The 124,952-nt window shown below is 42.3% G+C and overlaps 2 protein-coding genes across 6 annotated transcripts; one reads left to right on the top strand and one right to left on the bottom strand.

The window, feature by feature from the left end:
* The first annotated feature begins 28,463 nt into the window (after window positions 1-28,463).
* Window positions 28,464-47,696, top strand: LOC121568216 (osteocrin-like). The gene is made up of 4 exons (XM_041878771.1): window positions 28,464-28,550; window positions 39,895-39,993; window positions 44,150-44,370; window positions 47,612-47,696. Exons 2-4 carry the CDS (start codon window positions 39,895-39,897, stop codon window positions 47,694-47,696), a joined length of 405 nt encoding a protein of 134 aa, XP_041734705.1. The 5' UTR covers window positions 28,464-28,550.
* A 6,593-nt stretch (window positions 47,697-54,289) lies between these two features.
* masp1 (MBL associated serine protease 1) lies at window positions 54,290-114,800 on the bottom strand. Of its 5 annotated transcripts, none has more exons than XM_041877168.2 (11): window positions 114,690-114,800; window positions 114,074-114,302; window positions 105,613-105,790; window positions 105,113-105,244; window positions 100,834-101,030; window positions 72,882-73,029; window positions 72,152-72,290; window positions 63,129-63,207; window positions 60,345-60,482; window positions 58,980-59,073; window positions 57,543-57,950 (listed from the first exon to the last, which is right to left on the bottom strand). In XM_041877168.2, exons 1-9 carry the CDS (start codon window positions 114,713-114,715, stop codon window positions 60,396-60,398), a joined length of 1,215 nt encoding a protein of 404 aa, XP_041733102.1. In that variant the 5' UTR covers window positions 114,716-114,800; the 3' UTR covers window positions 57,543-57,950; window positions 58,980-59,073; window positions 60,345-60,395. The 5 variants fall into 5 exon arrangements, with proteins under 5 accessions (XP_041733103.1, XP_041733102.1, XP_041733101.1 ...); XM_041877167.2 differs by having other exon boundaries at window positions 72,169-72,290; XM_041877169.1 differs by lacking the exons at window positions 57,543-57,950; window positions 58,980-59,073 and adding an exon at window positions 54,290-54,364.
* Between the last annotated feature and the right edge of the window lie 10,152 nt (window positions 114,801-124,952).

Below are 124,952 nucleotides of genomic sequence, written 5' to 3'. Positions count from 1 at the left end.
TCCTTGCTCGCACACACTTTTTCAGTTCTGCCCACAAATTGTCTATAGGATTGAGGTCAGGGCTTTGTGATGGCCACTCCAATACCTTGACTTTGTTGTCCTTAAGCCATTTTGCCACAAATTTGGAAGTATACATGGGGTCATTGTCCATTTGGAAGACCCATTTGCGACCAAGCTTTAACTTCCTGACTGATGTCTTGAAATGTTGATTCAATATATCCACATAATTTTCCTTACTCATGATGCCATCTATTTTGTGAAGTGCACCAGTCCCTCCTGCAGCAAAGCACCCCCACAGCATGATGCTGCCACCCCTGTGCTTCACGGTTGGGATGGTGTTCTTCGGCTTGCAAGCAACCCCCTTTTTCCTCCAAACATAACAATGGTCATTATGGCCAAACAGTTCTATTTTTGTTTCATCAGACCAGAGGACATTTCTCCAAAAAGTACAATCTTTGTTCCCATGTGCAGTTGCAAACCGTATTCTGGCTTTTTTATGGCGGTTTTGGAGCAGTGGCTTCTTCCTTGCGGAGTGGCCTTTCAGGTTATGTTGATATAGGGCTCGTTTTACTGTGGATATAGATACTTTTGTACCTGTTTCCTCCAGCATCTTCACATGGTCCTTTGCTGTTGTTCTGGGATTGATTTGCACATTTTGCACCAAAGTACGTTCATCTCTAGGAGACAGAACGCGTCTCCTTCCTGAGCGGTATGACGGCTGCGTGGTCCCATGGTGTTTATCGTTGCATACTATTGTTTGTACAGATGAACGTGGTACCTTCAGGTGTTTGGAAATTGCTCCCAAGGATTAACCAGACTTGTGGAGGTCTACAATTTTTTGGCTGATTTCTTTTGATTTTCCCATGATGTCAAGCAAAGAGGCACTGAGTTTGAAGGTAGGCCTTGAAATACATCCACAGGTACACCTCCAATTGACTCAAATGATGTCGATTAGCCTATCAGAACATTCTAAAGCCATGACATCATTTTCTGGAATTTTACAAGCTGTTTAAAGGCACAGTCAACTTAGTGTATGTAAAGTTCTGACCCACTGGAATTGTGACACAGTGAGTTATAAGTGAAAGAATCTGTCTGTAAACAATTGTTGGAAAAATTACTTGTGTCATGCACAAAGTAGATGTCCTAACCGACTTGCCAAAACGATAGTTTGTTAACAAGAAATTTGTGGAGTGGTTGAATAACGTGTTTTAATGACTCCAACCTAAGTGTATGTAAACTTCTGACTTCAACTGTATGTATTAAATCACAGGGATGGTGTGAGAGAGTGAGTAAGTGAGCGAGTGAGTGAGTGAGTGAGTGAGTGATTGAGTGAGTGAGTGAGTGAGTGAGTGAGTGAGTGAGTGAGTGATGAGTGAGTGAGTGAGTGAGTGCATGCATGTGATTTATGAACCATCCAGCTTGATAAACCAGGATCTTTTTTCAGAGCTATCTCTGTCATTTCCTAGTGTAATACAGTCTAGTAAAGTGGGAGGGCTGCAAGAAACCATGATACACAATCATATACAGTACCTCTATCATTGTTTTAGTGATGCCATTGCACTACAACCACTACTCCTGTTGCTGTTATCATTGATCCACTAGTACTTCAATAACACACTATCGCCGCTGCTCCATGGTTCGTTGCACGTCTTCACACGCGCACACACACAGACACACACGCACACGCACACACACACACACACTCCACACACATAATAATCTCCACTCCGCCACTTGTGTTGTCAGTCAGACAGATTATGGTAATCCTCGATAGTAGTCTCACATCTGGCAGTGTGAATGCAGTGGTTGCTTAGAAGCTCCTGGGGTTTGCTGGGAAAGAGGAAGAGGACTTGTTTTCTTTGTCTGACTGTGTCCCCGCTTGTTTACCCAGTAATAAGTGCAATCACACGCCTCAATAGGTTCCCGGAGGTACCGTCCCATGAGGGCCCAATCTGGCCCAGCCTCAGCCCGGCCCCAGCCCCACCGTGGCCCTGTTGTAACCCGACCTGACCAGCAGGCTGACTGAATCACACTAAGGTCTACATTTGGGGAAGCTTTATATTTTGGCCGGTTGTAGGCACAGAACCCAATTTCCTTCTGGTCTCCCCTTCCTGGGAGAGAGGGAGAGCGAGAGAAGCTGAGAGAGAAAGAGAGAGATACAGGGACAGAGAGAAAGATAGGGATGGAAAGAAATAGATAGTGAAATGTAGGGAGAGGGATTTGATTTCTCCTCTCTCCCTCCCTGTCACGATCGTCAGGGAGAGACCAAGGCGCAGCGTTGAATGCGTACATATTTATTAATAGAATGATCACACGATCAAAACAACGGACGATAACGTGATGTCTACGGTTTAACACAAACCAAACAAGAACAAGAAACCACAAACACAAAGTGAAAGACAGACAGTTAAATATGGCTCCCAATCAGAGACAACCAGCTGACACTCGTTGCCTCTGATTGGGAGTCACTCAGGCCAACATAGAAATACAAACATTGAATTACACACCCTGGCTCAACATAAGTGTCCCCAGAGCCAGGGCGTGACAGTACCCCCCCCTAAAGGCGCGGACTCCGACCGCGCCAACTAAATACCACAGGGGAGGGACCGGGTGGGCACTCCGCCTTGGCGGCGGATCCGGCTCCGGGCCTGATCCCCACTCCCTCTCCAACCCCCAAAGTACCCCCTGGTCCGGTCTGGCCCCGCTGGCCGGAGCTGGACTGCACACTGATGGAGCGGATTGCTCTAGCTCCGGCGTAACGCATCTGACCGGTGCCGGACCAGGCACCAGTGGAACAGGCACGGGCCGTGCCGGACCGACGACGCACACCACTGGCTTGGTGTGGGGAACAGGCACGGGCCGTGCTGGACTGACGACGCACACCACTGGCTTGGTGTGGGGAGCAGGAGCGGGCCGGACAGGGCTGACGATACGCACCACAGACTTGGTGCGGGGAGCAGGAATGGGCCGGACTGGGCTGGCGACGCGCACCACAGACTTGGTGCGGAGAGCAGGAACGGGCCGGACTGGGCTGGCGACGCGCACCACAGACTTGGTGCGGAGAGCAGGAACGGGCCGGACAGGGCTGACGAAACGCACCACAGACTTGGTGCGGGGAGCAGGAACGGGCCGGACTGGGCTGGCGACGCGCACCACAGACTTGGTGCGGAGAGCAGGAAAGGGCCGGACAGGGCTGACGAAACGCACCACAGACTTGATGCGGGGAGCAGGAATGGGCCGGACTGGGCTGGCGACGCGCACCGTAGACTTGGTGCGAGTGGCAGGAACAGGCCGGACCGTACTGGGAACACACACCACTGGCCCTACGTGGGGATCAGGAACAGGCCGGACCGGACTGGCAACACACGCCAGTACCTCTCGCCGTGCCTCTACATCTTCCACCCCCTCTTCGACCAGTGGCCCCCGTAACCTGGCGGCCTCCTCTGCCAATCCGCTGGGCCGCTCTGCCGCGGTCTCCTGCTGGCCCGTCGTCCACGGCGTTAGCCCCCCCCTAAAAAATTTCTGGGCTTCACTCCTACCCGTGGCCAAGGTCTCCATGTCCCTCGCCAGCCGTTTGCCCTTCTGCCACAATGTCAAGCCTCTCTCCTCCTCATCCGGCTTGACCCAGTCGAGGAGGCGAAGGAGATCTGTTAGAGATCTCCCTGGCGATGGCTCCTGGACACGCTGCTTGGTCACATCTTGGTGGTTTCTTCTGTCACGATCGTCAGGGAGAGACCAAGGCGCAGCGTTGAATGCGTACATATTTATTAATAGAATGATCACACGATCAAAACAACGGACGATAACGTGATGTCTACGGTTTAACACAAACCAAACAAGAACAAGAAACCACAAACACAAAGTGAAAGACAGACAGTTAAATATGGCTCCCAATCAGAGACAACCAGCTGACACTCGTTGCCTCTGATTGGGAGTCACTCAGGCCAACATAGAAATACAAACATAGAATTACACACCCTGGCTCAACATAAGTGTCCCCAGAGCCAGGGCGTGACACTCCCTCCACTCTCTCTCCCATACTCCCTCTCCATCCCCCACCCCCAAAACCATGTGCCAAAAGCGGGCGGAGCGATTACTGGTTAAAAAATAAGGAAAAAACGTGCATAATGTTAATCTCACTCCCACAGTGGAGAAAGTGATGCTGCGGCCCCAGGAAGTGGCAGATGCTACTGCCCCTGAACAAAAATATAAACGTAACATGCAACAATTTCTAAGATTTGACTAAGTTACAGTTCATAGAAGGAAATCAGAAATAAATAAATTAGGCCCTAATCTATGGATTTCACATGACTGGGCAGGGGCGCAGGCATGGGTGGGCCTGGGAGGGCATAGGCCCACCCACTTGGGAGACAGAAATATGACATCTTGATCTTTGAAAAAAAGAAGAAGACATCTTTACTTCCTGATTTCAGACATGTGATGATGCATTTCAGACACTTCAAACCATACTTCCTTCTGATTTTTTTTAACCTATTTTATTTGCCATTTATTTGTGTGTTATTCGGTGCATTTATATGGGCTAATAGGTCGTTATCAATAAACCGTCACAATAAGGTGCAGAGCGTTCGATTTGCCTGCTGGGGGGCAAGGAGACCCGCAGCTTGGAAAACATTGCCTGGTCTGATGAATCCTGGTTCCTGCTTTTCACGCTGATGGGAGGACTGTGGAGCACATGCATCCATTATGAATTGCTGCAAAGAAACCACTACTAAACCACTGCTACACCAATAAGAAGAAGAGACTTGCTTGGGCCAAGAAACACGAGCAATGGACATTAGACCGTGGAAATCTGTCCTTTGGTCTGATGAGTCCAAATTGGAGACTTTTGGTTCCAACCGCTGTGTCTTTGTGAGACTCAGAGTAGGTGAACGGATGATCTCCGCATGTGTGGTTCCCACCGTGAAGCATGGAGGAGGAGGTGTTATGGTGTGGGGGTGCTTTGCTGGTGACACTGTTTGTGATTTATTTAGAATTCAAGGCACACTTAACCAGCATGGCTACCACAGCATTCTGCAGCGATACACCATCCCATCTGGTTTGCACTTAGTGGGACTTACATTTGTTTTCCAACATGACAATGACCCAACACAGGCTGTGTAAGGGCTATTTTACCAAGAAGGAGAGTGATGGAGTGCTGCATCAAATGACCTTGCCTCCACAATCACCCGACATCAACCCAATTGAGATGGTTTGGGATGAGTTGGACCGCAGAGTGAAGGAAAAGCAGCCAACAAGTGCTCAGCATATGTGGGAACTCCTTCAAGACTGTTGGAAAAGCATTCCAGGTGAAGCTGGTTGAGAGAATGCGAAGAGTGTGCAAAGCTGTCATCAAGGCAAAGGGTGGCTACATTGAAGAATCTCAAATATAAAATATATTTTGATTTGTTTAACACTTTTTTGGTTACTAAATGATTCCAGATGTGTTATTTCATAGTTTTGATGTCTTCACTACTATTCTACAATGTAGAAAATAGTAAAAATAAAGAAACCCTTGAATGAGTAGGTGTGTCCAAACTTTTGACTGGTACTGTAGTTCTTAGTTGATTCGATTTGATTACATTAATTAAAACAATTTGATAAGTTGTAGTTATCTTAACCTGACATTTTTTGTCAACACAACTATTATGTTCCTTTAGTTGATTTGACTTCTTGGTTCTGATTTGGAAGTTGAGTGAACACATTGTTCTTTGCTAACTCAATTTGATATTATACGTTTTTACATTTTGAGTGAGTTGAACTCAATCAAAAAAAAAGTTAACTCAACACATTTTGCAAATGTATTTGACTTGACTATAGATTAAATGACAAAATGTGCATGAATCTCAATATCTTGCAAGGTCAACTCTCTGTGTCGTAAAGATAAATATTTGAGCAAAACAGATACATCTCTTGACTTGGGGTTATTGTTGGGGTGAGCATGCACACAATATAGACATACAAGGATTGTTGCTTTGCAAGAGAAAAGCAAAATGTTGAATATAAACTTCCAGTGAGGAGCCAAGATAACAGAAATATTTAATTTCTAAATTGTTAAATAGATTTTTTATTTCAACTTTTTTACATTTAAGTCATTTAGCAGACGCTCTTATCCAGAGCGACTTATAGTTAGCGAGTGCATACATTTTCATACTGGCCCCCCGTGAGAAACGAACCCACATTCCTGGCGTTGCAAGCGCCATGCTCTACCAACTGAGCTACAGTGGACTGGGATTGTGGTGTCTTTCTAATTTAGTTTTAAACTTGAATGCATTATTTTAATTATGTTACTTATCTTCGCTGCTGTCAGACGCAACTCCAAATTTGGTGAATTATTTTTTCTCTTACAATAATCGATACTTTACGTCTGTATTAACATTTCACGACATATTGACCAATAAAATGCATTAAAAATACATGTCGTAAAAAAACTCTTACGTCCGTTGACTCTCAAAGCTGTCAGTCAAATCTCATAGCTGCTACACGCGTCTTCATTTTTTTGACGAGATTTATGCTTCTTGTTATGCTCCCCATAATGTATGATCTCTGCTTGTTGGCTAACGAGCTAGCCATCTTGTCATTGTCATAAAGACTGAATATATTAATCAGACGTGTGTGGCAATAACTAACTAGCTACCACATTAGTTAGATAGTTAGGTTGCCGCTAGCAAAGCTGGCTAACTAGTTAGCTAAGCTAGTTCCAGTGTTTTATTTATTTTATTTATTTCACCTTTATTTAACCAGGTAAACCAGTTGAGAACAAGTTCTCATTTACAACTGCGACCTGGCCAAGATAAAGCAAAGCAGTGCGATAAAAAACAACAACACAGAGTTACATATGGGGTAAACAAAACATAAAGTCAAAAATACAACAGAAAATATATATTTACAGTGTGTGCAAATGTAGCAAGTTATGGAGGTAAGGCAATAAATAGGCCATAGTGCAAAATAATTACAATTTAGTATTAACACTGGAATGATAGATGTGCAAGAGATGATGTGCAAATAGAGATACTGGGGTACAAATGAGCAAAATAAATAACAATATGAGGATGAGGTAGTTTGGTGGGCTAATTTCAGATGGGCTATGTACAGGTGCAGTGATCGGTAAGGTGCTCTGACAACTGATGCTTAAAGTTAGTGAGGGAGATAAGACTCTCCAGCTTCAGAGATTTTTGCAGTTCATTCCAGTCATTGGCAGCAGAGAACTGGAAGGAATGGCGACCAAAGGAGGTGTTGTCTTTGGGGATGACCAGTGAGATATACCTGCTGGAGCGCATACTACGGGTGGGTGTTGCTATGGTGACCAATGAGCTAAGATAAGGCGGGGATTTACCTAGCAGTGATTTATAGATTACCTGGAGCCAGTGGGTTTGGCGACGAATATGTAGTGAGGACCAGCCAACAAGAGCGTACAGGTCACAGTGGTGGGTAGTATATGGGGCTTTGGTGACAAAACGGATGGCACTGTGATAGACTACATCCAATTTGCTGAGTAGAGTGTTGGAGGCTATTTTGTAAATTACATCACCGAAGTCAAGGATCGGTAGGATAATCAGTTTTACGAGGGCATGTTTGGCAGCATGAGTGAAGGAGGCTTTGTTGCGAAATAGGAGGCCGATTCTAGATTTAACTTTGGATTGGAGATTTTTTATGTGATTCTGGAAGGAGACTTTACAGTCTAACCAGACACCTAGGTATTTGTAGTTGTCTACATACTCTAGGTCAGACCCGTCGAGAGTAGTGATTCTAGTCGGGTGGGCGGGTGCCAGCAGCGTTCGATTGAAGAGCATGCATTTAGTTTTACTAGTGTTTAAGAGCAGTTGGAGGCTACTGAAGGAGTGTTGTATGGCATTGAAGCTCGTTTGGAGGTTTGTTAACACAGTGTCAAATGAAGGGCCAGATGTATACAAAATGGTGTTGTCTGCGTAGAGGTGGATCTGAGAGTCACCAGCAGCAAGAGCGACATCATTGATATACACAGAGAAAAGAGTCGGCCCGAGAATTGAACCCTGTGGCACCCCCATAGAGACTGCCATAGGTCCAGACAACAGGCCCTCTGATTTGACACATTGAACTCTATCTGAGAAGTAGTTGGTGAACCAGGCGAGGCAGTCATTTGAGAAACCAAGGCTATTTAGTCTGCCAATAAGAATGCGGTGGTTGACAGTCGAAAGCCTTGGCCAGGTCGATGAAGACGGCTGCACAATACTGTTGATTATCAATTGCGTTTATTAAATTGTTTAGGACATTGAGCGTGGCTGAGGTGCACCCATGACCAGCTCGGAAACCGGATTGCATATTGGAGAAGGTACGGTGGGATTCGAAAAAGTCGGTGATCTGTTTGTTAACTTGGCACTCAAAAACTTTCGTAAGGCAGGGCAGGATGGATATAGGTCTGTAACAGTTTGGATCTAGAGTGTCACCCCCTTTGAAGAGGGGGATGACCGCGGCAGCTTTCCAATCTCTGGGGATCTCAGACGTTACGAAAGAGAGGTTGAACAGGCTAGTAATAGGGGTTGCGACAATTTCGGCTGCTAATTCTAGAAAGAAAGGGTCCAGATTGTCTAGCCCAGATGATTTGTAGGGGTCCAGATTTTGCAGCTCTTTCAGAACATAAGCTGTTATAATTTGTGTGAAGGAGAAGAGGGGGGGGCATGGGCAAGTTGCAGCGGAGGGTGCAGAGCTGGTGGCCGGGGTAGTGGTAGCCAGGTGGAAAGCATGGCCAGGCGTAGCAAAATGCTTGTTGAAATTCTCGATTATTGTAGATTTATCGGTGGTGATAGTGTTTCCTAGCCTCAGTGCAGTGGGCAGCTGGGAGGAGGTGCTCTTATTTACAGTGTCCCAAAACTTTTTGGAGTTAGTGCTACAGGATGCACATTTCTGTTTGAAAAAGCTAGCCTTTGCTTTCCTAACTGCTTGTGTATATTGGTTCCTAACTTCCCTGAAAGGTTGCATATTGCGGGGACTGTTCGATGCTAATGCAGTACGCCACAGGATGTTTTTGTGCTGGTCAAGGGCAGTCAAGTCTGAGGAGAACCAGGGGCTATATCTGTTCTTAGTTTTGAATTTTTTGAATATGGCATGCTTATTTAAGATTGAGAGGAAAGCACTTTTAAAGAATAACCAGGCATCCTCTACTGACAGAGATGAGATCGATATCCATCCAGGATACCTGGGCCAGGTCAATTAGGAAGGTCTGCTCGCTAAAGTGTTTTAGGGGGTGTTTGACAGTGATGAGGGGTGGTCGTTTGACCGTGGACCCGCTACGGATGCAGGCAATAAGGCAGTGATCGCTGAAATCCTGGTTGAAGACAGCGGAGGTGTATTTAGAGGGTAAATTAGTCAGGATGATATCTATGAGGGTGCCCATGTTTACGGATTCAGGGTTGTACCTGGTAGGTTCCTTGATTTTTTGTGTGTGATTGAGGGCATCTAATTTGGATTGTAGGACGGCCGGAGTGTTTAGCATATCCCAGTTTAGGTCACCAAGCAGTATGAACTCTGAGGATAGATGGGGGGCAATCAATTCACATATGGTGTCCAGGGCACAGCTGGGGGCTGAGGGGGGTCTGTAGCAAGCGGCAACAGTGAGAGACTTATTTCTGGAAAGGTGGATTTTTAGAAGTAGGAGCTCAAACTGTTTGGGCACAGACCTGGATAGTATGATAGAGCTCTATAGGCTATCTCTACAGTAGATTGCAACTCCACCCCCTTTGGCAGTCCTATCTAGATGGAAAATGTTGTTGTTGGGGATGGACATTTCAGCATTTTTGGTGGCCTTCCTAAGCCAGGATTCAGACACTGCTAGAACATCAGGGTTGGTGGAGTGTGCTAATGCAGTGAATAACTCAAACTTAGGAAGGAGGCTTCTGATGTTAACATGCAAAAAGCCAAGGCTTTTACGGTTACAGAAGTCAAGAAATGATAGCGCCTAGGGAGTAGGAGTGGTACTGGGGGCTGCAGGGCCTGGGTTAACCTCTACATCACCAGAGGAACAGAGGAGGACTAGAATAAGGACATGGCTAAAGGCTTTAAGAACTGGTCTTCTAGTGCATTGGGTACAGAGAATAAAAGGTGCAGATTTCCGGGCGTTGTAGAATAGATTCAGGGCATTATGTACAGACAAGGATATGGAAGGATATGAGTACAGTGGAGGTAAACCTAAGCGTTGGGTAACAATGAAAAAGAGAGCATCACTGGAGGCACCGATTGAGCCGGTCTCCGCGTGTATGGGGAGTGGAACAAAGGAGCTATTTGAGGCAGTTTGAGAGGGACTTGGGGCTCTACAGTGAAATTGTATAATAAGAACTAACTGGAACAGCAATAGGCAAGGCATATTGACATGGGAGAGAGGCATAAAGCAATCACAGGTGTTATTCGAGAGAGCTAAGACAACAACTGGTAATGGTGATGAAAGTTTGGGCTGAGGCTAAACAGATAAAACAGGACAGGGTACCGTGTAAAGGAACAGTCCAGCAGGCATCAGCTGTGCAGCTGAGTGATCATAAGGTCTAGTGAACAGCAATGTGAGTCCGAGAGCAGTTCGAATTGGTGCTACAGCACAGGCGATCAGGAAGCACGGCTGTTGAATTGCGTGTGCTAGCGGGCCGGGGCTAGCAGATGGATCTTCGTGGTCGTCGCAACGGGAAGCCTGTTGAAACCACAGACGATTACGTCGGCAGACCAGTCGTGATGGATCGGCGGGGCTCCTTGTCGACACTAGGAGGTCCCGTCCGGTTGACAGAGAGGTAGATAGCCGGAAGATGGGCCTGACTCGAGGCTAGCTCAAGACTGATTAGCCAACCACAACATCCATTCGGTTGCAGCTAGCTAGTTGCGATGATCTGGTGTTAAGGTCCAGTGATTCAGTTATTCCGGCAGAAAATCCGATGTTCTGGATGAAAACCGCTAACGGTGGCTAATAGTAAGTAGCTAGTTAGCTGGCTAGCTAGTTTCAACTGGAGATTCTAGATAAAAGGTGAGTAAATAATAGAATCCATTCCACATTGAATGAGGCGGGTTGCAGGAAAGTATATTCAGTAGAAGGATGAAAAGTGTAATCGGGGAAATTTATACAACAAAAGACAGGCTATTTACACGGACACACAACCGCACTGCTACACCATCTTGGAAAAGTGTTAGCCATGTAACGTTAGTTAGTTAGGTTGGTAACGCATTAGACACCTCAGATTGATGAACACCAGTTTCAATAGTTAACGTTAGGTCTACATTGTGATTACCACTTGATGTTTATCATTAAATAAGTTAGCTAGATAGCTAGGCTAGTTCATCTTTTGTTTTATTTATATTGGTTCTCATATTTGAAATGTTTAAGACAACCGGCATCAAAGAGCAGACAACAGAGCCTGGGGCTACAGGACGGTCAACATAGCAGAGAGCTACAGGACGGTCAACAAAAGAGCAGAGAGCTACAGGACGGTCAACAACAGAGCAGAGAGCTACAGGTGGGTCAACAACAGAGCGGAGAGCTACAGGTGGGTCAACAACAGAGCGGAGAGCTACAGGTGGGTCAACAACAGAGCGGAGAGCTACAGGTGGGTCAACAACAGAGGAGGGAGCTACAGAGCAGGGGTCAGCACAGCAAAGAGCTACAGCAATTGATAAGGGTAAGAGTGTCAATATTGTTTTAGACAGCTTTCAAACATGATCAACCATTTTTATGTATAGGTCTATAAGCAAACTGTCATACAGTGCATCATCTCAGTAAGCTGTTTGTGCCATTTTACTAGAAGTCAACAGTTTATTTTTATTTACAGCTTGTTGCTGCACAACTGAGGGTGAGGAGAATGGGCCTGCCAAGAAGAGAAAATACCCTTCACAGTAGAAAGGAGAGGTTCAGAAAAGGATGGAGGGTAAAGCCTACCTTGGCAGGAAAAGGGATGAAGGGGAGGTGACGAGAGAGCCACGCAATATGGGACCAGGATGAGTGTCAGAGGGATGCCGAAAGTCCTCCAAGCGCTTCTGTAATGCAATCAGTGATGAGGACAGAAAAGATTTTCCTGTACTTCTGGCAAAGGTGTATGTTTGTGGTCTTGTTGACTGCACTGCAGTGCAGGTCTGAGAATGTGGACTCTAGAAGGACATCTACACTAGCATACCTTAAAGTTGGTTGTTAGAAGAAGAGGCTATGTACAAACATGTTCCTCTCAACTCTTGGCTTGGGTGAATGGTCAATGCAACACTGGGTGCAAGCGAAGGAGCCTGAAGTCAGACTAACAACCGTGAGACAACACCAGTGAGAGAACACCGTGAGATGATGAACAGTCCTGTGTGACTTACCGAAAGTACCATCACATTACTGTAGGCCCTTGAGCTCAAAACTACACCAGGAGCCTTTGTTCCAATCCATGGCTGACCCACACAAGGAATACTGTCGTCTCTGTGAGGAGAGCATCATTCTGCCTTTATCGAGACTGGTGTTAAACGATTAATTAAAAGAACAGAACCTGGGATTGTACCATCCGAAAAAAGACCAGTGTGACACCTGCTGTTCCTTCAAGGCAGGTAACCTCCGAATGGCAGGAACACTGCCTAAAAAATAGGAGTATATTCTGTGGAGTGATGGTTGGAATTGGCACCAGCTCCAATTTAGGAGAGAATAATCTTATTATGAAAGACAAGTACTTTGTTATTGATACATAAAATGATGATAAATGGAACAGTTTGTTTTCTATAATTGTCGTGTATTTGTTAATCTTATTTTACCTTAATGTAATTTACTGTTGCTAAATCATATTAGTTTTGGTTCAATTGATGTAATGTTGCATCATGAATGTCCTCTGTAAAAGAACAAACATTTCCAATGTTATGAAACTGCCAGTATATTAACCTTTTTTTTATAGAGTATTTTAGATGTTCTACATAAGGAGAGGGACATATTGATTTGTTAAATAACAGAAGAAGAGAACTAGATATTCTATAAAATAATGCAAAGTAACCATTTTAAGTCTCCGTAAAATTGTAATTAAACTGCAGTACTTTTAATGTTATTTAAAGGGTAACTCCACTCAAACTATCTTTTGGTATTTTTTTCATTAGTCCACTGTTGAAACAGTGGGGAAAAAAAGTATTTAGTCAGCCACCAATTGTGCAAGTTCTCCTACTTAAAAAGATGAGAGAGGCCTGTAATTTTCATCATAGGTACACGTCAACTATGACAGACAAATTTGGATTTTTAATGAATTTATTTGCTAATTATGGTGGAAAATAAGTATTTGGTCACCTACAAACAAGCAAGATTTCTGGCTCTCACAGACCTGTAACTTCTTCTTTAAGAGGCTCCTCTGTCCTCCACTCGTTACCTGTATTAATGGCACCTGTTTGAACTTGTTATCAGTATAAAAGACACCTGTCCACAACCTCAAACAGTCACACTCCAAACTCCACTATGGCCAAGACCAAAGAGCTGTCAAAGGACACCAGAAACAACATTGTAGACCTGCACCAGGCTGGGAAGACTGAATCTGCAATAGGTAAGCAGCTTGGTTTGAAGAAATCAACTGTGGGAGCAATAATTAGGAAATGGAAGACATACAAGACCACTGATAATCTCCCTCGATCTGGGGCTCCACGCAAGATCTCACCCTGTGGGGTCAAAATGATCACAAGAACGGTGAGCAAAAATCCCAGAACCACACGGGGGGACCTAGTGAATGACCTGTAGAGAGCTGGGACCAAAGTAACAAAGCCTACAATTCAGTAACACACTACGCCGCCAGGGACTCAAATCCTGCAGTGCCAGACGTGTCCCCCTGCTTAAGCCAGTACATGTCCAGGCCCGTCTGAAGTTTGCTAGATTGCATTTGGATGATCCAGAAGAGGATTGGGAGAATGTCATATGGTCAGATGAAACCAAAATATAACTTTTTGGTAAAAACTCAACTCGTTGTGTTTGGAGGACAAAGAATGCTGAGTTGCATCCAAAGAACACCATACCTACTGTGAAGCATGGGGGTGGAAACATCATGCTTTGGGGCTGTTTTTCTGACTGATCCGTGTAAAGGAAAGAATGAATGGGGCCATGTATCGTGAGATTTTGAGTGAAAACCTCCTTCCATCAGCAAGGGCATTGAAGATGAAACGTGGCTGGGTCTTTCAGCATGACAATGATCCCAAACACACCGCCCGGGCAAAGAAGGAGTGGCTTCGTAAGAAGCATTTCAAGGTCCTGGAGTGGCCTAGCCAGTCTCCAGATCTCAACCCCCATAGAAAATCTTTGGAGGGGAGTTGAAAGTCCGTGTTGCCCAGCGACAGCCCCAAAACATCACTGCTCTGGAGGAGATCTGCATGGAGGAATGGGCCAAAATACCAGCAACAGTGTGTGAAAACCTTGTGAAGACTTACAGAAAACGTTTGACCTGTGTCATTGCCAACAAAGGGTATATAACAAAGTATTGAGAAACTTTTGTTATTGACCAAATACTTATTTTCCACCATAATTTGCAAATAAATTCATAAAAAAATCCTACAATTTGATTTTCTGGATATTTTTTTCTCATTTTGTCTGTCATAGTTGACATGTACCTATGATGATAATTACAGGCCTCTCATCTTTTTAAGTGGGAGAACTTGCACAATTGGTGGCTGACTAAATACTTTTTTCCCCCACTGTACAATCCCCAGATGTTTTTCATGTCAGCAGTCAAGTTATCAAGATATTGCACTTTCAAGAAGCAGTGTCACCGGCCACATCATTATGATGCAAAATGCATTAAATGATCCAAAACGCTTCATCATGATGTGGCCGGTGACACTTTTTGCTTCTTGAAAGTCCAATATCTTGACTGCTGACATGCAAAACATTTTGGGACTGTATCAACAGTGGACTAATGAACAAAATACCAAAATATAGTTTGAGTGGAGTTCCCCTTTTAATGTTTAAACATTTAGCTAAACATTTAAGTTTGATTTAAATTACTATATTTACAATGTTTTTATAATATTGGCTTGTTAATTTACATCTGAAACCCCCCTACTTTCATTGAAAATGTCTGTATTTTGATAAGGCAATCTTTTATGAAATTACTGTAATAAAATAAATATACAGATTTACCCCAATGTGGCTATTTGGGGTGTATTTAAAAAAAATTGTCAAGTTGATTTACAGCTTAAAACACCTACTTTAATCAGATATTTTTTATTTATTGGGTATATCTATAGAAGTACTGTAAATGTACAGTAATTTACCCTTACAATATTTCAGTTCATTTACATCATAAGAGCTACTTCAATCAGTAATTACTGTATTTTGATTGTGTTTCCATACAATTACTGTTAAACTGTAAATATACAGTAATTTATTTTATTTACAGTGAACTTAATGTCTCGACTCATTAAAGTACATATTCATATTTAAAATTAGAATGATTTCCTTAAAAAAAAATAGAAAATCCATAATTTATTGACAAACCATTTAACAGATTTTGTACAATTTCATTACTGTAATTTTACAATATTTTTTTTTTTTCATTCTGAAAAATAATTACTGAAGAATTTTAGTGAATTTTCTGTAAAATTACATTAATTTTTTGTGTACCCTCACGTATCTGAAATTACTTGATCATGAAAGCATGCAGTTACTTGCTGTATAACTCAGTTATAGAGCAAGCAGGGTTTACACTGCATTGGCAAGATAAAACAAGGGGTGGCGGTCTGTGTATATTTGTGCACAAAATCAAATATTAAGGAAGTCTCAAGATTTTGCCCGCCTGAGGTAGAATATGATAAGCTGTAGACCACACTATTTACCTAGAGAGTCTATATTTTTCGTAGCTGTCTATTTACCACCACAAACCGATGCTGGCACTAAGACCACACTCAATGAGCTGTATAAGGCCATAAGCAAACAGGAAAAAGCTCATCCAGAGGCGACGCTCCTAGTGGCCGGGGACTTTAATGCAGGGAAACATACATCCTTTTTACCTAATTTCTACCAGCATGTTAAATGTGCAATCAGAGGAAAAAAAACGATAGACCACCTTTACTCCACACACAGAGATGCGTACAAAGCTCTCCCTCACCCTCCATGTGGCAAATCTGACCATAATTCTATCCACCTGATTCCTGCTTTACAAGCAAAAACTAATGCTGGAAGCACCAGTGACTCGGTCAATAAAGAAGTGGTCAGATTACGCAGATGCTGAGCTACAGGACTGTTTTGCTAGCACAGACTGGAATATGTTCCGGGATTTTTTATATATTTTTTTGTTTTTTTATTTCACCTTTATTTAACCAGGTAAGCCAGTTGAGAACAAGTTCTCATTTACAACTGCGACCTAGCCAAGATAAAGCATAGTAGTGTGATAAAAACAACAACACAGAGTTACATATGGGGTAAAAAACATGAAGTCAAAAAATACAACAGAAAATATATATACAGTGTGTGCAAATGTAGCAAGTTATGGAGGTAAGGCAATAAATAGGCTATAGTGCAAAATAATTACAATTAGTATTAACACTGGAATGCTAGATGTGCAAGAGATTATGTGCAAATAGAGATACTGGGGTGCTAAAGAGCAAAATAAATAACAATATAGGGATGAGGTATTTGGGTGGGCTAATTTCAGATGGGCTGTGTACAGGTGCAGTGATCGGTAAGGTGCTCTGACAACTGATGCTTAAAGTTAGTGAGGGAGATAAGAGTCTCCAGCTTCAGAGATTTTTGCAATTCGTTCCAGTCATTGGCAGCAGAGAACTGGAAGGAATGGCGGCCAAAGGAGGTGTTTGCTTTGGGAATGACCAGTGAGATATACCTGCTGGAGCGCAGACTACGGGTGGGTGCTGCTATGGTGACCAATGAGCTAAGATAAGGCAGGGATTTGCCTAGCAGTGATTTATAGATGGCCTGGAGCCAGTGGGTTTGACTGACGAACATGTAGTGAGGACCAGCCAACAAGAGCGTACAGGTCACAGTGGTGGGTAGTGTATGGGGCTTTGGAGACAAAACGGATGGCACTGTGATAGACTACATCCAATTTGCTGAGTAGAGTGTTGGAGGCTATTTTGTAAATGACATCGCCGAAGTCAAGGATCGGTAGGATAGTCAGTTTTACGAGGGCATGTTTGGCAGCATGAGTGAAGGAGGCTTTGTTGCGAAATAGGAAGCCGATTCTAGATTTAACTTTGGATTGGAGATTCTTAATGTGAGTGGAAGGAGAGTTTACAGTCTAACCAGACACCTAGGTATTTGTAGTTGTCCACATACTCTAGGTCAGACACGTCGAGAGTGGTGATTCTAGTCGGGTGGGCGGGTGCCAGCAGCGTTCGATTGAAGAGCATGCATTTAGTTTTACTAGTGTTTAAGAGCAGTTGGAGGCTAGTGAAGGAGTGTTGTATGGTATTGAAGCTCGTTTGGAGGTTTGTTAACACAGTGTCCAATGAAGGGCCAGATGTATACAAAATGGTGTCGTCTGCGTAGAGGTGGATCTGAGAGTCACCAGCAGCAAGAGCGACATCATTGATATACACGGAGAAAAGAGTCGGCCCAAGAATTGAACCCTGTGGCACCCCCATAGAGACTGCCATAGGTCCAGACAACAGGCCCTCCGATTTGATTCTTCCGATCGCATTGAGGAGTACACCACATCAGTCACTGGCTTCATCAATAAGTGCATCGATAATGTCGTCCCCACAGTGACCGTATGTACATACCCCAACCAGAAGCCATGGATTACAGGCAACATCCGCACTGAGCTAAAGGGTAGAGCTGCCGCTTTCAAGAAGCGGGACTCTAACCTGGACGCTTATAAGAAATCCCGCTATGCCCTCCGACAAACCATCAAACAGGCAAAGCGTCAATACAGGACTAAGATTGAATCGTACTACCGGCAGGGCTTGCAAACTATTACAGACTACAAAGGGAAGCACAGCCGCAAGCTGCCCAGTGACACGAGCCTACCAGACGAGCTAAATTACTTCTATGCTCGCTTCGAGGCAAGCAACACTGAAGCATATGTAGTCTGGCGAAAGTATACCCAGCACAGGACACAAACTAATTTGGGGTTGTTTATTCTCTTGAAGCTTAAATTTAAAATAGGATAATGTAGAAGGCAAATCACCACAAGATGAAGTCACCATAAAGTAAAGTTCAGTCTAAATCACAGTCAAGTGAAATAAATCTGTTAGTAAAGTGCATAAAAACAATCTGAGTACAATAAGTGCAAAGTGAAATGCATAACCGGTAGTGGCTCTGCTTTAAACACACTGTCCATGTGATACCCTAACCCCACATGGAACAGTAGATCCTCATCTCACCCAAACCCCAGCTTCAAATAATGTTATCACAAACTCCACAACGTGGTTCTGAGAGCACTGGTATTCAGCTAGCAAGAAGCTAACATCCTCATGTCAATCTAAAGTAACACTCTCCAGTGTAATTGCTTGCTCTAACTCTTAAACACTGTGCATGCGCAATCCCATAACCATTTGCACACCTTATTTATGAATCTCTTAAAGGGACAGTGCCATCTAGTGGATATAAATGAATATGGCGACGTGCTTTTACCACCTGGCTACACATGCATGAGAGCATCAGCTGTTCCGGACGACCGTGTGATCATGCTCTCCGTAGTCGATTTGAGTAAGACCTTTAAACAGGGCAACATTCACAGACGGATTACCAGGACGTGTACTCCGAGCATGTGCTGACCAACTGGCAAGGGTCTTCACTGACATTTTCAACCTGTCCCTGACTAAGTCTGTAATACCAACATGTTTCAAGCAGACCACCATAGTCCCTGTGCCCAAGAAGACTAAGGTAACCTGCCTAAATGACTACAGACCCGTAGCACTCACGTTTGTAGCCATGAAGTGGTTTGAAAGGCTGGTAATGGCTCACATCAACACCATTATCCCAGAAACCCTAGACCCCACTCCAATTTGCATACCGCCCCAACAGATCCACATATGATGCATTCTCTATTGCACTCCACATTGCCCTTTCCCACCTGGACAAAAGGAACCCCTACATGAGAATACTATTCATTGACTACAGCTCAGCGTTCAACACCATAGTGCCCTCAAAGCTCATCACTAAGCTAAGGACCCTGGGACTAAACACCTCCCTCTGCAACTGGATCCTGGACTTCCTGACGGGTTGCCCCCAGGTGGTAAGGGTAGGTAACTACACATCTGCCACGCTGATCCTCAACACGTGGGCCCCTCAGGGATGCGTGCTTAGTCCCCTCCTATATTCCCTGTTTACCCATGACTGCATGGCCAGGCACGACTCCAACACCATCATTATTTTTGCCGACGACACAACAGTGGTAGGCCTGATCACCGACAACGATGAGACAGCCTATAGGGAGGAAGTCAGAGACCTGGCCATGTGGTGCCAGGATAACAACCTCTCCCTCAACGTGATCAAGACAAAAGAGATGATTGTGGACTATCAGGGCTGTAGTGGAGCAGGTTGAGAGCTTTAAGTTCCTTGGTGTCTACATCACCAACAAGCTATCATGGTCCAAACACCAAGATAGTCGTGAAGAGGGCACGACAAAGCCTATTCCCCCTCAGGAGAGTGAAAAGATTTGGCATGGGTCCTCAGATCCTCAAAAAGTTATACAGCTCCACCATCGAGAGCATCCTGACTGGTTGCATCACTGCCTGGTATGGCAACTGCTTGGCCTCCGACCGCAAGGCACTACAGAGGGTAGTGCACGGCCAAGTACATCACTGGGGCCAAGCTTCCTGCCATCCAGGACCTCTATACCAGGCAGTGTCAGAGGAAGGCCCTAAAAATTGTCAAAGACTCCAGCCACCCTAGTCATAGACTGTTCTCTCTGCTACCGCACGGCAAGCGGTAACGGAGTGCCAAGTCAAGGTCCAAAAGGCTTCTTAACAACTTCTACCCCCAAACCATAAGACTCCTGAACAGCTAATCAAATGGCTACCCGGACTATTTGCATTGTAAGTAAGCATTTCACTGTAAGGTCTACTACACCTGTTGTATTCGGCGCATGTGAAAAATACAATTTTATTTTATTTGATCATCAGAAATGTGTAGTTCTGACTATCCTCTTCAAGAGGTGATGATATTAAAAGCAAACAGTTATAACATTTATTTAACAATTCCTTAAATGGCACGCAATTGTCAATGGTTTTAGAGAAGCTGGGGGTCTTCTTGCCCCCCAGCAGCCAAATCGACCGCTCTGCACCGTATTGTGACATTTTATTTATAATGGCCTAAAGCAGCAAGGCCAAATTCAATGTTTTATAAATTAAAAAAAAACGTATTTGTCTGATATGGGCAGGGATCCTAAAATACAAAATCTAATAGCTAGATGGTCCATGTTGTTACTATCTTAAAACAATTCCATATGTTAGGTTAGTAGAGATGATACAAAAATACCTTGAAGCCTAGAGGGTTACAACAGAGACCAATTGGTTGTAATCTGGTTAAGTGACGTCTTCTCAACCAGAAAATGATGTCATGTGCCAAATTTCCACTGTACTGTCTACCCCTGGAACATGACAGACTCCTGTTTGTTTGTACTCCTGATATTATTATATCCAGATTTTTATCCTGATATTCTACTGATATATCCACTACATTACCAAAAGTATATGGACACCTGCTTTTCGAACATCCCATTCCAAAATCATGGGCATTAATATGGAGTTGGTCCCCCCTTTGCTGCTATAACAGCCTCCACTCTTCTGGGAAGGCTTTCCACTAGATGTTGGAACATTGCTGCGGGGATTTGCTTCCATTCAGCCACAAGAGCATTAGTAAAGTCGGCGTTCCAATTCATCCCAAAGGTGTTCGATGGGGTAGAGGTCAGGGCACTGTGCAGGCCAATGAAGTTCTTCCACACCGATCTCGACAAACCATTTCTGTATGGACCTTGTTTTGTGCACGGGAACGTTGTCATGCTGAAAAAGGAAAGGGCCTTCCCCAAACTGTTGCCACAAAGTTGGAAGCACAGAATCGTCTAGAATGTCATTGTATGCTGTAGCGTTAACATTTCCCTTATCTGGAACTAAGGGGCCTAGCCCGAACCATGCAAAACAGCCCCAGACCATTATTCCTCCTCCACCAAACTTTACAGTTGGCACTATGCATTTGGGCAGGTAGCGTTCTCTTGGCATCCACTAAACCCAGATTTGTCCGTCAGACTGTCAGATGGTGAAGTGTGATTCATCACTCCAGAGAACGCGTTTCGACTGCTCCAGAGTCCAATTGCGACGAACTTTACACCACTCCAGCCGACGCTTGGCATTGCGCATGTTGATCTTAGGCTTGTGTGCGGCTGCTCGGCCTTGGAAACCCATTTCATGAAGCTCCCGACTAACAGTTATTGGACTGACGTTGCTTCCAGAGGCAGTTTGGAACTCAGTAGTGAGTGTTGCAACCGAGGACAGATAATTTTACACGCTTCAGCACTCGGCGGTCCCATTCTGTGAGCTTATGTGGCCTACCACTTCGCGGTTGTTGCTCCTAGACGTTTCCACTTAACAATAACAGCACTTACAGTTGACCAGGGCAGCTCAAGCAGGGCAGAACTTTTATGAACTGACTTGTTGGAAAGTTGGCATCCTATGACGGTGCCACGTTAAAAGTCACTGAGCTCTTCAGTAAGGCAATTCCACTGCCAGTGTTTGTCTATGGAGATTGCATGGTTTGCTCGATTTTATACACCTGTCAGCAACGGGTGTGGCTGAAAGATCCAAATCCACTCATTTGAAGGGGTGAACACATATGTTTGTATATATAGTGTATCTTCTGCATGGACACTACAGTATGTAAACCTGAACTTCCATTAAAACACAGTCTGATGTCTTGTAAACAGGCTGTCTGTTTTGTAAGGATTCTATTTGACCACGCCAGCCTACCTTGCTCTGTCTCTGAGCAAGCTGGGCATCCCAGCACTGATCTGGAGTCAACAGAGGAGAGTGTGTCAGTTTTGAGACATGCTCATGCACACATGCAGCCACGCTTGCGCATGCACACACATACACATACATACACACACTGTTTACAGCACCGGGGCTGTAACAAGGAGCCAGAGAAAAACACACATGGTTTTGCTCTCAGACCCTAAAACAACAGATTGAGAAAGACATCCCGCTCTATCTGCCGTAGAAGAGACAAAATAGCAGTCTTTCTCCAGGCTTCTCATTCTATCAGGTTTCCCCCTCTGTGTCCGCTTGCACAGCTGCGGGCCACGGCTTCCCTCTCAGTCTCAGAGGCCAACTCACACAAGGTAAACACACACCCGGACAGCCGGCAAAGCTGGATAGGAAAATGATCGTTGGACAGGGTTGATTTTGCCTGTGTTGTTTTCCTCACAATGCCTTTTGGGTTGAATCATAAATATCACTGTAGTTGAATATCTTCAACCAAATTAGGTTGTTTAACACATTGTATGTTAATATTTGAAATGGCGCTAGCCAGGCCGCGGACAGAGTCAGTTTAGAGTAAGCCATGTGTTTATATCTGCGATAGTGTGTTCAGCTGAGATACGGAGCATAACTCATCAAGCATAATATTCTGCCACCAGGAAACTAAATATAGATGGTGTTTTGATTGCGTGAAAATTTCAAAGGAGATTATGATCAGCACCACTAAAATAGCAGTGCCAAGAGCCAAGGGGCAGAGCTCTGGCCTTTCTGCCCACCTGCCTGCCTCACATGGCTCTTACAGCAGGTATTCACAATTATCCTCAGGGCCGTGTGTGTCACTTTTTCCAGCGCATGGATTCTATGTGTGTGTGGGATTGTGTGTGTGTTTGTCTCACTCTCTTTGGGAGTGTTGTGGGGAGTCATAGGTCAATGGTCCGGGTTGGCTCCTTCACTTGGCTTCTCAGCGCCCTGAGTCACTGAGTGGCTGTCACCCCATGACCCTGTGACCTCATCTCCTTAGCTCCCTCAGCCCTCCTTCTATACCAACCGCAGGTTTCGGTGCATGACATCATGAGCTGAGAAGGTCTTCGCTAATGATGGGGGAACGGGGGGCGGTAAAGTGGACGGGAAAGGAGAGGGGGTGAAGTGGGGTGTGATCCGGAGCGCGGATAATTTTTTCCAACATTATTTGAGTATTAGCCGTGTCATTATTAACGCAGGTGTGTTTTCTCAATGACCAAATTCTTCTTCTTATTTGCTGAATAGAGCCTGTCAGAAACCAGCTGGGAGATGGGAAAGGGCATTGCCGCCGGCAACAGAAGACATCCGCGGATACACACAACCCGTCCCTGTCTGGCTGGCCACAACACCCCGTATAGCCCAAAGACTTGATCCCTATCACGCATAGCGTAGCATAGAATTCCCCCTTCATGCTTTATTTTTACACAATCCAAACGCACGCAGAGGATCAGGATATGGCCGCTTACATTATTTAATTAGCACGGGTGACGTGCTGAGAGGTCAAACTCCATTCAGAGCAGAAACTCTATCCACTCATTGATTCTATTAAAAGCTGTGGGCTATGTGTGTGTGTGTGTGTGTCAGAGCAGGGCTTGCCTGGTGTGGTGAAGACCCCCCCTCCTCCCACACACTCCCCACCCCTGTCCGCCCCACCAGTGGGCTCTAACACTGTCAGCTGAATACAACCCTGGGGTTCAATGGCACACTTAAAAGTAATGGAACACTGCAACAACAATACATACGTATAGGGCACAAGTGTGTACATGCAAACACATAAAAAGAGAAAAACAATTGTATTTGTCACATGCTTTGTAGACAACAGGTGCAGATTAACAGTGAAATGCTTACTTACGGGTCCATTTCCAACAATGCAAAGTTAAATATAAGATAAAAAGTTAAATTAAACATTGAAATAGTGACACAAGGAATAAATGCACAGTGAATAACGAATAAAACTATAGAGTAAAATAACCAGCAGTTTGCAAATGTGGATGATGTGTGTGTGAGGTGCAGAAGGGGAGTTACTGATGTTAGTGAGTGCGTGCGTGCTTTCCTGTGTGCATGTGTCTGACCGTGCGAGTGTGTGTGTGAGGTGAATGAAGCTATGCCTGCTGTGAAAGCCATTAGGTGCATTTGAAGTGGGAGCGATCATTGAGCGTGAGTCTGCCAGCCGCGGATGTTTGGGCTGAGCTAGGAGATGCAGTCCGGGGCTTCCGACAGCGTTCAGTCTCTAATGGACAGACCTCCACTCACCACTGGGGTCATTCTTCGTTTTCATACACGCCAAACACACACACACACACACACACACACACACACACATACACAACACACAGCCCAGGGCTTTTAATAGAGTCAATGAGTGGACAGAGTTTCTGCGCTGAATGGAGTTTCAGAGCAGCACTGGGGTCATGACTGGGATGACTGGGGTCACACATGCCACACACACAGACCTACACACACGGGCGCAAACAGACACACACAAACACACACACAGACCTACAGGGCGCGTACACACACACAAAGATTTACATGGGGGCGTGTACACCCTTCCATTTTAAATGTAAATGTTTGTCATTTAGCAGACACTCTTATCCAGAGCGACATACAGTTAGTGCATTCATCTTAAGATAGCTAGGTGGGACGACCATATATCACAGGCCTCGGGGGGTGTCAAGTGCTGGTTCAGACACACACACACAGTTAGACATACACTTATGCCTGCAAACAGAAACACACACACAACCCCCCCCACCCCCCCCGCCCCCACACACACACACACACACACACACAAACGCACTGTATACCTCTTTGCTTGTTAAATACTACAGTGTTGTGGCTTGTAGCTATGCACACAAATCCTCTCGTCTGAACCCTCAGGACTCTGAAACGGAACACATCAGATCCCCATCTCTGTAAGCGCAGAAACAGGCTTCCTCTCAGCTTATTAACTCTTGTACTAGAAAAGGGAAAATACTAGTGAGAACACATTCCACCCCATCTGATACACTGGCTTCCCCCAGCCATCCTCTTTTGCTATTTATATAGTATACACATACAGCACCAGTCAAACGTTTGGACACACCTACTCATTCAAGGGTTTTTCTTTATTTTTACTATTTTCTACATTGTAGAATAATAGTGAAGACATCAAAACTATGAAATAACGCATGTGGAATCACGTAGTAACTAAAAAAGTTTTAAACAAATCCAAATATATTTTAATGTTAGATTCTTCAAAGTAGCCTTGATGACAACTTTGCACACTCTTGGCATTTTCTCAACCAGCTTCATGAGGAGTGCTTTTCCAACAGTCTTGAAGGAGTTCTCGCATATGCTGAGTACTTGTTGGCTGCTTTTCCTTCACTCTGCGGTCCAACTCATCCCAAACCATCTCAACTGGGTTGAGGTCGGGTGATTGTGGAGGCCAGGTCATCTGATGCAGCACTCCATCACTCTCCTTTTTGGTCAAATAGCCCTTACACAGCCTGGAAGTGTGTTTTGGATCATTGTCCTGTTGAAAAACAAATGATAAACCCACTAAGCGCAAACCAGATGGGATGGAGTATCACTGCAGAATGCTGTGGTAGCCATGCTGGTTAAGTGTGCCTTGAATTCTAAATAAATCACAGACAGTGTCACCAGCAAAGCACCATCACACCTCGTCCTCCATGCTTCACGGTGGGAACCACACATGCAGAGATCATCCGTTCAACTACTCTGCATCTCAAGAATCTCAAATTTGGACTCATCAGACCAAAGGACAGATTTCCACCAGTCTAATGTCCATTGCTCATGTTTCTTGGCCCAAGCAAATCTCTTCTTATTATTGGTGTCCTTTAGTAGTGGTTTCTTTGCAGCAATTCGACCATGAAGGCCTGATTCACGCTGTCTCCTCTGAACAGTTGATGTTGAGATGTGTCTGTTACTTGAACGCTGTGAAGCATTTATTTGGGCTGCAATTTCTGAGGCTGGTAACTCTAATGAAGTTATCCTCTGCAGCAGAGGTAACTCTGGGTCTTCCTTTCCTGTGGCGGTCCTCATGAGAGCCAGTTTCATCATAGCGCTTGATGGTTTTTGCGACTGCACTTGAAGAAACGTTCAAAGTTCTTGAAATGTTCCATATTGACGGACTTCATGTCTTAAAGTAATGATGGACTGTCGTTTCTCTTTGCTTATTTGAGCTGTTCTTGTCATGATATGGACTTTTACCAAATAGGGCTATCTTCTGTATATCACCCCTACCTTGTCACAACACTACTGATTGGTTCAAACGCATTAAGAAGGAAATAAATTCCACAAATTAACAAGGCACACCTGTTAATTGAAATGCATTCCAGGTGACTACTTCATGAAGCTGGTTGAGAGAATGCCAAGAGTGTGCAAAGCTGTCATCAAGGCAAAGGGTGGCTACTTTGAAGAATCTCACATATAAAATATATTTTGATTTGTTTAATATTTTTTGGGTTACTACATGATTCCATGTGTGTTATTTCATAGCTTTGATGTCTTCACTATTATTCTACAATGTAGAAAATAGTAAAAATAAAGAAAAACCCTGGAATGAGTAGGTGTGTCCCAACTTTTGACTGGAACTGTATATAGGAGTCTTAGTGCAGTTTTTCATTCATGTCATTTCATATTTATTTTTTGGCCACTCAGTAACAATTGCCACTGTTTTCCAGGGAGTCCTGGGTTCCATAGAATCAATAGAAACAGATAAAAAACACATCCTAAAGAGAAGCACACACATCATATGCAATAGCATATATACAAAACCACGCTCACATTACAGCAATCTAGATATGTGTAAAGCTCTTTTGAAGGTGGACATGCTAGCTAGCTGCTGTGTGCATAAGTCCAGCTTGTTCCAGAGCAATGGTCCAAAGAACTGCAGACTGTTGTTCGCTGATGGTTGTGCCAGTAGGTGCGGGTCCCATTGGTCATAGGCTTTGGCTGCTGCTCTGGTGCGCCCACGGAGGATGGACTGAGACTCCCACCTGAACAGGTCTGACATGTATTCAGGCAGTTTGTGCTGTGTCGCCTTGATCCTGTGACAGACAGTGGTTCGATTCCAGCTTTTTGCAGAAGAACTTCTGTCTTTATGTGTTCCCTCTGTGAATGCCCTGTCATGATACAAGGAGCCCTGTTGATTATACGCTGTAACTGGTTAAGACCTGTCTTATTGCACTGATGTAGGGTGCGAAGCCATACTGTGGCACAATACTCCAGGTGAGTTGTTATCATGGTGTGGTAGATTGTCAGGAGGATGTCCTTGGAGATGAAGTCCCTCGCCATTTTTAGAGCACCAAGCTCAGACAGCAGTTTCACTGTGACCAGGCTGGCATGTTCAGTCCAGTGTAGGTGTGGGTCCAACTTCATCCCCAGTTACTTTATGGCCTTTACTTGTTCATAAGTGTTTTATCTGTCTGTTATTGTGACACTTTTGCCTATGTGTCTCAGCTGTTGTGGGTTGAGCCAAACAGCATTGCCTTTTTACTACGCTTTGCTCCCTCTGAGGATCTTGATATAACTTGTTGGTAAGAAAAAGGGGGTGGTGGTCTGTTTGTATATAAATATAGTGTGTGAGAAGTCAGCTGGATTTGCTGCAGATTGCCCTCAGTCTTAGGAGATATATCCAGAGTGTGTCTCTCACTAGCTCTGTTTTATATAGTTCAAACCTGAGAAAACATTGATGCAGAGTTCAAACAGAAGGGATTTCAAAAAGGTAGAACTGATTTTGGACCAGTTTTGGTAGAACAGGTAGAACTCTTATGGACCAGTTTTGCAATGGTTGGGTTTTGGTTTGGTCAAGCCTGGATTTGAGTTGAGATCAACCGACATGAGATGTGAGTTTGAACTGAAGACAAGTTAAGTTGGAGGTCCAAGTTGGACATAAGGGGACACAGGATCCACAGGTTTAGCTCAGATAGACAGAGACAGACAGACGGACAGACTGACAGAGACCTAGATGGAGACCTAGACGGTTCATCGGGCTTGATATATGACTGCGTACAGTCAGTGTATAGGTCAGGAGGATCTGACTTCAGTTTAGACAAGGAGTAGCTATCATTAGTTTATTTCGGACAAGGGAGATACGAGCCTGGGCTGCAGACTGATCCCTGTGAAGTTTATGGATCTGAGCGAGATAGAGGAAAGATAAACTGTCCCTGATCTCTCTCTCTTTCCAGCAGCTACCTCCATCTCCCGCTCACCTCTGTGGCTTTACAGACCGTCATTCCGACAGCACGCACCTCATCAGGCAACGGGACTTGACCTTTCCCTCTGATTTCTGGGACATTAACTCTGTTGCCCAGCGGAGGGAGGGGGGCGGGGGGGTCAACAGCCCTCACCTCCCCCTGGCCGCCCAGCTACTCCCCAGAGTTCCCATTACCAGGTAATAGCCCCAGCCCTGGGGTGATGAGAATGAAAATGTGAGAGGGTTTAGGACAAGGAGCAGTGGAAAACGAGGAGAAATGATGTCAGAGGAATCGCGGCCACCGATTGGAGTGGAGATTCCAGAGGAGCCTATAAAATGGGGAAAGTCAACACAAGGAACAAGTGAACGGAGAGAAAAGTTGGAACGTGAGAAATTCCAGGAACTTTTCAACATCCTCTCTCTCCTCCTGTGTGTTGTGTGTGTTCCAGACTGTCTATAACAAAAGGTGAGTACAATATAACTTACGGGGCACTCTGTGCACAAGTGGGTGCTCAGACATGCATGGATATATGTATGCATGAATGCATGGATGTAGCGCAGGTGTGTACACTCTTAGAAAAAAAGATGCTATCTATATCCAAAAAGGGTTCTTTGGCTGTCCCTATAGGAGAACCCTTTGAAAAAAAACTTTGGGTTGCAGGTAGAACCGTTTTGGGTTCCATGTAGAACCCTTTCCACAGAGGGTCCTACGTGGAACCCAAAATAGTTCTACCTGGAACCAAAAAGGGTTCTCCTAAGGGACAGCTGCAGAATCCTTTTTTCTAAGAGTGTATGTTCATCACACCTATGTGTATGTGTGCAGGTGTTCTTGAGAGATGTTAATGTGTGCAGTATAGAATACAGCAGAAGAAAGATGAGTGATGATGAGTGACAGTTTTATTGAGTGGTGGTTGTAAACCTTGCATAAGTTCACAATTAGTGAGAAAATTAGTTTGATCTGTATTTTTGTGAATGGAAGAATTTGAGTGTTTTGTGTGTGCGTAAAGAATGTTTGTGACGTATGGAGAGTGTGAGTGTGTCTTTGTGAGAATGTTGGAGTACGTACATTGGGAAGAGTGCATGTGATGGGTGGAGGTGTTTATTTTTGGGAATGGAAAATGCTAAAATTAGCTGATGTTGCTGGACAATACCCTTTGCCAGTCAAGTCTAAAACATACACTGTGAGAACACGACATGGTTTCAAACAGTACCACTTGATTTTACAGTCTGAGAAAGGTGTTCCAAAAGGTATTCTATGGACCAATAGAGAAATTCAGTTATTTTGACCAGCTTTTCGGTTGATTTACTGCTTGGTCATTTGGACCGGGATGCAAGCAGTGGTGTGAAGTACTTAAGTAAAAAATACTTTAAAGTACTACTTAAGTAGTTATTTGGGGTATCTGTACTTTACTTTACTATTTATATTTTTGAAAACTTTTACTTTTACTTCACTAGATTCCTAAAGAAAATATTGTACTTTTTACTCCAAAGATTTTCCCTGACAACCAAAAGTACTCGTTACATTTTGAATGCTTAGCAGGATAGGGAAATGGTCAAATTCACTTATCAAGAGAACACATGGTCAACCCTACTGTCTCTGGCGGACTCACTAAACACAAATGCATATTTTGTAAATAATGTCTGAGTGTTGGAGTGTGCCCCTGGGTATCCATACATTTGAAAAACAAGAAAATTGTGTTCCTCTGTGGAGATGGGAAGAAGTTTGGAACCACCAAGACTCTAACTAGAGCTGGCCACCCGGCCAAACTGAGCAATCGGGGGAGAAGGGCCTTGATCGGGGAGGTGACCAAGAACCCAATGGTCACTCTGACAGAGCACCAGAGTTCCTCTGTGGAGATGGGAGAACCTTCCAGATGGACAACCATCTCTTTAGCAATCCACTAATTAGGCCTTTATGGTAGAGTGGCCAGACGGAAGCCACTCCTCAGTAAAAGGCACATGACAGCCCGCTTGGAGTTTGCCAAAAGGCACCTAAAGACTCTCAGACCATGAGAGCATGGTAGAGCATGGCACTTGCAATGCCAGGGTTGTGGGTTTGATTCCCATGGGGGGCCAGTATGGGAACAAAAAAATGTATGCACTCACTAACTGTAAGTCGCTCTGGATAAGAGCGTCTGCTAAATGACAAAAATGTAAAATGTAAATGATGAAACCAAGATTGAATGCCAAGCTTCATGTCTGGAGGAAACCTAGCGCCATCCCTACGGTGAAGCATGGTGGTTGCAGCTAGCTCTGTTTTATATATTGTTCAGATGGGATAAGGCTGTAGGGATGTTTTTCAGGAGCAGGGACTGGGAGACTAGTCAGGATCGAGGCAAAGATGAACGGAGCACAGAGAGATCCTTGATGAAAACCTGCTCCAGAGCACTCAGGACCACAGACTGGGGCGAAGGTTCACCTTCCAACAGGACAACGATCCTAAGCACACAGCCAAGACAACGCAGGAGTGGCTTCGGGACAAGTCTCTGAATGTCCTTGAGTGGCCCAGCCAGAGCCCGGACTTGAACCTGATCTAACATCTCTGGAGAGACCTGAAGATAACTGTGCAGCAACGCTCCCCATCTATCCTGACAGAGCTTGAGAGGATCTGCAGAGAAGAATTGGAGAAACTCCCCAAATACAGGTGTGCTAAGCTTGTAGCGTCATACCCAAGAAGACTCGATGATGTAATCGTATATTTTTAAAAATATTTAAAAACCTGTTTTGGCTTTGTCATTATGGGGTATTGTGTGTAGATTGATGAGGGGGAAAAACGATTTAATCAATGTTATAATAGGCTGTAACGTAACAAAATTTGGAAAAAGTCAAGGGGTCTGAATACTTTCCGAAGGCAAGTAGCCTCGTTACAGGTACTTTTTAGCTTAAGTTTATTTAGTAAATACTTTCTTAACTCTATTTTTCTTAAAACTGCATTGTTGGTTAAGGCTTTGCAAGTAAGCATTTCACGGTAAGGTCTGCACCTGTTTTATTCAGTGCAATACATTTTGATTTAATTTGATTAATATAAGGAATTGTAAATTATTTATACTTTTACTTTTGATACTTAAGTACATTTTAGCAATTACATTTACTTTCAAAACTTAAGTATATTTAAAATCAAATACTTTTAGACTTGAGTAACTTTCTATTAAGGTTTCTATACTTTTACTCAAGTATGACAATGGGGTACTTTTTCCACCACTGGATGCTCTAGAGGTGGACTGATAACATGATACACTAGGTATCGATAGATATAGATTAGATAAATATTATTTTATATCCAGGTATGGAACTATGTTTTGCTTTAAAAAGTACATTAAATGATGGGAGTGTATATCATCAAATCACATCAAATCAAATGTTATTGGTCACATACACATGTTTAGCAGATGTTATTGCGGGTGTAGCGAAATGCTTGTGTTTCTAGCTCCGACAGTGCAGTTATATCTAACAAGTAATATCTAACAATTTCACAACATATACCCAATACACACAAATCTAAGTAAAGCAATGGAATTAAGAATATATAAATAAATATATGGACGAGCAATGACAGAGCGGCATAGACTAAGATACAGTAGAATATTATAGAATACAGTATACACATATGAGATGAGTAATGCAAGATATGTAAACATTATTAAAGTAACTAGTGTTCAATTTATTAAAGTGGCCAGCAATTTCTAATCTATGTATATAGAGAGCAGCCTCTAATGTGCTAGTGAAGGCTATTTAACAGTCTGATGTCCTTGAGATAGAAGCTGTTTTTCAGTCTCTCATCCCATTTCAGTTTGTCGGTGATGTGTATGCCGATGAACTTGAAGCTTTCCACCTTCTCCACTGTGGTCCCGTCGATGTGGATAGGGTGGTACTCCCTCTGAATGTTCCTGAAGTCCACGATCATCTCCTTTGTTTTGTTGATGTTGAGTGAGAGGTTATTTTCCTGGCACCACACTCCCACAGCCCTCACCTCCTCCCTGTAGGCTGACTCGTCATTGTTGGTAATCAAGCCTACTACTGTTATGTCGTCTGCAAACTTGATGATTGAGTTGGAGGCGTGCTTGGCCACGCAGTCATGGGTGAACAGGGAGTACAGAAGGGGGCTGAGCACACACCCTTGTGGGGCCCCAGTGTTGAGGATCAGCGAAGTGGAGGTGTTGTTTCCTACCTTCACCACCTGCGGGGGGCCCGTTATGAAGTCCAGGACCCAGTTGCACAGGGCGGCGTTCAGACCCAGGGCCTCGACCTTAATGATGAGCTTGGAGGGTACTATGGTGTTGAATGCTGAGCTATAGTCAATGAACAGCATTCTTACATACAGTGAGGGAAAAAAGTATTTGATCCCCTGCTGATTTTGTACGTTTGCCTACTGACAAAGAAATGATCAGTCTATAATTTTAATGGTAGGTTTATTTGAACAGTGAGAGACAGAACAACAACAAGTATTTGACCCCCTCTCAATCAGAAAGATTTCTGGCTCCCAGGTGTCTTTTATACAGGTAATGAGCTGAGATTAGGAGCACACTCTTAAAGGGAGTGCTCCTAATCTCAGTTTGTTACCTGTATAAAAGACACCTGTCCACAGAAGCAATCAATCAATCAGATTCCAAACTCTCCACCATGGCCAAGACCAAAGAGCTCTCCAAGGATGTCAGGGACAAGATTGTAGACCTACACAAGGCTGGAATGGTCTACAAGACCATCGCCAAGCAGTTTAGTGAGAAGGTGATGCGATTATTCGCAAATGGAAGAAACACAAAAGAACTGTCAATCTCCCTCGGCCTGGGGCTCCATACAAGATCTCACCTCGTGGAGTTGCAATGATCATGAGAACGGTGAGGAATCAGCCCAGAACTACACGGGAGGATCTTGTCAATGATCTCAAGGCAGCTGGGACCATAGTCACCAAGAAAACAATTGGTAACACACTACGCCGTGAAGGACTGAAATCCTGCAGCGCCTGCAAGGTCCCCCTGCTCAAGAAAGCACATATACAGGCCCGTCTGAAGTTTGCCAATGAACATCTGAATGATTCAGAGGAGAACTGGGTGAAAGTGTTGTGGTCAGATGAGACCAAAATCGAGCTCTTGGCATCAACTCAACTGGCCGTGTTTGGAGGAGGAGAAATGCTGCCTATGACCCCAAGAACACCATCCCCACCGTGTAGGTGGAAACATTTTGGGGGTTTTTCTGCTAAGGGGACAGGACAACTTCACCGCATCAAAGGGACGATGGACGGGGCCATATACCGTCAAATCTTGGGTGAGAACCTCCTTCCCTCAGCCAGGGCATTGAAAAGGGGTCGTGGATGGGTATTCCAGCATGACAATGACCCAAAACACACGGCCAAGGCAACAAAGGAGTGGCTCAAGAAGAAGCACATTAAGGTCCTGGAGTGGCCTAGCCAGTCTCCAGACCTTAATCCCATAGAAAATCTGTGGAGGGAGCTGAAGGTTCGAGTTACGAACACATTGCACTAAGTTTTATAGACTTGACACTTTGCCAAAGTTTTAAAAAATTGCATTGTTTAAAAGGAGTGCAAGGTCGAATTGAGTTTGTGCACACGCGCACATTACAGAAGAGGCGTTCCCTAACGGAAATATGCAAATACATGCTACAACGCGCAAATACGATCTAGCTAACTCGTGCTTTGCTTTGTCCACTTCCTTGCTTGTTCTGCCCACTATGCTTCATTTGCTCCCACTGTAAATGACCCAGATATACTATCTTGGGTTAGTTATAAATATACATATCTTTGGTACCTTGTACCGAGTCAATGTGCAGGGGTACGAGGTAGTTGAGGTATTATGTGGAGTAGCAACAGCGTGTGTGGAAAGTGTGAAAGTGTGTGTGTGTGTGCGTGCGTGTGGCGTCAATTTGCATGTGTGTGTGAGCCAGTGGCGGTTGGTGCCGTTTAAGATGAGGGAGGATGATAAAAAAATGTATGAGCATGGCCTTATTTCTCTTACGTTGTAAACCTTCATTCATAGCTCAATGTAACATCGATAGGCTTAGGCTACTACATGATACTCTAATTTTCCCTATACCATCATGAGGTTACTACAACCTAGCCTATGAATGAAGGTTTACAACGTAGGTGCACAGGACGAGAGAAAGATTTGAGTAATTAAGGTGACAGACAGTGACACATTCAATACCGCCTTGCACACTCTTGCCTGCATCTAGCTGATCTAGGGTGTAATCATTAGTCCAACAGTTGCAAACAGTTTCTATTAGACAAATTTAGGTATGTTTATCCCTGTTTTCTTACCGTTTGCTTCCGTTTAAGAAATGCTTTTCAACAGAATCGGTGGAATGAATACACCCCTGATCACACGCAAACACTGTTCACCTTCATAGCAGCCACATACAAACAGCATGATCACTTTGCTCGTTGTATAATTCCTTCTCGCATCTACGCGCTCTCCTCCTCACAACTTTTCCCTTCGCTTGTGGACTTCAGTGCACAACACACCAGCTTTTTGTGACCAGGCGCAACAACGTTTCCAAGCCAAACCTTCACATCAAAACCGCTAACCTCTACAAACAGCCTACATCGTTGTCACCATATTAGCTGACGTCATAGTCAACATTAGTATAACCGCTACAATCATGCAGCAAGCAGTTACACCGGCGGGACCCGGTGGCAATAAATTAATATAACCAATTGACTTGACTTGGACGGGTTACAGTGATGGATAGCCATAGCCAGCTAGCTAACATAGTACCCCTCTGTTTGAGCCGGGTGTTTGAGTAGGCTAAACTAAATTTAGTTAGCTGCATTCGCTAGCTAAGAAAGTGAACGTGAAAAAAAATACAAGGAAATATAGCTAGCTCTCTCTCTCTCTTGCTTTTCCTTAATTTTTTTTATAAATTAAAACTGTTCAACTACTGTCTTTCCCTCTCTTTGAGTCAACTACTCACCACATTTTATGGACTGCAGTGCTAGCTAGCTGTAGCTTATGCGTTCAGTACTAGATTAATTCTCGGATTCTTTGATTGGGTGAACAACATGTCAGTTCATGCTGCAAGAGCTCTGATAGGTTGTAGGACATCCTCCAGAACTTGTCATAATTACTGTAAATCTATGGAAGGGGGTGAGCCTCCTCGATTTTGTATTGAAGTCAATGTACCCAGAGGAGGACGGAAACTAGCTGTCCTCCGGCTACACCATGGTGCTACCCTACAGAGTGCTGTTGAGGCTACTGTAGACCTTCATTGCAAAACAGTGTGTTTTAATAAATGTTTTGGTGAGGGGGAGGATAACTTTCTTAATGTTTCACTATTTAAATTGTTCTGAAATTCACTGAGGAGGATGGTCCTCCCATTCCTCCTCTGAGGAGCCTCCACTGGTGTGAGCGGTGTGTGTACGTGTGTGTTGGAGTGCCAGTGTAAGTATGTGTGAATGTGTGCATAGAGTCAGTGCAAATAGTCCAGGTAGCCATTTCATTAATTGTTCAGCAGTCTTATGGCTTTGGGGGTAGAAGCTGTTCAGGAGCCTTTTGGTCCCAGAATTGGTGCTCTGGTACGTAGCAAAGTGAACAGTCTATGGCTTGAGGGGCTGATGTCTATGAAAATAATTTTCCTCTGACACGGCCTGGTATAAAGGGCCTGGATGTCAGGGAACTCGGGCCCAGTGATGTACTGGGCAGTTTGCACAATCCTCTGTAGTGCCTTGCAATCGAGGGCGGTTCAGTTGCCATACCAAGCTGTGATGCAGCCAGTCAAGATGCTCTCAATGGTGCAGCTGTAGAACTTTTTGAGGATCTGAGGGGCCATGCCAAATCTTTTCATCCTCCTGAGGGGTAAGAGGCGTTGTCATGCCTTCTTCACGAATGTGCTGGTGTGAGTGGACCATGTTAAGTCCTTAGCTCTCGACCCGCCCCACTACAGCCCTGTCGATGTGTATAGTGGTGTGCTTGCCCCTCCATTTCCTGTAGTCCTCGATCAGCTACTTGCTGACATTGAGGGAGAGGTTGTTGTCCTGGCACCACACTGTCAAGTCTCTGACCTCCTCCCTATAGACTGTCTCATTGTCGTCAGTGATCAGGCCTACCACGAGCTTGGTAAAGAGCTTAGAGGTGACTATGGTGTTGAATGCTGAGCTGTCACAGGGGATTAATGACAGAATGTTAACATTCTGTGAAATCAAAAGTTGTTTTGATTCGACTAAACCTACATACTGTGTGATAATTGTACTACATACCATTTAGAATGTACTGTTCATTAAAAATGTATATAACATACTAGGCTCATCCATAATGCAAAGGCATGATCTACTGAGCAAGTGTTGTTCCCCACCGTTCAGCCTGGTCTCAGAGCAAAACATATTATATGTAACTAAAATCCGTGCCACTCCATTTAGTATGATGCTTTACTTTAAGTTAGGTTACATTAAATTGGTGTACGTAAATCTGGGACACTGAAATTAGTATGATATGTTATATTTGGTATGACAGTAGGTTACTTAAAACCTCTAAAAGTCTAAGTCGGGGGTGGGGGGATTGTTTTAAGATGGTCATACCATGGAAGATTTAGCTATTTGATTTGGAATTTTAGGACCCCTTAGGTATAGCCCGTAGGACCCCTTTAGGTATAGCTCATAGAAACACATTGGATAACACATTCATAAATGGCAAAAAAGACAGTCCAAAAATAAATCATAAAGAACAAGGCTTTGAATTGTCTGTCCTATAGATATAAGAAAGCTACCTCCATACTTCCATTCACTTGTATGTGTTACCTTCAGACGAGTCCCATTACACTTGTGGGGGTCGTAGAGCAAAACAGAGAACACCATCATGTTCATGAGAGTCTCCCCTTTCCACAGCAGCATATTAGTTTGTAGGCCAAACTGTCAGGGTGGATAGGTAGCCATATAACGCAAACGTCTAGGTTGCGTGTTCAAATCTCATCATTAACAGTTTTAGCTAATTAGCAACTTTGCAACTTCTTACTACTTTTTAGCTACTACTTAGCATGTTAGCTAACCCTTCCCCTAACCCTAACCATTTAACCCTAACCTTAACCCTAACCTTAACCCTTAAGTTAACCCCTAACCTAATGTAGCATATCATACTAAAGCAGTCAAACGTAATATTTGTATTTGTATTTATTATGGATCCTCATTAGGGATGTCAAGGCAGCAGCTACTCTTCCTGGGGTCCAGCAAAATTAAGGCAGTTATATACAATTTTAAAAACATTACAATACATTTCACAACACACTAAGTGTGTGCCTTCGGGCCATTACTCTACTACTACATATATACAACACGAAATCCATGTGTAATTGTGTGTATAGTGCGTATGTTATCATGTGTGTGTATTCGTGTGTCTGTGCCTGTGTGTGTATCTCTTCACAGTCCCTGCTGTTCCATAAGGTGTATTTTTTATCCGTTTTTAAATCTGATTTTACTGCTAGCATGAGTTACTTGATGTGGAATAGAGTTCCATATAGTCATGGCTCTATGTAGTATTGGAATTGGGGACTGTGAAGAGACCTCTGGTGGCATGTCTTGTGGGGTATGCATGGGTGACTGAGCTTTGTGTTAGTAGTTTAAACAGACAGCTCGGTGCATTCAACATGTCAATACTTCTCACAAACAAATAGTGATGAAGTCAATCTCTCCTCTACTTTGAGCAAGGATAGATTGATATTAATGTTAGCTCTCTGTGTACATTTAAGGGCCACCCGTGCTGCCCTGTTCTGGGCCAATTGTAATTCTCCTAAGTCCTTCTTTATGGCACCTGACCACACGATTGGACAGTAGTCCAGGTGCTACAAAACTAGGGCCTGTAGGACCTGCCTTGTTGATAGCATTGTTAAGAAGGCAGAGCATCTAATTATTACAGGTCCCCTATCTTAGCTACTGTTGCATCAATATGTTTTGATCATGAACGTTTACAATCCAAGGTTACTCCAAGTAGTTTAGTCTCCTCAACATGCTCAATTTCCACATTATTCATGACAAGATTTACATAGCTGAGGTTTAGTGAATGATTTGCCCCAAATACAATGCTTTTAGTTTTTGAAATATTTAGGACTAACCTATTTCTTGCCACCCATTCTGAAACTGACTGCAGCTCTTTGTTAAGTGTTGCAGTGATTTCACTTGCTGTGGTAGCTGACATGTATAGTGTTGAGTCATCAGTGGTGTAAAGTACTTAAGTAGAAATACTTTGAAGTACTACTTAAGTAGTATTTTGGGGTATCTGTACTTTACTATTTATATTTTTGACAACTTTAGATTTTACTTCACTACATTCCTAAAGAAAGTTATATACTTTTTACTCCATACATTTTCCCTGACACCCAAAAGTACTCGTTACATTTTGAATGCTTAGCATGACAGCAATGGTCCAATTCACGCACTTATCAAGAGAACATCCCTGGTCATCTCTACTGCCTCTGATCTGGCGAACTCACTAAACACAAATGCTTTGTTTCTAAATGATGTCTGTGTTGGAGTGTGCCACTGGCTATCCATAAATTAAAAAAAACACAAACAATTGTGCCTTCTGGTTTGCTAAATATAAGGAATTTGAAATGATTTATATTTTTTTATTTTTGAAATTATTATTTAAAACTCAAGTTGTATTTTACTGGGTGACTTTCACTTTTAATTGAGTCATTTCCTATTAAGGTATCTTTACTTTTACTCAAGTATGACAATTGGATACTTTTTCCACCACTGTGAGTCATCAGCATACATAGACACACAGGCTTTACTCAGAGCCAGTGGCCGGTCATTAATAAAGATTTAAAAAAGTAAGGGGCCTAGACAGCCGCCCTAGGGAATGCCTGACTCTACCTGGATTATGTTGGAGAGGCTTCCATTAAAGAAGACCCTCTGTGTGCTGTTAGACAGGTAACTCTTTATCCACAATACAGCAAGGAGTGTAAAGCCATAACACATACGTTTTTCCATCAGCAGACTATGATCGATAATGTCAAAAGCTGCACTGAAGTCTAACATAACAGCTCCCGCAATCTTTTTATTATCAGTTCTTATAAGCTTCCAATCATCAGTAATTTGTGTAAGTGCCGTACATGTTGAATGCCCTTCCCTATAAGCGTGCTGAAAATCTGTTAATTTGTTTACTGTGAAATAGCATTGTATCTGGTCAAACACCATTTTCCCCAAAAATGTACTAAGGGTTTGTAACATGCTATTTGAGCCAGTGAAGGGGGCTTTACTATTTTTAGGTAGCGAAATGACTTTTGCTTCCCTCCAAGCATGGGGGCACACACATTCTGGTAGGCTTAAATTGAAAATATGGCAAATAGGAGTGGCAATATCGTCCGCTATTATCCTCAGTAATTTTCCATCCAAGTTGTCAGACCCCGGTGGCTTGTCATTGTTGATAGACAACAATAATTTTTTCACCTCTTCCACACACTTTACGGAATTCAAAATTACAATGCTTGTCTTTCATAATTTGGTCAGATATACTTGGATGTGTAGTGTCAGCAATTGTTGCTGGCATGTCATGCCTAAGTTTGCTAATCTTGCCAATGAAAAAATCATTAAAGTAGTTGGCAATATCAGTTGGTTTTGTGATGAATGAGCCATCTGATTCAGTGAATGATGGAGCTGAATTTGCCTTTTTTCCCAAAATTTAATTTAAGGTGCTCCAAAGCGTTTTACTATAATTCTTTATGTCATTTATCTTTGTTTTATGTGACAACTATTATTGTTATTTATGATTATGTTACAACTTTATATATTTTATTTAATGTTCTGTACACTGTAAAGTGCAGATGTGTTCAGTATGTCTGATGCTGATCTGTGTGTGTGTGTGTTTCAGATGCTGGGTTGCGGTTATGTGCTTCTTTCTTGTCTCCTGACGGTGACTCAGTTCCACTGCAGCGTAGACAGTCTTCGCCTCACCCAGGAGAGCCCAGAGGTGAGATCAGGATACAGTGTGTGTGTGTGTGTGTGTGTGTGTGTGTGTGTTATATGGGTTCACCTGGTCACATATGAGTTCCATGTATCAGTAACTATAACCAGGGTCAGGAGTTTTTTCCAACCAAGTGACCTGACCAGGAACAACCCCTGACCCTGAACATAATAATATAATAGTACTATAAAACACTCCTAGCGCCTTTTTGGTCTAGTTTTGGGTTCAAATTGTTTTAAGCTGTGCTAACCTAAGTCCACTGGCATGCAAGCTTAAGCAAACACTCAAGGTATTTGAAAGACAGCAAATCCTATTGGAACCCAGGTGTGGTCTGCTCCTTGTTCCCACCCCAGGATCGTAAACTGGGTGAGGGGAGGAGCACAGAGAGGAGAGTGACTGAGTGAGTGATTGAGTGAGGTCACTCACGCATGCAGAGTGAGGGAGGTCCAGGCAGCAGAGTTGGGGAAGGTATCTGCCCGGCCACGGCCGGTGGTGGCGGTGTTTATTCTGGCTCTCCTCGGGACGGTCGGAAACATTTTGTCTCCTTGATCTGATTATGTGGAACGAAATGGCGAGATGACGGCCTGTCATCCCCTCTGTGGCGCTGCCTGGGATGAGCTATAAATACCACCCGGCACTGTTCCCAGGGGAGGCAGAAACAACAGCCACATCAGAGACGGAAGACACAGGCACATTCTGTCTGTCTGTCTATATGTCTGTCTGCCTGCTTAGCTATCTGTCTGTCAGCATGTTTGCAGATACCATAGACTTACAGTCATTGCGCTAATGCTAGTTAGCAACTTCCTTCAAACTGCACGCAGAGACATAAAAATGGTATCCACAAGTTCATCTGACTCTGGGGAAGTAGATAAAGGGCCCCATTGCCAAAATCCTGAAGTATCCCTTTAAGTACAAAATGTTTCTGCTACCATCTCTTATGACCGAAGATAGCTTCTGGATATCAGAACAGCGATTACTCACCTCAAACTGGACAAAGATGTTTTATTTAATGAGTCTGATGCAAAGGATATACTGTTGCTTCCGGACCAGGCCCAAATCCCTGTCATTCGCATGAAGAAAAGACGGAGATACAGGGGGCGCAGATCCGGGTGCCTTGTGAGAATTAGTCGGCGAGTGGGTAACCCGCCTCTACCATCCATTCTATTGGCCAACGTGCAATCACTGGAGAATAAACTGGATGAGCTCCGTTCGAGACTATCCTACCAACAGGACATTAAAAACTGTACACGGATAATATACAGTTGGCTGGGTCTTCCGTGCATCGGCAAGACAGCGAACTCCGGTAAGAAGAGGGGTGGTGGTGTGTGTCTATTTGCCAAAAACAACTGGTGCGATGTCTAATATTAAGGAAGTCTCGAGGTATTGCTTGCCTGAAGTAGAGTACCTCATGATAAGCTGTAGACCACACTACCTACCAAGAGAGTTTTGATCTATATTTTTTGTAGCTGTCTATTTACCACCACAAACCGATGCTGGCACTAAGACCACACTCAACGAGCTGTATAATGCCAGAAGCAAACAGGAAAATGCTCATCAAGAAGAGGTGCTCCTAGTGGCCGGGGACTTTAATGCAGGCAAACTTAAATCTGTTTTAACTAATTTCTACCAGCATGCCACATGTGCAACCAGAGGAAAAAAACACTAGACCACCTTTACTCCACACACAGAGACACGTACAAAGCTCTCCGCGCCCTCCATTTGACAAATCTGACCATAATTATATCCTCCTGATTCATTTTTAAAAGCAAAAACTGAAGCAGGAAGTACCAGTGACTCGCTCAATACGGAAGTGGTCAGATGACGCGGATGCTACGCTACAGGACTGTTTTGCTAGCACAGACTGGAATATGTTCCGGGATTCATCCAATGGCATTGAGGAGTATACCACCTCAGTCACCAGCTTCATCAATAAGTGCATCGACGACGTCGTGCCCACAGTGACCATACGTACATACCTCAACCAGAAGCCATAGATTACAGGCAACATCCGCACCGAGCTAAAGGCTAGAGCTTCCGCTTTCAAGGAGTGGGACACTAATCCGGAAGCTTATAAGAAATCGCGCTATGCCCTCAGACGTACCATCAAACAGGCAAAGCGTCAATACAGGACCAAGATTGAATCCTACTATACCGTCTCTGACGATCGTCGGATGTGGCAGGGCTTGCAAACGATTACGGACTACAAAGGGAAACCCTGCCGTAAGCTTCCCAGTGACGCGAGCCTACCAGACGGGCTAAATGCCTTTTATGCTCGCTTCGAGGAAAGCAACACTGAGGCATGCATGAGAGCATCAGTTGTTCCGGACGACTGTGTGATCACGCTCTCCGTAGCCGATGTGAGTAAGACCTTTAAACAGGTCAACATCCACAAGGCCGCGGGGCCAAACGGATTACCAGGACGTGTACTCAGAGTATGCGCGGCCCAACTGGCAAGTGTTTTCACTGAAATGTTCAACCTCCACCATAGTCCCTGTGCGCAAGAATGCGAAGCTAACCTGCCTAAATGACTACCGCCCCGTACCACTCACGTCGGTAGCCATGAAGTGCTTTGAAAGGCTGGTCATGGCTCACATCAACACCATCACCCCGGAAACCCTAGACCCACTCCAATTCGCACACTGTCCCAACAGATCCACAGATTATGCAATCTCTATTGCACTCCACACTGCCCTTTCCCACCTGGACAAAAGGAACACCTATGTGAGAATGCTATTCATTGACTACAGCTCAGCGTTCAACACCATAGTGCCCACAATGCTCATCACTAAGCTAAGGACCCTGGGACTAAAAACCTCCCTCTACAACTGGATCCTGGACTTCCTGACGGGCCGCCTCCAGGTGGTAAGGGTAGGCAACAACACATCTGCCACGCTGATCCTCAACACGGGGGCCCCTCAGGGGTGCGTGCTTAGTCCCCTCCAGTACTCCCTGTTCACCCATGACTGCGTGGCCAAGCACGACTCCAACACCATCATTAAGTTTGCTGACGACACAACGGTGGTAGGCCTGATCACCGACAACGATGAGACATCCTATAGGGAGGAGTTCAGAGACCTGGCAGTGTGGTGCCAGGACAACAAGACAAAGGAGCTGATCGTGGACTACAGGAAAAGGAGGGCAGAACACGCCCCCATTCACATCGACAGGGGTGTAAGTGGAGCGGGTCGAGAGCTTCAAGTTCCTTGGTGTCCACATCACCAACAAACTTCAGTCTCCTGAGGGGGAATATGTGTTGTCGTGCCCTCCTCACGACTGTCTTGGTGTGTTTGGACCATGATAAAGATCTGGCATGGGTCCCCAGATCCTCAAAATGTTCTACAGCTGCACCATCGAGATCATCCTGACCGGTTGCATCACCGCCTGGGATGGCAACTGCTCGGCATCCGACCATAAGGTGCTACCGAGGGTAGTGTGTAAGGCCCAATACATCACTGGGGCCAAGCTTCCTGCCATCCAGGACCTCTATACTAGCCGGTGTCAGAGGAAGGCCCAAAAAATTGTCAGAGACTCCAGTCACCCAAGTCATAGCCTGATCTCTCTGCTATCGCATGGCAAGCGGTTTCCGGAGTGCCAGGTCTAGGTCCAAAAGGCTCCTTAACAGCTTCCACCCCCAAGCCATAAGACTGCTAAACAATTAATAAAATGGCCACCCGGACTATTTGCAAAGCCCCCCCCCCCCTTATATGTACAAATTACCTAAATTACCTCGACTAACCTGTACCCCTGCACATTTACTCGATACTGGTACCCTCAGTATATAGCCTCGTTATTGTTATTTTATTGTGTTACTTTTTTAAACTTTAGTTTATTTAGTAAATATTTTCTTAACTCTATTTTCATAAAACTGCATTGTTGGTTAAGAGCTTGTAAGCATTTAACGGTAAGGTCTACACCTGTTGTATTCGGCGCATGTGACAAATACAATATTATTTTATTTTATTTTATTTGAGTATACCACAACGCAAATGTTTTGTGTGGCAGCTAATGCTATTGAGAGCATTATCTTGGCTAACCATCCACTTTGACCTTGTGGTAGAAGTTCCTTTATACCTCACTATGTTCTCCCATAGTTTACTTCCAACCCAGTGTTAGAAGTTCCTATTGACTTTCTGTGTTTTTCCCATTGTTGTTGTTGTTGTAGTACCTGGACCGGGTGGTTCTAGAGGAGTCAGGCCTGCAGGCCAGGTCCAGTGAGCAAAAGGCAGCAGGGGATTTGACAGCCAAGTTGCTACTCCTTGACCACCTGGACCGCCGGGAGAACGACGTCATTGAGACCAAGACGAAGAGGAGCTTCCCAGGGTCCAATACTCCACTAGACCGCCTCTCCATCAGCACCATGGACCCTAAGGGCTCCAAGCAGAGGTAGGTACCAACCACATAGAGCGAGATACTTTACTTTCAATGCAATTTATAGAGACATCATCAGTAAAGCACATCCGTACTCCCCCTAACGCACACACATGTACAGACATTAACACAAATACTTATTGGGGAAGTTTCCCAGGACACAGAATATTAATGGAGCATTCACATGCTTGTGGGAAGTTGGAAACTGGGAAGATTGAAGTCATGATTGTGTTCAAAAAGTCACAGCGCGGCAACTCGGGTAACAACATTTTCTCTGAGTTTCCCACCTGTAATTATGACTTGGTGGGTCGTTCAAGTGAAACTTTACATTCAGAACTACAAAACTCTGATAACTCTGATAGCATGTGAAAGCTTCATTAGACTAATCCTGGAAAGCATTTTCAATGGAGATTCTCCATTGAGCTTGCCTTTTAGTCAAGGGCTAGGCTTAATCTGTGTCTAGGAAACTGCCCCTTGACTGCTACAGTGTCTTGCAAAAGTATTCATCCCCCTTGGCGTTTTTCCTATTTTGTTGCATTACAACCTGTAATTTAAAATTGGTGAAGTTAAATGAAAAAAATTACTTGTTTCAAAAAAGTCTAAAAAATAAATAACAGAAAAGTGGTGCGTGCATATGTATTCACCCCCTTTGCTATGAAGCCCCTAAATAAGATCTGGTGCAACCAATTACCTCCAGAAGTCACATAATTAGTTAAATAAAGTCATATCATCTGTCACATGATCTCAGTATATACACACACCTGTTCTGATAGGCCCCAGAGTCTGCAACACCACTAAGCAAGGGGCATCACCAAGCAAGCCGCACCATGAAAACAAAGGAACTATCCAAACAGGTCAGGGACAAAGTTGTGGAGAAGTACAGATCAGGGTTGGGTTATAAAAAAATATCCGAAACTTTGAACATCCCACAGAGCATCATTAAATCCATTATAAAAAATTTGAAATAATATGGCACCGCAACAAACCTGCCAAGAGAGGGCTGCCCACCAAAACTCACGGACCAGGCAAGGAGGGCATTAATCAGAGAGGCAACAAAGAGACCAAAGATAACCCTGAAGGAGCTGCAAAGATCCACAGTGGAGATTGGAGTATCTGTCCATAGCACCACTTTAAGCCATACACTCCACAGAGCTGGGCTTTAAGGAAGAGTGGGCAGAAAAAGCCATTGCTTAAAGAAAAAAAATAAGCAAACACGTTTGGTGTTTGCCAAAAGGCATGTGGGAGAATCCCCAAACATATGGAAGAAGGTACTCTGGTCAGATTAGACTAAAATTGAGCTTTTTGGCCATCAAGGAAAACGCTATGTCTGGCGCAAACCCAACACCTCTCATCACCCCGAGAACACCATCCCCACAGTGAAGCATGGTGGTGGCAGCATCATGCTTTGGGGATGTTTTTCATCAGCAGGGACTGGGAAACTGGTCAGAATTGAAGGAATGATGGATGGCGCTAAATACAGGGAAATTCTTGAGGGAAACCTGTTTCAGTCTTCCAGAGATTTGAGACTGTGAGGAGGTTCACCTTCCAGCAGGACAATGACCCTAAGGATACTGCTAAAGCAACACTCGAGTGGTTTAAGGGGAAACATTGAAATGTCTTGGAATGGCCTAGTCAAAGCCCAGACCTCAATCCAATTGAGAATCTGTGGTATGACTTAAAGATTGCTGTACACCAGCGGAACCCATCCAACTTGAAGGAGCTGGAGCAGTTTTGCCTTGAAGAATGGGCAAAAATCCCAGTGGCTAGATGTGCCAAGCTTATAGAGACATACCCCAAGATACTTGCATCTGTAATTGCTGCAAAAGGTAGCTCTACAAAGTATTGACTTTGGGGGAAGTTAATAGTTATGCACGCTCATGTTTTCTGTTTTTTTGTCTTATTTCTTGTTTGTTTCACAATAAAACATATCTTGCATCTTCGAAGTGGTAGGCATGTTGTGTAAATGAAATGATATAAACCCCCCAAAAATCCATTTTAATTCCAGGTTGTAAGGCAACAAAATAGGAAAAATGTCAAGGGGGGTGAAAACTTTCGCAAGCCACTGTATGAATGATAATGCCGTCCTATTGTGGAGTTTTTGTAAAATACTGAGTGTGCAACAGACAGGTTGACATTCATATTGTTTTTATCTATCTGAATCAACTTTAAGCGAATTACATCATCAGGTCAGCCCGTCCACAGTGGCCCAAAGTCTCTTTAGCAAGATGCAGAAATAAAACATTAAAGAACAGTTAATTGTCTTGGCTCTCTCTGCTGTATGACACAACTGTTAGAAGGCCTGTTTTTCCTAAATGAGGAAATACATACTGTATACACGTCTTCTCTCTCTTACTTATTACTTAACATTACATCTATCATATTTTATCATTCTATCGTATCCCAAACACTGGCCTTTTTGATTGGCTGAGTGTCAAAACCCTGTCCGCTTTAATTGGCTGTAGCTTACACACAGGCAGCTTTGATTGGTTGAAGATCAAAGGACATCGTGGGATAAAGTCTTTGCTGTTTCTTCTGAGCGAATGAACGGTGTGAGATATAGTGCCAAGTCACGATGAATTATCAGAGCTACACCGCGAAATCAATCATGCATTTAAAATAAGGTTTGATTTGATTTGTATGGACTTGGTGCCTTAGTCCTAGCTGTACTGATGAGAAATGTTGAGACCTGTGAAGGTTTACCTAATGGACATTTACAAATAAAACATTTGTTGAAAATGCAGATATTGTATTAGTGAGTTCCAGTTTATTTGACATTTCACTATGACATGAACATGAAGGTGTTATAAGACCTACCATCAGGTGCTCATGTCAGATAACTACCATCATAACAGAGGTAGCGGTTTGCATTATGACTGTACTGATATAACACCCCTGGGCATGGTAGACTAAATGGCATAGTGAAACAACACTGTCATATGCATTTCATAGTGACGTATTAAATTAAAATTAGAAAAATTATTCAAATTAGATTGAGGATATATTGAAATCATGTTCTAAATGGAAAATTAATATGGGAAATATCCACTAAGATTAGACTGTTACAGTTAGAGCCAGTTTCCCAGACACAGATTAAGCTTAGTCCAGGACTAAAAAGCATTCTCAATGGAGATTCTCCATTGAAAGAGCTATTTAATCAAGGACTAGGTTTAGATAATCTGTATCTGGGAAACACCAGGCCCATAGGATAAGTGAAATTTAAATGGTGACAGTTTATTTCCTCCATCAACCCCAACAGGAAAGTTGTTGAACTGCCACGGAGGCGAGTGAGTGTTCCTATCGACCGGATCGGAGTGGGCCGTCTACCTAGCAGCCGAGGGTAGACCCCCCCCACCCACCCATCCCCCCATCCCCTTACCTGGACAGGTAAAGGACAATCCCACAAAGGTGTACAGTCGTGGTCAAATGTTTTGAGAATGACACAAGTATTGGTCTTCACAAAGTTTGCTGCTTCAGTGTTTTTAGATATTTTTGTCAGATGTTACTATGGTATACTGAAGTATAATTACAAGCATTCCATAAGTGTCAAAGGCTTTTATTGACAATTACATTAAGTTTATGCAAAGAGTCAATATTTGCAGTGTTGACCCTTCTTTTTCAAGACCTCTGCAATCCGCCCTGGCATGCTGTCAATTAACTTCTGGGCCACATCCTGACTGATGGCAGACCATTCCTGCATAATTAATGCTTGGAGTTTGTCAGAATTTGTGGGTTTTTGTTTGTCCACCCGCCATTTGAGGATTGACCACAAATTCTCAATGGGATTAAGGTCTGGGGAGTTTCCTGGCCATGGACCCAAAATTTCGATGTTTTGTTCCCCGAGCCACTTAGTTATCACTTTTGCCTTATGGCAAGGGGCTCCATCATGCTGGAAAAGGCATTGTTCATCACCAAACTGTTCTTGGATGGTTGGGAGATGTCACGGTTCCCTCAGACAGAACCCAGAAGCAGACCAGGACAAGGAGAGTTGAACGAAGGTGAGGGTTTTATTATAGATTCAAACAAGGTGCAGAATAATCCAGGGACAGAGCGGGCGGCGTGGATGAGTTGTTGAGGGTGCAGTTGTTGGTCCAGTGATGGCTCGGCAGCCGCCGACCATCAGGCAGAGGTAGGGTGAAGGTTCCGGACGAGTGATGTTCATGGCTAACGATCCGGCAGGAACTGGATGTTCGGCCAGAGCCTAAGAAGGGTGATGATCAGGACCAGGTGTGCAGATTGCTGATGGGATGCAGGTGCGGAAAACAAGAGCGCTCCCCGGAGCGTTCCCGAACCCTCGGGAAACTGGAGATTACGAACAGGAACACTAGTCACCAGACAGGACCCGACTCAGACAGCCGGGATCGTTACAGGAGAAGTTGCTCTTGGAGGTTGTGTTGGTACCATTCTTTATTCATGGCTGTGTTCTTAGGCAAAATGGTGAGTGAGGCCACTCCCTTGGCTGAGAAGCAACCCCACACATGAATGGTCTCAGGATGCTTTACTGTTGGCATGACACAGGACTGATGGTAGCGCTCACCTTTTCTTCTTCGGACAAGCTTTTTTCCGGATGCCCCAAACAATCGGAAAGGGGATTCATCAGAGAAAATGACTTTACCCCAGTCCTCAGCTGTCCAATCCCTGTACCATTTGCAGAATATCAGTCTGTCCCTGATGTTTTTCCTGGAGAGAAGTGGCTGCCTCGCTGCCCTTCTTGACACCAGGCCATCCTCCAAAAGTATTCACCTCACTGTGCATGCAGATGCATTCACACCTGCCTGCTGCCATTCCTGAGCAAGCTCTGCACTGGTGGTGCCCCGATCCTGCAGCTGAATCAACTTTAGGAGACGGTCCTGGCGCTTGCTGGACTTTCTTGGGCGCCCTGAAGTCTTCTTCACAACAATTGAACCTCTCTCCTTGAAGTTCTTGATCCGATAAATGGTTGATTTAGGTGCAATCTTACTAGCAGCAATATCCTTGCCTGTGAAGCCCTTTTTGTACAAAGAAATGATGACGGCACGTGTTTCCTTGCAGGCAACCATGGTTAACAGAGGAAGAACAATGATTTCAAGCACCACCCTCCTTTTAAAGCTTCCAGTCTGTTATTCTATTCAATCAGCATGACAGAGTGATCTCCAGCCTTGTCCTCGTCAACACTCTCATCTGTGTTAACGAGAGAATCACAACATTATGTCAGCTGATCCTTTTGTGGCAGTGCTAAAACGCAGTAGAAATGTTTTTTGGGGGATTAAGTTCATTTTCATGGCAAAGAGGGACTTTGCAATTAATTGCAATTAATCTGATCACTCTTCATGACATTCTGGAATATATGCAAATTGCCATCATAAAAACTGATGCAGCAGACTTGTGTCATTCTCAAAACATTTGACCATGACAATGGGTCATGTTCATTAGGGCATGCAACACTTTTAAAATGTATTGCAACAGAAGAAAGAGGGTTTCTTAATGGACAAGTATTGGTGTCCCACCCTGTTTCAATCTGTTTCCTTCCGTTTAGTGCCTAATGAACACGACCCAGTTTTACCGCACACCATTATATCCTGTACACTACAGTGTAATGTGAATAATTTATAACATGTGACCTGACCAGGAACAACTCTGGGCCCTAATAATGGGCTATAAGGAGGAGCAGGTCACAAGGTCAGGAAAAACATGTTAATTCTTGTAAATAGTGTAGCTACAAATAACTCCACAGTGGATCAGACCAGAAATAACTTATTCCTACAACAATGTTTAGAAGACATGAAATTGAAGACCACTCATGGTAATCTGTGTCTATTTTCAAAATTTTCCGCAGGGGATCCCACCACAGAAGATGCATGGAAAGCACAACAACACCCCACGAACACTCCTCTTGCCCTACCAACCCCCACCTCACCCCCATCACCCTACATACATACACTATGGCACAAATCACTTCCTCATTATACTTCTGATGTGATGTAAGCTACCCCCCTTTCCTCCCCACTTCCTTTCCTCATCCTCAGTGGTGATACTGGTGGGGATACCATGTGGGAACATTCTAAAAAACACATCACTACCATAGCAACACACCTATTTACCCATAATGCCAATGGGCGCTCTTGCCTTTTTTGCTCATTTGTAGTACACGCACACATGATCAGTCTATTCACTTTGACTGAAGGCTGACTGGGTGGCAATGGCCTTGACATTAAAAACTGATAAGACAACAACTGACTCAAGTGTTTTACTCTCATGGTATAGGTCTGCATTGGTGTTGTGATTGCTAATTGCTGACAGAACAGTTTATACACATACAGTGGGGAAAAAAAGTTTTTAGTCAGCCACCAATTGTGCAAGTTCTCCCACTTAAAAAGATGAGAGGCCTGTAATTTTCATCATAGGTACACGTCAACTATGACAGACAAAATGAAAAAAAAAAATCCAGAAAATCACATTGTAGGATTTTTAATGAATTTATTTGCAAATTATGGTGGAAAATAAGTATTTGGTCAATAACAAAAGTTTCTCAATACTTTGTTATATACCCTTTGTTGGCAATGACACAGGTCAAACGTTTTCTGTAAGTCTTCACAAGGTTTTCACACACTGTTGCTGGTATTTTGGCCCATTCCTCCATGCAGATCTCCTCTAGAGCAGTGATGTTTTGGGGCTGTCGCTGGGCAACACGGACTTTCAACTCCCTTCAAAGATTTTCTATGGGGTTGAGATCTGGAGACTGGCTAGGCCACTCCAGGACCTTGAAATGCTTCTTACAAAGCCACTCCTTCGTTGCCCGGGCGGTGTGTTTGGGATCATTGTCATGCTGAAAGACCCAGCCACGTTTCATCTTCAATGCCCTTGCTGATGGAAGGAGGTTTTCACTCAAAATCTCACGATACATGGCCCCATTCATTCTTTCCTTTACACGGATCAGTCGTCCTGGTCCCTTTGCAGAAAAACACCCCCAAAGCATGATGTTTCCACCCCCATGCTTCACAGTAGGTATGGTGTTCTTTGGATGCAACTCAGAATTCTTTGTCCTCCAAACACGACGAGTTGAGTTTTTACCAAAAAGTTCTATTTTGGTTTCATCTGACCATATGACATTCTCCCAATCCTCTTCTGGATCATCCAAATGCACTCTAGCAAATTTCAGACGGGCCTGGACATGTACTGGCTTAAGCAGGGGGACACATCTGGCACTGCAGGATTTGAGTCCCTGGCGGCGTAGTGTGTTACTGAATTGTAGGCTTTGTTACTTTGGTCCCAGCTCTCTGCAGGTCATTCACTAGGTCCCCCCGTGTGGTTCTGGGATTTTTGCTCACCGTTCTTGTGATCATTTTGACCCCACGGAGTGAGATCTTGCGTGGAGCCCCAGATCGAGGGAGATTATCAGTGGTCTTGTATGTCTTCCATTTCCTAATAATTGCTCCCACAGTTGATTTATTCAAACCAAGCTGCTTACCTATTGCAGATTCAGTCTTCCCAGCCTGGTGCAGGTCTAACATTTTGTTTCTGGTGTCCTTTGACAGCTCTTTGGTCTTGGCCATAGTGGAGTTTGGAGTGTGACTGTTTGAGGTTGTGGACAGGTGTCTTTTATACTGATAACAAGTTCAAACAGGTGCCATTAATACAGGTAACGAGTGGAGGACAGAGGAGCCTCTTAAAGAAGAAATTACAGGTCTGTGAGAGCCAGAAATCTTGCTTGTTTGTAGGTGACCAAATACTTATTTTCCACCATAATTTGCAAATAAATTCATTAAAAATCCTACAATGTGATTTTCTGGATTTTTTTCCTCAATTTGTCTGTCATAGTTGACGTGTACCTATGATGAAAATTACAGGCCTCTCTCATCTTTTTAAGTGGGAGAACTTGCACAATTGGTGGCTGACTAAATAATTTTTTCCCCACTGTACTTACAGAAGACTAAGAGTTTAGTTGAATTGATTAGATTTTTATCCACAATTGATCAGATTTTTATTCAATGTTGAAAGCACATGGACATTGTTTAATTGTCAATTCCACTGCACAAAAATGTAAACTGACACCAATACCGGTAGCTATGGTCTGAGAGGGATCAAGAAGAATAGAAACTCAGTAACACAACAGCATTGCAATGCCTTATCCAAAAATGTGTTTATTTCATTATCAATTATATAATCCATGATAATGTCAAGGAAATACAAAATAATACTGGCCAATGCCAAGTGCAAATTATAAAACATAATTAGATGACGTGTACAGTATGTCCCTACTCTTATACGTTAGGGGTAACTTGTCAGATATACTGTAAATGGCTACAGCATTATATGAGTTTAGGAGTGCAGTTTGTATCTGAGGGCACATTAATGATACATTGGAATTCATCATATAAGAATGCACAAGGAGTTCAAGTAGAGTTTGACATGGAAATTGCTTGTCATCGGGATGTAATTGATACGATCATATCAAATATAAGGCCTGGTGAGTGTGATAAGATGAGGTTGGAGTGCATTGTTGGAGTACGATGATACATGATCAGCTTTTCTGATGTCACGTGGGGACTGAGTTGGAGATAATCTTTCGAATTCACAATAGAAAATAAAAAATATAACGTTGGGTGGGGTCAAATAATTGAAAAGTTTTAAATAAATGGCACTTTTCAAATCTTAAATTGGAATGTCAACTCATCTCATAAATAAAGCTGCATTTAAATGGACTTGACCCCCAACCCTGGAGAGAGGAGTTATGGGGAAAGGGGACGAGGGTGCACAGGGGACTGAGGACATGAGACATGGATAGGGGACAGGTTGAACAGAGGAGACCCCCCCCCCCCCCCCATTCCCTCTCCCCACCACATCACCACCACAGCCCCGTCCCCAGTTGGCTCTGCAACCAATCGGCGTAGTTGGCCACCCGGGTGTAGACCCCGTAAACCCTCTGGCTCCCACACTCCTCCGGCCCCCCCCATGACACCAGGCCTTGGGCCACCCAGCGCCCGCTTCCAGGGTCCTCCATCACGAACGCCCCCCCGCTGTCCCCCAGGCACGTGTCGCGCCCGCCCTCGTAGAAGCCGGCACAGAACATGTTGTCAGTGATGTTGTAGTTGATGGAGCGTGAGGCATAGCTGGCCTTGCACTCCTCCTGCGCCACCACGGGCAGCTTGACATACTGCAGCACGTCCGACACCATGCCCAGGTCAGAGGAGAGCGCGGCGGTGTCGGTGGCCACAGAGGCGTTGGGGTTGGAGATGCCCCAGCCGGCCACCAGGCCCAGGGTGTTGAGCTGGGGGCTCTGGGGCCTGTCTTTTCCCTGGGGAGGGGGCAGGCAGACGGGCCGCACCAGCTCCCCCACGGGCACCGCCTGACTCAGCTTGACCAGGGCGATGTCGTTGTTGTAGTTGCGAGGGTCGAAGTGAGGGTGGAGGATGACTTGTTCCACCAAGCGGTTGGTGGCGTGTTGCTTGGCACGGACGTCGTGCAGGCCCAGGTAGACGCGGATGTGTTCGGGCGCCACAGGCACCACGGTGTCGCCGCGGCGTTGGGAGCGCAGGACGTGAGCGGCGGTGAGGACCCAAGACTCGGAGAGCAGGGCCCCGCTCCCGAACCAGCGGTCCTCCGGGACACGAGACATGTCTTCCACGGTGAAGAGGACCTGCCAGGGGAAGAGACCTGGCACAGCGCTACGCCCCCCGACGATGCGCTTCATCAGTGCTGGGAAGGACTGGGACGGCTCCCCACATGCTGAAACACACAGACACAGCCACACAGAGTGTGAGTTGGACTCATGCTCTCGTGATGAGGTAGCCCTGTCTGCAACTTAAAACCAGTGGCACCCTCGGTCCAAGAGATAATTTTTAAATAGTTAATATTGTGGTTTCCTGAACAGGAGACTGGGATTCGGATCCCTACAGATCGGATCCATACACTCTTACTGTACAAATTCAACAGTTAGGCCTGCAGTAGTGAAGCTTACCTGGTAAACAGGTAGGAGTTTTAGTCCCACGTTCTGAGTTGGTCCACTCTCCCTTCTCCCCACAGGTGTACATAGCTGCACAGACAGTCAATAAATGACATATTTGCATATAAAATGTCAGCATGTGCTCAAATCAGCATAACAAATGAAAGAAACCAGAATGTTTCCTGACTACTTGACTTGATTGGGAAAAACTCTGGGCCCGGTTTCCCAGTAGTGATGGAATTGAGGCTTACGAGTGTTTTAATGATGAATTGTAAAAATAACAGCCATAGATGTCACACCCATTTCCCAAAACACCACGCAGTGCACGAGTTACAAAGTCAAACTTGACTCTGCCATTACAGGAGCTGTCCTGTGCTGAAAATTATTCCAGAAGTAGACTAAAGAGCTCACTGTAAATCTTAAATCCATGTTTTACACAATACAAATTTTCCTTCAAGAGAATAAATGTTCTGTAGGCTATTTATTTAAGTGTTTGCATTATATGTTTGCCATGTGTTATGCATTCTAAGGGTTTTCTCATGCTTTTTGTATGCAATGTTTGATTATGTAAATTCTGCATTTCTTCAGTTTGTGTCGACTTTGAGCAAGAATGAATAAAGTCTCAGTCGCCATTAAACAAATATGATGATAATGGTTTTCGTAATTGCTCAACAAATCATTGTAGCCTAATGGCAGGCAAGAATTGAGTTTCAAGTAGGCCTACAGAAATTCTACAATTTCTTTGTATTTGTAATTATTAAGGATCCCCATTAGCTGCTACCAAGGCAGCAACTACTCTTCCTGGGGTCCAGCAACATTAAGGCAGTTATATAAAGTTACAAATATTACATGACATTACATTTCATAACACTTTACCCAATCCATTTAGTATGTTCCCTCAGGCCACTACTCCACTATCACATATCTACAATGCAACATCCATGTGTAGGTGTGTGTAGAGCGCGTGTCTTATCATGTGTATGTGAGTATGTGTGTGTCTCTTCACAGTCCCCGCTGTTCCATAAGGTGTATTTTTATCTGTTTTATGGACAAACTTCTCCCCATCTTAACTACTACTTTATCAACATGTTTTGACCATGACAGTTTACAATCCAGGGTTACTCCAAGCAGTTTAGTTACCTCAACTTGCTCAATTTCCACATTATGTACTACAAGATTTAGTTGAGGTTTATGGTTTAGTGAATGATTTGCCCCAAATACAATGCTTTTAGTTTTTGAAATATTTAGGACTAACTTATTACTTGCCACCCATTCTGAAACTAACTGCAGCTCTTTATTAAGTGTTGCAGTGATTTAACTTGCTGTAGTAGCTGACGTGTATAGTGTTGAGTCATCTGCATACATAGCCACACTGGCTTTACTCAAGCCCAGTTGCATGTCATTAGTAAAGATTGAAAAAAGTAAGGGGCCTAGACAGCTGCCCTGGGGAATTCCTGATTCTACCTGGATTATGTTAGAGAGGCTAAATAATTAAACATGTTAAGCGACGTTGCCATAGACCTAATATAGAGGGCTTACACCTAGCAACCACACCAGGCGTATTGTTGGAAGACCAGAGTCAGTCTGGTGGAAGTCCTCTGATCGTCCACATGGCTGGCTGCATTTTGCTACCACCAGAATCTTCGCGAAGATTACCCATTGTTTAATTTTTCTAAGGACCCAGAAAACAGAGGCAGTGGGAGAACCTATTCAAGTAAGTAGAATAAATGTTTTAATGATTTTTAAAAACAATGTATTATTAGCTACAGGAACTTAATGTTCAGGCTAACTCAAATGAGCTGCTAACGTAATGTTTGCTAGCTAGCTTTGCATACTGTATAGCTAGCTAAGTTAATTAAATATCACCAGCTAGCTAACTTAATATTAGCTAGTTAGTATTTATTGTTGTAACTTGAAATTCATTTGTAGCTAGGTAGCTAGCTAACAGCCATGGAAGAGTTCCAGCTGTCACAGAATGGAGAGTAGGCTACTCTGGATAGGACAGGTACCTTTGTGGGAGGACATTATGAAAAGATTATCCAGTTCCAGTCCCTAGCGAGAAAAACTGAGGACAAATAAATACAGCAACATAATATTCAGTGCTGTCTAATTTGAGTATAAAGCAGCCTGTGTCTTTGTGATGTTTTCTGTCCTCGGATACAGAGAGCTGTGAAACCCTGTCTGCGTCTGCAGATGAAGAGGTCCCAATGAATGTCCCAAGAGAATAAGGGTACATCCTTGTACACCACGAGTTATATGTGTACCTATGTTAGCATATATATATTTAAAAAAAAACAAATATACAGTTTTAAAGTCACGCACAATGTGTAAACCTATTACAACTGGAGCAGGCCAACCCTGCTGGGTGTGCGGGCTTCTGTTCCAGCCCAGCACTAACACACCAGATTCAATTTATCAAACCTAATTAGTTGATAATTAAGTGTGCTATTGCTGGGCTGGAATAGAAGTCTGCTCACCCAGCAGATCAGGGATCAGTGGAGCAATGTTGGCCACCTCTGGTATGGACTAAAATGGACTCTCCAATTAGTTGTTTTGATTGTCACTCGTTTTTTCAGGATATCAGCCATGTGAAACCATTTTGCAGCTGATAATGGCATGCAACGCCAATGCAGCCATATGCCTACAGCACTGGTTACCAAGTCCAGTCCTTGAGTAACCCCAACAGCACACATTTTTGTTGTAGCCCCGGACAAACAGACCTGATTCAAATCATTGAGGGGCTGATGATTAGTTGACAAGATCAGGTGTGCTTGTCTGGGGCTACAATAAAAATGTGTACTGTTGGGGTTACTCATGGACTGGAGTTGGGAACCACTGACCTACAGTATGATGGCATTTGCCTTATGGCCATTTGCAATGCACCCCTTGACATTGTGCATCTGAAGCAGAGAATACCTTTACTCACACATTGTTCACAAAGTGTTGAGCTGTATGTTCTCAATTTAAAAACAATACCAGTAGACAACATATGTGAGGCTAATCATTATACTAGATTTTGAACATGCCTTGTGCTGACATCAAACCCTTGTAATCTAGGTAGTGAAATGTCTGGAAGCAGGAGATGATGGGCTCCTTAATTTAAAACATACACACAACTACTACTACCAAGTTCAATGACAGATACCTTTCTCCCAGAAGGTCTCAGTGGCACTTGGAGGTGCCACTGTGATCATGAAGATGGTTTGTCTAAGACTAGCACAATTACATTGTCTATGTTAAATGTGTTTAAATTATAAAGAAAGAATAGTTAGGCTATAAGAAATACATTTTATTCAATGGGGAATGGCAAAGCAGAGATGACACACAAAATAATTTTCATTTCACCCATACAACAATATAGCCTATTATTGAAGTACAGTATGTTTACAATATCATAAACAATAGTCTTTTACATGTTGTTCCAAATTACATTTTATATATTCATACAGTTTAAGGGGGCACTTTTGTCATGACGACCATGTAAAGGTGCTTTGTACTCAAATGGCACAACATAATCATTTAGATTGACCAAAGCACAGCATATTACAACCATCTTGTGTAACTGAGGGATGTCTCCTTTCATATCTTTCACAGTAGTAAACTGCTGCAGCATTGCTCATCTTCACAGTGGGAATCCAGTCGACATGGGTGTCTTGATAGAGGTTAGCTGGTGAACCTACAGTACATAAACAAATGAAAAGCACAGCTGATATTAGAATTTATTGTAACTTCATTAGGTCACCTATACCATCAGGGCTCTTGATTGTTTGGTTGTGTTTAATTCATTCAGGTGTTTTAGTGTTATATAAATATTCAATCTATTGCTGGAACAACTAATAGTCAACACAGCAGGTGGTTCTATCCCATTGAGGCCTTTGTCCTATGCTGTAATGTCCATACATTTCCCCTCCTCTTATGAATAAAGTTCTCAACAAATGATCATTGGGTCAGTACCATTGGAGTTTTCTTAGACAATAATATCCTCCTCCAGACTATATGGACGTCATATTGTAGAATTTGTGCCTCCTCTTTTCATGGTCATGGCTAGAAGGATCCAGCTTTTCAAATTCGACTTTTCGTAGCAGGTTACGAGAAATTACACAGCAGGTTAAGAGAATTAGGTTAAGGTTAGGAAAATGTTCAGTTAAAATGCTAAAACATGATACTTTTAACATTAATTTGACAAAAGCTGGATCCCTTCTAGCCATGACCCCTTTTCATAAGCCTAGATTGCATGGTTGCATTCAAGAAAATGTTGTTTTATTGATCTGTTGTCAGTGTCAGCAAAGTAGACCCAGGCTACCGTCATCTTAAAAAATACTCTGCTAATGTCTCCAGTCATATAAAGTGTAGTAGAAGTGTATGAAATGTTTATCAAAGATAAGAAACGTCTCTGATATAGCCTATAGGCCTATGCCACTACGCACTCATTAATAGCCTAAATTATAACTATCCAATCTACTCACCACAATAGGAATAGCAGGCTTACATTAGTCTGCAAATGCCATGATAGATGCATGCAATCCTTTTTATGGTTAAAAAATTGATTACCAAAAACTTGAAACTCACGCGCCACCTATGTAAGAGACATGCAAATAGCTAGACTACAAGTTATCTAGCTAGCTAATGTTGGCTAACTTAGTCTTGTTCTTAATGCCTGTTTAGCATAACAGCTAAACTAAACCAAAAATCTAATCAGACTTACCAGTGGGTTCAGGTCTTGACGGGCACAAAGGTTTATTTGCTTTTCTGACAGTTCTTTAGTCTTAACTCCTTGTTGTTTCATGATTGCGGGTAATCTGTAAAAAAATAAAAAATAATCCCGTTGTCTTTCCTGCTTTGTTAGAGCAGCCAAATACTGCATAGAAATTGACCGTGGTGATGAATCAACTAGTTTTAGGCCTGTTATCATGCAGCATAGGGTAGCCACTCGGCTGTAGTTGTCAAAATAATTGATGGCCACCAGGAGGCGTCATAAGTCAACTGGCAACCTTCTATGTTGACCTTTAGGTTATTGGTTAGGCTACAGTGAAATGTATGAGCTTTCATTTAATAGTAGCCTACAGGCCTAATACACGAATATTGAAGCGGCTCAAGTGTAGCCTAATCCAATGGTTTAATAGCTTCTCAACAGCTTCTACCCCCAAGCCATAAGACTCCTGAACAGCTAATCATGGCTACCCGGAATATTTGCACTGCCCCCCCACCCCATCCTTTTTACGCTGCTGCTACTCTGTTAAGTATTTATGCATAGTCACTTTAACTCTACCCACATGTACATATTACCTCAACTACCTCAACTAGCCGGTGCCCCCGCACATTGACTATGCAACGGTACCCCCCTGTATATATAGCCTCCCTACTGTCACTTTATTTTACTGTATATATAGCCTCCCTACTGTCACTTTATTTTACTTCTGCTCTTTTTTTCTCAACACTTTTTTGTTGTTGTTTTATTCTTACTTTTTTTGTTTAAAATAAATGCACTGTTGGTTAAGGGCTGTAAGTAAGCATTTCACTGTAATGTCTGCACCTGTTGTATTCGGCGCATGTGACCAATAAAATTTGATTTGATTTGATTTGATTTGATTTAATACTAGGTAGGTCTATCGATTGCACATACATATGAAAGTAATGTCAATATGTAGCACCAATCTAGCAATCATATAATTTGGTGCATTTTACAATTTGGTGCATCTCGGTTTTCATAAAAATAAAATGGTATCCTTGCTTCCCTTGTTTATAACATTGCAAACTTTTTAGGCTATTTATATTTAACTATGAAGTCACAGAGAGACAGATAAACATAGTCAATGAGATCTAACAACGCACCTAGCTGTTCTAAGAGTGGTCTGAGACAGGCGTTATATTCAGAGCGTTTTCAAGTGCAACATTAATAAAGACGATTTTCGGAAGCGGAAACCTAAAGATGCCCTTATGAAGGTTATAACGATGAAATTAGCTTTAAGATACATTTTGGAAACCGGGCCCTGGCTCTTATAGGGCCCAGAGTTTTTCCTGGTCAGGTCGCATGGTCAAGAAAACTTTGGGCCCTATGACGGGAACATACTGTTGATCTTGGGGTGAATCTGGTACATGGACTCCCTGCAGGTGTACTGGATTATAGAACCGAACAGGGTGCTGTTGCCGGGGCTCTCGAAGATGACATCACCCATGGCAACCTCCCCAGGAGTCCCACAATCCACCACTGAGAGAGGAAGGAGAGGAAAAAGAGTTAATGATATTTAATCAGGTTTGATCAGTATTAGTAAGTATGGTTTGGAGAAATGGATCTACAACTGGACACGGGTTAAAGAGCAAAGTTGGGACATGAGCGGCACACACATGAAAATCATTGGATGGGCGGATATAATTTATACTCCATGTACTTGATAATATTAATGATATTTTTATTTTATCCCTTTTTCTCCCCAATATCCAATTGGTAGTTACAGTCTTGTCCCATCGACTCCCGAGTGGCGCAGTGGTCTAAGGCACTGCATTGCAGTGCTAGCTGTGCCACTAGAGATCCTGGTTCGAATCCAGGCTCTGTCGTAGCCGGCCGCGACTGGGAGACCCATGGGGCGGCGCGCACAATTGGCCCAGCGTCGTCCAGGGTAGGGGAGGGAATGGCCGGCAGGGGATATAGCTCAGTTGATAGAGCATGGCGTTTGCAACGCCAGGGTTGTGGGTTCGATAAAATAATGTATGCACTAACTCTAAGTCGCTCTGGATAAGAGCGTCTGCTAAATGACTAAAATGTGTAAATGTAACTCCCGTACGGACTCGGGAGAGGCGAAGGTTGGGAGCCATGCGTCCTCCGAAACACGACCCTGCCAAGCCGCACTGCTTCTTGACACACCGCTCGCTTAACCCAGAAGCCAGCCGCACCAACGTGTCAGAGGAAACACCGTACAACTGGCGACTGTGTCAGCGTGCATGCGCCCGCCCTGCCACAGGAGTCGCTAGAGCGCGATGGGACAAGGACATCCCAGCCAGCCAAACCCTCCCCTAACCCGGACGACGCAGGGCCAATTGTGCGCCGCCTCATAGGTCTGCTGGTCGCGGCCGGCTGCGACACAACCTGGGATCGAACCCAGGTCTGTAGTGACGCCTCAAGCACTGCGATGCAGTTCCTTAGACCGCTGTGCCACTATTTTTTTTTTTTATGACTATTCAGGGTTCTCAATGATTTTTTTACCCAATCAGTCCCACCGCGACGCCGGCGCGATTTGAACTTCCAACCCTCTCTAAACATTGTGTGTTTGAGCTAAAGACTTATGGTTTATACCATTGGATTTGGATTTCTTTTGCATCCATTGGTACCAATCATTAGTCTGTGTGATTAACGGGGGCTGAGCTAGAGTGGTGTTTGTGAGACGAGGGCGGATCCCGAAGGGGCCCGGGGCTGGGTATTTTGACAAAAACGTCTGTAGAGTCCAAATGGTTTGTGCTACAAACTATTAATGAAAAGCTGAGACTCTCACGAACATGCACATGTAACATGTTTTGCTCTATGACGCTCACAAGGTACACAAGAGTCATTAGAAGGTAAGGGGTTCTTCTATATAGATCATAGGAAATCCAAGGACATAGTGTCTATAATACTGTATTAAGCTGACATTGTTGCTGTCACAAACTCCAAACTTCACACAGTTGTCACTGACTAGTTGGATATTAATTTTCCAATGAGCAAACCATTTCTGTACTTTTTATCAGGTTTTTGCTTTGACAGACCAAAAAAAACAAAAAAAAAACGAATGTAACTGTTTATTTCAAATTTTTTGGTGTTCTACTTGTAGCCCTGGTTATCCTGAAAATAAAATAGTAAAACACTTTGTGAGGCTAAATATAAGGGCTGGACATGTAGATAAATGAAGGTCAGATAAATTAAAAGCTCTGTCATTTTCTTTTTCTATTTTCACAGCCAGTCCACAAGGTGGCGCAGTGCCTCTCTTTGGGGAGAACCCAGACTATTACAGACTACTGAAAGGATGGGAGTCTGATGATCACCAATAAAATGACTAATAGAAGAGAGATAAGCAAATGGGAAAAGGCATTGTTTGTGGCACTGTACCTCACTGTAATTCAGTCGACCATAGAGGTCGCGGATTCTCCATATGGCTTCTCTTTCTGCGCTGACATTCTATGTTCTATGTTCGAGGCTGTGGTTCTTCGATTCAATTTGTATTACAGTGAAACAAACACAAACAGAAAGATTCCAGGCAGGTACCAGAGTTTATTGCAGTTTGTGATGTCACACTCCATAGTCAACAGTACAGTGTGATGAGAGAGACAAGGGGAAAAGATTCCTTATGACTTTCTATAATTGCTCTTCTCGCCAATGCTATAACCTGGTAATCTAGAGAAGCACTGAATTTAAAGACACTGGTTGGTTGGCCATGTGATGATGTCACTGCATGGCTCTAGTCCAGTATTTGATTTCTTAGAATGCTGGGCAGAGATCGACGGCTCCTCCGAGATTCCATTTCTGGAAGGCGGTGGATGAGAGGAGTAGGGAAAGAGGGAGAGAGAGAGAGAGGAAGCAGAGAAAGAGGGAGAATATGGAGGGAGGGAAAGAGGAGACAGAGTGCTGTACAATGCAAATATATACACAGGGGCAGTATACAATGAAAGTACCTGGCAGTTCCTACGTGATATAGAGGCCTCATTAAACATTAAATTAATATTGGATTGAAATCCAATCTGTGCTGAACCAAATTCAACAACATACAACACACACACAAATGCGGACAGGCAGGCAGGCAGGCAGGCACGGACACACACACACACACACACACACACACACACACACACACACACACACACTCATCCAAGCTTTATAACTTCTTACTTTTACAAAGTGGGACAGAGCTGTTCCATGAGCCGTCTTTCTGACACTCGATCTGAAAGTGCTCGAGTTCCTCTCCATCCTTTCAGAAAGAAAGAGAAAAGAGGGAGGAAACATTAAATTAATCAACAGACTGCAGACTTAACATATCCAGACCAATTCAATAAAGCTCTCTCTCTCCACAAATAAGTCTCCAAACAATACTTTAAATTGCCAAACGGCACCAGAACATCAAGATGAAATGTATTTTGAATTTTGTTCGAGCAATACGGTGCATTAAAACTAAAAGCAGATTTACCTAGCTCGGTGGAGACCCTAGGAACCTCAATCCTGTGAACGGGTTAGGCAACGCAGGTGTCTATACTTCAATAGCAAAGTTAGATAAGACGGAAGATTATGAAGTAGGGCCTTGTAAACAAAAAGGGAGTAATGTAGAGATCTACAGGTCTTTAGCGAAGGCCAACCAACCTTTTGATACAGGATGCAGTAATGAGTATCAAAACTGTCACCTGTATCAAAACAAAGGGCGCTATGGTAGATGGCATCCAAAGGTTTAAGAGTAGTAGCAGCTGCACTTTGATAAATAATATCACCATAATCAAGAACAGATAAAAAGGTTGACTGAATAATCTGCTTCCTACTGCTTAGAGATAGCTTTTTCTACAGAAACAGATCATAGCTTCTTATCCAGCTCATCTACATGTTTTTTAAACATCAAATCCATATAAATTCAAAATGCCTAAATATCTACATGCTAGAACACGTTCGATTGGAGAACCATCTAATGAGTGAACATTCTTACGAGAGTTTAAAAACAACATGTATTTAGTTTTGCCAGTATTTAGCAAAAGTTTTAAATCAGCAAGGGATTCCTGCATAGCTATAAAATCTGACTGTAGTTTTGACACAACCAGATCAACAGTCGGGGTAATAGCATGTATAATAGTATCATCCCCGCATATAGATTAAGTGAAAAATGTTTTACAGATTGACCAATGGCGTTTATATAAATAGTGAAGAAAACAGGTCCTAAAATCAACCCGTGGTACACCTTTATGTACATCAAGAAATTCAGACCTAACCCCATCAATCACGATGGCCTGAGTTCTATCACTAAGATAATCATGAAACCATAAACAGGCGTCAGAGCTCAGGCCTATCGAGGACAACTTATTCAATAAATATAGCATGATCAACAGTATCAAAAGCTTTTGACAGGTCCACAAACAAAGCAGGACATTTCATTTTAGTGTCTGAAGCATTGACAAGATCATTAAGAAGTAAAGTGGTAGCTGTAAAAGTGCTATGCCCAGGCCTAAAACCTGATTGGTTTACATTCAAAATACATTTCTCAGATAAAAAAAGAGCAAAGTTGTACATTTACCTAAGTTTCAAGAATCTTAGCTAGACAAGGAAGCCTTGAAATGGGGTGAAAATTATTACAATCACTACTATCCCAGCATTTATGGAGTGGCAGCACAGTGATTTCCATTATTTTAGAATACTTGCTGATAACAATGTTAAATAAATATTTTATTTTTATTGGCCAGTCTGAGATATGGCTTTTACTTTGCAACTCTGCCTAGAAGGTCAGCATCCCGGAGTCGCCTCTTCACTGATGACGTTGAGACTGGTGTTTTGCGGGTACTATTTAATGAAGCTGCCAGTTGAGGACCTGTGAGGCATCTGTTTCTCAAACTAGACACACTATTTGTCCTCTTGCTCAGTTGTGCACCGGGGCCTCCCACTCCTCTTTCTATTCTGGTTAGAGCCAGTTTGTGCTGTTCTGTGAAGGGAGTAGTACACAGCGTTGTACGAGATCTTCAGTATCTTGGCAATTTCTCGCATGGAATAGCCTTCATTTCTCAGAACAAGAATAGACTGACAAGTTTCAGAAGAAAGTTATTTGTTTCTGGCCATTTTGAGCCTGTAATCGAACCCACAATTGCTGATGCTCCAGATACTCAACTAGTCTCAAGAAGACCAGTTTTATTGCTTCTTTAAATCAGCACAACAGTTTTCATCTGTGCTAACAATAATTGCAAAAGGGATTTCTAATGATAAATTAGCCTTTTAAAATGATAAACTTGGATTAGCAAACACAACGTGCCATTGGAACACAGGACTGATGGTTGCTGATAATGTGCCTCTGTACGCCTATGTAGTTATTCCATAAAAAATCAGCCGTTTCCAGCTACAATAGCCATTTACAACATTAACAATGTCAACACTGTATTTCTGATCAATTTTATGTTATTTTAATTTTGAAAAAAATTGCTTTTCTTTCGAAAACAAGGACATTTCTAAGTGACCCCAAACGTTTGAACGGTAGTGTATATACATATACAGTGGGGGAAAAAAGTATTTAGTCAGCCACCAATTGTGCAAGTTCTCCCACTTAAAAAGATGAGAGAGGCCTGTAATTTTCATCATAGGTACACGTCAACTATGACAGACAAAATGAGAAAAAGAAATCCAGAAAATCACATTGTAGGATTTTTTATGAATTTATTTGCAAATTATGGTGGAAAATAAGTATTTGGTCAACAACAAAAGTTTCTCAATACTTTGTTATATACCCTTTGTTGGCAATGACACGGGTCAAACGTTTTCTGTAAGTCTTCACAAGGTTTTCACACACTGTTGCTGGTATTTTGGCCCATTCCTCCATGCAGATCTCCTCTAGAGCAGTGATGTTTTGGGGCTGTCGCTGGGCAACACGTACTTTCAACTCCCTCCAAAGATTTTCTATGGGGTTGAGATCTGGAGACTGGCTAGGCCACTCCAGGACCTTGAAATGCTTCTTACGAAGCCACTCCTTCGTTGCCCGGGCGGTGTGTTTGGGATCATTGTCATGCTGAAAGACCCAGCCACGTTTCATCTTCAATGCCCTTGCTGATGGAAGGAGGTTTTCACTAAAAATCTCACGATACATGGCCCCACTCATTCTTTCCTTTACACGGATCAGTCGTCCTGGTCCCTTTGCAGAAAAACAGCCCCAAAGCATGATGTTTCCACCCTCATGCTTCACAGTAGGTATGGTGTTCTTTGGATGCAACTCAGCATTCTTTGTCCTCCAAACACGACGAGTTGAGTTTTTACCAAAAAGTTCTATTTTGGTTTCATCTGACCATATGACATTCTCCCAATCCTCTTCTGGATCATCCAAATGCACTCTAGCAAACTTCAGACGGGCCTGGATATGTACTGGCTTAAGCAGGGGGACACGTCTGGCACTGCAGGATTTGAGTCCCTGGCGGCGTAGTGTGTTACTGATGGTAGGCTTTGTTACTTTGGTCCCAGCTCTCTGCAGGTCATTCACTAGGTCCCCCCCGTGTGGTTCTGGGATTTTTGCTCACCGTTCTTGTGATCATTTTGACCCCACGGGGTGAGATCTTGCGTGGAGCCCCAGATCGAGGGAGATTATCAGTGGTCTTGTATGTCTTCCATTTCCTAATAATTGCTCCCACAGTTGATTTCTTCAAACCAAGCTGCTTACCTATTGCAGATTCAGTCTTCCCAGCCTGGTGCAGGTCTACAATTTTGTTTCTGGTGTCCTTTGACAGCTCTTTGGTCTTGGCCATAGTGGAGTTTGGAGTGTGACTGTTTGAGGTTGTGGACAGGTGTCTTTTATACTGATAACAAGTTCAAACAGGTGCCATTAATACAGGTAACGAGTGGAGGACAGAGGAGCCTCTTAAAGAAGAAGTCTTGCTTGTTTGTAGGTGACCAAATACTTATTTTCCACCATAATTTGCAAATGAATTCATAAAAAATCCTACAATGTGATTTTCTGGATATTTTTTTCTCAATTTGTCTGTCATAGTTGATGTGTACCTATTATGAAAATTACAGGCCTCTCTCATCTTTTTAAGTGGGAGAACTTGCACAATTGGTGGCTGACTAAATACTTTTTTCCCCCACTGTATACACACACACACACACACACACACACACACACACACACACACACACACACACTATACAGTGAGGGAAAAAAGTATTTGACCCCTGCTGATTTTGTACGTTTGCCCACTGACAAAGACATGATCAGTCTATAATTTTAATTGTAGGTTTATTTGAACAGTGAGAGACAGAATAACAACAAAGAAATCCAGAAAAACACATGTCAAAAATGAGGGAAATAAGTATTTGACCCCTCTGCAAAACATGACTTAGTTCTTGGTGGCAAAACCCTTGTTGGCAATCACAGAGGTCAGATGTTTCTTGCAGTTGGCCACCAGGTTTGCACACATCTCAGGAGGGATTTTGTCCCACTCCTCTTTGCAGATCTTCTCCAAGTCATTAAGGTTTCGAGGCTGACGTTTGGCAACTCGAACCTTCAGCTCCCTCCACAGATTTTCTATGGGATTAAGGTCTGGAGACTGGCTAGGCCACTCCAGGACCTTAATGTGCTTCTAATTGAGCCACTCCTTTGTTGCCTTGGCCGTGTGTTTTGGGTCATTGTCATGCTGGAATACCCATCCACGACCCATTTCCAATGCCCTGGCTGAGGGAAGGAGGTTCTCACCCAAGATTTGACGGTACATGGCCCCGTCCATCGTCCCTTTGATGCGGTGAAGTTGTCCTGTCCCCTTAGCAGAAAAACACCCCCAAAGCATAATGTTTCCACCTCCATGTTTGACGGTGGGGATGGTGTTCTTGGGGTCCTCCTCCTCCAAACACGGCGAGTTGAGTTGATGCCAAAGAGCTCCATTTTGGTCTCATCTGACCACAACACTTTCACCCAGTTCTCCTCTGAATCATTCAGATGTACATTGGCCATCTTCAGACGGGCCTGTATATGTGCTTTCTTGAGCAGGGGGACCTTGCGGGCGCTGCAGGATTTCAGTCCTTCACGGCATGGTGTGTTACCAATTGTTTTCTTGGTGACTACGGTCCCAGCTGCCTTGAGATCATTGACAAGATCCTCCTGTGTAGTTCTGGGCTGATTCCTCACCGTTCTCATGATCATTGCAACTCCACGAGGTGAGATCTTGCATGGAGTCCCAGGCAGAGGGAGATTGACAGTTATTTAGTGTTTCTTCCATTTGCGAATAATCGCACCAACTATTGTCACCTTCTCACGAAGCTGCTTGGCGATGGTCTTGTAGCCCATTCCAGCCTTGTCTTTGACATCCTTGGAGAGCTCTTTGGTCTTGGAATTTGGAATCGTATTGATTGATTGCTTCTGTGGACAGGTGTCTTTTATACAGGTAACAAACTGAGATTAGGAGCACTCCCTTTAAGAGTGTGCTCCTAATCTCAGCTCGTTACCTGTATAAAAGACACCTGGGAGCCAGAAATCTTTCTGATTGAGAGAGGGTCAAATACTTATTTCCCTCATTAAAATGCAAATCAATTTATAACATTTTTTACATGCATTTCTCTGGATTTTCTTGTTGTTATTCTGTCTCTCGCTGTTCAAATAAACCTACCATTAAAATTAGACTGATCATTTCTTTGTCAGTGGGCAAACATACAAAATCAGCAGGGGATCAAATACTTTTTTTCCCTCACTGTATTTAGTGAGGGAAAAATTCTATATACATATACATAATTCTATATATATATATATACACACACACGCAGTCCGTTCGGAAAGTATTTAGACCCCTTGACTTTTTCCACATTGTGTTACGTTACAGCCTTATTCAGAATTAGATTAAATAGTTTATTTTCCCTCATCAATATACACGCAATACCCTATAATGAAAAAGCAAAAACAGGTTTTTAGAAGTTTTTGCAAATGTTTAAGTATTCTTGGGTATTACGCTACAAGCTTGGCACACCTGTACTTAGGGAGTTTCTCACATTCTTCTCTGCAGATTCTCTCAAGCTCTGTTAGGTTGGATGGGGAGCGTCGCTGCACATCTATTTTCAGGTCTCTCCAGAGATCAGGTTCAAGTCTGGGCTCTGGCTGGGCCACTCAAGGACATTCAGAGACTTATCCCGAAGCCAATCCTGCATTGTCTTGGCTGTGTGCTTAGGGTCGTTGTCCTGTTGGAAAGTGAACCTTCCCCCTGTCTGAGGTCCTGAGCACTCTGGAGCAGGTTTTCATCAAGGATCTCTCTGTGCTTTGCTCCGTTCATCTTTCCCTCAATGCTGACTAGTCTCCCAGTCCCTGCCGCTAAAAAACATCCACACAGCATGATGCTGCCACCACCATTCTTTACCATAGGAATGGTGCCAGGTTTCCTCCAGACGTGACGTTTGGCATTCAGGCCAAAGAGTTCAATCTTGGTTTTATCAGATCAGAGAATCTTGTTTCTCATGGCCTGAGAGTCCTTTAGGTGCCTTTTGGCAAACTCCAAGCGACTGTTATGTGCCTTTTACTGAAGAGTGGCATCCGTCTGGCCACGCTACCATAAAGACCTGATTGGTGGAGTGCTGCAGAGATGGTTGTCCTTGTGGAAGGTTCTCCCACCTCCACAGAGGAACTCTGGAGCTCTGTCAGAGTGACCATCGAGTTCTTGGTCACCTCCCTGACCAAGGCCCTTCTCACCCGATTGCTCAGTTTGGCCGGGCGGCCAGCTCTAGGAAGAGTCTTGGTGGTTCCAAACTTCTTCCATTTAAGTATGATGGAGGCCACTGTGTTCTTGGGGACCTTCAATGCTGCAGAAATGTGTTGGTACCCTTCCCCAGATCTGTGAATCGACACAATGCTGTCTCGGAGCTCTACGGACAATCGACCTCATGGCTTGGTTTTTGCTCTGACATGCATGCACCTTTCCAAATCATGTCCAATCAATTGAATTTACCACAGGTGGACTCCAATCAAGTTGAAGAAACATCTCGAGGATGATCAATGGAAACAAGATACACCTGAGCTTAATTTCGAGTTTCATAGCAAAGGGTCTAAATATTTATGTAAATAAGGTATTTCATTTTTTTTATAAATTTGCAAAAATTTATAAAAACCTGTTTTTGCTTTGTCATTATGGGGTATTGTGTGTAGATTGATGAGGGTAACGTAACAAAATGTGGAAAAAGGGAAGGGGTCTGAATACTTTCCGAATGCACTGTATGTACAGTACTAGTCAAAGGTTTGGAGGTAGTCATGAGGTAGTCACCTGGAATGCATTTCAATTAACAGGTGTGCCTTCTTAACTTAATTTGTGGAATTTATTTCCTTCTTAATGGGTTTGAGCCAATCAGTTGTGTTGTGACAAGGTAGGGGGGGGTAAACAGAAGATAGCCCTATTTGGTAAAAGACCAAGTCCATATTATGGCAAGAACAGCTCAAATAATCAAAGAGAAACGACAGTCCATCATTACTTTAAGACATGAATGTCAGTCAATATGGACAATTTCAAGAACTTTCTTCAAGTGCAGTCGCAAAAACCATCAAGCGCTATGGTTAAACTGGCTCTCATGAGGACAGCCACAGGAATGGAAGACCCAGAGTTACCTCTGCTGCAGAGAATAAGTTCATTAGAGTTACCAGCCTCAGAAATTGCACCCCAAATAAATGCTTCACAGAGTTCAAGTAACAGACACATCTCAACATTAACTGTTCAGAGGAGCTGGTTGAGCGAATGCCAAGAGTGTGCAAAGCTGTCATCAAGGCAAAGGGTGGCTACTTTGAAGAATCTAAAATATATTTTGATTTGTTTAACACTTTTTTGGTTACTACATGATTCCATATGTGTTATTTCATAGTTTTGATGTCTTCACTATTATTCTACAATGTAGAAGTCCCGTGTAGCTCAGTTGGTAGAGCATGGCGCTTGCAACACCAGGGTTGTGGGTTTGATTCCCACGGAGGGCCAGTATGAAAAAAATTAAAATAAAATGTATGCACTCACTAACTGTAAGTCGCTCTGGATAAGAGCGTCTGCTAAATGTAGAAAATAGTAAAAATTAAGAAAAACCCTGGAATGAGTAGATGTGTCCAAATTTTTGACTGGTATATATATATATATATATATATATATATATACACACACACACAGTGTATATATATTGTGTACATTTATATTGTATTATACAGGGTGCATTGGTAAAAGAGACCTAGGCTATGTCTCAATAGGTCTTCCCTTTTAAATTAAAAGGTACCAAAAAATAATTAAAATATTGCCACTGCCCGCAGTATGAGCAGTCCTCCATAGGAATGAATGGAATTCTACAGTATTTCAATTCAATGTTTCAAGGACAAAATTACATATATTTATATATTTCTGTTGTTGTAATGGGGATAGTAACATTAGTAATCGTAAAAAACGTATACTTTAAGGATGCATTAAGGTGTCTGCAATAGAATAAATGTGGCAAAAACAAATGTAGACATTAATAAATGCATTTCTATACCTTCCAAAATATTTTTCACAATATTGGGGGAGTGCCAGGATGGAGGCACGGTGGCTTCAACACATCACCCCCTGGCCGTCATCTAGTGTATCTATTAATAATTGTCTCCAAACCTGTTCCTGGAGAGCTACCCTCCTGTAGGTTTTCGCTCCATCCCCAGTTGTAACTAACCTGATTCAGTTGATCAAGCAGCTAATGATTATAATCTGGTATACTAGATTAGGGTTGGAGTGAAAACCTACAGGACGGTAGCACTCCAGGAACAGGGTTGGAGAGCCCTGGAATAGTGTATATTAGATAGCCACTAGGTGGCAACGGATCCCTTTCTACAGAAGACCAGAGGCAGCCGCTGGAAGATAAAATAACACCATGTCATTTTGGGCTTAAGCAGGAGGAAGTAGAAGATAGAGATGACATAGGAGGAAGTAGAAGATAGAGACTTTCTTTGAGGGAATCAGTTTGAGCAAGGCGGAAACACAGAATCGCTCATTTTGATCACATAATGAGTTTATTTTGGATGCAAAGTAAGTCATTGATCAGTGATTCTGCGTAGTCCGACTTCAATGTTTATGTCAAACATGCAGACTGACATCTTTAAGAGTATACCTTTTCTCACCATGGCGACTGGGCGGGTGCCAGATGATCATCTCTTCATATAAATAAAGAGTATTGTTACAGTGGAGAATAAGACTTTAACAAGAGTGTATGGTCCCAACCTGTCTGTCAGTCTCACCCTTATCAGTCTGTATCCTGGGTCACAGGATACCAGGACGTGGTCTTTGAAGGAGTACTGGATCTGGACCGGATCCAGCTGGCCATAGAGGGGCTTCACAGGGACAGGACACTGACTCCTTCCTGAAAAACAAACAGGATATAGGCTAGATGATTAGACCAGGAAACCATTTTTTTGCTTACAACTGACTTCATTAATTATTTGAGTTATTCCCGTTTTATCATTTCAATTGTTGTTGTATTCTACTTGTATTGTGTCTGTGTTAATTTTCACATGTTTTGTTGGGGTGGCTAGACCAATACCATCAATGAAGTGTCTGCATTAGGGTTGCAAAGGGTTCCGGTAACTAGGAGGACATTTCATAGAGGATTCTAGGTGAAACCCATTCCAGAGGGTTCTATCTAGGCTAGAACGATAAAGGGTTCCTCTATGGCAGGGCTGCCCAATTCCGGTCATGGAGAGCAGAATACCACTTCTGGTTTTTGTTTCTACCTGGTAGTTAATTGCACTCACCTGGTGTCCCAGGTCTGAATTAGTTCCTGATTAGAAGGAGAGGATTAAAACCAGAATTGGGGACAAGCCGAAAAACCCTCTATGGCTCTAGTTAGCAAAAAGAATGTACCGAACACAAATGAAGACATTCAACAGAGTTGAAAAAGTTACATTTTGGGAAAAGTGTACACAATGACATATGAATATTTGGTGTGGCTAACCTGAGGAGGTGTAGGAGAGCCTCCAGCCGATGTTCTCTCCAGAGTTATCACTGTGGAAGAACACCTGGACCTTGTTGCTCTCTGTCTGGATCCTGCCTGGTGGCCGGTCACCACAGAACGGACCGTACTCCTTCTCTCCCGCCTGGATCTGCAGGTCAAACACACCACTTCTTCATCATTACATTTACATTTACATTTTAGTCATTTAGCAGACGCTCTTATCCAGAGCGACTTACAGGAGCAATTAGGGTTAAGTGCCTTGCTCAAGGGCACATTTACGTCATTTAGCAGACGCTCTTATCCAGAGCGACTTACAAATTGGTGCAATCACCCTATAGCCAGTGGGATAACCACTTTACACTTTTTTTTTCTTTCTTTTTTTTTTTGGGGGTAGAAGGATTACTTTATCCTATCCCAGGTGTTCCTTAAAGAGGTGGGGTTTCAAATGTCTCCGGAAGGTGGTGAATGACTCCGCTGTCCTGGCGTCGTGAGGGAGCTTGTTCCACCATTGGGGTGACAAGAGCAGCGAACAGTTTTGACTGGGCTGAGCGGGAACTATGCTTCCGCAGAGGAAGGGGAGCCAGCAGGCCAGAGGTGGATGAACGCAATGCCCTCGTTTGGGTGTAGGGACTGATCAGAGCCCGAAGGTACGGAGGTGCCGTTCCCCTCACTGCTCCATAGGCAAGCACCATGGTCTTGTAACGGATGCGAGCTTCAACTGGAAGCCAGTGGAGTGTGCGGAGGAGGGGGGTGACGTGAGAGAACTTGGGAAGGTTGAACACCAGACGGGCTGCAGCATTCTGGATGAGTTGTAGGGGTTTAATGGCACAGGCAGGGAGCCCAGCCAACAGCGAGTTGCAGTAATCCAGACGGGAGATGACAAGTGCCTGGATTAGGACCTGTGCCGCTTCCTGTGTAAGGCAGGGTCGTACTCTCCGAATGTTGTAGAGCATGAACCTGCAGGATCGGGTCACCGCCTTGATGTTAGCGGAGAACGACAGGGTGTTGTCCAGGGTCACGCCAAGGCTCTTCGCACTCTGGGAGGAGGACACAACGGAGTTGTCATCATCATCATAATAATTTATTTCACTTATATAGCGCTTTTAAGAACAAAAAATTACACGTAATTTAGAAAAACAACATCACAACATCATGAGATGGACAGTCATTAGAAGGTTCATGGCTTGAGTGGTCATCTGTGGTCCTCTGTAGCTCAATTGGTAGAGCATGGCGCTTGTAACGCCAAGGTAGTGGGTTCGATCCCCGGGACCACCCATACACAAAAATGTATGCACGCATGACTGTAAGTCGCTTTGGATAAAAGCGTCTGCTAAATGGCTTATTATTATTAATATTATTATAGGTGGTCAAGCGGGGAGAGAATGTCTGTAGGCAGGCAGGAAGCGCATTCTCATCAAGGTGTCTCGCTTTTATCATGACCATCATCCTCATCATAGTCATCGTCATCACCATCATCATCACTACAATCATCATCATGACTACCATCATCACAGTCATGGTCATCACCATCATCGATCCTCCTCCTCATCTCATTATCATCATTATTACACAGCCCCATGACCAAAGATCCTACACAAACCCTTCCAAAGAAACACTCATACGGTAATTCAATCAGCTTTAGCTTGCAGTCACTCCCTCCCAAAACTTCTCCAGTTTAAGTTGATTAATTGTGTGCATGATGCGAGGCGACATTGACTGGCTTAGTGGTAAGTTCCAAGCGTTCCTGATTTTCCAAAGCTGTGGCTGAGGGTGATGGTGGGAAAGCCCAATGTGACCCTGTCTGACTGGCCCTGGTCTGGCCTGGGCTAGCCTGGTCTGGTTGGTTATTCTTGGCGAATGGTATTACAGCTTTTAGGAGCAGAGGCTAAGCCAGCTGTGTGTGTTTGTGTGTGTGTGTGTGTGTGTTTGTGTGCATGTGCGTGTGTGTGTTTGTGTGTGTGTGTGTTTGTGTGCGTGTGCGTGTGTGTGTGTGTGTGCGCTGCCCACTGATGCTATAACATTGGCTGGGATTTTCCCTCCTTCATTTTCTGAATGGTTAAATTGGCTCACATACTGTATACAGATCAGTGGGTCAACAAATGTATGTTAATTGCCTTAATTAATTCAATGATAAAACAATGTGGTACTGAATGGCTGTTGTTTACAGATAAATGGTGTACCTAAACCTTAGTTTGAATGTTTGGTATCACCAGTTCAGTTTAGTTCAGTATCTTCATTGTCCCAGAAGTGCAATTTTAGTTAAATATAAAAAGCAGGTATAGAAAACACACAATATAAAACCATATAAATGCTACAACATTGGAAAAGTGCAAGTACGATAAGTGCAAAATGCAAGTAGTGCAAATGTACAAAGGCCAAAAGTCAATCAAGCAAGGTTAATCACACTTTAGCATTCACTGCAGCTATTGCCTTGGGGATCAAAGATGCCTGAGCTTTAGCAGTCTTAAGCATGGGTACTCTGTACCGGCTCCCGAAGGACGAAGCTAACAGTTCAAACTCACAGTACTGAGGGTACGATTGATAGGTCAAAAGAGAGGAAGCCTTGTGGCTGACGTGCTACTTGTATAGCTCAGTGAGGGCTAATTGTGGCAACCCTGTGATCCTGCTGCAGATTTTGACCATGGTTAATAACTTGGATTTGCATCTAAGGTTAATGTTAGAGAATCAACATATCGTGGCAAAGGGTTGGGTAGTAACGGATGACATGTAACTTGGATTACGTGATGGATTACATGTTATTTAGATTACATAATCCAATTACACAAAAGAAGTAACAGTAATTTGTATTTGTATGTATTAGGGAGCCAAGGCAGCAGCTACTCTTCCTGGGGTCCAAACACATTAAGGCACTTACATCACACAAAACAAAACAGTACATCATATAACATTAATACACCACTACATATCTACAATACAAAATGTATAATACCACCATACAACAATATTACAATGTACGTGTGTGCAGTGGTGGAAAAAGTGCCCAATTGTCATACTTGAGTAAAAGTAAACATACCTTAATAGAAAATGACTCAAGTAAAAGTGAGTCACCCAGTAAAATACTAAAAGTATTTGGTTTTAAATATACTTAAGTATCAAAAGTAAATGTAATTGCTAAAATATACTTAAGTATCAAAAGTAAAAGTATAAATAATTTCAAATTCCTTACATAAAGCAAACCAGACTGCACTATTTTCTTGTTTTTTAGCCAGGGGCATACTCCAACACTCAGACATAATTTACAAACAAATCATATATGTTTAGTGAGTCTGCCAGATCAGAGGCAGTAGGGATGACCAGGGATGTGCATGAATTGAACTAATTTCCTGTCGTGCTAAGCAATCAAAATGTAACTAGTACTTTTGTGTGTCAGATCAAATGTATGGAGTAAAAAGTACATTATTTTCTTTAAGAATGTAGCGAAGTAAAAGTTGTCAAAAATATAAATAGTGAAGTACATATACCCAAAAAAACGACTTAAGTAGTACTTCAAAGTATTGTTACTGAAGTACTTTACACAACTGCGTGTGTGTAGAGTGCGTGTGCTTGCATTTGTATGCGTATGCGTGTCTCTTCACAGTACCCACTGTTCCATAAGGTGTATTTTTATCTGTTTTTTAAATCTGATTCTACTGCTTGTGGAATAGAGTTCCATGTAGTCATGTAGTTCTGTGCGCCTCCCATAATCTGTTTTGGACTTGGGGATTGTGAAGAGACCTCTGGAGGCATCTTGTGGGGTATGCATGGGTGTCCGAGCTGTGTGCTAGCAGTTTCAACAGACAGCTTGGTGCATTCAGCTTGTAAACACTTCTTACAAAAACAAATAGTGATGAAGTCAACCTCCCCTCCACGTTGAGCCATGAGAGGCTGACATGCATATTTCTTATGATAGCTCTCCGTGTACATTTAAAGGGCCAGCCGTGCTGCCCTGTTCTGAGCCAATTGCAATTGTGGCACCTGCAAAAAAACTAGGGCCTGTAGGACCTGCCTTGTTGGTAGTGTTGTTAAGAAGTACTCAGATCAGACTACTTAAATGTGTAATCAGAAGTTACATTGTTAAAAGATAGCTGATTACATGTTGTATTACTTCATCTAATGTCAAGATGTGGTCTGCAAGTGTTTGCCTCAAACACACTGAAATTGTTGACAGCTGTTCTGAGTCAACTTTCAGTGAGAATGGAAGCTTTTCGATTTGAAATCTCCCAAACTGAAAAATATGCTCTCCTTGGTAACTTTCCACAGAAACGTTTTAACCAAAAACAGTCAGACCCCCCACTTACTGAATCATCCCACATTTCAACTGGATTTTTTTTATTTAAAGGACATTTAACAAAATATGCTTGCTTTGAGGCAAGCAACACTGAAGCATGCATGAGAGCATCAGCTGTATCGGATGACTATGTGATCACGCTCTCAGTAGCCGATGTGAGTAAGACTTTTTAAGCAGGTCAACATACACAAGGCTGCAGAGCCAGACGGATTACCAGGTACTCCGAGCATACGCTGACCAACTGGCAAGTGTCATCACTGACATTTTCAACATGTCCCTGACTGAGTCTGTAATACCAACATGTTTCAAGCAGACCACCATAGTCCCTGTGCCCAAGAACACCAAGATAACCTGCCTAAATGACTACTGACCCATAGCACTCATGTCTGTAGCCATGAAGTGCTTTGTAAGACTGGTCATGGCTCACATCAACACCATTATCCCAGAACTAGACCCACTCCAATTTGCATATGGCCCCAACAGATCCACAGATTATGCAATCTCTAGTGCACTCCACACTGCCCTTTCCCACCTGGACAAGAGGAACACCTACGTGAGAATGTTATTAATTGACTACAGCTCAGTGTTCAACACCATAGTGCCCTCAAAGCTCATCACTAAGCTAAGGATCCTGGGACTAAACACCTCCGTCTGCAACTGGATCCTGGACTTCCTGACGGGCCACCCCCAGGTGGTAAGGGTAGGTAACAACACATCTGCCACGCTGATCCTCAATACGGGGGCCCCTCAGGGGTGCGTGCTCAGTCCCCTCCTGTACTCCCTGTTCACCCATGACTACATGGTCAGGTACGACTCCAACACCATCATTAAGTTTGCCGACGATGCAACAGTGGTAGGTTTGATCACCGACAACGATGAGACAGCCTATAGGGAGGAGGTCAGAGACCTGGCCGTGTGGTGCCAGGATAACAACCTCTCCATCAATGTGATCAAGACAAAGGAGATGATTGTGGACTACAGGAAAAAAAGAGGACTGAGCACACCTCCATTCTCATCGATGGGGCTGTATTGGAACAGGTTGAGAGCTTCAAGTTCCTTGGTGTCCACATCACCAACAAACTATCATGGTCCAAACACACCAAGACAGTCGTGAAGAGGGCACGACACAGCCTATTCCCCCTCAGGAGACTGAAAAGATTTGGCATGGGTCCTCAGATCCTCAAAAAGTTATACAGCTGCACCATCGAGAGCATCCTGACTGGTTGCATCACCGCCTGGTATGGCAACTGCTCGGCCTCCGATTGCAAGGCACTACAGAGAGTAGTGCGTACGGCCCAGTGCATCACTGGGGCCAAGCTTCCTGGCATCCAGGACCTCTATAGCAGGCGGTGTCAGAGGAAGGCCCTAAAAATTGTCATAGACTGTTCTCTCTTCTACCGCATGGCAAGCGGTACCAGAGCGCCAAGTCTAGGTCCAAAAGGATTCTTAACAGTTTCTACCCCCAAGCCATAAGACTCCTGAACAGCTAATCATGGCTGCCCGGACTATTTGCATTATCCCCCACACCACACCACACCCCACCCCAACCCACCCCCTCGTTTACGCTGCTGCTACTCTCTGTTTATTATCTATGCATAGTCACTTTAACTCTACCCATATGTACATATTACCTCAATTACCTCGACTAACCTGTGCCCCCACACATTGACTCTGTACCGGTACCCCGTGTATATAGCCTCCCTACTGTTATTAATTATTTTTTTTATTTTTTTTTTACTTATTTATTTTTTACTTAACACTTATTTTTCTTAAAACTGCATTGTTGGTTAAGGGCTTGTAAGTAAGCATTTCACTGTAAGGTGGTACATTGTATTCGGCACATGTGGCAAATCAAATTTGATTTGATTTAATTTTTGATTAGTCAACACAGCTCCATCCTGTTCACTTCTCAAGCACTAGGATGAAACACATGACAAGTCAGCTACTTACTAAACTAACTCTCTAGTTTCAGTGGAAATGAGTACACTAAAATCTGTGTTTCTGCAAACTTTGAATAGTCTACATTCAGAGTATTTGCATAATCGATCATCCAACTCATGAAATAATTTGATTTATCTTGGATCCATCTGTTACATCTGTCAATTGATGTCTGTCATACCAGACTGTTATGTTCGAAACAAATCAAAATGTACTTGTAACATGCTTCGTAACAACAGGTATAGACTAAACAGTGAAATGCTTACTTATGAAAAGTCATTTTCCAAATATGCAGAGTTAAAGATAAAAAATATAAAATAAGAATATAACACAAGTAATAAATACACAGTGAATAACGAATAACAAATAAAAATAGCATGGCTTTATGCAAGAAATATCAGTACCGAGTCGATGTGCAGGGGTACGAGGTAATTGAGGTAGCTATGTACATATAGGTAGGGGTAAAGTGAGTAGGCAGCAGGATAGGTAACAGACTGAGCTGTAGCAGCAGTGTATGTGGTGAGCGTGAAAGTGAGTGTGTGTGTGGGGGTATGAAGTGTGTGTGTGTGTGTGTGTGTGTGTGTGTGTGTGTGTGAGAATGTGTTGGGGTGTCAGTGTGTGTGTGTATGTTGGGCTTTCAGTGTGTGTGTGTATGTATGTGTGTGTGTGTGTGTGTGTGGCGTCAGTATGCTTGTATGTTATGTGTGTGAGGGGGTATGAAGTGTGTGTGTGTGTTGGGGTGTCAGCGTAAGTATGTGGGTAGAGTCCAGTGTGTGTGCATAGAGTCAGTACAAGAGAGTATTAAAAAAAAGGGTCAATGCAGGTAGTCCGGGTGGCCATTTGATTAGCTATTTAGCAGCCTTGCAGTCTTATGGCTTGGGGGTAGACACTGTTCAGAGTCCTGTTGGTTCCAGACATGGTGCACTGGTACCACTTGCCGTGCGGTAGCAGAGAGATACAGATAACTGTTTATGGCTTCAGTGGCTGGAGTCTTTGACAGTTTTTTGGGCCTTCCTCTGACACCTCCTGGTATAGAGGTCCTGGCTGTAAAGGAAAATTCCAACCAAAATCTTTTGGTATTAGTTTCATTAGTCCATTGTTGACATAGTCCCAAAATGTTTTGCTTGTCAGCACTCAACTTTCAAAATACGGAAATCATCCCTGTATGATGTATTTTGGGACTATGTCAACAATGGACTAATGAAACAAACACCAAAAGATAGTTTTGCGGTAGAGTTTTCCTTTAAGTGTGGGTCAGCCATTCAAATATTTTACTGGCCATAATCTGCTTGATGGCAGGGTGTGTAGGCCTATAATTGCACAAAGAATGACGGTTGACAATGAAGCTGACCTGTAGCCCTTTACACTCAATTCCTATATATAGATTGAAAATGGAAGGTTTGGTCACTGATAAGCACATAAGGGGCAATCTGCAGTTCAAACAATAACAAAGATGTTCACCCGCGATGTATCGGATTCAACTGACAGATGTTCTAAGCGGGAGCACTAAGAAGCTATTTTTTTGTAAATAGATATATCATTTAAAATATATAAACCAGTCAAAAGTTTGGACACACCTACTCATTCAAGAGTTTTTCTTAATTTTTACTATTTTCTACATTGTTGAATAATAGTGAAGACATCAAACCTATGAAATAACACATATAGAATCATGTAGTAACCAAAAAAGTGTTAAACAAATGATATGATGTTTTTATGGTGTAATGATGTCATGTCATAGTAGTGTGAGGACAGAGGAAGAGTTAAGAGATGAGTGGTTTGGGGCCATGAAGTCTACATTCCATTCTGTCAAAGGAGATTAGTGATGTTTAGGATAGCATGAGTGATGTTTAGGATAGTGACTTGGGGTAAAGAGTGATGAACATCAAAGACAGGGAGTGCCCATGGAGACTTTCCAGATGTATGCCAGGAAGATGGTAATAAAGGCTATATAAGATAGTGTCTTCTTTTTTTTTTTTTTTTTTTTTTTTGGGGGGGGAATGGATCAGCTTAATATTGCAGATAGATTGTATCTTCTATCAATGTAATTGTCTGCATCACTTCCAATCCCCCATGTTTTTTTATTTTTTTTTATATATATATTTTTTTTATATATATACTCCCCTTTATTACTTTTCAACCCCACCATCCTTTCCCTACTTGGAGTAAATTAGTGAACAACAATTCCCAGGCCTCTACTTCCGGTCTATACTTACTATCTACACCTTATGGACACAGTTAATTTTACAATAATTCTATTATATATATACATATATATATACATATACATACATACATACATACATACATACATACATATCATTATTATTATTATTATTATTATTTATTTATTTTTTGCTCCTGAACTACTTCTACTCTCAACCTCTCCGATCGTTTTCATGATGTCCATCCGGTTTGCTTCTATATGCCATATCTTTCTAACTGTGCTCTTTCCCAAAAGCTCCCAACATACAGCCTATATACTTATTATGGACACAGTATGCTTTACATTATTAGCTATCTTTGTTATTATTTGTTGTTATTTGTTATTAGTCCCATCCTTCAACTCTATTCAATACCTCCCATCTATCTCTTAACACCATCCATATCGGATTTCTATTTGCCATATATATTTCAACCGTACTGTGATGTTTTACAAAATTTCTGAACCTTTCTATTCTCATTGCTTCTACAGATTGAGAGTTAAAAATAAACAGCTTTGCTAAAAGTATTATTATATTATTGATTGATTGACTATGGCTTTTCAGATCACCCAGTAATGCTATCTGCAAGGTTAGTTCCAGGTAAATATTGCAATCCTTTAGCCATTCCTGGACCAGTGTCCAAAAACAAGCTACAAATGGACAGAACCAAAACAAATGGTCCAATGATTCCGTCTCTTCACAGCAAAATCTGCAGAGCTGGGAAGATTGTATCCCCCATATAAATAACATTCTATTGGTAGCAAGGATTTTATATAATAATTTAAATTGAAAGATTCTAATTTTTGAATCCGGTGTCGTTTTGCGTGTCAGTTCATAAACACTATGCCATGGGATCCGTACATCAAAGATCTCTTCCCAACTATTTTGCAATCTATATGGGACGGCTGTCAATCCTTTGGTCCTTAAGTGAAACTGATATATTTTTTTATTTATCACAGTTTTCCTTAACCAATTATGTTCTTTAATGCAAGGCCGACAGACAAGTTCCTTACTTTCTCCCCCTTCCACTTTCCTCTTCCATTTTTGCGGTAAAGCTGCCATTATTTGGTTGTAATTTTGGGTAGAGCAGACATTTCCATATGTTTTTGTTAGCTGCATGTGCGTCATAACTCCACCAGTCCTACCGATGATATCATTTACAAAGATTATACCTTTTTTAAACATTCTGTCAAAAAATAAAGGTTTTTTTGTCAATTAGTATATTTGAATTTAACCATAATATTTGTTGCATTATTTGTTCTGTCGTTTCTGGAGGATTAAATTGAAATTGCAACCAACTTTCTATGGCTTGTTTTAGAAATAGTGACATTTGGGAGATTATTTCCTTTTCAAATAACTGAAAGTGTGAGGTTGTAATCTGAATAAAGGGAAAAAGGCCTTTCTTGAACATTGGGTGAGACAATCTTACTAATTTGCTTGAGAACCAGTTCGGATTTAAGTATAACTTTTGTAAGACTGAAGCTTTTAGTGATAGGTCTAATGCTTTAATATTTAATAATTTCTGTCCTCCGAATTCATATTCATTATATAAATATGCTCTTTTAATTTTGTCTGGCTTGCCGTTCCAAATAAAATTGAATATTTTTTTCTCATATAATTTAAAAAACTGTTCGCTAGGCGTAGGCAAGACCATAAGCAAATAGGTAAACTGTGATAATACTAATGAGTTAATCATGGTGATTTTTCCACAAATTGACAGGTATTTTCCTTTCCATGGTAGTAAGATCTTATCTATTTTTGCTAATTTTCTATTAAAATTTATTGAAGTGAGATCATTTATTTCCTTTGGGATATGTATTCCGAGTATATCCACATCACCATCAGACCATTTTATTGGTAAACTACATGGTAATGTAAAAATTGTATTTTTAGTGATCCAATACGTAATATAGTACATTTGTCATAATTTGGTTGTAATCCAGAGAGGTTAGAAAATGTATCTAGATCCTCTATGAGGCTGTGGAGGGATTCTAGTTGTGGATTTAAAAAAAAACATGAATCATCAGCGTACAATGACACCTTTGTTTTTAAGGTCTTTATTTCTAATCCTCTGATATTATTATTAGATCTGATTTTAATCGCTAACATCTCGATGGCCACAATAAATAGATATGCCGATAGTGGACAACCTTGTTTCACTCCTCTTGACAGTTTAAAACTTTCAGAGAAATAGCCATTATTTACTATTTTACACCTAGGGTTACTATACATGATTTTGACCCATTTTATAAGAGATTCTCCAAAATTGAAATGCTCCAGGCATTTATATATAAACCCCAGTCGAACTTTATCAAATGCCTTTTCAAGTCTGCTATGAATAGCAGGCCTGGTTTCCCATATTTTCCATAGTGTTCTAATGTTTCCAATACTTGCCTTATATTATCTCCAATGTATCTTCCATGTAAAAAACCTGTCTGATTAGAATGAATAATATCCGGCAATACCTTTTTTAATTCTATGCGCTATACATTTTGCTAGGATTTTTGCATCACAACACTGAAGTGTAAGGGCCTCCAATTTTGTAAATGGACTGGATCTTTATATTTTCCACTTGTATCCTGTTTCAGTAATAATGAGATCAGTCCTTCTTCTTGAGTGTCAGATAATCTACCATTTACATAGGAGTGGTTAAAACATGCTAATAACGGTCCTCTTAGTATATCAAAAAAGGTTTGGTATACCTCGACTGGTATGCCATCCAACCCTGGAGTTTTCCCAGACTTAAAGTCTTTAATTGCATCCAGAAGTTCCTCCTCTGTAATTTCACCTTCACATGAGTCTTTCTGTGTGGCTGTTAATTTGACATTATCAATAGAAAAAAAATCTCTACAATTAGCTTCAGTTAGAGGAGATGGAGGCGACTGAAAAGAAAACATATGCTTAAAGTACTTTGTTTCTTCCTTCAAAATGTCATTTGGTGAATCATGGGTGACTCCGTCAATTGTAACCAGTTTCATTAAGTTCTTTTTGGTAGCATTCCTATGTTGAAGATTAAAAAAAGAATTTTGTGCATTTTTCCCCCATATTCCATCCAGTTTGCTTTATTTTTATAATATGTTACACTTGATCTTTCTTGAATAAGTTTCTCCATTTCTTTTTGTTTTTCCTCTAATTTATTCTGAGCCTCTATGTTACAGTTTTTATTGCCATCTATCTGTTCTGTTAGACTTTCTATTTCCTTTCTTAGTATAAACTCTTTTGACCTAAATTGCTTTTGTTTTCGAGATGAGTACTGAATTGCATGGCCTCTAAAGGCACATTTAAAGGTGTCCCATACAATAAGGGGATTCGCTGTACCTATGTTATGTTGGAAAAAAATCAGTTATAAATTCCTTTGTTCTAATTATAAATAAATTATCATCCAATAGGCTTTGATTAAATTTCCAATATCCTCGCCCACGTGGAAATTCAGTAAGAGTAATATATATGCCTATTACATGATGGTCTGACCGCATTCTGTCCCCTATCAACACTTTTTTTACTTTTGGTGCCAACGAGAATGAGATAAGAAAGAAGTCAAGACGACTAGCTTGATTCAGTCTCCGCCATGTATATCTCACTAGATCAGTATATTTAAGCCTCCATATATCTACTAGTTCTAATGTATCCATGACATTCACAATTTCCTTAAGAGCATGTGGGTGATTGTTTGTGGTGTGATTTCCTTTACGGTCCATTGAGCTATTTAAAACAGTATTATAATCCCCCACCATAATAATATTGTCTTGAGTTGCTTGCAGGCTTGATAATTTATTATATATATTGTCAAAGAATTGTGGATCATCATTATTTGGTCCGTAAAGGTTAATGAGCCATATCTGTTTATGGTCCAATAACATATTTAAAATAATCCATCTACCTTGTGTATCTATTTGTACAATTTGCACATTTGGATCGAAATTACTATTAATTAATATCATCACCCCTTTTGAATTTCTTTGCCCATGGGAGAAGTATATTTCCCCCCATTCTTTTTCCACGCTACTTCATCTCGAATTGTTGAATGAGTTTCCTGTATACAATAGATATTATATTCCTTCTCTTTGAGCCATGTAAATATTGTTCTTCTTTTGTTATTATCAGCTAAGCCATTACAATTATAACTGGCTATACTTATTTCACCATACACCATAATGAGATACAAGTTTCAAGTCTATTTATCATTATATATGTTTGTAAATTTACCAATAAAAAATAGCGTAATGATTGAGTGTCCATATAGCTGTACCGTGATATTTGCATTGCTACGGAGTAGCCCTTCAATTGTTCTCCACTAATTCCCCCGCTAAAGCCCCTTCCCATCCCAAGTTGAGCCGTCATCGCCGTGATCAGCATCCCACCCACGTCCCTCCGTATCCCTAAGGCCCCGAGAGGCCAGGACCCATCCATCGAAAACAGCACATAGTGCCACCCACAAAACAAAAGCAGGTCAACCGCCAAAAGCATTTCCAATGCTTTCACCTCTATATATATATATATCTATTTATTTATTTTTTAATTATGCATATCCTATTTTTTCATCATTATCAATTAATATGCGTAATAATGTCGGCAGTTCACGCGTAGGATTCTAACATATAACCCGGATTGCCATTGTATTACATTTAATTCATTGACAAGTAATTATTATCCCAGCAAATAATTCCCGCGGTCCATCCCATACCCTCCCCCCCCAACATCCCCACCCCCCACAACAGACGTCAGACAAGCACACACGCACATACTCACATACTCCAACACACTCAACCCCTCCCCTCCACAGTCCACCATAAAAACAGATACTCAACAGCTGTTATATCCCAGAGCCCAACTCGAGAAATAATTTGATCTACGAGTGCAGATACAGTTAAAGCTGACTGAGAAAGCATGCAGATTGAGTAGAAATTGATAACAATGTGAGATTTGATTAATCTACTTAATCTATGTCCAGTCCTAGGTGATGGAGATCAGATCACCCTCTTCACCTGAGACACAAACACTCTGATCCCCTGTTTTAACCATTTTCCCAAGCATCTCCATGCGATCAGACCTTTGATTATTTTGTGCCACCTGGGCTACAATGATAAACCCCCCTCTCTGATTGTCCGAGTGTGACCCCCCTCCCCATGGGTTACTGCAGCCAGTGTTGCCAGCACTGCCACTACCTGGGTGGCGTACCCCACCGGAATCCCCACCGGCTAGGTAAAAGGTCGTCAAGGTTCTCATTAGCAGCTTTGAGAATTTCCTTGTTTATTATGCTCTCCCATCAGGGGCTCTGGCTTTGTATGACCAACCCTGCCAGGCAGGCTCAGAATCTTGAGGGGGGCGGTGCTGCTCAAGTAGGTCTCTGACCGTATTTATTTCTCTGTTTAGGCTGCATATTCACAGCAGGTCCAAAAAGAGATGGGAACTTCTCTTTGGTGTATAGGTCGCTCAGGTGGGTGTCAAGGTTATAGGGTTAGGGATCTTTCCATCATGATAGGACAATGGAAAATTAGATTAGATGTATACTATATTTAAAAATGTATATCCCTCATCCACACAAAATTGACAGCTCTCTCTCTGTACCCCTGCTCCCAGACCCCCGGTCGGCTCCGGGATATGCAACCATTTCCCCTCTCACTCATTTAACGCCGCACCTTTTCAAACACAAAAATGCATACCACATGGTTGACTGGGGAAGAAATGGGCCGAGCGTGCAAACACACCCGCATCCACATCTGCCGCAAGGGGAAAGGACGCCAGAGAGAACACAGGACCAACCACAACAACCATCCGCCAAAACAACAACCTCCCGCCAAAAATGCCATGTTCTAATTATTTGTATTTAAATATGTATTATTCTGCTTGTTATATCGTTTTATACAATACTATACTTACTATAAATGTCATTTAATATTACAATCCCTATCAGGTGCTCCAATATTTGACTCCTCTATTACCACTTAGAATAGCCATGGAGTAGTCTTTGTGTCTCTGAACATTTGGTTGTCAATATATAATTTATCCACCACTAATGCAACACGTTTCCCTTTTAATCTGTTTTCCTTGAAGATTGGATACAGAACTTTGCGCCTTTCTACAATCTCCCTCGGGAACTGATCATTCATGCCTATTTTTGTGCCAGCAAGTCTTTTTCCCAGGCTCTTCACCATAGCTTTCTCCTTAAAAAACGCAAATTTGGCAACGATTGGGCGCTCATATTTCTGTCCTCTTTTTCCTAAACGATGTACACGTTCGAGTTGGATTTTATCGACAGCCTCGAGTGGGATTTGTAGCGCTGTATGCAGGAAGTCCTTCATAACATTCTCTGTTATTTCTCCCTCCTTTTCCTGAATACCGGTAAGTACTAGATTTTCCCTCATCGATCTAGTTTGGATGTCTAGTAAGGCTGCTTTCAGAAGATTGTTCTCCTTTTTTAGTTCCCTAACGTTCGTTTCTATTTTAGAGACTGTCACTTTTAATTCTTTGGTTTCTTTCTCCATTACCAAAGCTTTTTCGTCACTCATTTGAAGACTCGCTTTCAACTCTTTTACGTCTTTACTGACCAGTTCTAGTATGCCCAATTTGTCATTTATCGACTTCAACAGGTCGCTTTCCACACTTACCATACCTAGTGGTGAAAAGCATATGTCATCCGTATCAGTTGAAGAGTCGCGTTTTCTTTTGGGGATCGGCTCTCCTCGCTTATCTTCCGCCATGTTTGGGTGTTGCGTGTTGATGTAATATTTGTCGATATATTTCTCTAGCCTTATGATCTGTTTTATGTTATTATCCAGATTGAATTATATTAACTGCGAATATATGAAATGCTAATATTTAGTCTAACTTATTGATTTTGAATATTATGTTTTTATCTTGAGGTGTTTCGTACCGATTTCTATTCAATACGCCATCTAGTGTCTTCTTTGTTCAAGTTAGTTCAACTGACGAAGGGCAAAGCCATGTCCGTTTGTAAGATAAACCCACGAGCTCATGATTCAATAAATACTTGGTATGAAATCTCCACAGAATGTCTAAGTATATCCTTGCATCCTTGATTCTTTGATACCTGAGAAACTCATCATAACAGATTGGCGTCTAGACGAACAGGATGCAGTTCACAGCTCAACTAACAGGTAAGCAGACTTTAATTTTTTGAATTATGTCAAAATCTGCTTATCTGTGGTAAAGCTGAACTGTAACGAACGTTTAAAATTCAATATTTTTAAAGGGGGACGATGAGTTGTATTGAGTTATGTAATGAGATGTAAGGAGTTAATTAAATTTGACTATAATAGGGTGCTATTATTCTAAACAGGGTTTGGTCTGAGTAAAGGACCAAACATAAAATAGAAGTAGTAGAATGGGTTTTGACAACATTGGGTGTAGGCTCTTATTTTATGATAAGTTAGATTAGTGTCCCAAAGTAAGGTAGATGGGTTATGTCAGTCCCGTGACGACAGGATAGACATTTTTAAGATGCGAGGTTCGAGTCCTCAGCGATAAACGTCTTTGGTAGACGAACGTAGAAAGATGCGAGGTTCGAGGCCTCAGAGATAAACGTCTTTGGTAACATATTGAATACTAGCACCAAAATGGCAGAAATAAGCAAACGACATTTTAATACAGATGGGGATTTTATGTAAAGTATTTAATTACTAATATTGCATGCAAGGAGTGGTATGGAGATTGACGTTATTTTAGAGAGCAATTTAGGCTATATTTTCTGGACAGGCAGAGCAGTGTCTGGGAAATTAGTCTATTTATTTGTATTTTTTTTGTTCCGTTGGGAAAATGTTTGTAGAGATTTGTGTCGATTAAGAATGGTTAAAAACACTACGAAGGGATTATTTGATGTGAGTATATAGAACTTTCTAACGTTCTATAAGGAGTTGTGACGATTTGGAAATGGTAATGACAAAATCATTATTAGTGCCATGTCTGTATTAAACTTGCTCACCCAAACGTAGACGTACGTAGTGGGTGGGAAAGTAATTAATATGGGTTTTCTAAGTTTGTACCGTAGTTGGATAATGTGATTAAGATAGGATTTAAGGAATAAACTCACCGTGAGTAATGTTGTTTTAGACGTAATGTATAATATAGTACAAAGCCAATATAGGGTTCAAGTGAACTAATTATCATGGTAGAGCTAACGTAGTAAAGGGATGGAACTTCATTTTGTATCAGGGGGTAAGATGAGAAATCATTGTAATGGCGCTATTTGTGGAATTTATTTATCATTTCAAGGCATGGAGTAACAATCTGCATTTATGAGTGTAAATTCCACTGCTGATGTGTTGATTGAATGGGTATGACGGAGTATTTGGTTTGGTGATGTTGAATGTATGATTTGAAGCGTGTGTGGTTTAAATAGCAGGACTCTTGTAGCTCGTTTGGTGGAGAATGGTGCTTGCAACGCCAGGGTTGTGTGTTCGATTCCCAAGGGGGGCTAGTATAAAAAATGTAGGAGCTCACTAATTGTGGGTCGCTAGGGATAGGAGCGTCTGCTAAATGACTAAAATGTACAAATGTTAATGTGTATGGAGAGAAGAGTGCGTGGTAGTAATTTTAGTTTTTAATTTTTAAGGTTTTATTAGATTAAACGAGTGAGAATGGTGGAATATGTCTATAAATAAATTAAGGAACATGGATGGCAAGCATTCTAGGTCCTATAGTGGCCATAGTAATTATTGTAGCAATAGTTATGGAGTGTTGTTTTCAAATTTTTCGGGGATTGATTTTAAGATCTGTACAAACGATTATTAACATGCCTGTGATTACAGTTAGAGATGTGTCAGTTAATGTTAATGCAAGGAGGGAAAGGAATAATAATGATTCTTTGTCATCTTGTTCCAGTTCAGATTCCATTGATAATTTTGATTGAGGACGAGGAATGTTAAGTTGGAATTGTATAACATGGAATTTAAGGTTGTTTAAGATGTGGACAGATGAATATCTCAGTGGATCAGATAGAGCCCCTTGTGACCAGGAAAAACGTTCCTCTGACAGCGCATGGATGATGAAGATGGACGTTTTTGTTATTTTTATATTCATGTGTTCAGATTGTAGTATCCATGTAGTTTACAAAGTGTCATGGATTGTATTTGTGGGGATGATGTCATGATGGTCACAATTTATTTATATGTATGTTTTTATTCATTTTTTATTTTTTATTGCGTGTATCAGAAAAAGGGGTCATTTTAAAAGAGGGGATGATGTCTATGTGGGATTTTTCCTTTTATATAAAAATAAGGTTTTGACTACATAGATTATGAGCATGAATATATAGTAGTTAATTATGTGTTTATCTTTTACTCAGACTGAGTTATAGAGGTTTGAGAGGTTTGATATCACATAAGATAGATGACTGAGAATGTATACCTTTGTTGATTAAATAAATGGAGAATCGAGTTGGATTCAGGTATGAAAGGTGGAAGGAATCAATTCTCAATTATCAAGCATAGTTTAGGATCTAGTCAGAGATGTATGTGCTACTGATGGGAGAATATTGTATTTTATATAAAGTTATATGTGAATTGTTGGGGTTAAGTCATGTCACTTACCACAAAAGAAAAAAAAAGGAGTGGATTGATATGATGTTTTTATGGTGTAATGATGTCATGTCATAGTAGTGTGAGGACAGAGGAAGAGTTAAGAGATGAGTGGTTTGGGGCCATGAAGTCTACATTCCTTTATGTCAAAGGAGATTAGTGATGTTTAGGATAGCATGAGTGATGTTTAGGATAGTGACTTGGGGTAAAGAGTGATGAACATCAAAGACAGGGAGTGCCCATGGAGACTTGCCAGATGTATGCCAGGAAGATGGTAATAAAGGCTATATAAGATAGAGTGTCTTCTTTGTTCAAGTTAGTTCAACTGACGAAGGGCAAAGCCATGTCCGTTTGTTAGATGAACCCACGAGCTCGTGATTCAATAAATACTTGGTATGAAATCTCCACAGAATGTCTAAGTATATCCTTGCATCCTTGATTCTTTGATACCTGAGAAACTCATCATAACAACAAATCAAAATATATTTTTGATTTTAGATTCTTCAAAGTAGCCACCCTTTGCCTTGATGACAGCTTTGCACACTCTAACAGTTGTGCCTTCTTAAAAGTTAATTTGTGGAATTTATTTCCTTCTTAATGTATTTGAGCCAATCAGTTGTGTTGTGACAAGGTAGGGGGATATACAGTAGATAGCCCTATTTGGTAAAAGACCAAGTCCATATTATGGCAATAACAGCTCAAATAAGCAAATAGAAACGACAGTCCATCATTACTTTAAGACATGAAAGTCAGTCAATACGGAACATTTCAAGAACTTTGAAAGTTTCTTTAAGCGCAGTCGCAAAAACCATCAAGCGCTATGATGAAACTGGCTCTCATGAGGACCACCACAGGAATGGAAGACCCATCGTTACCTCTGCTGCAGAGTTACCAGCCTCAGAAATTGCAGCCCAAATAAATGCTTCACAGAGTTCAAGTAACAGACACATTTTAACATCAACTGTTCAGAGGAGACTGTGTGAATCAGGCCTTCATGGTCAAATTACTGCAAATAAACCACTACTAAAGGACACCAATAATAAGAAGAGACTTGCTTGGGCCAAGAAACATGAGCAATGGACATTATACAGGTGGAAATGTGTACTTTGGTCTGATGAGTCCAAATTGGAGATTTTTGGTTCCAACTGCCTTGTCTTTGTGAGACGTGGTGTGGGTGAACGGATTATCTCTGCATGTGTATTTCCCGCCGTAAAGCATGGAGGAGGAGGTGTTATGGTGCTTTGCTGGTGACACTGTCTGTGATTTATTTATTATACGCCATCCCATCTGGTTTGGGCTTAGTGGGACTATAATTTGTTTTTCAACAGGACAATGACCCAACACACCTCCAGGCTGTGTAAGGGCTATGATGGAGCGCTACATCAGATGACCTGGCCTCCAAAATCCCCAACCTCAACCAAATTGAGTGGTTTGGGATGAGTTGGACCGCAAAGTGAAGAAAAAGCAGCCAACAAGTGCTCAGCATATGTGTGAACTTCAAGACTGTTGGAAAAGCATTCCAGGTGAAGCTGGTTGAGAGAATGCCAAGAGTGTGTGGTATTAAAACATATTATTGTAATGTCTCCAGTCATGTAAAATGACGTAGAATTGCAGGAAATTATTTTAGAAAAGGCTTTTCTCTGACCCGCAAATATGATAATTTGCCGGTCCCGGTCAGCCCCTGGTCTTCAGGGCTGATCCCCTGGTTATGAAACTCTGGTGATGTCCCTGTTGCTTGTTTTGACCTCCTCTAAGAATAATGAATGCTGAGGGTAGCAGTGCAAGATCTTTTTAAACAGAATATTTGGATTATTAGCATATGAATAGCAATTCGATCCCATTTATTAAGATGTGGCAGTTCTAATTTCTATAGTCATGTGACCGAGTCTTTGTAAATTGAAACTTCCAAATGTCTGCCTTTTACCAGATACATTTTTCCGCATGGAATGTTCTATTTTCATAACTGGTCAAAATTCAGTATGCTATAGCTTATAGATAATATTCTGCCCATATGAACACATTTATTTTAGGCCATATAAAGAACAGCCAGATTGAATGAAAAGCAGCAAACAGACTGTTTCTTTAATAAAACACTCATAAACAGAAACAGGCAATACAGCTGGCTTCACAGTTTCCCAGCCAAATAGGCCTACAAGGAAACTCGACATATCTCGATGACATTGAGTGCGCGAGGGGGTCTTTGCACTGTGTAGTATCTTCAACAAAAAGTTTTGCTCTACGAAAAGACACGTACGCATCCCAGGGCTATTCGAGGTTGGTCCTGGAACACTTCTCGTTTTCATCCTTTCTAATTTATGGGTTGCAAGTTTTGTCACAATATTATTTTGAATGTTCGTTCTGGACTGATGCCCAACTGAGCATTCTACTCAATGCATCGTCAATGAGCACTGATGAAGATTTCAACCAAAGTGCATTACAGTGGCTTGGAAATACAATGCCATTCAAAATGCCATTCATTTTGTCATCATTTTGATGTCGCCAGATTGACTTTAGATGAAGTATAACCTTAGCTATTTAGCTAAGCTTGAGGAGAGGACCCTGGATTTTAGCTAGTTAAAGTTAGCATTGCTAGCTATATTTGACGAACTTTGCTAGCTAATGACAACATTGCCATCTGTCTAAAGTACATTTGATGACATGATAATGCTGGCTAACTTGTTTCCTACTAAATATGTGACTACTTTAGCAATGTCATGGTATTTCCAGGCACTATAGTGTAATTTAGACTAAACAGTCGTTAAACTCTATCATTCTGGACGAGGCTATCACGACTTTAGAGCAACACTAATTGAGTGGCGGGTAGAGGGCGGCTTGAGAACGTTCATAACAATGGCATGACGAGACAGAGTTTAAGAGGTGCAATCTATGAATAAGACAATAATTCAGACCAGGGACAGGTGAGTGCAATGAACTACTAGGTAGAAACAAAACCCATAAGTGTTTCAGTTCTCCAGAACCGGAATTGAACAGCCCTGCTCTATCCCAATACCTAATTGGCCCCTAAGCCGTACCAGGGGTATTTCAATCTTACCCTACAAGGTCCGGAGCCTGCGGGTTTTCTGTTCTACCTGTTAAGTAATTGCACCGACCTGGTGTCACAGGTCTAAATCAGTCCCTTATTAGAGGGGAAGAATGAAAAAATGCAGTGAAAATGTCTTCGAGGTCCAGATTAGAATTTGAGGGCCCTATACCCATTTGGAGATATGAGACGACTTTACCTGTAATATGGACTTTACAAGTAATATGCTAAAGGACTTATTCGATTTACCCAACAAAAAAAAATGAAGGTGGGATGAAACTCCAACAGTTTTACAAAAGAAAATACAACAGGAGTTCTATGAGATCATAGGCGATCCATTATACAGAGTACCCTAAAAACAAAATATAAACCCTGGGATTTGGGTGAACAGTCAACAATTGACCTGACAAACCAAAACTAACTGAAGCAATTAACTCCTGACCAACTATGAACAATGATACGTCTGCCTTACATTTTCTAATAATAAAACAAAAATCCACCAAACTAAACAAAATAAATAAAACATCTGTAGCAAGGCATCATTCTTTACTCAGTATAAACAGCCTGAAATAGTTTGATACATCTAGATTCTTGAGGAAGAAAAGAGGAGACATCAATAACAAAGTTGTTTATTTCTCTCTTTATACAGAACACATCAGTGGAGGCTGGTGGGAGGAGCTATAGGAGTGACGGGCTCATTGTAAGGGCTGGAATGGAATTAATGGAACGGAGTCAAACATGTGGTTTCCATATGTGAACGACCGCCTCGATTCGGTCTTAAGTAGCAAAATTTGAAATTGTGTTTTTTATATTGGATAAAAGTAGAGACTCAGAGCTAGAAAAGAAAAATGGTATATCATACACTGCAGTTGAGGGACAATGGGAATGTAATTCTGCTTTGAAAGTTGATAAACTTGTAACCCCACTTTTGAGAAAATGCCCCTTGAATGTTTTGGTACACCTACTGGAGAGCTCTTCTTTGTCTACACCCATTCAGCATCGTTCACGCCTTCTTAAGCCTGAGCCCCACCATCTCTTTAAGGATTCACATGTGAGGCCATGTGGTAAACACGCTAAATAAAATAAAATCTAAATGTATTTGTCACATGCACAGGTTACAAAAGGTGTAAACGGTACAGTGAAGTGGTTACTTGAATAGTAGCAATATCAAAAACAAAGTGTCCAGTTAAAAATATTGTATAAATATTTTATCATTATTAGATGACGCTTAACCGACACACTTGTCTAAATTGATGGGTCATGTGAAGGAAATGGTATAACCACCCCCCAGCCACATCTAGCTAAGTGGATGGGTCACTATTGTCTATACATGTATACATGTTCATGAAATACAATAGGATGGCCGTAATCAACCCCAGATATACCTGGCTAATTTGATGGGTCATGTAATAATCCAGCCGAAGTGGAGTCTTTTTTTTAGACATGTAACTAGCTAGGTAGCTAGCTAGCTAAACAATGAACCGGCATAATCCCAACTCATACTACTACCAATACAATCATGGTCATAGCTGCAGTATGAATCTGCAGGTAGCTAAAGCTAACAAACTAGGTTCAATGTTAGCTAGCTAACATTAGGCTATAACTAGCAATGCAAATAGATTCCTGACTAGAATAATATTACTACACAGATCATACACGTAACGTTAGCTTTCTGCTCAACAAGATCTTAACTAGCTGAATCAGATATGCTAAATTAGGGTTGGACTGAAAACCTACAGGACAGTAGATCTCCAGGAAGAGGGTTGGGCAGCCCTGTTATAGACAGAAGCATGCTACATGGCAGACCAATCCAAACTCTTCTCCCGGCATGTCCAGCCCATCCATTATCTCAGCCAATCATGGCTAGTGGGAAGGTTCCTGTCTTTTTCCGTGGCTAAACCAACTAGCCTCGTAATTTAACAATTGTATTCGTATTTATGGGGGAATACAAGTTTGTTATTAAGGCACATGAAAGTTCACATGTTCCAGAAGGCATTTCTGCAAAAAAACGCATTTTGATAAAAAATAAATGTTTACGTTCAAATGCCGCTCCTGTGAAGTAGTGACGTGCGACATACACCTAGTTTCCAGAAACGAGTCACATATGTTTGATGTGTTTGACACCGTTCCATTCATTTCATTCCAGCCATTACAATGAGCCCATCCTCCTATAGCTCCTTCCACCATCCTCTACTGGTACACAGTCTTTAGCTGTGTGCAAATACCCATACTAACATACTACATACTATCAGTTAGCATAACAAATTACTAGCTAGACATCTTATGACTTCAGGTGTGTTCGTGAATTCAATCTGGAGTACGTTCAGTGCACTCTGGGCGTTCGTAAATTCAGAGCGTTGTCAGATTGTTTATTTGTAAATTCAGAGCGTTTCGCTCTCGGAGCATTCAGAGCGCACACTGGACGCTCTGGCCGAGGAATAGGGTTGATCCGAGCATTCTGACCTCACAACGGAACCCAAGCTAACTGGCTAACGTTGGCTAACTTGCTAGCTACTTCCAGGCACAAATGAGAGAACACCTCACTCTGACCATTTTACTCGCCCTAGCAGAGCTCGTTAGGCTGTTTCATGTTATCCAGAGCGTTGGTGATTAACTGTGCTGCTGGCAACAATTTAATTATGCTTTTTTGCCAACGTTTACTGACACCGGCCATATTCAATGGGTGTTGAGCGTTCATAAATTCATCAGTTATTCTGCACTCTGGCACACAGACGAGAGTGCTCTGAAATCGGAGTAGATAGCCAGAGTGAATTTACGAACGGATCCGAATTAACAATGTCCATTGAGAACGCACAACGACTATACCACTTAGCTAAGCTAAGAATGAAGTAAATAATCAACTCAATAAACGTTGGGTAGTTAGATAGCATATAGTTAATATACTGGCAAGTTCGTTGTATTAGTAGCCAACTAATGTTAGGTAGCTAGCTAGCATACCAGTACATACTGCTGTAATGATATGCAATGCAATTCGTAAGGATAGCGTAGCTAACAAATTGTCAGCCAACATAAAGTGTAACGTAACTTATTTGAAAAGTAATTACTTAATTGCATTGGTCAACATTTTCTTAACATTTGTTATAATTAGTTAAAGCTATTAATTTGTATCCGCTCTCGTCGGACTTCGGCTGCATATTTTCTGCCATTTTATTCAAATCTGAAAATTGTGAAGCCACACCCATTTTCTGAAGAATTGAATTATGGGCCTTAAAAAAACGGAAATAGTGTCCACTGCTTGTGTACTTCGTATTTTGGCGAATGTAGTACGACATCTGGGAATTTTTGGCATACTAACTATATCCATACTAAGACCAATAAGCATACTACATACACACAAATAGTACGGTTAGTATGAGTATTCAAACACAGTTTTTGTGATTAGAGTGAAGCTGACTGGGTTGGGTAAGGTAATGCAGGGAGAAATACACAGCAGGCAGAAGCAATCCCACACAGAGCTTTAGAACAAGCCTTAAATAATCTGCCCCCATGATTGTTGAAGGCTTGCACTAAAGCTCTGTGTGGGCTTTCTTCTGCCTATTCAATAGTGGGAAATTCAACGATCAGAACAGCCATATAATCCGAACACACACAGAATGTTGCATCCCAGTGAATATTCCAAAGTTATTCCCAAATATGCTTACAAAGTTTAGCAGATAGGGAGGTGTAGAAGTAGATGCCAGATATAACGAGTAAAACAAAATACATAAATACAGGGTTCTCCCCAAAGAATGCACTGCGCCACCTTGTAGACGGGCTGCTCCTCTATGTATTCTTTTTAGCTTTATTTGTTATCATACGCCTGGCTCTAAATTGCAGGAAATGGCAGTTACAGGTGTTAAAAAAACACAAACAATCTCAGAGTCCAATGGGTTGTAAAATGTCATGGTCAAAACATGTTGATGCAACAGTAGCTAAGATGGGGAGAAGTCTGCCCATAATAAAGTGTTGCTCTGCCTTCTTAACAACACGGCAGGTCCTACAGGCCCTAGTTTTGTCGCACCTGGACTACTGTCCAGTCGTGTGGTCAGGTGCCACAAAGAGGGACCTAGGAAAATTTAATTTGGCTCAAAACAGGGCAGCACAGCCGACCCTTAAATGTACAATGAGAGCTAACATTAATGTCAATCTCTCATGGCTCAAAGTAGAGGAGAGATTGAATTCATCACTACTTGTTTTTGTAAGAAGTATCGACATGCTGAATGCACCGTGCTGTCTGTTTAAACTACTAGCACACAGCTCAGACACCCATACATACCCCACAAGACATGCCACCAGAGGTCTCTTCACAATCCCAAAGTCCAGAGCAGACTATGGGAAGCGCACAGTACTACATAGTGCCATGGCTACATGGAACTCTATTCCACATCAGGTAACTGATGCAAGCAGTAGAATCAGATTTTAAAAAACAGTTAGAAATACACCTTATTGAACTGCGGTGACTGTGAAGAGACACACATACACCGACACGCATACACATGATAACACACGCACTCTACACACACGTACACATGGATGTTGTATTGTAGATACAGTATTTGGTAGTAGAGTAGTGGCCTGAGGGCACACAATGTGCTGTGAAAAGTGTTATGAAATGTACTGTTATGTAAAATGTGTTATTGTATATAACTGCCTTAATGTTGCTGGACCCCAGGAAAAGCAGCTAATGGGGATCCTTAATAAATACAAATGGCAGAAGGACTGATACTGTTGGCTTTGCTGCTTCAGAGGGGCTAAGGTTGAGGTGAGTAAGCAATGTTCTTGCTACCCCGAGGGCAGATGTGCAGAGAAGGTATGATTAGAACTGTGCTGCCTCCAGGGAAGATACCATGACAGAAAGACATCTTGGGCTTTTTATTTTTCTGCCTCCAGGGAGGATAATAAGATTGAAGTATTCTAGTGCAGTTATTGCTGCCTCCGCAGAGGTTACTAGGGTAGAATAGCTACGTTGAAAACACTGCTGCCTCTGAGGAAGGCTATGTTATAGAATAGACAATACTTTTTGTTTTTGTTGCCTCAGAGGAAGATTAATTTGGAGAGGAGTAATATGATAGTTTTTCTGCATTGGAGAAAGTTATGGCAGAACGAGTGATACAGAGGGGGTAAGGTTGAGGTGAGTATTACACCGGTACCCCCCTGTATATAGCCTCCCTACTGTTACTTTATTTTACTTCTGCTCTTTTTTGTTGTTGTTTTATTTTACTTTTTTATTAAGAAATAAATGCATTGTTGGTTAAGGGCTGTAAGTAAGCATTTCACGGTAATGTCTACACCTGTTGTATTCCGCGCATGTGGCAAATAAAATTTTATTTTATTTGAGTAAGCAATGTTTTTGCTACTACGGGGGCAGATGTGCAGAGAATGTATGAACTGTGCTGCATCCAGGGAAGATACGATGACAGAAAGGCATCTATCTATTCAATGCTCATGCTATCTATTCAATGCAATTAATAGTCTGATTTAATTTACAATTTACAGATTTAAAAAAACATATTTACCCTTTTCTTGCAAAACAGAACTTTGTTAAATGTGGCTTCCCAATTAGCAAGCTAGCTAATGATGTGGCTATGTTAGCAAAACAGTTGCTAAATAAAATGGCTAAAAAGTTTAGCTATTGCTTACAAGGAGACCTTATAGATTGATTAATCAGAATACAGCAACAATAATTTTGCTGATAGCACCCAGCTAGTTTGCTAGCTAATACATCTTACCACCACCAGCTAGGCAAGTTATTTAGTGAACAAGATATAAAAAACAAACATGTTCACTTTTTTGTGAGATTAGCATAGAAACAACTTTCAAAAACATAATCATGCATTAAATCACTTAAAAATGCTCACTCACCGTAATAGCAGACTGGTAAAATGTCCTCTGAACATGCAGCCTGTTTGAATAGTAAGCTCCGCCCTCACCATTGAGTCAACCAATCACATAATTTCTACCTTTGGGGCAGAGCTGCCTCCAGAACAAGATTTATGACGAAAAACGCTAACTTGTGAGGGGCAGGCTGTAAATTAAGAGCAGTCGATGTGTTCTGAAAGATGAGACATCAGGGATTATAATAAATACAGCTTTGAGTCCAAATGTGTTTTTTTACATTTCCATATAACAAAACGCATGTAATTTACAGTAGGCCTATCGACATTCATGATCGCTATTTCACAGTTACAGGGATGACATGGCATCATACCCCGGGTTGTTCTGAACAGAATGTTCACCGCATTGTGAAGAAAATTAACCGGGGAAGACTCCAGTCTTCACACACCAAAAGTACTACCAAAAGTGTATTTCTCTGAAGTGCCTTGGGAAAGTAAGATCTTATTTTATAATTAGCTCAGTAATGGGCAACTCTGATGGGGGTGGGGGCCACAAAAAAATAATGAGGGGCCGCAGTGGCTCACTGGTCTGTGTACCCACATCCATACCCAGTCAGAGCCGGCACTAGCCTTTTGGGGGCCCTTTGCAACATGATATATATTTTTTATTATGTTTTAGAGTTAAATTTCCAGCAGTTCTACACATTTTGCCATGGGGTGGAGAGAAAATTTACAAGGCTCCTAACGTACCTAACTCGCTCCCAGGAATGGCTAATTATTGAAATTCCTTTTGTTGCTACTGATCTAGGTAAAATGCCCTCTATTTTTTACGCGCCACATACATGGAACAAATTTCAGGACACTGAGATTAGATTCACTAGTGCCTTCCGGTCAGTTAAGGGCATTGGTAAGTGACCTGTTCACAGAGGAGTGTTTGTTGTCTTGTTGGGGTGGGAAATTGTATGGGAAATTGGGAAACTGTCTGATTGATTGGATTGTTATTATTATTATGTTCATTCTTGTATTACAGGGCTCATTTGGAAAAAATATATGGGTCTCAATATGACTCCCTTTAAATAAAGGTTAAATACAAATCAAAATAAATAAAAAACCTTGACATAGTCGTAGGGACAGGTGACGTCAGGGTGGTCCTCAATGTCGAAGGTGTCATCGAACTCCAGGCTGAGCAGGAAACCATCTTCCAGCTCGATGTGATACAGGCAGTCGGAGCTTTTGGGGTAGGGGTTGGGGAAGTCGGAACTGGAGAGCACCCCCGACCGCTCGGTAAACACATTATCACTGCACTCCACTGGAACACACACACACACACTTAATCAATACATTCCATGCACACACTAATAACATAGGATTTATGATCATGTGTGATAAACATTTTTATGAACATCCACCATGCACACACAACATACTGTAATAACCCATTTATAGACTGTGCATAGTACACACATTTTATTTCCAGTGAGAGGTGTGAATGTGTACAGTAAGAGAAGATTATAGCATCTGCAACACATACTGTAACTCTCTGAACTAAACAGACATTTTTCACATATCTTCAGCTGCTTGAATGTAAATATTTGTCATCAATCAGTGACGGCTATCAGTGAGATAGATAGAGGGAGTGAACGGATACAAAACAGACCTTTCTAACTATAACACACACACACTCACGTATTCATGCACAAATGCATGTGCGCGGGCGCTCACACACACACACACATACACATACACAAACACGCGCACACAGGATTTGGGTGCGTCGAAGGTTGCTTAATGTCCCAGAGGTGCCATAGAAGGGTGATGACATGTGGTCAGTGTTGGTCCACAATATAACATTCACTTGGTCCTGTGGCACAGAACAAGGAATCTAGTACTAATAGTGTAGAAAAGGCTCTCATTTTTCTCACACTTTTTTGTTAACTGTCCCTTTAATTGCAGGTGCCTCTGAGCCATGGAGATGTGTAGAAATCAGTCCTCAAAAGGGACTTCCCATGTTATACAGGCTTTTGGGCAGCTCTGGGCACACCTGCAACCAATTTCCCTTGTTAAATACCTGAGTTCCTTTGTCTTTTAGTTCAGTGACAAACAATCCAGGCAGTTGTAAAGAACCTCTCCAGCATTATCCATTTTATTTCTGTTATCTGTGTGTCCAATACCCTGTGGATGATTTAAAGGGATTAAATAAATTGGAGCTCAAACTCTCTCTAAAACGCAAACTAATGTCTCTCTCCTTGTCCTCGAACCGGGACACCTGCACCTGTATCAGCTCCTACCTCACCCAGTGCATTCAAAATAGGCAACCTGCCATAACAAATAGCCTAGTGGAAGTAGCCTTGTCCAAGCCAAAACAGACCATAGGGCAGGAGCAAATCTCCAGTTTCTGTAGTGCGAGGCAGCTTGATGTACAAGTACACCCCGGCATGGACAAAATGCTAGTTTATCGCAGGGCCTTACCCCCAATCCATCTCCTTAATGCTGAGTGCCAAGCATAGAGGCCTTAGTGTAGTGGCCTATTATGCCAGAATTAGGCCCAATCAAGTGTGTGGCAGTTGCCTACTTTGCATAACAATTCTGAATCCATTAAATCTAAAAGGGAATGCGACCTTAACTGACTAAGTAGGAATTCCAGTTCCTAATCCTAATACATTTTAGTCATTTAGCAGATTCTCTTATCCAGAGCGACTTACAATTAGTGAGTGCATACATTTTTCATACTGGCCCCCCGTGGGAATCGAACCCACAACACTTGCGTTGCAAGCGCCATGCTCTACCAACTGAGCTACAGGAGGGCCAATACAAGTCATTGAGGAGTTTACCACATCAGTCACGGGTTTAATTAATAAGTGCATCGACGACATCGTCCCCACAGTGACCGTTCGTACATATCCCAACCAGAAGCTATGGATTACAGGCAACATCCGCACTGAGCTAAAGGCTAGAGCTACCGCTTTCAAGGAAATCCGGACGTTTATAAGAAATCCTACTACGCCCTATGACGAACCATCAAACAGGCAAAGCGTCACTAAAGGACCAAGATCAAATCTTACTAAACCGGCTCTGACACTCGTCGGTTGTGGCAGGGCTTGCAAACTATCACGGATTACAAAGGGATACCCAGCCGCGAGCTGTCCAGTGACGCAAACCTACCAGACGAACAAAATACCTTGTATGCTTGCATTGAGGCTAGCAACACTGAACCATGCATTAGAGCACCAGCTGTTCTGGACGACTGTGTGCTCACTCTCCGTAGCCGATGTAAGACCATTAAACAGGATGGATTACCAGGACGTGTACTCAGAGCATGCGCTGGGCAGCTGGCAAGTGTCTTCACTGACATTTTCAACCTCTCCCTGACCCAGTCTGTAATACCTAAATGTTTCAAGCAGACCACCAGAGTCCCTGTGCCCAAGAATGCCAAGGTAATCTGTCTAAATGACTATCGCCCCGCTGCACTCACATCTAATGCTTTGAAAGGTTGGTCATGACTCACATCAACACGTCAGCAAGACAAAGGAGCTGACTACAGGAAACGGAGGGCCGAGCACGCCCCCATCCATATCAACGGGGCTGTAGTGGAGCAGCTTGAGAGCTTCAAGTTCCTCTTTGTCCAAATCACTAAGGAATTATCATGGTCCACACACCAACACAGTCGTGAAGAGGGCACGACAATGCCTCATCTCCCTCAGGAGGCTGAAAAGATTTGGGCCCTCAGATCTTCAAAAAGTTCTACAGCTGCACCATTGAGAGCATGTTGACTGGCTGCATCACCACTTGTTATGGCAACTGCTTGGCATCCGACCGCAAGGCACTACAGAGGGTAGTGCGTACGGCCCAGTACATCACTGGGGCCAAGCTTCCTGCCATCCAGGACCTCTATACCGGGCGGTGTCAGAGGAAGGCTTATTTGTTGAGGCCCTAAAAATTGTCAAAGACTCCAGCCACCCAAGTCATACTGTTCTCTCTGCTACCGCACGTCAAGCGGCACCGATGCATCAAGTCTGGAATCAACTAATTGTGTATTTATTCCTTGTGCTATTATTTTTTATATTATTTATAATGTTTTTTTTTCTCTGAATTGTTGGGAAGGGCCCGTAAGTAAGCATTTCACTGTTAGTCTACACCTGTTGTTTACGAAGCATGTGGCAAATAACATTTTATATGATTTTAAGTCTCCTGTTTCTGCCAAAAAGTCATGTTTTTTCAGGGCAGACCTTGTTATTGTTATTCTCTAGGTTTTTACCCACTTACATGTTGATGACGTCCTGAAAAATTAGTTACAGTATATGCGTGTTCCCTTCATTTAAATACTTTGGCATTTGGATTGATATGGATTTGACGTTTAAAAAACTTAGATGACCTGGTTAAGAAGCTAAGATTAAATGTTGGCTTTTTCTACAGAAACAGATCATGCCTTTCTCTAAGCAGTAGGACGCAGATTATTCAGTCAACCTTTATCTGTTCTTGATTATGGTGATATTATTTACCAAAGTGCAGCTGCTACTACTCTTAAACCTTTGGATGCCATCTACTATACTGCCCTTAGTTCTGTTACAGGTGACAGTTTTGATACTCATCACTGCATCCTGTATCAAAAGGTTGGCTGGACTTCTTCATTGCTCCCTTTTTGCTTACAAGGCCCTACTTCATAAACTTCAGTCTTATCTAACTTTACTGTTGAAGTATAGACATCTGAGTTGCCTAACCCTTTCACAGGATTGGTTAACTCTTGAGGTTCCTAGGGTCTCCATCAAGCTAGATAAATCTTAATGCTATGGTTCCGTTCGACGCAAATTAAGGTATTAATTGAAGAATGTAGCTGTTTTTCTGGGTGATTTGTGGTGTTTTATTTGTGCTTCCCATGACTGTTCTTAATAATATAACAAATGAAACATCTGAATTGTATCGGGATTGAGAACCACATATGAATGTGCAATAAATTGGAACTCAAAGATTAGATTCCACATGGTTTTTGCTGTTAACACATTGGGGAAAATATCTGATAGGCCAATACATTGGAATCTTACTGCCTTCGTAAACAAATTCATATTTCCCAGAGCATTAGCTGCTAAACACTTTACGTTTCCCCCTCCACAAATGTATTGTCGACACACAATACACATTTTAACATCAAAATTGGTTGGCATGTAGGGAAGGGGGTTGGAATGCACTCAAAAAAGGGCTTGGAATGGGGAATCCTAAATATATAATGCATAATAATTGGTAGTTATTCACAAATACAGTTAGGTAGAACAATTGCCACAATGTGTGTGTAACACGGCGAGAGAGCGTGTCATAAAAAAGGAACTCTTTAGTATCCCCAAGTGTACTTTAGAAAGATGAAAAGCCTAGAACCTGTGGGGACAAGGTAAACAATACCTCGACAAGTCCTGTTGTCAGAGTGCAGCAGGTAGCCATAGCGACAGGAGCAGTAGTAGCCACCGATGTAGTTGTGGCAGAAATGGTCACAGGCCAGATCCTCATCGTTCCTGTCCCTGCACTCATCCACATCTAGAGAGAGAGAGAGCGAGAGAGAGAGAGACTTTCTGTTCAAGCCCTGCACTAACACACCTGATTCAACTAATCACCTAACCCTTGATTAGCTGAATAGCTGTGTTAAAAAAGAATACAAATGAACTTTATTATATCCTATTGGTGCTGGGCTGCAACAAAAGCCTGAACAACCTATGGGTCTAGCCTGGACCAGTATTGAAGAACACAGATTTTTATGTTTTAAAGTTCCTCACACAAAGTAGTCTATGGGCCAGGAGAAACTGTCATCCATGGTCCGGTTTCCTTTAAACAGCCACTACAAACTTCAACAAACTTTAGTGACCACTAGCTAACAATGAATGGAAGTGATAGTAAAGGCCGCTCACCGATAGCGCTGTAGTGGGACTCAAAGCCCAAGAAGCGTTCCTCATTGGAGAAGTCGGACCGGAAGGAGACACTGAGGGAGTTCCTAGGGGAGCTTATGACCTGTTCTCCTGGGACCTGCTCTGTGTCGCTGTCCTCGCGCCCACAGAACGCTGCCAGCTCCTCTCCATTAGCCTCCACCTGCAGAGAAAGAGTAGAATGGACGTGTGAGCACAAAGTCACATACACATACAGCTGCACATATGCAGACACACACACAATAATATGTAGGCCTACAGTACATGACATTGACATTAATTGCCCCCTTTATCAGCTATTGACTTGATTTTCCCATGTAAAGCTTTTCATAAATCGCATTTCAGATTAATATTGGAATGTTTTAGTGGAATGTCTTTGTTGACCTTTTCTAATGATTTCCTCTAAATGGCCTTTTTGTCCACTAATTAATCCATTCCAAATACATCCCCCCTGTGTTTCACCATCTGTGTGTGGTCACACGGATGTACGCACACACACGCACACACTTTTTAGAACACCAGTCTTATCTGGCTCTCTGATAGCATGTTTACACTGAGTGTGTCAGTGAACGGTCGGTTAACCCCAGCTACAACAGAGCAGCATGTGGGAGTTAGAGGCACACTCTGACCACAGCCCCAATACCACAGAACAACACTAGAGCATTTCTACGACTACAAGCAAAGCAACAATCACAATTATACCACAGATATTACAAAACACTTCCATTGTGTGCTTATTCACTCCGATGTAAATGTGCAAGCATACATGCACAAACACACAGGCACACACACTCACAGATCAGCATCAGACATATACAGTACATCTTCATTCAAGAAGAGGACAACACAATGTTTTCTGTGTCTGTCGCAGTTCGCAGGACTGAGAACTGTGGGTAGATGAGTAGTGTTATGTGTCTGTGTGTGTGTGCGAGCATCTGTGCGTGTGTGTGTGCATGCACAAGGATCGCTATGCATTCTGCACCCCAGGAGGTGGGGGTCTGGCGAAGGTGGTGGAATTCAAGCAGACATCTCACGAAGGAACTTCACCAAAAGAGCCTCATTGATGAGCTGTGAATTTGGCAGTGGGAATTGGGAGGCTACTTATGCTGTGGTAAAGTTTCCCCTAGATACAGATCCAATCCTAACCTTAGTCATTAGTGGGGAAAATGTCAAACTGACCCAAGATCAAAAACACACACACAAAACCACCCCCTTTCCCCCTTATAAAACACAGACAAGAATGCATTGCTTTGTGAGAAAGCAGTCATCTGGTCCCTCTGTTGTCCTTTTGTATCTGGCAGCTGGTGTGCCGCTGGGAGTGTTGCAGTGGTGCCCTGTAGCGTTATTTGAATATGAATATGAGCTTGGTGGGAAGTGAATGCTTCAGAGTCGCAGTGGAATGCATGCTATTAACGCCGTCGGTAGGACACCAGCACGCTGACCTGCCTGTCTGTCTGTCACACACACACACACACACACGCACACCCTCTCGCTGTCTTTCTCGCTCACACACACACACACACACAGCACAAACGCACACAGGCCTACACACACACACACACACACACACAGCCCCTCAACATTAGTGTATCTTGATTACCCCCAGCAGGAGATTGGTTTTGCAGAAGAATCATCCATACAATTGTATACAATTTGCCACTCTCTCTCAGCTATTTTCTGGTTCTCATAGGGGATGTAATGATACTCTGGTTGCATTCCGATTCTCTACCCTTCACTTCCTCATGCATTGAAAAGCATTTGATTGGTGCTTCTGGGGCCAATCAATGTGCGTGCCCCAATTTTCCCGCAAAAGTCGGCAATTATGAAAACTTAACTTGACGTGAGAATGTCCTTTCCTCCAAGCAAACTTTAGACCATTGGTGCCCAGGACATCGATCGCGGTCAACTGGTTGATCGCCAAATTCTTTCTAGTAGACCGCATAAAAGTATATATTTTGGCAATTCACAGCGTTACCATCGAGCGTGTTTAAAAATAATGAGGTCCACAGTTCTGAAGCACCGTATGCTTTGCTTACAGGTTAGCTTCTTTCTCGAATATTACCGCACAGCAAAATATTTTTAAAAACTGCTTGACTGACATAAAATTGGACCAACCTGCGGCACTATAGATGCTACATTTGTTTTCCAAACTGTCGCTACCATAGCAACCGTCTGCAGTTAGTATGTTTACATTTCCAAGCTTGCAAGACCTGTAACAGACCTGTAACAGAATATTCTTTGTTGTTCCAGTGGTAGTTGTTTTTTACTACTTTTTCTCTATGAAGTTGCGGTTACGTTTTTAATATGAGTGCTGGACCAATCAGCAAGAAACCGAAAACCTACCACTTTCACAGTGAGTGGGAGGAAGATTATTTTTTCACCACAACAAATTTAAAATGTGTGTGTCTGACCTGCCATTCAAACGTAGCTCTTGCTAAGAAGGGAAATGTCGAGAGGCATTTCAAAACTGTTCACAAGAAATATGAAAGTGACTTTCCAGCTAAAAGTGAACTACGTAAGAGAAAAGTAAGAGTTGAAGTCTGAAAGTACAGGCTACAGTGCCTTGCAAACGTATTCATCCCCCTTGGTGTTTTTCCTATTCTGTTGCATTACAACCTGTAATTTAAATTGATTTTTATTTGGATTTCATGTAATGGACATACACAAAATAGTCCAAATTGGTGAAGTGGAATGAAAAAAATTACTTGTTTCAAAAAATTCTAAAACATAAATAACGGAAAAGTGGTGCGTGCATATGTTTTCACCCCCTTTGCTATGAAGCCCCTAAACAAGATCTGGTGCAACCAATAACCTTCAGAAGTCACATAATTAGTTAAATAAAGTTCACCTGTGTGCAATCTAAGTGTCACATGATCTGTCACATTATCTCAGTATATATACATCTGTTCTGAAAGGCCCCAGAGTCTGCCACACCACTAAGCAAGGTGCACCACCAAGCAAGCGGCACCATGAAGACCAAATATCTCTCCAAACAGGTCAGGGACAAAGTTGTGGAGAAGTACAGATCAGGGTTGGGTTATAAAAAAAAATCCGAAACTTTGAACATCCCACGGAGCACCATTAAATCCATTGTTAACAAATGGAAATAATATGGCACCGCAACAAACCTGCCAAGAGAGGGCCGCCCACCAAAACGCACAGACCAGGCAAGGAGGGCATTAATCAGAGAGGCACAAAGAGACCAAAGATAACCCTGAAGCAGCTGCAAAGCTCCACAGCGGAGATTGGAGTATCTGTTCATAGGACCACTTTAAGCTGTACACTCCACAGAGCTGGGCTTTACGGAAGAGTGGCAAGAAAAAGCCATTGCTTAAAGAAAAAAATAAGCAAACAAAAGGTTCACCAAAAGTAATGTGGGAGACTCCCCAAACATATGGAAGAAGGTACTCTGGTCAGATGAGACTAAAATTGAGCTTTTTTGCCATCAAGGAAAACGCTATGTCTGGCGCAAACCCAACACCTCTCATCACCCCGAGAACACCATCCCCACAGTGAAGCATGGTGGTGGCAGCATCATGCTGTGGGGATGTTTTTCATTAGCAGGGACTGGGAAACTGGTCAGAATTGAAGGAATGATGGATGGCGCTAAATACAGGGAAATACTTGAGGGAAACCTGTTTCAGTCTTCCAGAGATTTGAGACTGGGACGGAGGTTCACCTTCTAGCAGGACAATGACCCTAAGCATACTGCTAATGCAACACTTGAGTGGTTTAAGGTGAACAATTTAAATGTATTGGAATGGCCTAGTCAAAGCCCAGACCTCAATCCAATTGAGAATCTGTGGTATGACTTAAAGATTGCTGTACACCAGCGGAACCCATCCAACTTGAAGGAGCTGGAGCAGTTTTGCCTTGAAGAATAGGCAAAAATCCCAGTGGCTAGATGTGCCAAGCTTATAGAGACATACCCCAAGAGACTTGCAGCTGTAACTGCTGCAAAAGGTGGCGCTACAAAGTATTGACTTTGGGGGGGTGAATAGTTGTGCACGTTTTTCTTCTTTTTTTTTCTTCTTATTTCTTGTTTGTTTCCGAAGAAAAAACATTTGCATCTTCAAAGTGGTAGGCATGTTGTGTAAATCATATGATACACCCCCACCCAAAATCAATTTTAATTCCAGCTTGTAAGGCAACAAATTAGGAAAAATGCCAAGGGGGGGGGGGTGAATACTTTCGCAAGCCACTGTATATGGTTTTCATAACCATTGCAAAATGTACAATATTTGCCCATTATTATTTACATAATTAATTGTTGATTGATTGTTGATCATTGCTAGACAACCATTTAAGTCTTGCTATAGATTTTCAAGCAGATTTAAGTCAAAACTGTAACTTGGCCACTCGGGAACATTCTTCTTGGTAAGCAACTCCAGTGTAGATTTGGCCTTGTGTTTTAGGTTATTGTCCTGCTGAAAGGTGAATTAATCTCCTAGTGTCTGGTGGAAAGCAGACTGAACTAGGTTTTCCTCTAGGATTTTGCCTGTGCTTAGCTCCATTCCGTTTATCTTTTATACTGAAAAACTCCACAGTCCTTAACGATTGCAAGCAAACCCATAACATGATTCAGCCACCACTATGCTTGAAAATATGGAGAGTGGTATTCAGTAATGTGTTGTGTTGGATTTGCACCAAACACTTTCAATTTCAGGACAAAACGTTAATTGCTTTGCCACATTTTTTGCAGTTTTCTTTAGTGCCTTGTTGCAAACAGGATGCATGTTTTGGAATATTTTTGTTCTGTACTGTCAATTAGGTTAGTATTGTGGTGTAATAACACTGAACAAAAATATAAACGCAACATGTAACTTGTTGGTCCCATGTTTCATGAGCTGAAATAAAAGACCCCAGAAATGTTCCAAAAAGCTTATTTCTTTAAATTTGTTTACATCCCTGTCAATGAGCATTTCTCCTTTTCCAAGATAATCCATCCACCTGGCAGGTGTTGCATATCAAGAAGCTGATTTAAAAGCCTGATCATTACACAGGTGCACCTTTTACTGGGAACAATAATAGGCCACTCTAAAATGTGCAGTTTTGTCACACAACACAATGCCACAGATCTTCCCAGTTTTGAGGGAGCGTGCAATTGGCATGCTGACTGCACAAATGTCAAAATGTCCACCAGAGCTGTTGCCAGAGAATTAAATGTTCATTTCTCTACCATAAGCCGCATCCAACGTCGTTTTAGAGAATTTGACAGTTTCTCCAACCAACCTCACAACCGCAGACCAGGTGTAACCACACCTTCACATTCGGCTTCTTGAAATTGATGAAATTGTGGGTTTGCACAACCGAAGAATTTATGCACAAACTGTCAGAAACCGTCTCAGGGAAGCTCATCTGCGTGCTCGTAGTCCTCACCAGGGTCTTGACCTGACTGCAGTTTGGCAACCGACTTCAGTGGGAAAATGCTCATCTTCGATGGCCACTGGCATGCTGGAGAAGTGTGCTCTTCACGGATGAATCCTGGGTTTCAACTGTACCCGGCAGATGGCAAACAGTATGTATGGCATTGTATCGGCGAGCGGTTTGCTGATGTCAACGTTGTGAACAGAGTGCCCCATGGTGCCGGTGTGGTTATGGTATGGGCAGGCATAAGCTACGGACAACGAACACAATTGATCTATGGCAATTTGAATGCATAGAGATACCATGACGAGATCCTGAGGCCCACTGTTGTGCCATTCATCCGCCGCCCTCACCTCATGTTTCACCATGATAGTGCACAGCCCCGTGTCGCAAGGATCTGTACACAATTCCTGGAAGCTGAAAATGTCCCAGTTCTTCCATGGCCTGCATACTCACCAGACATGTCACTCAATGAGCATGTTTGGGATGCTCTGGATCGACGTGTACGACAGCGTGTTCCAGTTCCCGCCAATATCCAGCAACTTCACACAGCCATTGAAGAGTGGGACAACATTCCACAGGCCACAATCAACAGCCTGATCAACTCTATGCGAAGGAGATGTGTCGCGCTGCATGAGGTAAATGGTGGTTACACCAGATACTGACTGGTTTTCTGATCCACGCCCCTACCTTTTTTTAAAGGTATCTGTAACCAACAGATGCATATCTGTATGTCATGTTAAATTCATAGATTAGGGCCTAATGAATTTATTTCAATTGACTGATTTCCTTATATGAACTGTAACTTAGTAAAATCTTAGAAATTGTTGCATTTTGCATTTATATTTTTGTTCAGTGTACAATGTTGTTGATTCATCCTCAGTTTTCTCCTATCACAAACTGTTTTAAAGTCACTATTGGCCTCATGGTGAAATCCCTGAGCAGTTTCCTTCCTCTCCGGCAACGGAGTTAGAAAGGACACCTGTAGATTTGTAGTGACTTGGTGTATTGATTCACCAATCCGAAGTGTAATTAATATCTTCACCATGCTCAAAGGGATATTCAATGTCTGCTTTTTGTATTTTTACTAATCTACTAATAGGTGCCCTTCTTTGCGAGGCACTGGAAAAACTCCCTGGTCTTTGTGGTTGAATCTGTGTTTGTAATTCACTGCTTGACTGAGGGACCTTACAGATAATTGTATGTGTAGGGTACAGAGATGAAGTAGTCATTCAAAAATCATGTTAAACACTATTATTGCACATAGAGTGAGTCTATGCAACTTATTATGTGACTTGTTAAGCATATTTTTACTCCTGAACCTATTTAGGATTACCATAACAAAGAGGTTGAATACTTATTGACTCAAGACATTTCAGCTTTTAATTTTTAATTTAAATTTTTTTTTAAACTTAATTCCACTATGACATTATGGGGTATTGTCTGTAGGCCAGTGACCAAAAAAATCTCAATTTAATCCATTTTATATTCAGGCTGTAACACAACACAATGTGGAAAAAGTAAATGGGTGTGAATACTTTCTGAAGGCTATGTATTTCAAGTTTTGTTGTATGTGATCCCATAGGCAGTGCGGTTTATAGCCTATAGACAATTTTAACAGGGGAACATCAAGAAAGTAGATATTTTACTTTGAAGTATGTATGCTACTACTCTAGCTTACTGTAATTTCAATTTGTTTTGAGTAGCCTAGACAATGTTTCAGAACTCGCGAGCAGTCCAGCATATTGAGGTTGGGGGAAAAGTCAATGTAAAACATGGTTTCAGTCAAACATTCTGCTGACAGGTCCACAAAAATGTGCCATTGGTTTCTCTTTCAGAAACTGAAACAGTCCATAAATAATTGATTTTTTTTGTTAACATTCTGCCAACACAGTAGATAGACTGGTAGCATACAGTATGTAACATATTTGACAGTATGGGTAGGCTACAGTATTGCTGTGCAATAGGAGCGCAACATCATAAGCCTATTTAATCTCAGAGCCTATACCAAGGCAGGACATAGAAACACAATAATCTATAGATAAACAAAATATTAAAACAACAATTCATCATTTGCATAGAAATGTGGGCTGTAGCCTACTTTGAAATTGTTTCCAATATACAATCAATCTTGCAGAATGTGTGGACAGGCACTTGCTATAGGCAGCATGCATGTTTAGTTTGAAAAAGTCACTGCAAAACATCAAAACATTCTGTCCACACCTCTACAGAAATGTGATCAAATATGCCATTGCTCTTTCTTTTACAAACTGCCGTGGCCTAATTCCAATATTGCCAAATTACACAGGAAATAAAGGGCGCTATAGTGTCTATAAAAGGCGAATGGAGTGCGTTTTCCGGGTGGAGTTTTAATGCGCACAGTTTTACAACGGGTCATAAAGTGTACAAGAGCACACTTCGGGAAAAGGGTAGAATCAGACCATGGCCGAAGATACTGTGTCAGACATAGCAGAGACACAAAAGGGAAAGGAGCATTTATCCCGAATGCTTTGCTGCAGTAAGAGCACTCCACACCACAGTTCCTTATGTTGTTGCCATGGTAAACCCTGTTACGAAGTTCCAACCATTCTGGCAGAATTCTGGTTCTTAGAAATCAAGAGATGGGCCGGGCACCAAAGCCTGGCAAACCAACCCAAACTGGCACCAGCTGCGACCCGGCTCCTGTGCCAATGCAGCCTGGCACATCATCCATCTCTTCACCGGCATAGCCTATTACATTGGCCCATGCTGAAACACTGACATCCTTGGCTGGCTAAACCTGTGCACCTTCTCAGGGACAAACAAATGCCAAATAGTTTAGCAATATGCCAGGGTTTATTGTGCCAGGCAGGCTAATCTATTTAAAAAAATAATTATCTTCCAAGGATACAAATGTTTATGTCAGGGGAGTTGCATATTAATTGAAATTCATCATTAACTGAACTAAATCCATGTGGGACATTGTCTGTCCCTTTTCGAGGCATTCACTCTGTGTGGATGGCTGATGGCTGGCCACACACACACACAGGTGCACGCACGGATTCACGCACGCGCGCACACACAGTCACCATTCACTTACCTTGACGTAGTCGTACTCACAGAGGTAGGAGGGTTCTAGGTCGAAGTGCAGGAAGTAAAGTCTGATTTGGAACCCGTCGGGAACGCTGATGTTCCAGCGGACCTCGGCCTCTTTAGGGTAGGGTTCTGGAAAGTTCGGAGAGTTGATGGTGCCATACATGTCACTCAGAGAAAACACCTGAGCTCCAGCGGGGACCATGGACAGTATGTCTAACAGGAACGGTAGAACTCTGGAGAGAGAGGTATTATGATAACTCTATCTTTATCGACATTTTATAATAAAAACAAATTGTCACAAAGGAAAGGAAATCTCAACTGAAATGACTATGCTATAGATAGAAATATATTCGTTTTGGGGTATCTTTTTCTTAAGGTTATTTCTGAGCGTTTCCCCCAACAAAATTGTTATCTTGTAGTTTATTTTTAAAGATTCAAGTAGGCTTAAAGTCATAAAGCTCGTTTGAGACAGCAATTTTCAATTCATAAACCCCTCATGCAGCGACAGAATAAACAGTCATTCATTTAAAACAAACCACATATAAAAAAAAACATTTAGGTTATTGCTACTGTGAGTTACTTTAGAGGCCAATTTAAAGTATAAACTAGCCTACACCTACCCCATCATTGCCGAAGTTGCAGCCATGTCCCGCTTACTGTGCGAAACAGCTGAGCTTCTTTGAACACGACTTTCCCAACAAGTGTTCACGTCACTTCTACCAACCGCATGCGCAAAGTTCGGAATGGAAACAGCTGGAGATGGGTACAACATAGCAGTGGAGGTGAAAACCAATATTCCACTTCTAGCAGAGGCTGTAGTCTATTGCTTTAGATAAGCCTATAAATATTGCTTCAAATATGATTGAATTTAGTGAACTTCTCAATGAACCAATTTTGAGCCATTCAAGATAGCAGGGGGGATCCAGGGAGGAAGGAGCTAAATTGTTTTTGTTCTGCTTTATCTTCGAATTCTAGTATTTGCACTGGTTTTGTTTGAATAGTATGTATTTGTCCGTTTAACACAGTATTTGTAAGACATTGTAAGTGTGATCGACTGGATTAATCTAGGGTTTTAGGCGCCATTGTTTTAGCCCACTGACCTAAAGAGTTGACACCTTGGGGAGCTAACACAAATCTTCTGGTCTCAGGCTCAACTGTAGATGACTGAACCATCCATTGCAAAAGTTGTCAAAGACTCACAGTCGACTAGGCATTATATCCCATTGGGTGCTTTTGATGACACCTCCCTCCACCGTTACCCTTTCACTCTACCCCTCTTTTTCTCTCTCAAACAAATTTCCTTGTGAGGAAAACGGACTGAAATAGGTAGGGACTTCCTGAACTGGAGATTGTGAAAATAAATTGCGCTACCGGTTACATCTGTCTGCTAATACATGACTAGTAAAGGCCCAGTGCACTACTTTTGAGAGAAAAAACAACAACATTATATATATATATATATATTTACCTTGTTACTTATTCATATTTTAGGGGGTGCTGCAGCACCCTCAGCACCCCTATTTCCCACGGCTATGCAGGCTACATCCCAATTATCTCTCCTTCTTCCTGAAGTGTGCACTCGTTTACTAGTACTAGGGGAGAGCCGGGACGAAACTAACACAGGGCGAAAGTAACACCCATTTTCTCATATAACACAGAAGCTAAGAATGACGTAGTGAAGTCAGCACGTTCTAACTGCAGAGGCCGAGCACCCTGCAAAAAAAAACTGTCCAGTCAAACCATGTTTCACCAAGTTATCAACAAAAAGTGATTTTGAGCAATGTAAGTTCAGAAAAACGGACCCTGAAGAGTTTTTCGGTTGTAGAGTTGTGTTTAGTTGTTTAATGTTCAAAAAATACACTACCAGTCAAAAGTTTGGACACACCTACTCATTCAAGGGTTTTTCTTTATTTTTACATTGTAGAATAAAAATGAAGACATCAAAACTATGAAATAACACATATGGAATCATGTAGTCTCCAAAAAAGTGTTAAACAAATCTAAATATATTTTATCTTTGAGATTCTTCAAATAGCCACCCTTTGCCTTGACGACGGCTTTGCACACTCTTGGCATTCTCTCAACCAGCTTCATGAGGTAGTCACCTGGAATGCATTTCAATTAACAGGTGTGCCTTCTTAAAAGTTAATGTGGAATTTATTTCCTTCTTAATGCGTTTGATAGCCTTATTTGGTAAAAGACCAAGTCCATATTATGGCAAGAACAGCTCAAATAAGCAAAGAGAAACGACAGTCCATCATTACTTTAACAGGAAGGTCAGTCAATATGGAACATTTGAAGAACTTTGAAAGTGTCTTCAAGTGCAGTCGTAAAAACCATCAAGCACTATGATGAAACTGGCTCTCATGAGGACCGCCACAGGAATGGAAGACCCAGAGTTACCTCTGCTGCAGAGGATAAGTTCATTAGAGTTACCAGCCTCAGAAATTGCAGCCCAAATAAATGCTTCACAGAGTTCAAGTAACAGGCACATCTCAATGTCAACTGTTCAGAGGAGACTGTGTGAATCAGGCCTTCATGGTCGAATTGCTGCAAAGAAACCACTACTAAAGGAAACCAAGAATAAGAAGAGACTTGCTTGGGCCAAGAAACACGAGCAATGAACATTAGACCAGTGGGAATCTGTCCTTTGGTCTGATGAGTCCAAATTTGAGATTTTTGGTTCCAACCGCCTTGTCTTTGTGAGACGTGGTGTGGGTGAATGGATGATCTCTGCATGTGTATTTCCCACCGTAAAGCATGGAGGAGGAGGTGTTACGGTGTCGGGGTGCTTTGCTGGTGACACTGTCTGTGATTTATTTAGAATTCAAGGCATACTTAAACAGCATGGCTACCACAGCATTCTGCAGTGATACGCCATCCAATCTGGTTTGGGCTTAGTGGGACTATCATTTGTTTTTCAACAGGACAATGACCCAACACACCTCCAGGCTGTGTAAAGGCTATTTTACGAAGAAGCAGAGTGATGTGGAGTGCTGCATCAGATGACCTGGCCTCCACAATCCCCCGACCTCAAACAAATTGTGTAACGATCCCGGCAGTCTGAGTCGGGTCCGGTCTGTGGACTAGTTTTTCTGTTCGTGATCTCCAGTTTCCCGAGGGTTCGGGAACGCTCCGGGGAGCTCTCTTGATTTCCGCACCTGCATCCCATCAGCAATCTGCACACCTGGTCCTGATCATCACCCTTCTTAGGCTCTGGCCTAACATCCATTCCCTGCCGGATCGTTAGCCATGAACAGTAGGTTTACCAGAGTATCAGTCTTAGAGCCTAGCGTTAGTTTTGTTGTTTTTGCACCTTGTTGGTTTGTTGCTTACTTACCCCCGTTTTGTTCCATCTGCAGTCACCCGTCCGGAACCTTCATCCAACCTCTGCCTGGTGGTCGGCGGCTGCCGACCCAGGATGGGATCAACCACTGCACCCCCAACAACTAATCAACGCCGCCCGCTCTGTTCCCTGGATTATTCAGCATCACTCTTGAATTTGTAAATAAACACTCACCTTCGTTTCAACTTACCTTGTCCTGGTCTGCTTCTGGGTTCTGGCTTAGCAACTCGTGACAAATTGAGATGGTTTGGGATGAGTTGGACTGCAGAGTGAAGGAAAAGCAGCCAACAAGTGCTCAGCATATGTGGGAACACCTTCAAGACTGTTGGAAAAGCATTCCAGGTGAAGCTGGTAATGCCAAGAGTGTGCAAAGCTGTCATCTATGCAAAGGGTGGCTATTTGAAGAATCTCACATTTAAAATATATTTTGATTTGTTTAACACTTTTTTGGTTACTACATGATTCCATATGTGTTATTTCATAGTTTTGATGTCTTCATTATTATTCTACAATGTAGGAAATAGTAAAAAATAAAGAAAAACACTGGAATGAGTAGGTGTCAAACTTTTGACTGGTACTGTATGTCATTTTCTTAACCCATCTACTGACTAAATGACAGCATAGGTCTCAAGTATTATGCTAGCTAGTCTTGGGTGTTAGCCTGGGAGAAGTTACAGGAGATACGGGTGGTACGAAAGTAACAATGTTAACTGATGACCTGGAATAAAAAATAAATACATGTTTAAGCACAGGCCATTTTCTCCTCTAGTTCATATTGCTTTTATAATGTTAGCAAAATATCAACAAGTGACTGATGTTTGAAAATTATGACATCATTGGAATCATGTCTTAATCAGTTGACTTGATGGATCAGTTTCTCACATAAGCTTTTATCGACAGGTTAGTGGTAAAAAATATGCATCTATGATTCTGGGGATCAATTACGTTGTGTCATGCTATGGAAATGTGATAAGCGTGATGAGTTTGCCATTTGTGAAGAGAATAAAACTGTTTAATCTATCAAGACACGAGGAGTGTGCTTGACAAGGACAGCTGGAGGGCACCTGATTGGTAATGCTAAACATGAATAGTCATTGAAAATGTCACATCTACTCCCACTCCTCCCCTCCGGCGTTCAACGTCGCAGGTCCTGGAATTCATCATTACGCGCCTGCACGTCATCAGGCACACATGGACTCCATTACCTCACTTATTACCTCCCCAATATCTGGCACTCCCTTAGGTTCTTTCCCCAGTCAGTGTTGTTCCTGTGTTTATGTGTAGACGCTACTGCTATGTTGTCCCGCTCCATGTTTGTTGCTTTATTAAACGTTTCACCTGCACCTACTTCACGACTCAGTCTTCGATACTGAAAAACATATCCTACTACATTCCCATTAAAGTAAGATGAGAAAATGGTTAAAATACACTGCTCAAAAAAATAAAGGGAACACTTAAACAACACAATGTAACTCCAAGTCAATCACACTTCTGTGAAATCAAACTGTCCACTTAGGAAGCAACACTGATTGACAATACATTTCACATGCTGTTGTGCAAATGGAATAGACAACAGGTGGAAATTATAGGCAATTAGCAAGACACCCCCAATAAAGGACTGGTTTTGCAGGTGGTGACCACAGACCACTTCTCTATTCCTATGCTTCCTGGCTGATGTTTTGGTCACTTTTGAATGCTGGCTGTGCTTTCACTCTAGTGGTAGCATGAGACGGAGTCTAAAACCAACACAAGTGGCTCAGGTAGTGCAGCTCATCCAGGATGACACATAAATGCGAGCTGTGGCAAGAAGGTTTGCTGTGTCTGTCAGCGTAGTGTCCAGAGCATGGAGGCGCTACCAGGAGACAGGCCAGTACATCAGGAGATGTGGAGGAGGCCGTAGGAGGGCAACAACCCAGCAGCAGGACTGCTACCTCCGCCTTTGTGCAAGGAGGAGCAGGAGGAGCACTGCCAGAGCCCTGCAAAATGACCTCCAGCAGGCCACAAATGTGCATGTGTCTGCTCAAACGGTCAGAAACAGACTCTATGAGGGTGGTATGAGGGCCCGACGTCCACAGGTGGGGGTTGTGCTTACAGCCCATCACCGTGCAGGACGTTTGGCATTTGCCAGAGAACACCAAGATTGGCAAATTCGCCACTGGCGCCCTGTGCTCTTCACAGAGGAAAGCAGGTTCACACTGAGCACATGTGACAGACGTGACAGAGTCTGGAGATGCCGTGGAGAACGTTCTGCTGCCTGCAACATTCTCCAGCATGACCGGTTTGGCGGTGGGTCAGTCATGGTGTGGGGTGGCATTTCTTTGGGGGGCCGCACAGCCCTCCATGTGCTTGCCAGAGGTAGCCTGACTGCCATTAGGTACCGAGATGAGATCCTCAGACCCCTTGTGAGACCATATGCTGGTGCGGTTGGCCCTGGGTTCCTCCTAATGCAAGACAATGCTAGACCTAATGTGGCTGGAGTGTGTCAGCAGTTCCTGCAAGAGGAAGGCATTGATGCTATGGACTGGCCCGCCCGTTCCCCAGACCTGAATCCAATTGAGCACATCTGGGACATCATGTCTCGCTCCATCTACCAACGCCACATTGCACCACAGACTGTCCAGGAGTTGTTGGATGCTTTAGTCCAGGTCTGGGAGAAGATCCCTCAGGAGACCATCCGCCACCTTATCAGGAGCATGCCCAAGCGTTGTAGGGAGGTCATACAGGCACTTGGAGGCCACACACACTACTGAGCCTCATTTCGACTTGGTTTAAGAACATTACATCAAAGTTGGATCAGCCTGTAGTGTGGTTTTCTACTTTAATTTTGAGGGTGACTCCAAATCCAGACCTCCATGGGTTGATACATTTGATTTCCATTGATAATTTTTGTGTGATTTTGTTGTCAGCACATTCAACTATGTAAAGAAAAAAGTTTTGAATAAGATTATTTCATTCATTCAGATCTAGGATGTGTTATTTTAGTATTCCCTTTATTTTTTTGAGCAGTGTATTTACTTTGTGATGCATTTTAGTTCAATTGATATTGTAAGGCAAAATATTGGGGTTGTGCAACATTGCGATCCTATAGCATTAATTACTCAAATCGACACAAAAATGAAATTATGGCTGATAATACATTTGTTGAATGTAACAAGCATTAAAACCAGAAATATGGAGATAAGACAGATATTGTGCACTTCTCGCCAGCTGTTACTTCCGTCCCAAGGCTGTGTGTCCATCTGTGCTACCGGCAGGTACAAAAGTAACATTGCAGGAGTTCTGTTCTCGGTCTATTTGATTTCAACTAATTTATCCTAGAAATTAAAGTACAGTTGCTAATGGTGGAAGACATACGTTTGTCATAAAATATGTTTCTAGCTCTATCGATCTCTGAGTAATTAGGAAAAAAACTAAAAGTGTTACTTCTGTCCCGGTTCTCCCCTAATTCCCAAAAATCTAAAAGCTGATTGGATTGGTGGAGGCATGGGCTAGAGAGTGGGCTTATACTGTACCAGTAATTTCCTTTGAAATCAGTGAATGGAAGTGAACAAGTGATTCCGTCGTTGCCATGGCGCCGTGAGGTCACCTAGGCAGCGAGCTCCTGTACATTTTGTAAATATTTGTCATAATTAATTGTTATAGCATTTTTCCCTACAAACTTTGTTTTATGAATGAACTATTCGCTTTTAATTATAGCCTGAATAGTTTCTAATCCAGTACGTTTAAGACTGAAGTTGGCGGTTGGTTTTTGGCTATCTAGCTAGCTAATGTTAGCTGGCAAGCATGCAATGTTTTAATTTAATTATGCCTACTGTCCGGAGGTTGAAGATTGAGAGAAGCCCGAATACAGAGGTGTACAGAGATGAAAGATGACCATGACTGTATGGAGGACTACGTAATAAGGCTACTCCTGAATTACTATAGAAGTGTGGTGTGCTTTCTGGCGGGCGCCTCGTGACTGCCGTAGCATCACCCAAGTGGGTGCTGCATTTTGGTAGTAGTGAAGAGTAGCTAGCTAGCTAGCTAGTCTAGTGGCTAGTATGGAACAAACTTCATCTGACTGAGTCCTACTGCGAAGCCACAGACTGCGTGATGACAATGTGCTGCCTGCCTGCTCCCTTTGACCATCTCCTCCCTCCGCTGACCTCAATCAAGCCATGAACTGTCTCTTGACCGTAGAGCTACTCATGACGATTAACAATGTTTTTAAATTAAAAAATTTTTTGTTGTTGCTTTACAGTGCTTTGAGATGTCTTCATGTAATGGATAGCGCTATAAAAGTTGAGTTTGGGAGGAAGGAGAGATAATTGGGACATAGCACCAGCCTCTTAGTTTAGTCTCAGCATGACAGAGTAAATGTGTTAGCCGATTAGCACTCCTGCTTTGTAGTCCTGAGTCCTATGTTTTTAGAGAGGTAGTCACATTAAACAGATTTTTTTATTTAACCTTTATTTCAGAAGGGAGTCCCATTGAGACCGAGGCATCTTTTACAAGGGAGCCCTGCATGCACACAATTTATCATATGTAGAACATAGCATACAAAACTATAATCAATTTCAGAAGCAAGCATGGTCCTCCATTGACAACTTGAACTGCCCTAGAGGCACCAGAACATCAAGGTGCAGAGAGCTCTGCAACTAATTCCCTATATGGGTAGCAAAAAAACAATGCAGATTTAACTAATTCCATATAGATCAACGGGACCTCTAGAATTAGCCATCCCTGTGATCGGTCTGTTGACTCATGTGTCTGTAATTTAACAACAAAGTAAGGTATGGCGGAAGTTTGCACAAGAGGGCTTTATAAACAAAAAATGAGAGCAGTGCATTGATCTACCAGACTTAAGAGGGGGCCAGCCTACTTTCTGATACAGAATGCAGTGATGTGTACTGAACCTGTCTCCCATAATAAAGTGCATGCACTATGATAAACTGAGTCCAATGGTTTCAATACAGCGGCAGCCACATTCATATAGAAGATATCACCATAATGTATAACCAGTATGAATGTCGACTGAATTATTTTCTGCTATTTAATGAAAGGCTTGCCCTATTCCTATAAAGGATGGCCATTTTAATGCTTAACTTCTTAACGAGACTTTTTAGTGTCCTAAGTTTTCATAACTGTGACCTTAATTGCCTACTGTCTGTAAACTGTTAGTGTCTTAACAATCGTTCCACAGGTACATGTTCATTAATTGTTTATGGTTCATTGAACAAGCATGGGAAACAGTGTTTAAACCCTTTACAATGAAGATCTGTGAAGTGATTTGGATTTTTACTAATTATCTTTGAAAGACAGGGTCCAGAAAAAGGGACTTTTCTATTTTTGCTGAGTTTATATATATATAAATATATATATACATACACATATACACACATAGATATACATACATACAGTGGGGGAAAAAAGTATTTAGTCAGCCACCAATTGTGCAAATTCTCCCACTTAAAAAGATGAGAGAGGCCTGTAATTTTCATCATAGGTACACGTCAACTATGACAGACAAATTGAGAGAAAAAAATTCTAGAACATCACATTGTAGGTTTTTAATGAATTTATTTGCAAATTATGGTGGAAAATAAGTATTTGGTCATCTACAAAAGTGTCTCAATACTTTGTTATATACCCTTTGTTGGCAATGACACAGGTCAAACGTTTTCTGTAAGACTTCACAAGGTTTTCATACACTGTTGCTGGTATTTTGGCCCATTCCTCCATGCAGATCTCCTCTAGAGCAGTGATGTTTTGGGGCTGTCGCTGGGCAACACGGACTTTCAACTCCCTCCAAAGATTTTCTATGGGGTTGAGATCTGGAGACTGGCTAGGCCATTCCAGGACCTTGAAATGCTTCTTACGAAGCCACTCCTTCGTTGCCCGGGCGGTGTGTTTGGGATCATTGTCATGCTGAAAGACCCAGCCACGTTTCATCTTCAATGCCCTTGCTGATGAAAGGAGGTTTTCACTCAAAATCTCACGATACATGGCCCCATTCATTCTTTCCTTTACACGGATCAGTCATCCTGGTCCCTTTGCAGAAAAACAGCCCCAAAACATGATGTTTCCACCCCCATGCGTCACAGTAGGTATGGTGTTCTTTGGATGCAACTCAGCATTCTTTGTCCTCCAAACAGGACGAGTTGAGTTTTTACCAAAAAGTTATATTTTGGTTTCATCTGACCATATGACATTCTCCCAATCCTCTTCTGGATCATCCAAATGCACTCTAGCAAACTTCAGATGGGCCTGGACATGTACTGGCTTAAGCAGGGGGACACGTCTGGCACTGCAGGATTTGAGTCCCTGGCGGCGTAGTGTATTACTGATGGTAGGCTTTGTTACTTTGGTCCCAGCTCTCTGCAGGTCATTCACTAGGTCCCCCCGTGTGGTTCTGGGATTTTTGCTCACCGTTCTTGTGATCATTTTGACCCCACGGGGTAAGACCTTGCGTGGAGCCCCAGATCGAGGGAGATTATCAGTGGTCTTGTATGTCTTCCATTTCCTAATAATTGCTCCCACAGTTTATTTCTTCAAACCAAGCTGCTTACCTATTGCAGATTCAGTCTTCCCAGCCTGGTGCAGGTCTACAATTTTGTTTCTGGTGTCCTTTGACAGCTCTTTGGTCTTGGCCATAGTGGAGTTTGGAGTGTGACTGTTTGAGGTTGTGGACAGGTGTATTTTATACTGATAACAAGTTCAAACAGGTGCCATTAATACAGGTAACGAGTGGAGGACAGAGGAGCCTCTTAAAGAAGAAGTTACAGGTCTGTGAGAGCCAGAAATCTTGCTTGTTTGTAGGTGACCAAATACTTATTTTCCACCATAATTAGCAAATAAATTCATTAAAAATCCTACAATGTGATTTTCTGGATTTATTTTTCTCAATTCGTCTGTCATAGTTGACGCGTACCTATGATGAAAATTACAGGCCTTTCTCATCTTTTTAAGTGGGAGAACTATGACAGATTGGTGGCTGACTAAATACTTTTTTCCCCCACTGTATATACATATACACACATATATACACATATATATGCACACACACATATATACACACACATATAGATATACACACATACAAATATATACACACATTATAGTATACACACATATATACACACACTGATATATACACAAACACACATATATATATACACACACACATATATATACACACACACACATATATATACACACACATAGATACACAAACACATATATATGTATACACACATATATACACACATATAAATATATACACACACATAGATACACAAACACACACACATATATATATATATATATATATATATATATATATATATATATACAGTCATGGCCAAAATTGTTGGCACCCCTGAAATTTTTCCAGAAAATGAAGTATTTCTCACAGAAAAGTATTGAAATTACACATGTTTTGCTATGCACATGTTTATTTCCTTTGTGTGTATTGGAATAACACAAAAAAAAACAGGAAAAAAGCAAATTTGACATAATTTCACACAAAACTAAAAAAATGGGCCGGACAAAGTTATTG

This window comes from Coregonus clupeaformis, chromosome 6 (assembly GCF_020615455.1).
Source record: "Coregonus clupeaformis isolate EN_2021a chromosome 6, ASM2061545v1, whole genome shotgun sequence".
NCBI lineage: Eukaryota > Metazoa > Chordata > Actinopteri > Salmoniformes > Salmonidae > Coregonus > Coregonus clupeaformis.
Note: the sequence above shows the minus strand (reverse complement) of the source record. Positions and strands in the feature narration are given on the sequence as shown.

Coding starts and splice junctions, on each gene's coding strand:
- LOC121568216 (XM_041878771.1), top strand. CDS start 39,895: ATGCTGGGTTGCGGTTATGTGCTTCTTTCTTGTCTCCTGACGGTGACT. Junction 39,994..44,149: donor TCACCCAGGAGAGCCCAGAG/GTGAGATCAGGA, acceptor TTGTTGTTGTAG/TACCTGGACCGGGTGGTTCT. Junction 44,371..47,611: donor CCTAAGGGCTCCAAGCAGAG/GTAGGTACCAAC, acceptor CAACCCCAACAG/GAAAGTTGTTGAACTGCCAC.
- masp1 (XM_041877167.2), bottom strand. CDS start 114,715: ATGGCTGCAACTTCGGCAATGATGGG. Junction 105,791..114,073: donor GTGAGTACGACTACGTCAAG/GTAAGTGAATGG, acceptor CTTTCTCTGCAG/GTGGAGGCTAATGGAGAGGA. Junction 101,031..105,112: donor TGACAACAGGACTTGTCGAG/GTATTGTTTACC, acceptor TGTGTGTTCCAG/TGGAGTGCAGTGATAATGTG.